General features: G+C 38.2%; 1 protein-coding gene and 1 long non-coding RNA gene across 4 annotated transcripts; one reads left to right on the forward strand and one right to left on the reverse strand.

Moving 5' to 3' along the window:
* Window positions 1–24051: 24051 nt before the first annotated feature.
* On the forward strand, window positions 24052–81214 carry FAM83B (family with sequence similarity 83 member B). Of its 3 annotated transcripts, none has more exons than XM_040983569.1 (5): window positions 24052–24206; window positions 42109–42612; window positions 68414–68578; window positions 69575–69699; window positions 78151–81214. In XM_040983569.1, the coding sequence occupies exons 2-5, from the start codon at window positions 42169–42171 to the stop codon at window positions 80447–80449; spliced, it is 3033 nt and encodes a 1010-aa protein (XP_040839503.1). In that variant the 5' UTR covers window positions 24052–24206; window positions 42109–42168; the 3' UTR covers window positions 80450–81214. The 3 variants fall into 3 exon arrangements, with proteins under 3 accessions (XP_040839503.1, XP_040839504.1, XP_040839506.1); XM_040983570.1 differs by lacking the exon at window positions 24052–24206 and adding an exon at window positions 24222–24290; XM_040983572.1 differs by lacking the exon at window positions 24052–24206 and adding an exon at window positions 40545–40637.
* On the reverse strand, window positions 77452–78912 carry LOC121158685. Its single transcript, XR_005884211.1, has 4 exons — window positions 78735–78912; window positions 78495–78553; window positions 78179–78379; window positions 77452–77795 (listed from the first exon to the last, which is right to left on the reverse strand). It is a non-coding gene; the product is annotated as an uncharacterized LOC121158685 (long non-coding RNA).
* Window positions 81215–144179: the final 62965 nt, after the last annotated feature.

Genomic DNA, 144179 nt, shown 5'->3' on the forward strand with positions numbered 1-144179 from the left:
TCCTTGAGCAGTAAACTAATGGGTCTCAAGCTCTCTTTCAATTTGCAACTCTGCCATAAAAATAAAGAGTTAAGATATAAATCTTTAGTGCCCAGCACAGTAACCTAGCAGCTAACAGCCTCACCTTCATGTGCCAGGATCCCATATGGGAATTGGCTCGTGTCCCAGCCGTTCCACTTCCCTTTCGGTTCCCTGACTGTGGCCTGGGAAAACAGTCAAGGACAGCCCAATACCTTCCTGGGAGACCTGGAAGAGACTCTTGGCTCCTGGCTTCGGATCAGCTCAGCTCCTGCTGTTGCCGCCACTTGGAGAGTGAACCCGTGGACATAGATTTTAACTCTCCTTCTCTTGGTAAACCTGACTTTCTAATGAAAATAAATCTTTAAAAAATTTTTTTTAAAATACACATTTTTGCTGTATAACTCCTTTACATCAATTACATCCACTTGATTGTACAAAGCTTTACCATCATCCATCTTCAAAACTTTTTCCAAACTGAAATTCCATGCATGGTGTAACATCATGTATCAGTACCCATCCCAACAGCTTGTGGTAAGCCCTGTTCTTCCTTTCTCTATGAGTCTAACCGAGGTTTCTCACGTCAATGCACCTATGGCACACTCTTCTTTGTGCCTGGCTTATTTTACTTAGCCTAATGTTTTCAAAGCTCATTTATATTGTATTATCAGAATTTCATTCCTATTTAATCCCAATCACTAGCCTACTATATGTACATACAGCTCTTTGTATATCTATTCATCACTCAGTGGGCACATCAAGTGTTTTTACTTTTTGACTATTGTGAATGCTATAAGTATTAGAATTCCTGCTCTCACTTCATTGCATCTACAGATAACGGTGACATTATTGGGTCATGTGGGAATTCTGTTTCAGGTTTTCAAGACCTGCTAGACGTACGCACATTTTGCATTCACGCCATAATGGGCAATGAGCCTAGTTTTGCTACATTCCTACAATATTTGCTACTCTGCTATTTTTTTTTCCTTGTGGTAAGAACTCACAAACTGGATTTCCCTATATTCAAGATCACTGATCAATGCATTGTTTATTGTGGGATCTAACACAGATGTTTATTAATAGGAGGTACAAAAATAAGCAACGGGGATGTGTTTTCCAGGCTTTGACTGCAGAGCTGACAAACTGACAAGGATAGTGGTTGACATGGGGAGGGACAGAAGCAAAAGGAAAAGGAAATTTTTTCCCAGATTGTCTTCTTAAAAAGTTTTAATTAAAATAAACAGACGCAGTTTCCTACATTCCATTGGTATGGTTCCCAGAAGACAACCATGCTTTCTCCCCATCTCCTTTCAGTTGCCTTCCTCTTCTTTTCAATAGTTTTTGAAAAGGCATAAGCTAAATGGATTCTATATTTAGCGATTTAACTCACCACTAACCATCCTATTACATAAGTAAAAAGTAGAATACTGTAGTTACAAAGGATCATAAACAAGGGCTAAAACAATTATGTCACGAGAGGTCCATTTCATTCCTAGACATATTTAAATTGTATATTAACTGGCACGTATCAGTGAAAACATGATATTTGTCTTTTGGGATTGGTTTATTTCAGTAAGCAAAATGGTTTCAAGCCCATTGTGTTGCAAAGGATAAAATTTCATCCTTTTAATGACTGTATATGTGTGTGTACATATATATATATATATAAACCTATGTATATATATATATATTTGTCCAGTTATTTGTTGGTGGATATTTACATTGATTCCAGATCTTAGCTACTGTGAATTCAGCTGTAAAATAACTCTTTACTTTGTTGATTTTGATTTTCCTAGGGTAAATTCCCAGGAGATGAATGGTTGATTGTAGGTCAATTTTCAGATTTCTGAAGAGTCTCGCAGCTTTCATCCCTAAGAGTTGTACGAATCTATATTCTCACCAAAAATAGATTGGGGTATCTCTTCACCACATCCTCACTAACATTTTATTTTTTTTCTTCTTCCTCTTTTTTTTTTCTGATTATAGCCATTCTAACTAAGATGAGGCAAAACTTCTTTCTGGATTTTATTTTCATTTACATAATGAGAAATGATCCTCATTATTTTTTCATGTGTCTGTTGATCATTCCAGTTTCATCCATTGAAAGTTACCTGTTCATGACTTTTATCCATGTTTTAATTGGATTGTTTGTTTTTCTGTTGTTGAAGATAGATTTTTTTTTTGTTTGTTTGCTTTGTTGCTTGGATACTTCTAGATCCTGGAAAGTAATCCTTTATTGGTGGCAGAGTTTGCAAATGCATTCTTCTATTGTGTTTTTTTTTTTTTTCTGGCTTATCACTTCATTGGGGTGTCTCCTTTGTAGTGTAGAAGCTTCTTACCTTGATGTAATCTCTCCCTCTCTCTTTTTTCTTTCATTTTCTGTACTTCTGGGATCTTCATGGAAGTCTTTGCCAATGCCAATGTCTTTCCTTGTTTCAACAATGTTTTCTTCTATTGATTTGCTGTGTCAGGTCATAGATTTAGATCCTGGTTGTATTTTAAGCTGATGTTTCTTCCGGGTATAAAATGGGGTCCTGTTTCAGATGCCTGCATGTGTAGATCCAATTTTCTCAGCACTGTTTGTTGAAAAGACCATACTTTGCTCAAGCATTGTCAAATTTGTATACTGTGATTCCTCCAGATTTTTATTTGTTCTTGATTGTCTAGGCTTTGGGAGTCTCCTGTATTTCCATATGAATTTTATCAATTTTTCTAAATTTGAGAAGAAAGCCACTGGCATTTTGACTGGCATTGCACTGAATCGGTGGGTTGCTTTCTGTAGTGTGAACATTGTGATGATATTAATTCTTCCAAGGAACAAAAATAGAATTTTTTCCATTTTTCTGTGCCTTCTATTTCTTTTTTAATGTTCTATCATTTTTATTGTAAAGATTTTTCACATTCATAGTTAAATGTGTTCCTAAATATTTGAATTTTTGTAGCTACTTGAAAGGTATGGATATTATAAGTTATTTCTCAGCCATGATATTGCTTATATTTAAGGCTATTGATTTTTGAGTTTTGTGGGGGGAAAACAGCCAAACTATGAGGAATTAGACATCTCTACAACAGTGGTTAAAATAGTGTCACATTGATCGGGGTGTATATAGTAAGACATTGAAGTATTTGTAGAAGGAGCTTTTCAAGTTTAAGAACTTATACATGCAATGGTAGTAAGATGTAACTCAGAAATGAATAAGTAGAAACAAGAAGAATTTGTAGAATATTGAGTGAATGTGCCTGGGGGAGCATGGAAGTTGAACCAAAGAATTGAAACAGGTAATCAAAGGCAAATTTTTATAGGTCTTTGTAGGCTACCATAAGTACATAAAATGTTACTCTGAATAGAATAAAATATCCTTTAAAATTTTTGTGATGCCCTCAGGGATGTCTGCATAGCATATTGGACTAATGACTCAATGGCTGGCTCCAACTCCCGATTCTGTGTTTGTGCTGGTGAGGACACTGGAAGGCAGCAGTAATGGTTCAAGTAATTCTAACAGCTGCTTGCATGAGAGCTCCAGTAACAGCCACTCACATGAGATATTTAGTAAGAGTTACCCACATGCGAGATCTAGTAACAGCTATTCACATTATAGATGTAGTAACAGCTACTCACATGAAAGAATCCACATTGGATTTTGGGCTTCTAGCTTCTTGGCAGGGGCCATTGCAAATATCTGAGAAATGTACAAAGAAATAGAATCTCTCTCTTCTTTCCTTTCTATCTCTCTTCTCAATAAATAGATAAATGAATGAATAAATCAATCAATAAATAAACAAATAAAATGATCTACAATTTTGCATGAAATGAGTAGATTTATTTTTAAGGTTTCATGTTCTATTTTCTGTGAATATGGACAAAAGCAGGTAGACCAGTTAAAAGGCTTTTCAATAATTATGGTGATGATCTCTTTCATTTACAGAAACTGGATGTATGGATGATTCTTGTTTCTGAAAGCCACTTAGCACATGAAGGAACACATCTATTAATGTGGCAGGGATTGCTAGACACTCTCAAAATCTACTCTCTTCTTATTTTCTAGTAACAGAACTCCAACTTCTAGTTTGACGTTTTTTGGGAAAGATTCCCACACTTGTGGTTAGCAAGACTTAGAAGATTTACATAAGAATTTCTGGCAACATTTATTTTAAGAATTATTTATTTCTATTTGAAAGATTTTACAGAGAGAGGAAGAGAGACAGAGAGATCTTCCATCTGCTGATTCAACTCAAAATGATTGCAACAGCCAGAGCTGAGCTAATCCAAAACTGGGAGCCAAAATTTCCCTGTCTTCCAGTTGGATGCAGGAACCCAAGACCTTGGGCTATCCTCAGCTGCCTTCCCAGGCTAATAGCAGAGAGTTGATTGGGAAGTGGAGCAAATGGGACATGAACTGACACTCATATGGGATGTCAGTGCTAGGCAAAGGATTAACTTGCTTAATGCTGGCCCACTGGAAACATTCTTAAAGGGTGGGGGCAATTCTTTTTTGGGGGGGATTTCTTCCCTCTTTGCTTCTCAGAATGTAGACAGGTGTTTAGATAAAACAACCAATTGGTTAGGAAAATGATTCTCTATCGTAATGAAACAGTTATATACTAGGGAATTAAATCAGAAAGCCATGGTACCTTCTAGAAATTTCTGTCTTCTATATAGCCCTACTATACATTTTTACTAAATAATGTGATGGACTCTAAGATTAATGAATACATGAGTAAACTTGAAGTCAGGCTAATTAGCTAGAATGTTTTTGTGGTCAGGTTTTAGAAGTAGCATAATTATCATAAGTGGTGTCATTCAAGAATTTATTTTGGTATGTTAATTTTTGATGCTATTATAATTCCAAATTGAACTATGATGAAAGCTTGTGACAAATGATTCTCCAGTTTATGGATAAGAACTGTTCTGGAAATACAATTATGGACTCTAGAGAGATGATTGAGGGAATAAGCAAAGATAACGGAGAAGCTGAAAGACTCAGCAGAAGGAGCTCTGATGCCTGCAAGTCCACAGGATAATAATTAGCTCAAGGGGCTCAGAGATTGAAGGATTCTGCTTCAAGGTGAACAGTATAGAGTTGGCATCATGGAACAGTGGTTTAAGCCACAGCTTATGAACATCCCTTATCAGAGTGTCAATTTCTAGCTATTCTGTTTCCACTCAAACTCCTTGCTGATGGGCTTAGGAAAGAGAGCAGGGATGGTCCAAGTGTGTGGGCCCCTGCCTCTCATGTGTGAGATCCATCTGGGGTTCTGAGCTCCCAGTTTTGGCCTGATTTAGTCAGAGCTGCAGTGAGCATCTGGGGACTTACCCACCAGGACAGAAGATCATTCTTTTTTTTTTTTTTCTCTGCTTCACTCTCCTCTTTATCCTACCCATCAATAATTTTTTTTGTAAAAGGCAAATTGAGCAGTCCAAATGTTATTGATAGAGGAAGTTAAGTAGAAATCAAGAACTAACCATAGGATTTGGCAATTTGTGAATGACATCAAGATCCTTAAAGATATCTGTTGTAAGTGTAGTGAGTAAAATAATACAGTCATTGGATAATTTTGGTACAATCAGCTCATTTGTAAAACTTTTGCAAACGGTGGGGTTGCATGAAGTAGATTTGTCAAATTTTCGTTAAAATCAGAAACACTAAATAACACATTTTTCTGTTCATGGGGAAGATTCAATAGACAGGCTCACTTGAAATGCACCAGAAATAAGAAGCTGTATCATATCGTTGAGTGATTAACAAGGGATTAGACTGAACACACAAGTTGGGGCTGATCTTCGGCGAAAGTGAGAATAGTAAAACATAGAGCAATAGTTAGTTAAGAATTGTTTCTGATTTATGGAATGTTTGGACAGTTTCTTCTGACTTCTTTCATTTTCGGTAAAATGATCAACAAAATTTTTAGCTGAAAGTGTGAGGGTAGAAGAGATATTTAAAATCTGGAGAAAGGTAAAATGATGAAAAACAGGAAAGAGTAGGAAGACTTACTTGAACAGGTGAAACCTTGTGGAGGAGGGTTTTATTAAGGTTGCTAGAGTTGGTAACTGTGAGTGTAAGTTGTGGCTAACAGCATGTGGTTAATTTTTCCCTAGTTGAATTGTCCCCTTACGTATAGATGCAGAACAGGTGGAGGATTATATTCAACCAGGGTTGGGCACTTAGTGGAAACTATACAAGATAAAGTGATCATAATGATGGTCCATTGAATCGATGCCAAACAGGACAAGGGTGAGGAATACAAAAGCAAGTGAAAAAGGAGTGTAACATTCAGTGAAATGAAGAGCCACTGGGGTTTAGATTTTAGATCTCAGAGACACAGCGGTAAGGTTCTAACAAGAACTAAAATAATGCTCAGAAAGTGTAACGCTTAGCATTAACATTTTGGTGGATGGTGCTATTACTGGTAGTGACAAAGTACAGCATATGGCCATGGGAGTGGTTATATGATCATGGGAGGGGTTACCTGGGAAAAGTTGAAGATTATTGAAAAAAAAAGTGGAAAAACTCCACAATCTTCTAGCTACCAGGGTCTTAAAAAGACGTGCTTTATAGATATTGTGCTCATCAAGAATTAGTAAGAAACCAGGTGAGACACTGAAGGGATTTGAGAGAATACCACCGCAACCATTATATGACACAAGGAGAGATACTAGATGACCAATATCATAATGTCCCTCATTAAAGCTGAAGTCTTAGAGTCTTTCAATACACTTGAACCATAAGGTAATCCTGAGTGCATAGAATGTGGATTTATATTAGGTAACTAAAGTAATTAAACACATAAACATTTTTTATAATGTGCTCACAATATACTAAGTAACAATGGGAGAAAATGTGCATAAGCTTTTACAATTGCAAGTAGAAGAAAATCCACCTAGAGGACATAAAAACAAAAGCAAAATGTTAATGCATTACAACATGTTAACATTAACAAGATTTTATATTTGTGATAGATTGTTCAAATGGAAGTTTTCTAGATCATATACAAGGCATTCAAGATTGTAACTTAAAAGTCAGATCCATTTTATATAAATTTTGTGAAACATTTGCAGTCAGACTTACTTAAAAATGTACAAGATGCAATGGAAGATACAATTATTTATTAGGTTGTATCCCATCTTTCTATTGAATGATGTGATGATAGGTCATGCCATCGTTAAAATTCCCTATGCTTAATTTTTTCCCAGACTTTCTATTTCAGTGTTCAAGTGAATTCTGTTAACATATTTGTTCTTTTATGTTACATCAAATTGTCTGAGTCACGTAAGCATTTGCTTAAAGTTTAAAGTCAGGTTAAAAAAAAAAAATCAGGGTTGAAAACAAACCCAGATTCTGAACACAGCAGATACTGTTATCTCTTTCAACTTGTTCACAAGGTTTATGCTGAGATCTTAGATACAAGCTCAGTACATGCAAGGCAATGACTCTCTTGACTTTTGCTGTGGGACTGGGGATAGTTTTTGGTGAAATAAAGTACCTGCTAGAGTGACTCATCATGGTTTTTCATGACTGGCATTCCCCCCCCAACCCCCCAGTAAGTCACAGCATGTTAGTGAGTAACTGAAGCCAAGGGGAGAACTTGTCACCTGCCTGGGATTTTCCTCTTCTCTGTGGTTGGAAGTTTTTTTTTATACCATCACAGTTTACTTAGAGGAACTGAGTATCCATTGATTTTTAAATTTAATATAACTTTTCTCAATAATTTTCTCTGGGAAATATAAAGTACATTAATAATTTTCATCACCTTAAGCACGTGTAATAAGAGCATAGGATGTTTCCTAGGATGTTTTAGTGACTATTAAATAATTAATAGTAAGCCATGAAAATGCTTAAATACATGTTAGGTAATGTAAGTATTGTGGTTACCAGGATAGTGATTACTGCAACTATCTGACCATTTTTTTCAACTACTTGCAAGCACATAGGACCTAGAGAGCAGTACGGGCATGCAGTGAAGTCTGTTTGCATTTATGGAGACAAAGCAGGGACACGAAGCCAGGAACTGCATTAGGTCTCAGAAGGCAAAGAAATTGGGACTAGGAAAGCCACCAATATTTTATTTCCCTCTCTTATTTATTTATGCACAGTGCGTCTGTTTTCTAATCTCTTATAGGAACTTTTTCTGATTTTCAGCTGTCAAGCGAAACTAATGGCATTGCCCTAACTCGCGAATTTCTGCTTTGTACTTCCGGTCATATGCCCTGATAACAGCACACACGCAAACAGGCCACCGCAGACACACACAAGGGACACTTTGTACACCACCTGACTTAATTCTGTTTCTATGTATCGTAGAAAATGAGGTCGGTGAAACTTTGCTCAGTATGATCTTCTGACCTTAGCACTGAAACAGAGTTGATACATATTTAACAAGGTGCCGTCTTATCATTTTGGTGTGTGGGATTACTGTTAATACTGCAAAGAATTAACACCTCATACACTTAACTGTGCAGCATAGAATACATGTAGCCCCTTTTCATAAATTTAATTTTCCAGCAAATTTTTGAAGTATCTCTATATGCCTTTCTTTCCATAAGTTATTCCAATAGTCTACGCATAATAATTGATATTCAACTACATCAGAACTAAAGCAACCTGGCTTTGTTTTTATTATATGCCTACCTAGGACCATTTGTTTTCTTAAGAAAATGCAATTCTATCTGTGGTCAGGCTGAGGTATATAGATGGGGTAAAGAAAAACTGTGTGACTGATAATCCTACTGGATCCTCATAAGGCAGGAAAGACTGGTCCAGAAATGTAGAAATTAGGTGGTAGGAATTATGGCATGGTGGACTAAACAGTGGCTTGCAATATTTGCAATGGTTTGAGTCCCATCCTCCACATCCAACCCAGCGTCCTGCTATTATGTCTGGGAAGGCAGCAGATGATGGCCCAAACACTTGGATTTTTGCCACTCATGGACATCACCCAGAGTAACTTTTGGAATCCTGCTTGGATTCGTTTTTGGTGGCATTTGAGGAGTGAAGCAGTGATTTAGTGAACCAGTCAATAAAAGATTTTTCTGTCTTTCTCTTTCCATCACACTGCCTTTAAGTAAACAAACAGAACACTTCTTTTAAAAGGTGGTATTGATAAAACAGTTTCCAACCCAGCTGCATACCATCTACAGTATGAGCAATTATTGTATCTAACAAACCTTAATACTTCCAATTACCATCAAATACATTAAAAAGTCAGTAAAACGTATTGAATACCAACAGCAAACTCATGAGAGTGAATGTATCTGCAGGATTGTAAGAGTGAGCTGCAGTGGGGAAGACTATGAAAACTTCTGCTGTGTTTCCTTTACTAAAATAGTCACCGATTATTTGGATCTTTATTATATTATTATATTATTTCTTCAGCATTTTGACAAGCACAAAATATTTGATCTTTAAAAAAATAGTTAATATTCATATTGGAATTTATTTTCCTGGCAATCTGACTGTCCCAGTTTGGAGGGCTTCAGTATCCTAGCTCCTCTTTTTCTTTTTTTAAATCAGAATGTGAATGGCTACATCATGTACTGATCACCATAAATATAGATAGTGTGATGGAGGTTTCTTTGGGTCCCAATCGCCTTACCTTTATAAGAAATATTAAAAGCATGGCTTTCCACGGAAAGGGGAACTAATCATGCCATGTTGGTTTGTGTTAATTACCCTTGGTGATGAGCATGTCCTTTATGGTCCATTCTGAATTTGTCACGGTACAGATTCTTACCATCTTACACACAAACCTTAAATACATTTAACAATGGACAAAAGTGAAGGACAGAAATGAGACATTTTCCTGATCTTTTCCTTATGCAGTGTTGTTTAAGGCCAGCGCTAAGGAGACCATGAGGAAGGTCCTCTGTGTGGGAGTGTCTGCTTACATATCCATTTAATATGAACTGCTGATTTTAATAGGTATGCACTGGGGTTGGATTTGGTTTTGAAATTTACCCAAGTGGCTAATAACCTCCCCATGACATTTTATGAGGGGTCACAGTTTCATAGAATTTCACAGCATGTCATTTGCCATCATTTTAGGGGATTCAGTTGCTTAAAGCAATTCCAGTAAGACACAACATTTAAAGCCACTCCCATACCCTATTTCACATGCAAGTTTCTTACCTATGTTGACATGTTTCCAGTGGTCAATGCACTCTGTTTTTCTCTGCTGATTAAACCAAATCACAGACCATGAACGTGTAACAATGGGAGGGGAAGGAGCCTTTTAATGTGATCTTTCCTGACCCTGCCTTTTGACAATGCTGTCATGGCATGAACTTTGAAATGTAATGCGGAAATAATTACTGTTAGGAATTCATGTGATAAGGCTGCTTTAAAGACAAAAAATGGGAAAGTAAGGGTGGTCATGTTTGATATACATCCAACATTAGGCTTCTACAGTTTCAATAAACATAAATCATACTCATAGTACCTATACATTCACCATCTATAATTTGTCTAATTCATAATTTTTTTTCTGAGCCTATATATTTAAATCAGTGATCCAGTAGTATTTATTTTTGAAACTTTCTTACAATTAAGCATAAAACTGGGAAAAAGCATGTATGGTGTTACAACTAAAAACCTCAAGATACAAACAACACACTCTTCCACATGTCGCTATTTGCTAGTATTTTCATTAAGGCTTCTCTATTGGCCACCACCCAGTCTAAGTCTCAAAAGTCAATAGATAATGCTTTTATCACGTACTTCATTGCGGTTTGCTACAGAAGTCCCAATTTCCCCCTTGGGGGTGAGAAGACCCTCAGTGGGTACCGGAAGTCAGTTCCACATTCTCTGAGAGTATGCTAACCTAAGACCTTACTTGATACTAAAATAAATTGTTCGAGATATTTAGATTGCCAATAACAAAAATTGAGTTTGGTTTACAAGAGAGGGATGGCAAAATTACTACGGAAGGCATAATCATGTCTTCCAGATCTCAAGAATAGGAAAACACTCAAACCTCCGACAAAACATAGACATAGAGGTGGAAAACACCTAGGACTTAGTATCATCTTTTTTAAATTAAAAAAAAATTATCTGTTTATTTTTTATTGGAAAGGCAGATATACATAAAGGAGGAGAGACAGAGAGGATGATCTTCTGTGCGAAAATTCACTCCCCAAGCTGCCACAATGGCTGGAGCTGAGTCAATCTGAAGCCAGGAGCCTCTTCTCAGTTTTCCACACAGGTGTAGGGTCTCACGGCTTTAGCCTACCTCAACTGTCTTCCCAGGCCACAAGCAGGGAGCTGGCTGGAAAGCAGGCAGCTGGGATTAGAACCGGTGCCTGTATGGAATCTTGGCTGGTGCAAGATGAAGAATTTAGCTGCTAGGCTACCGTGCTGGGCCCTAATATTATCTTTTGTGTTTATTTTTCCCTGTGACTTTTTGTCCTCATGCTCTTTTTCTTTTCAACTTTATTCGCTTCTTTATTTATAGGATGATATACCACCGCTCTACAGGTTAATTTTATAACTCTGGTCAGAAGCTAAAGCTTTCTCTAAATTCAGAGAAAAACACATAATGAGTTTATTTCAGTACGAAAGATTTCCTAAAGCGCCCAGATTCTGCTAGCTGAAAGCTTACTTTTGGGATTGTGGATAGGATACGCAAATGTTGACTGATACCTTTGGAACACGATCATCAGAAAGGGTGATGTCACGCAGAGTAAGACTATCTTTCTGTTCTAACTCATCTTGGGGCTTGCCTCAGCTTTGATGTCTGAAACACGTATGAAGTGTTGTAGTAATCATTACCATAATAATATTGGACGTTTCCATGGTAATTGCAGGTTTCCTAAGCTCTCCAACATCGCTTTGAGGTCAGTTAGCATTCTCATAATTATACTAGATTTCGGGATATAGATTTGGAGTCACATGAATTTAAGTTGCTGTATTGAGGAGTCACGACAAAACCGTAATAAACTAGGATTTGAAATAACTAGAAGCAACTGCTTCTAAAACTCGGATCTAAATTTTGGTAATATTATTAGATTTCAAAATGCGTTTCATCAAGCATTCAGTTTCTTTTCACTATTTCTCATTCTAGGTGCTCTGATGTCCCAACTACATTTCATAATAAAAGTTTACTAAAAAAGTTTGGTGTTCTTCACACAAAAACAAATAGTAATCTAACTTGACCATTTATGGAAATAGTACTATATATAGTATGCATATAATTACATATCACCATATATAATATATACTATGATATATATTCATAATATGACGTATGATTTATAATACTAAAAATAATATGATACATATATATAAGTATATTCTACCTACAAGCACCAGCATTCCGTATGGGTGTCTGTTCATGCCATGGCTGCTGCACTTCCATTCCAGCTCCCTGTTTGTGGCCTGGGAATGCAGCACAGTAAGGTCCAAAACCCTGGGACCCTGTACCCATGTAGAAGACCCTGAAGAAACTCCTGGCTCTTGGCTTTAGATCAGCTCAGTCTCTCATCAGCTGGGTCTTTCACCTTCTGATCCAATTCCCTTTGCACTGTCCAGGGACAGCCTTGGTGGGCAGGCCCACTCTCCTGTCTTCTGCCTTTTCTTTGTCAGATTCCTGATTTGGGGTGGGGGGAAGCGGGAGGGGTTGGGGCCGTAGTAACTGCAGAGGAACAAACCCAGGGTTGGCGAGGCCAGAACTTGCGTTGGTTCCAGCAAGCTGCACTTGTGCCCTGGTGGCAGGGGTCCGAGCATGTGCAACGGGGCCATCCTGGAAACCAGGTCAGGACAAGGTGAAGGCTTTTATGGGGGGGGTGCTTGGGGAGGTGCTTCAGGGTTACTGGCTGCTTAACCAAGGGCCATCTGTACAAAAGGCGAGAAAGTTCTCTCCCCAGAAGGCAGCCGGGCGGACATCAGCCTCATCCACAACGGACAGGAAAGGCTCCCTCTGGCCCGAGCAGCATGTCCAGGGGTTGGCACCGGGTACGCACCAGGCAAGACAAAGACTATGGAAGCAGTTCACGACGTGTTTGATCCTCAGAAAAACTGAGTTTGGTTTCACTGTTTCCAGAAGGACGCATGCATTCCCCACAGCCCCCAGCTTCCTCATCCCCTCAAGATTTCTGCTTCTGTATTTATTGATGTTCAGAGCTCACCCACAGCTCCAGTATTAAATGCTGCAGTGGTTAGATCTCCAACAGAGCCTTAGACCAGAGATTATCATGGTCAACTCAGCAAGCAGGGAGCTGGTGCCCATGAGAGGGGGCTGAGCTGGTCCTTGACAGGTTAAATGTAAACTCTTATTAGCATGTTCCTTGGTCTTCCCGTCCCCCCGCCCCGCGGGGATTGGCAAGGATTTTATGTATACACACACACATATATGGATTTTATATATATACATATATATGACAACATATTCACAATTATATAAGTATGGCAATATGTTCTTATTAAAAAAGTACAGGTAAGGACATGGCAGATTTTGTACATGAGTCTCATTGGGTGTGTCAGGCAGCTGGTGAGAGCAGCTTTGGCATGGAGAGGGGCCAGCTGGTGGACATGGAATGGGCATGAGGAGAGCCTGGCCCAGGCCCTGCCCTCTCCGCCTGCGGGGTTTCCTCCTGTTCCAGGGGAGCAGCAGGAGCTGCTGCTGAGAAGGAAACAGCTTGCACAAACTTGACTGTGAGTTTTACATTGAACACGGACAGCTGGGGACTATGAGAGGCCAGTGCAGGCATCTGAATTGTGAAACAGTGGATGGAAGATGTTTCTCTGCAAATCTACCTTTCCAAGAAAAATAACTAAATCATTGAAAAAAACAAAATATGTGATCTGTTTTGCTCAGGTAGTGATTAGAGCAGTTATTCTGATAATGAATTATAAAATTGTAGCAGTTGTTTTAAGTAGAACTGTACTTTCAGAAAACGTCTGCTTAAATTAGTGTTCAGTGGAATTTTATTGATCCTCACAAAATGGAATGCAATTTCGTTTGGAATGTGGGTGGCAGTGAAGGCAGAAAAGGGCATTTTTTAAGTAGGTCTTGGAGTGAGCATTTGCTCTATATTTTTGAGACCTCTGCATCCTATGGTCATTACTAATAACGTCTGCTTCCTACTAATATTCAACTAGGGAGGAAGTAGCTGATGATTCAGGTCAATCTTTGCCACCATGTGACAGGCAAAGACTGAGTTCCTTCTTCCTGATTTCAGAGTGAACTGGCTCTGGCTATTGGAGGCATTTGGGCTGATATTTATCTAGGGTGTGTATGTGTGTGCGTGCATGTGTATGCGAGAGAGGGAGAGGGAGAGAGAATGCCAAATCTGAGAGCCAGCTAGAAGATGCATCAACTGGGTTTTTCATGAGGACAGCAGAGATCGGGACTGCTAGGTCCGTCACCACTATTTCAAAGGGTCTGCAGTGGCTGGAAGGCTGAATCAAGATCCTTAGCAGGAGATGGAATCCACACACTCATTTAGGACTGAAACATCTGAATCAGTATCTGAACTATTTGGCCAGTTACATGATAAAAACCAAACTCTTCCTGTTTTTTTTTTTTTTAAGATTTATTTTATTTTTATTAGAAAGGCGGATATACAGAGAGGAGAGACAGAGAGAAAGATCTTCCGTCCAATGATTCACTCCCCAAGTGAGCCCAACGGCCGATGCTATGCCAGTCCGAAGCCAGGAGCCTCTTAGGGGGTCTCCTGCGCGGGTGCAGGGTCCCAAAGCTTTGGGCTGTCCTCGACTGCGTTCCCGGGCCACAGGCAGGGAGCTGGATGGGAAGAGGGGCTGCCGGGATTAGAACCGGCGCCCATATGGGATCCCATGTGTGCAGGCGAGGACCTTAACCACTGCACCATCGCGCTGGGCCCTCTTCCTGGTTTTTAAACAAATATTTTCAAATGTCCTCTGGTCACAAAGAAACAGAATGAATCGTAATGATAATATAAGTTAACCTACTCCATGTAATGTCAAAATTAACATGCTTTAGTCATAATGTAAATAAAGAAATTTTACAAAAGTGTTGTTTTGATGTGTAAATATTCATGCGCAACTTTCCCAGAAAATATGAAGAAATTGTTGCACATAGCCTGTGGATACTGAGGGAGACGGATTATTTTATTTATTTATTGGTAACTCAAAAGTAGTTTTTAGTGCTGTTATTGACAAAATTATGAAGAGTTTTTTGGAAAGATTGGAAAGATATAAATTAAGAAAAATGTATTAACATTAGATTGCTTGGTTGCAGTGTATATTAAACTTATGTCAAAACATTCTTATATTTGCCTATAAAACAGAGATTGTGTGGACTTACCTGATTACACCTGACAGGATAGCAGTAACTTGCTCAGAACATGAGACAAATTTTCTATTGTGCTAAATACATTAGAGGACAGTAATTATCTGCCTCCAAAATACCAGTGGGGCGTTCAATAATTGTTAATGATTTTCCAAATACTTTGTCTTGATTGGTCCATTGAGAATCACTGATCTTATTGGAAGATAAGACACTGGAAAGGTTAAATTATAGCAGAAAACAACAAAAGGGAATGTTATAAAGTCACATATTGTTGGCAAGAAGTAGCAAATAGATTAAGTATTATGCATTATAAAAAGTCCACGCTAGTTAGCAGCCAGCTGGAATTTACACAATGTGGGAATGGAAATGGATTTTAAGGAAAGGCGAGGGAGGGATTAAGGAGGCAATGCAGATCAGAGACTCATGGAACACAGGTTGACAAAAGTGCGGTGGGCAGAGCTGTAATGGCAAAATCAGCACTGTGTATCCGGGAGCCAGTGATCCAGAGTCAGTGAGAAACCCAGATTAGGCTTACCAGAATCAGGTAACACAGTGGAGCAAGGGCTGACTGTAGTCATGTTAATACCTTTGATGACAACGGCCTTTACCCTTTGTTAAAATGCTACTGAACATAGCTATTCATACTCATGTCTAACAAGGACAAAATCTGAATGACTTTCACCAATTAGACTTAATGTTTTGTAAGACATTTAAGGAGGGCGATTTTCATATGCCTGAGAACATAGTGGTAACAAAAGATGAATGGATATTTCTAAAATCTATTAAAATAGTAAGCAACTTATTTCAAATATTTTCTATTCACTCTATGTTCTGCCTCTCTACCTAATTGCATTATTTGTATTTTCCAGTAAATATTGGTAAGCTTTTTCAAATTATTTATGTGAATATTGATAAAATCTAACCAACCTAATATTTTGATTTTGATCTCTTTTGGTCTGTTCTCTCAAAAGAAAAGAGGAAATATATTCACAAAAAGTACGCTCTTGGGTCCAGCATGGTGGCCTAGCAGTTAAAATCCTTGCCTTGCAATTGCTGGAATCCCTTATGGGTGCCGGTTCTAATCCCAGCAGGCCTCACTGTCCATCCAGCTCCCTGCTTGTGCCTGGGAAAACAGTTGAGGATGGCCCAAAGCCTTGGGACCCTGCACTGACCTGAGAGACCAGGAAGAAGCTCCAGGTTCCTGACTTCGGATTGGCTCAGCTCTGGCCATTGTGGTCATTTGGGGAGTAAAGCAGTGAATGGAAGATCTACCTCTCTGTCTCTCCTCCTCTCTGTATATCTGACTTTCCAATACAAATAAGTAAATATATTAAAACAGGTAAAATCTAATGACATTAGCTATTTAAAGATCTAGGACCATGATTTTTTGTTGTCTTAATTTATTTCTCTATACCTCATTCCCCACATGTAATTTGTACAATTACCTAATGTTTTACATAAATGCATTGATTTTTCAAAGTATGTCATGATTTTAACCAGAAAAGAGATCTTTTTTGTAGCATTTTATTATTATTATTATCATTTTATGATACAGTTCCATAGGCTCCTGGTGTTTCTCTTATCCCCTCCCCAATTCCTTCCCCCACACCTAGTTCCTCTATACCATTACTAAAATATAGTTCTTAATAAACAGTCATATGTCTATCATTGCAGGCATGGACAAAGGCAGAGAGTCCAGCATCCTATTGTCAAGATATAGTGAACAGTTTCATTGTATGTCCATTTTTGTCTGGAAGTAGAGATGCATACTACATTGTATCCTCACATCTGGATGTTAGTCTCCATTTCACAGCTACTGTACATCCCCTTAGATGAAAACTCACAGTACAGGGCCCGGTGGCATGGCCTAGCGGCTAAAGTCCTCGCTTTGAATGCACGGGGATCCCATATGTGTGCTGGTTCTAATCCTGGCAGCTCCACTTACCATCCAGCTCCATGCTTGTAGCCTGGGAAATTAGTTGAGGACAGCCCAAGGCCTTGGGACTCTGCACCCATGTGGGAGACCTGGAAGAAATTCCTGGCTCCTGGCTTCTGATCGGCATAGCATCGACCTCTTCTTGAATGAGCCAGGATCTCATATGGGCACCAGTTTTGAGTCCCAGCCACCCTGCTCCCCATACTGCTCCATGTCTGTGGCCTGGGAAGGTAGTTAAGGATGCCTCAAAGCCCTGGGACCCTAAATCCCCATGGGAGACCCAGAAGAAGTTCCTGGCTGCTGGCTTTGGGTTGGCTCAGCTCTGGCTGTTGTGGCCATTCGGGGAGAGAATCAGTAGCTAGAACATCTTCGTATCTGTCTCTCCTCCTCTCTGTATATCTGACTTTGTAATAAAAATGAATAAATCTTTTTTAAAAAGTCACAGTACAAAATCAACAATAGAAAAAATAGAAATTTACAATGCCATGAAGTTAAATGACATGTTACTAAATGACTAGCATGTAGCTGAAAAAATGAAAATCAAGGACCTTTTTGAAGAAAATGATGTTACTGTATGATCTAGAAGTCATTGAATGATTTAATCAGAAGAAGCTGTTTTGAAGAGATGAAACTAACAGAAAACAACAAAACCCGTGCGAGACAGTTTCCACTGATTTTTGTTGGTGAAATGTCTCTTCTAGACAATAAATAGATGTTTTTTTAAGATTATATTTTTACTTATTTATTATTTTATTGGAAAGGCGGATATACAGAGAGGAGAGACAGAGAGGAAGGTCTTCCGTCCAATGATTCACTCCCCAAGTGAGCGCAATGGCCGATGCTATGCCGGTCCGAAGCCAGGAGACTCTTAGGGGGTCTCCTGCGCGGGTGCAGGGTCCCAAAGCTTTGGGCTGTCCTCGACTGCTTTCCCGGGCCACAGGCAGGGAGCTGGATGGGAAGCAGGGCTGCTGGGATAGAAGCGGCGCCCATATGGGATCCCGGACGTGCAAGGCGAGGACCTTTAACCACTGCGCCATCGCGCTGGGCCCAGGGTTTTGTTTTTTAATCCAGTCTACTAATCCATGATGTTAGATTGAGCTTAAGCCATTTACATTCAGAGTTTAATATGTATGGATGGTACTTTGGTCCTGTCATTTTAGGAATAGGTTGTTCATTGGTTTAGTCTTCTGTTGTCATTTTACTGGGATGTTCTTCCTGTTTGCCTTTGGTTTTGATGGGTGCTATTCCTCTTCTCTGTCAAGAGAACATCTTGAAGTATCATTTGTAGGGCAGGTTTGGAAGAGACAAATTCTTTTAACTTTCCTTGACTGTGGAAGAATTTTATTTCATTTTCAAAGATGAAAGAAAGCTTTGCTGGGTATGTTATCCTAGGCCAACAATTTTTTCTTTTAGGATCTCGACTACGTCACTCCATTCTCTTCTGGCCTGTAGTTTCCTGCGAAAAATCTCCTGTGAGTTTAATTAGCGTTCCTTTATATGTCAATTGATTTTTTTCATGTGCACATTTCAGGATCTTTTCTTTAGATAGCTTGATGATCATGTGTCGTGGTGAAGAACGCTTTTGATCAAGCCTGTTGGGAGTTCTGTGTCCCTCCTGGATGTTGTTTCCCAATTCTTTTTCTAGATTAGGGAAATTTTCCTTGATTATTTCATTAAATACATTTGCAAACTCAGCTTCTCTTTCTGCACCTTCCGGGACTCCCAAAACTCTTATATTTGGCTTCTTAATAGTGTCTTTCATTTCTTGAACACTTTTTTTTGGCCTGATCCAGCTCTGCTTCCAGCTTTTTGTTTGTTTCCCCCGATGAAACATCATTGAAACATGATTTTCTCATGTTTCTTGAAGCAACTAGAATCTTCGGGCTCCTTTTGTGTACAAATAATCACTGAACTTGACATCAGTTGGAATAGCCAACTGGTAAGAAGTTTTGAAGGATCACATGCATAAGCAATACAAATAATTGGAAAAGGCAAGAAGTATCCAGATTACAATTTCCTTCTTTCCCAATAAACTTTAGTTGGTTTCTCTACCAACAATATTTATTGATTTTATCTGTGTTTTTGCACATTATATTGTATTGTGTATAAATTGCAAAGATATTGTTCTCAGAATTATTCTATTTCACATGTATTCATAATAAATGACTGTCTTTTGCAGTCAACTATGCAAGTACCTTGAGAACAAGAAAAACACTATTGTTTCTGACCCCATTTATGTGTTTGAACTCAATGTAAGAAGGCAATACTCTGCTGACTGTCATCTACTATTTGTACTAATTTGTTCTTGGGCCTCTGACTAACTTTTGTGAGATCAGACAAAGATGCAACAGAGATTGACTTGTTTTGTGAATATGCATATTGTCGTGGGGGCCTGTTAATCATCACTTGTATCATTAACTCATCTAATTAACTCCTTCAATCATTTTTATTGCAAAATTCGAGTTTTAACTATGGCTTTCAAAATAACACATGCATTTAATAATATTGTAGGGTTAAGAAGCTAGAATTTGTATATGGAGAGGCTAAAAGTTTGTTTTTTCTTTAATGATGTATGTATTTATTTGAAAGGCAGAGTGACAGAGAGAAAAGCAGAAAAGAGAGATTTTCCATCTGCTGGTTCACCTTCCAGGTATCCATACCAGGCAGTGCAACACCAGACTTGAGGTGGACGCTAGGAAGTCTCTCCATGTCCCCCACTTCGGTGCCTGGGATCCACATACTTGTGCCATCTACTGCCTCCAGGTACATTAACAAGCAGGTGGATTAAGAACATGCAGCGGGGACTGACACTGGCACTCTGATATGGGAAGTGAGCAGGCCAAGGTCTGACATAACCTGCCGTGCAATTATAACACCTGCCCCTGAGATGTGGACCTTGTATGTTATCCACTGATTCTGCTTCCTGCTGTTACTATCCACTGTCTTCCTAAATGCCTATAAACCATGGAGAAACCTCAACATCTTGAAAACAACCTCACTTCTGCCCCTTCCTACTTTTCTTATTCCTGGTCATTTTCATTCTTTCCTCCCCATCCATGGGTGATTTTTAGCATCCTGAAAACCCAGTTCTGTTTTATTTATTTCCCTTTAATGGATACCTTTAACCGAACTCAAGTCATATGATTCTGCAGTGTCACTGGCCCTTAAATTTGTCTGTTCCTTTCTGTTCTCACTACTTTCACCCTTTCTGTGATTTTTACACCACAGCTGAACTTCATTACTGTTCCTGATTCCCTAGTTTAAGGACGTCATTTTTAGACAAGTTAGCATATCTTCACTGTTGTACTTGAGCCCATATTTCTCAAATTCCTGTCAGGTTTTCTCACTGACTCGCATATAAGTATGGTATTCTCTTCTGTTTTACTTTTTTAATGATTTGTTTCATCTTTTTATTAGAAACATAGATCTACAAGAGAAGGAGATAAAGAGAAAGACCTTCTGTCCCCTTGTTTGGTGCACTCCCCAAAATGGCTGCAAAAGTCAGAGCTGAGCAGATTGGAAGCCAGGAGCCAGAAGCTTCTTCTGGGTCTCACACATAGGTGCCGGGTCCCAAGGCTTTGGGCGAGCCTCTCCCGCTTTCCCAAACCTCAAGTAGGAAGCTGGATGGGAAGTGGGGAAGCCAGAGCATGAACAGTGTCCATATGGGATCCAGGCTCATGCAAGGAAACGACTTAGCCACTAAGGTATTGTGTCAGGCCCTATAGGAATCCTTTATTATGAGCTTGCCACATATCAGGAGCTGGGATGTTTTACACACACAATTTCTAACTCTTCATTTTTATAGTATTCTTAAATTACAAGTAATATCGTAGTGGTTGGTACTGCGGCATAGCAAGTTAAAGTGTTGCCTACAGTATTGACATCCCATACAGGTAATGGTTCAAATTCTGGCTGCTTCATTTCTGATCCAATTCGTTGCAAATGGCTTGTGAAAGCAGTGAAAGATAGCCCAGGTGTTTGGGTCCCTGTGCCCATGGGGGTGTCCTGGAAGAAGCTGCTGGTGTCCAGTTTAGGCCTGGCCCAACCATGTGGTTATTTGGGTAGTGAACCACCAGATAGAAATTCTTTCTTTTGCTCTCCTTTCAAATATATAAAATAAATCTTAAAAAACATAATATTGTGAGAACACTTTTCCAAACTTAATGTCAATCCTTACTTTCCACCACAATTGTGTATGCTCATGGCCAAATCTGACAAATGACGTACATCATCCAGTAACTTAGTTTCACTTTCTCCACTTTAGTATTCATTTGACATTTTTTTGTATTTCACTTTTATTCTCTTCTTGTCTGCTCATCAGTTGGGAATCAATCCAAATCATACCAGTTCTGCAATGTCGTGTCGACATTTCTTGTCGTCCCTGTGGGTTCTTTATAGATGAGATCGGTTTTACCCATTCCCACATGGACCGAGGATGGAAAGCTTGGTGTAGTGACCTCATTTGGTTCTCCTGTTTACTTACACTTGTCTCTGTTTTTCGTTTTTAGTAAGTAGCTAATATATATTCCTATCTCCTTGTGATTTTACTTGACTTAATCATATATGCAATAATCTTAATAAAATTAGACTTGTCACAGGCCCATTTTTTGGTTTTAGTCTGTGCCCATGCTATTCACGAGCAGCCCCTCCTGATCTTGCTCTGACCCATTACTTACCATTGTGCTCATCGGGGGGAATGAGCAAGCAGATCAAAGATGTATCCTTCTTTTTCATTCCTTCTCTCTGTATAACTCTCTTTCAAAAATTCATTTTTTTAAATAGATAGCCACAGTAAATATTTTTAAAGTGTTATGTTTACTTATTTTTTTAATATATATTTTTATTGGAAAGCTAATACTGATTTACAGAGAGAGAGAGACAGATCTTCCATCTGCTGTTTTACTCCCAGAACGGCCATAATGGCCTGAGCTGAACTGAACTGAAACCAGGAGCCAGGAACTACTTCTGTGTCTTCCACATTGGCGTGTGGTCCCAAGACTTTAGGCCATCCTTTACTACTTTCCCAGGTAATAAATAGGTAGCTAAATGGGAAGTGGAGCAGCCAGAACAGAAGTCGGTGCCTACAAATGATCCTGACAATTGCAAGGTCAGGATTGAGCCATTGAGCCATTGTGTCAAGCCCATTTACAAATTATTATTTTTTGAGATTTTTTAAATTGGAAAGGCAGATATCTAGAGAGAAGGGTAGCAAGAGAGATAAAGATCTTCTGACCATTGATTCACTCCCCATGTTGCTGCAATCAAGTCATTCTGAAGTCAGCAGCTTTGCCCAGGTCTCACACATGGGTGCAGGGTCCCAAGGCTTTGAACCAACCTCTACCACTTTGCCAGGCCATGCATTTGGAGCTGGATGGGAAGTGGAGAAGCCAGAACATGAACCAGCGTCCATATGGGAACCTGATGGATGCAAGGCAAGGATGCAGCACTTCTCTGCATTGGTTTCACACTCTCAATGTCTGCAACACTGAGAAGTAGCAACTTCATCAGCTGTCCCGTGGGGGTGACAGGAACCAGGAGCGTGGGCCATGTTGTTGCTGCCTCCAGGCACTTGAGATGAGGATCACAGCGTGGCACAGAGCAGCTGGGACTCTCAGTTTCTGATAGGGGATGCAGGCACTCCAGGCAGCAGCTTAACCTGCTGTGTCACCATGCCCAGAACTATTTTTGAAGGCTGGAAAAAAAAAAAAAAAACAGCAGCAAATGAGACCCCACACAGAGTACAAAAATGAAATGAGTCAAATAATTGGATGTCAAAAATGAAGAACAGATTTACACGGATACTAGAAGTGAGAGGCAGACTGTCAGAAACAGAAGGCAAACATTAAACGTGTGGAACCAGACACTGTTACATTCTTTGGAAGAAAGCAAACCACAAATATCAGAGTTTCCAGTCTGGAAGGTGAGCTTGTTATTAACCTGGCATTAACTTTCACTTCTCTGCCTGTGGCTGTTGCTCCATGGTGTCAACATCTAGACTGCACTCAGGTTTAAATCAGCCCGTTCATCAGGGCCTAACTCCAATCCCAACAGTTTAGCATTCTCCCCAAGTGTTTCATGCAGGACTAAGCAGCCATAAAAGTCGTTTATAAGGGTCAATTCCACTTCGTGCTAGTTTAAATAGCATGCCTGAAGCTTTGAATTTCCCATTATTCCTAATTCCATTCTTGTACTAGGCTGCAGTGTAAGTTTGCTCAAAACTGGACTTATCCTGAAGATACGGAATGTACAAGTCACTGACGTGCAGGAAAGGGAAAACTGCTTTTTTTTTTTTATCGCTGCATTTTCTGATAAAACCCAAATGATTTCTCCTTTCGCAACATCGCTCCGCACAACTCCTCCTGGAGGGATCCACTTTCCACACCGACGACCCCAATTTAAAGAAGCCCTTTTCATGCCAAGGCAGTACCAGGTACCAAATCTTTGGTGACATTTGTTTCATGTAAACATAGAAAGCGCGGGACCACTTCTCATTCCATTTTCCTACACCCCATCTTTTCCAAGCCTGAGAAGGTTCAGGTTATTGGGCTGGGGTTTGTACCGGATTGCAGTTGGAATGACCTACCCCAGGAGGTATCCGCCCCTCTCCCGAGGGAGGTACTAACTTCACGTTCTTAAGCCAGGGAAGCCGGCCCCAGGGACCACCACCCTGCTGCGCCGCATTTTCCCCTGGCCTCCCAGGTGAGAGTTGCCCTCTGGCAGGTACCCAATCCAGGAGCCAGAACTCGGAATTGCCCCCTTCGCCACGCGGTCGGGATGGAAAGAATGGCTTTTTAAATACTTAGCTGGGAGAGGGCTGGATTTTTTTTTTTTTTTTTTTGAGTTGATTTAGGCTCTGAAGCACGTTCTGGCTGTACAGGGCTCGGGAGTGACAAGACTTGGGACCTGCCGCAACTCGTCCCAGCACCTAGTTTCCCGGGAGGCGCGGTCCCGGCAGGAGTCAGCTTCCCTCCGCGGCCCTGACGCCCGGCAGGTAACTCCCTCCCCGGCCTCGCCCCGCCGCTTCCTGGGAGGCGAACCGAGGGCGCGGTGCGGCTGGGCGCGCGGCTCGGGCGCAGTAAGTGGGGCTCGGGCGCGGGTCGCGGGGTCCCGGGGCTGGGAGCGTGCGCGGGGGGCGCCCAGGGCGGCTCTCCCGGCGTTCTGGTACTTGGAGAGTTGGAAGTTGGGAGTTGGGACGTTGGGGGCGGGCTGGGATCAGATTCCTGAGGACTGGCGCCGCCCACCGCGGACCTTGGAGCGCGGGCCCGGGTTTCAGGCAGAGGGGCGGGAGGAGAGGGTCCCGGGAGCCCCCGTGGGGAGGAAGATGGGCGTGGAAGCGGCTGTGTGCGTGGAGCGCCTGCCAAGAGCCCCCGTGGGAGGGCGTGAAGGGGAAAAGGAGGGGGGCGTGGATCCTGGGATGTGGAGCCGGGAGCAGAAATGGAAACAAATTTCCCACCTCAGACTTGTGGGTGGACTAGGATCTAGTTTCTGTCTTGGGTAGAAGCGCGTGCTGTGACCAGACTTGGGTGGTCTGGAGCGGCTGCGTGTCCTCCTGGCTCCTGAGGGTGATTCCGGTGCAGGCTGTGTTTTGAGAACTACTATTTAGTGTGGTTCCCTGAAGAGGAGGGCGTGACGGGTGGGGGGACTGCTCCCAGACGGGAACCTGGAGGCTCTAGGCCTATTGTGTGGGCCGTCCGGGGGACTTACTACCTACACCTGTTGGGGCAAGGAGCCAGAGGCCGTGCTTGTGCTTGTGACTGGAATCCCGAGTATGAAAAGAGACAGCCTAATCTTTGTAAGGAAAGGAGCAGACGGGAAGATTGTGGGAACCCAGCCTGTTGTTTACTCTTGGGGAGATAGGGCGATAGGTGATCACGTCTGGGACCTGGAAGTGGAACTGAGCGACCCAGCAGCCAGACACTGAGAAGCAGCCACGCCAGAGGCCAGCAGTTAGGGCTGGATTATAATGCTCCTTTCCAAAGTCTCCGTGCTGAAGGTCTTGCCAGTTGACGTGCAGGCACCTCCCTTCTTTTCCCTTTCTCAAGCCAGCAAGTCCAAGAGCCCCAGGGAAATCTCTGCGTGGGGCTGAATCAGTGCTGACTGAGAGTAGGACAGGGGATGGTGTTGAAACCCAGTTGGAAGGGAAAGCTTGTTTTTCGGTTTGTCCAAGTAAGTAAAGAATGAGAACGGTGCGAAGCAGAGTGAAGGCAAGGGTGTAGGATTTTGTGTTGCCTTGAGCTGTGGTCTGTTTCCCAGAGTGGTAGAAGTCCCCACACTCCACATCGCCGGGTTGTAGACTTGACTCCCTTGCTTTTAAGGGCACGGGCACACACGGTGTATACACCCACTGGAGGTGGTGACTGCACCCTGCGGAGCCTGCCTGAGGGGCTGGGTGGATCTCAACCTGAAAACTGGCAGGCTCTAGCCCACAGATGGGCAGCATGTATTGTGGGAAGCTTCGCCAATTGAACAGTTGTTGAAAAGGATTGCGTAGATGGAGCGCAGCCACACCTCTGGTGCTGACTCAGTGATGTCTCTTGCGATTAGACTCTTGAGATTATTACTTTATAATGTATGAAACGACTGAGATGAATTGATTTTATTATTCTTTCCTTTATATTCCCTCCTGCTACAACAATCCCCTTGCAGGTTATGAAGGGCGCTCATTCATTGAGTATGTGTTTGACTTTTTCAACGCAAGAGCTTACTTTTTTTCTCACTCAGTTACATTATTCAATTTGAAGTTTCTAAGAAGGGAGGCTGCTGTACTTCTAAGTCTGTTCTAAGAGTGTTGGGGTGAAATTAATTCCAGTCAGGATGGTCCCTTCTCAAACCCAGCTCTGCTTGGAGGAGATCCTTGGAAAAGACTCCAGTTAGTTTAACTAATTATATATAAAATTACAAGTTGTCCTTGTTTAGCTAGTTGGGTAAGTTTGCACGTCTGTCACTTTGCAACTTGGAAAGTGGAGTTGTCCCAGGAGTGTTTCACAATTCAATCTGTTAAATGCGCTGTAGCTGTTAATTCTGATATATGCTTTTGTTTATTTAATACCTTGTCTGGGAGCAGGGTGTATTTTAGAATTTTATTGGTGAAGTTTTCCTCTGCAAATCCAAGTATCTCCCCATTCCCAAGGGAACCTGTTTTGAATGACCATTATTCGCAGCCCTGCTTTTAGGATGCCATGATGAAATCTTGAATACATTGCGTTTAATTCCATGAAGAATGAAGGTCACCAACATTTCCCTAAGAAAATATACTGGAGCCTCCTGAAAGAGCTTGCTTCTTCTGGAGACATGATGGAGACGCACAGGCAGGTTGAGTGTTCTGGGCTGCTGAGCTAGAAGCTGGGGAAAGCACTTGGCTCCATGAAAGGGTCTGCTTGAAAGTATTCGGATTTTTTTGTATTCTTGGAGTGGAGGTGGTGATGGGGCAGGATGCATTGAATCAGCATGCTGACATCTTACAGGGGCGTCAGGGGTACAGGGCTCAGGAAACAAACAATGTCTTCAGCCATCATGTGCTGCTCTGAGGAGGAGGAGCCTGGGTGGAGAGATGATTCAGCTAGGAGTGATATTCATGAGGCACATCTGTGTTGGGAAGAACTTACATCACATGATCATGAATGATACAAGGAAACCTTTCTTCTGGGAACACCTGATTACTAGGCAGTTGATGCTTTGTGGGGCCTGATGCCCCTAAAGGCATATGACATTTATCTTTTGAGTTAAGAGTTGAATAATTTGTAGTTCACCCATCCTCAGGGGCGGTAAAGTATAATGATCAGCCCCTTGAATACTGGTATAGGTCACCATGTCAGTGTCAGGAACCTTTTTAAAAGAGTTTGTACAAAACATACAGTAATGATGACACCTAATGACTATCACTTGGTGTTCTTTCACACCATCACCTATTAACATACTTGTATTGACCATTTGTGCAAAATTATATTATCTATTTTTTCTGATTCTAGTGAAGCTTACAGTTTAGGAGGCTATTGATATTGATAAATACTGAGAACTAAATGAATCAGAGCCATTGCTTTGGAATTTCCTTCACCTTCTCTGAAGGGCTCAGCGGATGCTGGGGTGTTCACTGACTCTGAACGTGAACCTGAGCTGATCTGGGTTAGCTATGACTTGGGGGAAAGTACTTACATTCTATTGGCCTCTCAGGTTTTAACTGACTTTGTGAAAGATAAGTTCTCCTGGGGCTACCACTGAGAAGCTCATGATTTCCACGGCTTTTGTCAGATTTTCATTTCGGAAAGTGTAAGTTCTCCATTTCAAATCGAGTTGCTTCTCTGATTATATAAACATTATTCACATGGGGAAGAAAACGCAGTTTTTAAAGCAATACGTGGCGTCTTCCACCTCTGCAATGACATGGAATCATTCGACATGGGCTGCTTTGGCTATCATTTATATGCACGCGCAAGGAACGGTTGCTTTCAAACTTTCAGCACATGTCCGAACACTTCATTTCATCTGACTTATACAGCAGCTGTTTCCTCATTAGAAAATATTTTCTTCCAGTAGATACAACTGTTAATATTTGTTGGAGTAATGTAGAGTGCCGCTGAGTGATGTTTAGTTATTATTGGTTGTGCTGCCCTCAGGTTCTTTCTTCACTCTCAGCTTTCTTTCCTTTCTTGTTTTCTTGTTCCACATTACTCGCCTTCATCTCTTCCTCTTTGCTTCTCCTCTCCTTTTTTTTCTTATTTCTTCACTTCTGTTTTGATGTCTTACTTTCTTTTCAAACCTGCCTTTCATGTTTTTTTTTTTTCCTTTAATTTCCCACTTCATGCGTATTTCTACATCTGTTCACGTGTTTAGTTACAGCTTTCTTATCTGTTTTTCCTATGAGTACAGTTCTCCAGTCTGGTACATCCTGTTTCTAAGAATCCATAAAAGTAAGATTATTTGATAGTAAAATAATAAGTATGGACTGGCATCATGACTCAGATGATTCAGCTGCTGCTTCAGACACTGGTATTCCATTTTGGAGTTCTGGTTCAAATCCTGGCTGATTAGGTCCCTACAAATGTGACTGGGAAAGCAGTGCAATGTGATCCAGGTACCTGTACTCTTGCCATCTATGTGGGAAATAAAGATGGGGTTCCAGACTCCTGGCTTCAGTCTGGCCCAGACTTGTCTGTTGTGGCCATTTGGGGAGTGAGTCAGCATGTGGAACACACCATTCTCTGTCTCTGTCTGCTTAGGTATCTCCTGCTCTGTCATTCAGATTTTTAAATAAACAAATAGATCTGTAAAATACATAAATATGACATTGTAAATATTGTTCCCTATAGATAAAATAGGTTATGAATAAAACTGGCAATTCATTTGAATGCTAAGTACAATGTTTAATATCGCATTTCTACCATTTTATTTATCTAAAAATCATGTTTTTTCCTTCACAATGGAGTAAGTGTACAATGATGGACTGTTTAAAACTCAATGTTGACTTCTTTTGTCATGCCCAGTGGTTTCAATTTGTGCTTCAACAGTAGTCAACATATTATGTAAATGTGTGATCACTAAAGTCAGGACTTTTCATTTTTTGATTTTCAAAGTTCATTGCTTTAAGATATTCAAATTGCATGCAACAAAGACAATAAAATGACACAAGAAGTAGCATTGCATGATATTCTGACAGCTCTAAGTTGAAATATTGGTAATGGTTGGGTGAAGACTGTTATTATCAAAGGGAGGTTATTTTGAGTGTCAGTATTGGATGTAGAAAAGCACAAGCTGTTCAAAGGTCAAAAGAACTGAGCAGGAAACCACTGATGCATATAGTTTAACGTGATAACAATTTTTAAAAACTCAATAAAAAAATGACCCTGGTGAAAATTACAATTATAAGTATACCAGGTCTGTGTTAATGTCAGGCAGAAATGATCAGTTCACATACATCGAAATAACACACAGAAGTACTTTGTTGAAAAAGTTCTTATTTGTGTATTATTAGTCCAATTCATGTATGCTTAGATCCAAATACATTCTTTGCAAAAGCAGCTGCTCATTTTAGTTCCTGACCAAAACTTGGACTCAGAATCCTGAGGGCCTTCAAACACAGTTTATATTTTATTCAAGGAATAGGTTTACTCCATTTTAACATGAATGTTGTAAAAGAGTTAGAATAACACATTTTTAAGCAGAAGAGAATAAAATCTCCCTAGGGGTATTGGATACACTATATGATTCCCCAGAATGCTGAGACAATCCTTGAGCATCTTAAGTAGGCATGAGGGTAAATGACTTAATGAAATGATCAACTATTTGAGTTAAGGAAAATTACGAGATCTTTGATTTTAATGTAGTCACAAAGTGCTGATATTCTCCCCAAAATAATTTAGTTTATTTTGTATACATTTTGTATGCATGATTTTCTCGATTTGATAGAGTATGCTTTAGAGAGGAAGGGCAGCATTATATAATGTACACTGTGATGGCAACGTGGCTGTTCTACCAGGATCTTAATACCTGATGTTATAGGAATTGCTAAGGACTGGCCACATGTCCCTGGAAAAATATAAGTTGACAGAGTAATAGAAGAGCCATACTATATAAGTCAGGTAGATCTTCAAGCTACAAAGGACTGGGAAAAGCAACATTTGCACACGTGCATTTGTGTAAGTACACACACATACATGTGCACATACACACATCTAACTTTGCATGGAGGGCACTCAGTGATCATCACAGCACTCTATGATCATGTCCCACACTACCACACTGGCATGGCCCTGGAGGACAATTGAAAGTAAAGCAAAGGAACTGGTAGGTGCATTTCCCGGTTCAGGTGTGGTTTAGGCAACTGTGACAGTGTTCTGTAAACATAACTTTATCTCAATATTACAGTGTCTCAGGCTACCCCTTATGTCAAGAGCTGAGCACCATTATGAAGAAAGATAACACAGGCCCTGGGTTACTGTTCAACCTCAGTTTCGCAAGAACTGGAGATCTGTTTATAGAACTCCAGTGGCATTTTACACATTTCATAGATGTGTTTCTTATTTATCTCTTCTTTGATAGCTTCCATATGTGTGTGTGCTGTTGAAACAAGCAAGAGAAACCAGTGAAGAAGGTTATTTAGAAAAAGATAAAAGGGTGGATTCATTTTCTGGTGAGATTTTATTGTGAGTTTCAGGGGGACAATGAAAAACATTATTCCACTGTTCAGTAGCTGTCTAGTCAGGCTTGATTAAAATTGAATTCTGATATGGGACATAGATGTCTTAACTGCTAAGACAAATACCTGTTCAATGCTTTTGGTAGTTGTTCCCAACTTTTTAAAAAGATGCTTTATGTGTAGTCTTTCTCCTTTTTATTGATGTGACATACTGCTCTTTTTAACTATAATTGGGAAACCATTTTACTAGTCCATTAAGGGATATGTTTAGTTTGAAAATAATTGATTATATATTTGAAAGGCAGAGAGAGACAGACATGGATAAAGCTATTCCTTCCACTGATTTGCTCTGCCAAATGTTCAAAATATCATGGACTGAGCCTCTCTGGAACCAACAGCCCTTAACTCAATCTAGGTCTCCTGCCTAGGTGGCAGAGACTCAGGGTTGTGTTGCCTTCTGGGGTAATCAGTACCAGGTAGCTGGCATGGGAAGCAGAGTTAAGGAAAAAAAACAGGCACACTGTTGCGGGATGCCTGGTGACTCAAGCAGCATCTTAACTATTGTGGCAAATGCCCATGCTGGCACATATATTTATTGTTTTTTCACGACATCCACACTGTAAATGTCAACATGTACCAGCAATAGCTTTTTATTGGCTGAAGTAGAATCATAATGTATAATAGAGTGTGCAATACATACACTCACCGTTTCACTCCATAGAGTTTTTGTCTCAGTGCTTTGTCTAGGCATATCTTTGTGATAATGCCTTAAGATCCAAAACTGAGTTAGAAAGATTCTGATTTCTACTTTTACTCAGAGAATTGTGACTGGGTGTTTAGAGATGGGGAGGAGAAGCAAGCAAGACAATTGGAGAGTAGGTAGTAGATTACAGGTTACCTTTTCTTTTCTTTTGTCATTGCACAGTGGGGAAAGAATTGAAAACACAATGTGATAGGATAAACTTTATTGTTTTCTGAGATAGTAACTACTAAAACTTTGGAATAATTGCTATTGCAAACTAGGAATAAAATAGCATATATCCCTTCAGTGGCCTTCAAATAGTTTTGTTTAAGGAAGAGAGATGCAGGCATAGCAAGTAAACAAATAAATACCTTAATTATTTTGACTTGTAAGTGCTGTAAGATAAATAAGGTGTGATAAGGTCTTGAAGCATGACAGACAGGTGTTCTATTTAAACTTGTTGGTTAGGAAAATCTCTTTAAAGAGGTGACATATAAGTGAGATAGGAGTGAAAAGAAGACTCAAGGGAGATGAGATAATGTGTAATACATTAGGGTACAAGTTAGTTCAGGTTGTTAAATGTAAGGGAGGAAACACAGAGATGTCACATCCTGGTTGGATATGGTGAGTCCAAAGCTCTGGGAACAGCCAAGCGTGGAGATGTAGGAGTCATCCTGAGCTAAGGTTGGACCTTATCCTGGGTGGAGCAAAGAGGTGAAAGAATCAAGACAGATAACCAGAGCATCTGAATCTAAGCCTTGACATCAGGGTTGATGACATTTAAGATCAGCGCTTAGCTGTCTCTAGAACCAAGCATTCAGGATATCATGCCAATAATTTTCATATACCATTGGCACTAACATACTAGGATACTATTTGAAAATAATTCCTCCTCCTGTGTAATGTTTTCAAGGAAAAGAAAGTCTCATGTGGCCAGTTTTGTTCACCCATAGACACATGTTTATCTTTTCATTATCAAAATCTTGGTTTCTATCTGTATATTTATTGGGTATACCCAAGTCTCACACTGCTTTGTAGTATTAAATACTAAAATGTAGGCTTTTCCACTTTCCAGGGGCTTCTCTGGAATAAAGAGTTAACTCATATTTACCTTAATAAACTACCAAGCCTCCATAGCCATGATTCATTTAAATATCCAATTAAGCGTTTCTTTTCATGGAAATAAATTCTAGAATTATTAATAGATAAATGTGATATCAGATACATTAGAAGATGGTCATACCTTACAACTGATTTGTATTACTGTGTCTCAAAAAACCCAAGACTTAGAACTTTTATTGTGATTAAATGCACAGCAAAAAACAGCAAAATGACTTTAACATGATTAAGTGATGGAAAGTACGAATTTTAGGAACATTCCCAAGATGCTTGATGCCATTGCTATTCTTCAAAGTAGGTTCTTATATGAAATTAATACTTATGATTGGATGTGAATCTATCAATTTATCTAATTACTTTGAGAATAACCAATAATCTAATTAGTATCTCAGAAGTTATTTAGAAATGATTGATGCTTTATGTTATCCTCCCAAATCCCGTACCATAACATCCAAAGGCACATATGTGAGACGCAGCTGACACATTGGCTAAGACCCTGCTCGCAGTGCCTGCATCCCATATGCCTGTGTCTGGGCTCTGCTTCTTATTCATGATTTCTGCTGAGGTATTCCCCAGAAGCTCAAAGATAATGGCTCAATACTGAGTTCCGGGCTCTTAGCTAGGGCTCGGACTGGCCCTGGCCATTGTGGGCATCTGCTGCTGAGTGCACCTTTCAAATAAATTTAAAAAAAATACAGTTTCAAAAATATGCTTGAGTTTTACAACACTCTCCATCATTAGGCTTGCTAATTCAATACTATTTCCTCTTGTATCATACTTAAGCAGTTCTTGTTCTCTTACCTTGAGTTACTAGAGCAGTGTATTATTTCTTAATGAGTTATATATTGATAATGAAGGATGGTGTTAATTAGATTCACTCTTTCGTCACAGAGCTAATAGTCCAGTGAAGAGAGTAGAGAAAAACTGCACTGCAGCGATGACATGTGTAGCGGAGTGCTGTGGCGCTCCTTACCGTGGCTGTAGCAGTACTTCTTGAATGGTAGGGATGACACTGCGTACTGGTGAGCTAGTTACTGAGCCAGACTTAAGTGTGTGTAGTTACTTTATCGTTGCTTTCCTTCTGGTTCCTTTCTACAAATATCTCCCTACCGTGCAACATCCTGTGTCCTACGCACTTTTTCTGTTTGTCCGTTTCTGAGTTCTAACCTTGATCAGAACACATTGTGAAGCTGTGTTGTAAATGTTGGTGGAAATGAGAAGAGCCTAGAATATCTTAAGCAATGTCTGAACAGAAGAATGAAGTAGAGAACATATACTACAAGACCAATGAACTGTTAAGCTAAGGTAATGGAGATTGTAGAATATTCATTATATGAATAGAAGTAGAGGTCTGTAGGACAAAGGAAAGGACTAAAAAATAGACCCTCAACTATGAGGGGATGTAATTTTCAACAGATATGCAAGCAGTATATGAAGGAATAGATATCCATGTATATGAAACATACTCAAGTCCTACCTCATCTCACAGACATAAACTGTTTCCAGATGACTCATATACCTAAAAGCTAAAACCATCAACTATAGATCTTCTTTAAAAAATGTCCCATGAAACAGAACTGTTCTGATCACGTGTTCTGCCTGTTCACTGTAGACCTTCCTGAGCCAGTTCATTGCTCTTGTTCTTAACGTATTCCAGCATTTTGAGAGAATATCATGATGATCTGCAGTATTGGGAAAAGTTTCCTTAAGATGAGAGTTTAATATTAACTTCTTTGATTTGTTTGAAAGTGTCCCAGTGAGAAAATGGCCTTATCAAGATATCTATTACGTATAAAATGAGTGGCCAGTCTGTAGTGTGATATCTTGGATTTCTTTTAGCTCTGGATATTTTGTGATTTTGTAAAATGTTGGAGAAAGATATAAGTCCCAGATAAAACAGTCATGATTCAGAAATGAAGGGTTCTGAGATTTGGGTGAGATCTAAATGATAGGAGGCTATAGCCTATTCAGGTGGTGTGATCACTCTGGGTTCCCAAAATGGGTCAGAGTTCAACAGTGGGAGATGGTCTAACGGAGCCACAAAGCAACTTTGGGGTTTCATTGGTGTAAACTGATAAGCAGAGAATAGTGCAGGGACTGCCCGGCCTTGGAAGCTAGATTTGAGGGAACAATACTACGTGACATAAACAAACCTGAATGCTTACTGAGGGTGTGTCACTTTGTACTTTTTTAACCCCTGCTTCTCTTGGTATCCACTTCCTCATCTATAAATTGATCAGTAAAATTTTGTTCCTTTGTGAAGCCTAATATGCTATTTCATTAGTTAATTTTTTTATTATTAAATGCAAACAGATGAAGACATATGTTGAAGTGTGCCTCAGAGGAAGTGACAGTAGGCAGTATCTTGTGACACAAGTGCAAGAGACACTGCACAAAACCTCCCAACTTCTCAGCAACGCTTCTAAACATCACAGATCTTTCATAAGTGTTACTACCCTAAAATTCAGAAGCTAAGAGTGATCAATTTGTTACCCAATGTTCAGAAATTGTGTTCTCTGCTTGATTTTGTGCTCAGAGTAGGCTTTGCAAAAGTGTTTATTTAGTTTTTAAAGATATATCTATTTTTATTTAAAAGGTAAATTTGGCAGAAAAAAAATGGAGAGAAAGAGGGAGAAAAAGAGCTCTTCCAACAACTGTTCACTCCCCAAATGACTGCAATAGCCAGAGAGGAGCTGATCCAAAGCTTGGAGTCAGGAAATTCTTAGGCATCTGGCATGTGCAACCAGGGTCCCACAGATTTAAAAATTGTATTCTTAAAATAAGCATCCATTCCAGGTTACTAAGTATTTTTTTTTAACAATTTTTAGTGCAAATACAGGATTGATTGCTTTCATCTTAGTTCCTGGAGGAACATTTTGAGGTTGGTGCTGTTATTTCATTCATTTTCCAGTGATAAGCAATGATTTCAGAGCCCTTTCATAATGTGATTGAGAATTTAGAACCAATAAGTGGTAGCAGCAAAGTCAAAATCTGAGCCATTTTGTCAACTGTACCACAGAATCAAGCTGATATTTGACATTTGGTCTATACAGTGATTCAATTTCCTGAATTGAAGACTTCTCTGTATCTTCCTTCTGCATTAAATATTTTGGCCCTAAAATTCTGCTCAATTCTGTACTTTTTAACTGATATAAATTCAAACTACATGTTCATTGAACTTGAACTTAATATTGCTCATGGTGGTTTATTATTTCATCACTTTCACATCATTTTGAGTGCTTATTCTGGCACCTAACATTTATGAATAGGTTCAGTTAGGTAGATTGTGCCAATGTTTCTAGTTCTTTATCTATATGCCCATTGTATGTAACGATCAGGATAAAACTAGGAATAGCACAATCCCATCAGGACAGTCTGGTGCACACACTGGAGCTTCATGGATGTTACTCTAGTGCCAGAAAGCAATTCAGGGTTGTTTAGGTGCTGGCAGGAGAGTCACTTTCCTAGATTTCACTTAGAGTTTAAACCATGCTTAGGGTCATGCTGTAGAATCTGACCATTCATTAGTTGCTCTCTTAATAAGTGATTTGTTTTCTCATGAATTTCTTATATAGGAATTTCTCAGTGCTAGCAAATTACAGTGAATCAATGTTTTTTTCACGTCATTAATATATTGGAAGCCTTTTTCTGATATTGGGCTGACATAAATTGAATAACCATCAATTTCAACAATCCTTGGAATTATACTGATGTGAAAATAGTATCAGATTTCCCATCTTCCATTTTACATAAATTAAGAAAATTAAGAAATTATTAGGTACAGAGCAAATAGCATTTCCTTTTGAGATTTACAAAATGAATGGGAGATTCAGATTTATCCCTTTCATGAGTTTGACAACATGAGTGATTCTACTGGCAATCTACATATGGAATTGTTTGTGCCCAGCACTCTGTGACCGAAGCATTTGTTCATGTGTTACTTGGCCTACTAGAAATCATACTGTGTGAGTGGCTATAATCTCTGGTTTTGAGCCATTATGTTGTGTTATTATGGAGCCAGCTTTGAATGTTGTAATGAGTTAACTATCAAGTTGCACTTGACAGCGTGAGTATCGTAGTTAATTTTTAATTTAATAGTGCCTTTGTTAATTGTCCTCTTAAATTTGTTGTAATCAAATTGGAAGAGAAATAATATTAGCATTTAAAAATTTATAGGGGGAAGATACCTGTGATATTTCAACTGTTTAGGTCTTAGATTGTGATTTTATTAGAGAGACATTTTGAAACATTTCTGAACCATTTTCTCACATTCTATGGATGGGAATTTTGAAACCCATGCAATTTAAGAAAAGAACTGGTTTCCACATATTGTGCCAATGTTTAAATGATTGCAAAATATACATTGAAGTCATTTCAAGCAGTCATAATATCATGTGTGAAATGGAAAAACATCTGAAATATTTTCTACATAATAGATTTTTATGTATTTAGTTCTTATATTTAAAATTTTTGAGGTTAAAAATATTGATAATTTTTATATTACTTGTAATAGCTTTGCACTGCTGCCTTGACAAAATACTACAGAGTTTGCATTTTAAAATTTATTTGCTCACAATATGAGGCTAGAAGTTTGGAATCAGTTCAAGAGCAGATCCATCTATGTTATGCCATGGGGGAAATCTGCTCCCGGTCTTTTTGTAACACTATGGTGTTGCTGGAACACTTTTTAGCATTCCACCCTCTGCCTCTCTAGTTACTTAGAGTGCTCACGGGTGTCTCTGTGTTTCCTCTTTTATTATAAGGGTAGCTATGTTGGATAGAACCTACCTCCAGCCATTTTAATTTGATCACATCTACAATGATCCTGTCGCTTTCATGATAATGAACGTTAGAGTTTCCTTCTGAAGACTGTAAAATTGAGTTTGTGTATTCTGTGGTTAAAGAGAAGCAGCCTCAGACAGGGGTTCACAGGGGAACCATAGCATTATTAACACCTTTGGTCCTTTTTCCTTTTAATGGCTGAATTTTGGGTTACCTACTCACATATTAGCTAATTATAGCCACAGGTTCTTTCTGTGATTTTATGAAAGTTGTAATTTCTCTTTGAAAGATATTCCCAACAGCATCATTTCAGAAATCTTTCCTAAGAGTTTGTTCAGCTCAGAACCAGTAAGCAATTGCGACTAGGTTTAGTGGTTTGTTTCATATCACAGGCGATCAAAATTTAGTAGCTCCAAATTGTATGATCTTACTGATGGTACGACAAAAAAGCATTCTTGTTTTGTGAATCACGAATGGATTGTTACATCCAAACTTATTTCTATATTCACACTGTAACAGACTGTGAAAATGTAAGATGGTCATAGTAAATGTAATGTTAACAGCTAAGCATCTGAAGTATAGTTCCCCATTCATTCCATAGTATAGTGCAATTAATGTAAAGACTATTGCCACTTATTTCTTATCCAAGGCTCATGAATTTGCTTATTAGTGTGACTTTTCATTAGTGCTTGTATTTTGTGATAATGGTAGATACACAGAGGCGAACGAAGCCATACAGAAAACTCCTTTCATCGGTTACCCAGATTTTCCCAGCATTACCATCTTGTAAAACTATAATACTATATCTAAATCAGCATATTGTCATATTTTCATCACCATGGAAGACTTTGTTCTTTTGTAGCCACGTCTACCTTTACTTTACTCCTTGCTTCTGTGTGTTTTTCTCTTTCCTGCTAGCCATGCTCCCATCCTCATTTTCATAATTCTATAATTTCAAGATTGAACACATACCGTGTAAGCTTTGAGGGTTCCTGTGTCCTCACTCAGCATATTTGTCTGGAGGTTGAACCAGGTTGTTGGCAATATCATCTATCTGTTAGTACACACTGAGTAGTGTGTATTGTGTAGGCAAACACAGTTTGCTATTCGCTTCCTTGGGGCATTTCGGTGATTTCCAGTTTGGAATGTTATGAATAAAGTTGCTGTGAACACTCAGATACATATTTTCTTGTATGTTTTCTGTGACAAGCCCTATGTCTTCAGTTGCTGTATCATGTGTTAGTTACGATTAGTTTTATAAGTGAAACTGCATGACTGTTTTCCGAAGTAGTCCATGAATTGAATTGTATATACTCTTCGTTCATACAAGTTAAATTTGTAATTTCAACCAGCCATGAATGACCCTAAAGATTCAATATCAAATGAAGTTTGTAATTTTTTTTCAATGAGTAACTTAGCTAGTAGGTAAGCCCCACGGTCTGCTGAACTTTTACATTAGAGTGAGATTTTTGTTGTTTTGTTTAACTCTATTTGTGTGTATTAAAAGAATACACGCTTTCCAAAAGTTTTTTTTTTATAGCTTTTAATAAAGTAATACCATGGCGCTGTTTGTTGAAAGGTATACCTACATATTTTTTCCTCTCTGAAACCTTTTAGATTTTCAGTGAGTCTCTTCCAAGGGCAATATAAGTTTTGAACTAAATGCAGGTGCTCTTTGATGTTGTATCCAGCTGTGCAATTGACCTCACTTTGTTGTCGCTGTTAAAATCCATAGATCTTTTTCTCACAGATATTCATTTATAAATTGTGTGATAAATGAATTATATCTGTAATTGGTAGCTGGAACATAACTTTTCCTGCAAGACAATACAAAATAGATTTCTTGTTCTAACACTTTAAATCTTGCTGCTTACAGAAGTTGTATTTTTTCTACCATGTATTTTTCTGTATGGCAGGTAGTATTGAATTTTCGAAGGTTTTATATCAGATATTTCACTTTTTTCTCATTTGCAACATTTTTTTCCTTCTATAGTGAGTTTTCATCTAGCATCTTGATTTACTTTGTTTTCAGGGGAGGAATGGGGCACAGGGTTAAGATGCTGCTTGGGCACCCACATGCCATTTTGAAATACTTGGAGTCCTAGCTGTACTTCTTTCAAATAGATACATTTAAAAAATAAATTGCTTTAAATTGGCTGAATACACATGATCCTCAAAAATAATATTTTAAAGCATTGTGATTGTAATTTCCAATGGGTAAGAGTCATTCAACATTACATGTCCTAACAATTAGAACATAAAATTTTAAAAAATAGCTATTTTAACAATTATGAATAATAAGTATGGTTTCTTGTGTAAACAACTGATTTTTCCCTTTGTGGGCTAGAATTATTAACTCTAGCACCTCTCCTAACATTAAGAATCTATGTTTCAACAAGTTGAATGATTCAAGTGAATGCACACTTTGTTTCTTTTTAAGAAATGAGATGTTGCTTCAGATCAGCGGCAGTTGGGCTCACTTGGGGAGTGAATCATCAGAGGGAAGATCTTCCTCTCTGTCTCTCCTCCTCTCTGTATATCTGACTTGCCAATAAATAAATAAATCTTAGAAAAATAAAGAAATGAGATCTTAATGCCATAGTCTAGTAGCTAAAGTCCTCCCCTTGCTAGCACCGGGATCCCACATGGGTGCCAGTTCTAATCCCGGCAACTCCTCTTCCCATCCAGCTCCCTGTTTGTGGTCTGAGAAAGCAGAGGAAAACGGCCCAAAGCCTTGGGACCTTGCACCTGTGTGGGAGACGTGGAAGAGGATCCTGGCTGCTGCCTTCGGATCGGCACAGCTTCGACCATTAGGGCTGCTTGGAAAGTGATTCAGTGAGTGGAAGATATTCCTCTCTCTCTCCTCTTCTCTATATATCTGTATTTACAGCAAAATTAAATAAATCGTTTCAAAAATGAGATGTTACTTACAAAAAATTTTTTGCTGAATGTTGAAAAAGGAATAAATGGTAGCATTTTCATCCTTTATACTTGGATGCCATTCATCTACCTTCTATGCTATACTTCAAGTTGTGTAATTTGAAGGGAATGATTTATCTTAGAGTACTGGACGTCCCAGGACATGCTTCAAGCATCTGCTCTGCTTCCAGTGGTGACTTGGGGCTGTGTCGGCTCACAGCAAAATAGAAGAAAACAAAAAGGATTGCATGCAGAGGTAGCACATATCTGAGAAAGAATGAGAAAGGGGTAGGGCTAAGATATGGCTCAAGGTATGGGATCTCTAGGCAGCAGAAAAAAAAATGCACCCTGCTTTTGGTCATGTCATCTGTGATCTTTAGGCTTTCCCTACTGTTAGACTTCCGCTGTAAAATTCTGAGCGCAGGGCTCAGCGCGGTGGCGCAGTGGTTAAGGTCCTCGCCTTGCACGCCCAGGATCCCATATGGGCGCCGGTTCTAATCCCGGCAGCCCCGCTTCCCTTCCAGCTCCCTGCCTGTGGCCTGGGAAAGCAGACGAGGACAGCCCAAAGCTTTGGGAACCTGCACCCGCGTGGGAGACCCTGAAGAGGGTCCTGGCTTCGGATGGGCGGAGTGAATCATCGGACGGAAGATCTTCCTCTCTGTCTTCCATTTTCCACAGTTCTTGCTAGGGGATCCTGGATCTCTTTGGATGTTATTCCTCAGTAAAGTGTGAGACTGTGTTGTCTGTCCCTTTATGACCATGGCGTATTGTTCACTACTGACTCTTGTGGCACATTTTGAGGTCAGCTATTGATAAATACTAGTCTTTCTGGTTTTTTTTTCTCCCAAATCATCTTTGAAATATAAAAGGTCTGTGACTGAAAAATATGAGTTACGTGGAAAAGTTTAAACCAGGGTATTATCATGGAAAAAGATGTTCTTGGCAAGTTAGCTTTCTGATGCTTGAAGCACTTCGTAGAGTTGTTCTTTGTGTGGATGTACACAGTGGAGATCAGGGTTCGAAAGCCTGGAAAATCTCTTAACTGATTCGATGGATTCCAGCGCAGTGTCTCCCGCAGTGTAGGAGAGAGTAAATGAATGAGTAACATTTGGTGATCATTGTGTAGGATACAGTGGGAACTTGGACAGGTAGATTTCCATCTGAGGCTTAAATGTCTTTATCTTCCGCACATTCACCAAATCTCAGAGGTTGTTTCTTTGAACTGTCCCTTTAATGTTCTTCACTTGGTTTTTGAACACTGAACAACTCTCCCCTGAACTACTTGTCTGTCCCCCGTTCCCCTGCTACTGCTAGACTAATTGTGTTAAACACAAGTTGTGCTAGATTACAAAAATCTCCTGGTCCCTTTGTACTTGGATCCATTTGTCTATTCAGCTATTTCCCACTCATATCAAAAGAACATGTTTTTCAGCATGCCTAGTTATATTTTTTTCTGATTCATGAATGTATCCTGTTTATTTCTATTCTGTGCCCTTTTCCCCTTATGTGAATTGAACACATTTCTTCTTGCCATCTTTGTAGATTCTTACTCATAGCTCCAGGTTCAGCTGGAGCCTCCTGCCAGTACAGGGTTTAACCATACTGAATTATTTCCCAATGATCTCTGCTTGGCTTTTGTTCTTGAGCATTGGAAACACACAGTAACTAATGAGTATCGATACATCATACTCATTTTGGCCTTCCGTAATATATGATTTAATTCAAAGTGGTAGCCAACAGTTTTGTGTGTGGATTTCTCTAAAGTTTTGTGCAGTTTACATTTCACACAGCGTATTTTTATATGCCTAACACATAATAGATACTTGTATTAATGGCTGACCAGCCATTGTTTGTATTCTAATTCTATTTTAAAACCAATAACTCGAAAGATTTATAGAGATGGATACCAGTATACCTAGTCCCAGATTAAAGTTAAGAAACTCTGGATGTCAAAGAAGTTCTATATAGTTTCAGGTGCGAAACCGGATGCAGAGGTACCTTGACAAAGGAATTTCAAACAGCATTCAGTAAGGGAAATCTAATTAGCTTATTTGTACTAGATGTGTGGGATATGGTGCTATCAGTATCACTTTGGGCTTCTAGTGATAGAAATGAATAAATATAATAGTTGACATGTGTGATGAAATGTTTCACTAAAGAATTATAACTCTTCTTGATTTCTTTCCTTTAAACATCCAGCTACCTCTCACGACTACTTGAATGGACATTTGAAAGTGTCATTGTCAACTGCTTGCAAGCATGGAGACCTCATCAATGCTTTCCTCCTTGAATGATGACTGTAAGTCTGACAACTATATTGAGCCGCACTACAAGGAATGGTATCGATTAGCCATCGACGCACTGATTGAGCACGGCTTGGAAGCATACCAAGAATTTCTTGTCCAGGAACGAGCTGCAGATTTTCTAGCTGAAGAAGAAATTAGTTATATTTTGAAAAATGTCCAGAAAGTTGCACAGAATACAGCACACGGGACTGATAATTCTTGCGATGATACCTCATCATCAGGAACGTACTGGCCTATTGAATCTGATGTGGAAGCTCCGAATCTTGAGCTAGGCTGGCCTTATGTGATGCCCGGACTCCTAGGGGTCACTCATATTGACCTTCTCTTTCATCCTCCAAGAGCACACCTACTTACAATAAAGGAAACTATTCGGAAGATGATTAAAGAAGCAAGAAAGGTAATGACATTTCCATTTTTAAATTATAATTTCTAGATAAGTAGACAAGTACAGAGAGTAATATAACAGATTTGTATATTAATAAGAAGATCTCTCATGTCAGTCAGGCCTATTTAAGTGAAATATAGTTATAGATATGTGGTAATTCCCATTGTTTTCATTTATCTGAAGGAGTGGTGGTAGGTCCCCCCTAAAAGTAGAGATTTTCTTCTCTTTATTACCAAAGAAACTTATCCTGAATAACTAAGAAATCTGTACTGAGAATTAGATGATTAGATGTTTTCCTAACTGTAAAGCGCTTGTTTTTTTGCTCAGTCTCTAAAAGGAAATAGGAATATCTTCTGGAATCTGGTAAATATTTTCTGTTTTCTCAGCAGGCCAAAGTACTAATTCTTGCTGTTGATAGTTCTTGCTGATGCTGCATAATAAATGCTTTTACTTAACTATCTTTCACCTATTATGGAAACAGTAAAACATTAACATGGTAAAGTGAAATTTAGTTATGTTGTCAAGCACTTAGCATTGGGTTTTAGTGCTCTATTTCAGCTATTGATATTGCTGCACAAACCTCACAAATCCTGTTTTAGATGTAGGTAAGATTGTAGAAATGTGTTCAGTCACTCAGTAAAGTTGCTGCATTTTTAAAACGTATATATTGAACATCATGGTAGACATTATAAAAATAATTTTTCATAAATCAACTTACAATTTTAAAATATGTAATTCATAATTATCAATAATATCTTAGTTTCAGAGACATCTGACATAGAAATTTAGGGAATCTAAACAACTTATAAAAAGGTCCTTCAGGGACCTAATCTTCTGTCTGCAGCACCAAGCATCCCATTCAGGGGCCAGTTCTTTTCCTTGCATCATCACGTCATTCCAACTCCCTGTTAATGTCCTAGGAAAGCAGCTGAGAAAGGGCCAAGTCTTTGTGATCCTGCCTTTGCACAGGAAACTCGGAGAAGGCTTCTGGATGTGGATTAGCTCAGATCCAGCCACTGTGGCCATGTCTGGAGTGAACCAGCAGTGGGTTCACTTATGTTCTGCTGCTTTCTGTAACTCTGTCTTAAAAAAAGAAAAGAAAAGAAAAGAAAAGGTCTTTGGATGTCCACCTAAGTGACATGGCTATTCTCTGTGTCAATAAGGTACACAGATGCTTTAGAAAGTATGCTTTATGAAGTACACAAATATGGACCGTTGGGTTTTAGAGTAACCTGGTCATTTGCAAGACAGGCCCCTAAAACCCTAACAGTGTGTTAAGGAAGAAGCAGCTCTCTGAGGCTAATGTGAAATGTAAGTGTTGTAAAATTAAAAGGGTTTCCCCCTCCCCAATTTTTTTTTTTTTTTAACTAAAATGACCTGGTATTTTACCTGTAATTCCTTAAACAAGATGTTAAAGTGCTACTTTTTTTCAGCTTTTTTTTTTTTTAATGGGTATGGGGGTATAGTAGGTTAATATTTAGTTTGAAACTTCCACATTCCTTGTTGGATCAATTGCTCAAATTCCTGTCACCCAGGCAAGAGAACTGGAGGAAGTTCCAGGGCTCCTGTCTTTGATTTGGTTTAACAGTTGGAGAATGAACCCGTGGATGGAAAGAAGGCCCCCCTTTCATCCATCTCTCTGTCTCTCTCGCTGTTTCTCGCTCTTTCAAATAAACATCAATACATATTTAGAATGATGGAAAGTTAGAGTCAGGACATAGCAGATAATCAAATATTCAATGAATTTGATTCAGTTATATGAATTGAGCAATCAGATCTGGTGGAGTGTTCAGAAAAACTCAATTGGTTTTTTTGAAGTGAGTATTCAAAACAATACTATCCTGTTGTTTGGGAACAATTTTAATATTGCATTTTGTAAAACCACAAAAATTCTACTTAGGGAATCAACATGAATTTTGCTACTATGTTAAAGGAAAAATTTTTAAAAGGCGTGTTCATGCAGATTCAGATTGTCTTTAGTAACTAACAACTTCCATATTCAACATCCTGTACTGTTGCTCCAGGGAATTACATTACTGTGATATAAAAGAGACACAATTTAAAAGATATAAATTTGGGGCCTGTCCCTCACTAGCAGCTGAACATTAATGTTGTTCCTTGGTGAATTCTTCTGAATATGATGACTCATTATTTAATGAGACAAACTATTACATTCTCCCTGGTCATTACAGGCTGGACATTCCTGCCTAAAATTAACATTCTTATGAAATTAAAGCTCATATCATAAAGCAATATACTGTTTTTCTTCTCTTGTCTAAAATCAAAATGGTATACATTTAGAAATACATTTTTTTTACCTCCATTCAAACTGAGCACAGAGAAATTTTGAAGCTTGTACAGTGAGTGTATTTCAGCTAAGTACAAATCATAGCAGAAAACTTTATTGCTGTTATTTCAAAATCATTGGGTGATAGTCTCATTTTACTCAAATGCAACATATATTGACATCAGTTTGGCTAATATGCCTGAAATGTTCATTTCCTAAGTATTTTGGAACTTTCGTCATGTGTCAGTGTATCCACTTAAAGATTTTTGCAAGATTGAATATTCAGGAAAGACTTATTGACTTCTTTTAAAAAAATAGGATTACTTATCCTGAAATTGGACCAAGTCCTATGGAAAGTTTTTAAAACTTAAGAGCAAATGCTATGAAATAAAAGCCTGTCAGAACCCATTGACTTTTAAAGATTAAACGTGGTTGTCACAGCTATCATTTGCTCAAAAGACAAGTGACTTTCTTACTCTCTACCCTGCACAGTCAGTGGAAGCCTGTTAGTCATCAGGATTAATATTCTGTTGTTTGAAAATGTGTTAATCGATAGCTTAATTGGTAGCTGAATGAATTGTCATGGAATAGAAAGGTGATATTTTTATTATAAAATATTTGAGTAATGTTTATTTTAATGGATAAAGTAAGATTCCTTGTCTCTAAATTTCTCAGGAAAATTCATTTGGTAATCAGCATTATAAATTCTGTACAGATATCAAACCACACTGGCTGGGCTAGGAACCAGAAAAGCAGGACCCAGAAGGCTTCTCTGAAGGCCTCATTTACATCTAGTGCTTTTGCTGTTTGCAAATGAGATAAGGTACTTTTGAAGACAAATGCCAGAAATGGAAAATCATAAATTAATGAAAATAATGCAAAAGCAATGTGCTTAGATTCCTCAGTATTTGAAGTCTGATCATAAGAACCACCTTAACCTTGAAATCCCTTAAGAAAGAAATTCAAATGAGAGAACATTACGTTTGTCTTTCCGATATAATTTTGAAATATTTAGAGTTTTACTATTACATAGTCTTACTTACAACTTAAGTTATACCATCTCTGAATCATTTTTCTTCATTGGGAGGGTAAGATGTTTATAGTATTTCAAATATCTAGATTTTTGTTTTACATTTTTGTTTGATAATTTTTCTTTGGTGAAATCCAATTATAGAAAATGTCTTATTTATGCCACAAAGGGACATATTTTAATTTATTGGCTCTTTTTGCTCTTTTCTCTTTTACACTATGCAATTGATGTAATTACGTCTGGGTCAGCTTTTGTAATGTGTGATACTGTCTGACAAAACTTTCCTCAGGTAATTATTTGTCTCTACAAGAATTGTTCCCAAGATGATGTATACATATATTCCTAATTACTGTGCACTCCTCTCAGGGAAAGCTCTCCTTTAATTACTCAAAAAGTTATATTTTATTAAAATAACTTTGTTCACTCAGACCATTCTTAAACCAGTGATGTTTGCATCTCTGTTTCCCAATTCTAGGCCAGCTTCTTCTGTGAGATGGGAATCTTAGGCTTGCAAAATACAGAATGAAGAAGACATATAAGCAAAAAGCTTTTGAGAATTAGGGCAGAGTCATTCCTGAGCAGCTCTGTCCCACAGCACTGTCTCCTCCCTGAGTCATTATCTCTGGGTGTGTCTGTTATGCTTCAGGAGTTATTAGTAATGCAGAGAAATATTAACTACTAGCTTGCCCCACAGGTGCAAAGGAGAATGTGAGCAAATGATGGAATTTCTGACAGTACAAAAGTAATACTGACCAAGGGACTTGGTCACCAGGATTCTATACTGACTAGTTGTGATATTTGAAAATTCATATTCCTTCCCAAAAGTATTCATTTACATAGTGAAAAACATGAAGGAAATATATTTTAAAAATGTCCAGTACTGCTTAGCAATTTGATATTCTTTTAATATGTCCTATTCTTTGATGAATTTGCTCACAATGTGAATGATTTTATATTGTGTGACTATGTCTACATAATTGATTGTGTGATTCCATTGGTATCACTCTGCAGAATGTTCTGCCCATTTAAGTGACATTTGCAGTGATGTTCAAAAATTACACTTGCATATTATGAAAGAGCTGTAAATGGATTTCACAAATTTTTGCACCCAAAGAATGTTATCTTGTATTTTCATTTTCCACATATTTTTAAGATACTTTTCTATGTGCATGTCAGTGCTGTATTAAACTAGGATCATCTCTCCCTCAAGACTTCAGCTTTTTTATGAAGAATTTCCTCTCTATGTTGTTTCTTCCAAATCTCACTGTGAATCCTTCCATTCATTGATGTCAAAATCAGTTTCTTATTAGATGTAATGACATCACTTTCTGCAACAATAAGTTGGACCTTTTTTTCTCTGAATAAAATGTGTCATATGTTAATACATGCTGATGTCAGCATGTGTACAAGAGAAAGGAAAGAGCCTGAGAAGAAAGGAGGAAAAAAGAAGTGGGAGACAGTAAGAGTGGAGAGGGCTGGGCATGATGGCGTAGTTGCTAAATGCTCACCTTGCAGGAGCTCTGATCCCAAATGGGCACTGGTTCAGGTTCCAGCTGTTCCACTTCCCATCCAGCACCCTGCTTGTGGCCTGGGAAACAGTAAAGTATGCCCAAAGCCTTGGGACTCTGCAGGTGCATGGGAGACCTGGAAGAAGCTCTTGGTTTCTGGTTTCAAATTAGCTCAGCTCCAGCCATTGCGGCTACTTGGGAGTGATCCAGCAGACAGAAGATCTTTTTCTCTGTATCTCCTTATCTCTGTAAATCTGCTTTCCAATAGAAATGAATAAATCTTCAAAAAAAAAATAAAAGAAAAGGAATGAGCGGGGAAAGATGGGAGGAAGAAGGAAGGGAAGGAGGAGAGAGAAAGGATAAGATAGATGATAGATTGTTGTGCTTCCATTCGGTAGTTAACTCCCCAGATGCGTAGCAACAGGAACTGACTTAGTTCAATGCCGGAAGCTCAGAGCTTCATCTGGTTTTCCCACATAGATGGCAAGGACCAGGTACATGGGCCAATATTTTCTGTCTTTCCAGGAGCATTATCTAGAAGCTGAATCAGAAGTGGAGTAGCTTGAATTCAAACCAAAATTTTGATATGGGATGCAGTGTTAATTCACTGTGATACAACACAAACACCCAGCCTATGTTTTTTTCTTAACTGGTTTGGCATTTGTCCTTTTGAAGACCAACCTCTGGCCAAGATCAGTGTCTAATGAGAGAGTTTCTTACCAGAAATACTATCGAGGATTTTTGGCCATTGTGGCATGACCACTCCTGAAAAGTAAAACATATTTCTGAAGTGGTGGCAGTCACGTGCACTGCATTAACAACACGGACGTTTTCAAATGTCATCACTTCCACAATTCAAAGTGAGAAAGTCAGTCAACCTATGTATATTAAAAAGAAGAAGAAGAAGAAAGAAACCTATGCTGAAGACACTTAGATTCATATGTTTCATATTCAATATGTGAAAAGAGATGTTCGCTTTTGAATAAAACTATTGAGAGGGCCTGGTATGGCAGCCTACAGACTAATCCTCGCCTTCCATCTGCTGGGATTCTATATGGGCTTTGGTTCGTGTTCCGGCTGCCCCACTTCCCATCCAGCTCCCTGCTTGTGGCCTGGGAAAACAGTCAAGGATGGCCCAAAGCCTAGGGACCCTCTATCCCTGTGTGAGACCCAGAATAAACTCCTGGCTCCTGGCTTCAGTTCAGCTGATCTCCTGCTATGGTGGCCACTTAAGGAGTAAAGCAGCAGACAGAAGATCTTTCTGTCTCCTTTTCTCTGTGAATCTACCTTTCCAATAAAAATAAATAAATCTTTAAAAAAAAAAAAACTACTGCCATAAAATTCGGAAGCATTTTTTGTACCTGAAGATCTGCTTTTTTTTTTTTTTTGATTTGAAGTACTCAGATCTCTGCTGAAAAGTTAATGGGAGGAGCGTGGTGGTAGTTTGATTTTTTTTTTTTTAGACAAACCAAGAGCACTTTCTTCTGCTGCTGAAGCCCGCTCCTCCTCTCCCTGCCACTGCTCTAAGTCTGCAATCATTGAGGCCAGGAGGCCAAAGGCAGGAGCTAGGAACTCGATCGGGGTCCCCTGCATGGGCGGCGTACCATTCGCTGCCTCCCAAGATGTGTGCTAACAGGAAGCTGGAATTGAGTGCTGTGGCATGGTGTGAATTCAGGTGCTCTGGTATGGAATGCTAGTGTCTTGACAACTGCCACAAGTTTGACAGCTACCCCAAGTGTGTTCTGTATAGAATGTGGAAAAGGAAAATGGCTCATTTTATCATCTAGAATTTTAAAGATAATCAGTGCATTGGACTCAACAAAGATGTGCAAGAGTTCCATATTCATTAATAAGACCAAAACATTGTAAAAAATTTTAAAGTGAATATTCATCGTGTGTCAAAGGTTGTTTATTGTTTATTAGTTCTTGCTGAGTATTCCTTGTATAATTATAAAAACAGTAAGGTATATTATTTAAGGTTTGGCCAAGTGAATTCTCATAATTTTTACAGAAAAATTAATTTTTGTGATAATAGTGCTCTGCTATTCGCTGTTGAAACAAAGTAATGAAAATATGAAATGAATAAAGAATAAAGAAAATAAAGAAAAGAATAAAGAAAATAAAGAAATGAAAATATGAAAAAACAGGATTATTGTATCTGATCCTCAATTTGATGGAACAAAAATTGTCAATAAATTATGATATAGTTGTTTTGTTAGTAAGTTAAATATCAACTATGGCTTTGAAAAAGGCAAATTAGGAAAGAGGTTAACGTTAAAAAATAGTCACCGTTACAGTGAAGCTCAGTGGGTTCTTTCCTGTGTACAAAACAAAACAAAAACATGAAGCAAGTGAATTTGTAACTGAACTTTTATTCCTAGTAAAGTGATAAGAAAGTACTGCCCCGTGAAGAAGTGGGGAAATGGAAGTGTCCAGCTGCACTTTGGCAGAAAGAGCTTGGGTTTGTAAAGATCATGTATTTATTTATTAACTTAATTTTCTCAGAGTTATGAACACGGGGAGGAGTGTGGGAGTCCCAGGTGTCTGTGCTGACACAGACGTGTCTTGTATGGAAGTATTCAAGTGGCCATCCTGTCTTATTCTGGGAGCATGACCTGCAACTTCCCGCTCTCTGGATCTGGGCAGAGAAACAGAGGAAACTCCTCTTGCTTTTGTTGTCCTGGCAACTCCAAGGTCTTGCTTTGCAGGGTCAGCCCTCTTCTCTTCCCAGGCCCTGGACTCGACCTCAGTTACAGATGACATTAAGCTTTCAGAATTTCCTTGTGTCTCTATTAACAATAAGGCTGGGAAAGACAGTTTAAAATTTGAGTTAGTTAGTAGTACGTATCTCTTACCTATTTAAGGAAAATGTGTTAGAATCATTTTTTCTATTTCGTTATTAGTCTTTAATGCTCTTAAATTCTCTTCTTTCCAGAGTTGCATATGGCTTTTGTAAGCCTTCTATAGTACTTCAGGAAACTGTTACTTATTATAATACAAAATATAGTATTCTGTGATCTCTGAAGAAGTAGCCATATATACATATGACAAATATTTACCTAATTATTTATATTTACTCATAACCTTTCCTGATCACAGGATTAAGTAAAAACTGAACACTATTTAACTACTATGTGCAGTATTTTTCTGATGACTTTAATAGTTTGTTGAAATGGCAAAACTAAATTTTTAGCCACTAAATATTATAAAATACTGAGTTTGTTAATATGTAAATAAAATTATATTCCAAAGGCTAATTCCATGGAATTTAGCACTTGTACAAACTCAAATGTAGTCATGACTCAGCCAGAGAAGGGGACAGGTTGTATCCTAACAGGGAAAGAAAGGAAGATGGGTTAAGATGGAACTTGATCCTGTTATAAGCATCCTTCTTTACAGTGTTACAGAGATGGCTTGTTTAGCATCTTAAAACTCATTATTTTCCTTTATTCATTTGTGCTCTCAATGAGATGCGCAAAGTATCAGGTGCTTGCTATGGGAGTAAGCCTTTTGCAATCATGTGACTATTTATGTATGTATTTATATACGTATACACACATATAGCTAGCATTTTGTATTGAAAGGATTCTACCTGCTCTCCTTTAATTACAGATTTGTCATATGACATGTACTTTTATGTCGTTTATCAGTGTCTTTTAACTAGTCATTCTCAGACTATCTTGAAGAAAATGGTTGACTTACATCAGCAGGCCTGAATTTGAGTAATGGACTTACATGATGTCATTCGGTAACTGTAGCAGGTAATATTTATTAAGTGCTTACGTGTAAGGCACTGTGCTAAGCACTTTATATCCATTACCTTAAATTGACCTTCACAACATCTTTTTGGAATTTGTACTTTGATTAGCCACTTTATGATATTTAACTCTAGGCAATAATTCATTTAGCACAGTGAAACTAAGATGATCGTAATTTATAAGCATTCATAAATGCACCTGTTAAAAGTCCTGATTGAAAGGATCTAGAGTTGAGTTTCTTTTGTGGAAGTGTGAAATCAATGCATTCTATATAGACTAGGTATAAGAGCATCACAGAGTTGTTATTGTAAATTAGAAGTCGCTCACTTGGAATGAACAGAAGATTATAGAAGAAGAGTGTAGAAGAAGAGCAGACATTCAAACACATATCAGATAAGGATATAATGAAAGAAATTTTGTTCTGTGGAGTTCAAATATAGGGGAAATTTGAAGAGGAAATAAAAAGATATTCAAATGATGAAGTTTCAACCATAGCAAGATCAGTTAGTCTTTGGCCAACTGTACTGTTAACTGTATGCCAGTCCTTTCACTCATCTGGCAAATGTTATACTTTCAGGCATATTTATAAATACAGAACAGGTTACAAAAATCATCTCTGAGTTAAATAATCACGGTTGCTAATGTTCGAAACGTTCTTCCCTGTTAAAGAAATGTACAGATATTGTGTGCATGTAGATTGTATGTTTGTGTTTTAATACCTTGCTTGGATTTCTGAAACAGAAATTAGCATATAGTATATTTGATACCATATTACATAGGATATAAAATCCTAATGAGTTTTTTCATTTATACTTTTTCCTGTACTAAAATAACTGATATCCTTTCCTGAAATGTGATGACAAAAAAGGGGGAAGACAATGGTGTATAGCTAATAGGTACATTATTTGTCTATAAAAATTAAAAACAATAATGAGGTTCAGCAGGAGGAAGTCTGTTTTTATTACAGCATATGCCATGAATTGTGCATCGTATCAACAATAATATACTTCTCCTTATCACTGCTACCTCCACCCATCTCTTATCTATCCCTACCCCTTTGTATTGATATACTGGTGTACTGAGATGCTGAGAGCCTCAGGGTAATATTCTTTTAGGAATGAAGAAAATTTTGTGACTGTTTTTGGCATAATTAGACACTAAATTATTACTTGGAACTTTAAAAGCAGAAAAAAACACAGCAACTTCACATCTTCTTTCAGAAACCAAAATTTTCCCCCTGAGGAATAAATTTCTTATTAATAATCACATTTTGATTTCCCATACCATTATTTCAAATATTGGACATATTTTAAACAAGTAAATAAATGTGAAAGGCAAAAACATTGCCATTTGACTAAATATCAATCCAATATGTGCCACCGAAAAATCCATAATCATGAAAAAATCAATATCTTAGTCATAGTATTCATATTTAAGCCTGCTGAAATGCTGGAGCAATTATTGAAAAAGAAAAAACATGATCACATAATGGTTTTCGAAATAGGTAGAGAGAAACTGAAAGTTCAAAAGTCCACAGTTACCCAGGTAATTAGAAAGCAAAGGAACCGACGATATTCATGTGTCTTGCTTCTGTTGTAGGACTCTGTTGTGCTATGTGGCTTCGCAAGTGTGAAGAAGAAATAAGTTGTTAATGACATTATTAAATATCTATTGCTTCATAGACATATTGAGTGCAATGTTAGGCAATGCAGTAGGCACTTATATCTGTTAACACATTTATCTTCTGAGCAGTACTCCAAGGCAGATACATTTATTGCCCTCTTTCAAAGGTGCAGAAAAAAGACAGTAGCTTTTGCTGGGTTTTAGAAGAGGAATTGCTATGTCTGGAATTTGAGTTCAGGTGGTGGGGGCTCACACAAGGCCTGGCTTGACACTGTGAATTATGATGCATTCCTCTGATAGACCACACCAGGCTGGTGCCATGCAGACCAACTGACTTCTCAGAGCAATGCTGCAAACCCAGTTGACTTCTGATTATCTCAAAGATAATCTGAAAGTCTTGAGTTGAAGAACATGTTGTATACAAAGCCGCTCATTCTGGGAGTCCTTATCTTTGGGCTACAGCTTCTTACAGCCCCTCTGTTCACCTGCCTTCTGGTACTATTGACTTGTTCTCTGGGCTATCCAGACACTAAAATTCTTTCCTGCTCCTTGGAGCAACCTTAGTCAATGTACACCTTCCATTCATCTTTTTAAAAATGAAAAAAATATATATTTATTTTACTTGAAAGCAGAGAGACAGAGAGAGAGATCTTCCATCCACTGTTTCACTCTCTAGCTGTAGCAGGCAGAGCTGGGCTCTTCTGAAGCTGGTTTCCGGGGATGGCAACTTGGATTTTGAAGGTTCAGAAAGAATCACCACCCAGCTAAGCTTCTCTCGTATTCATCATTTACATAAACGTATAAAATATTTATTTTTAAAATTACTCAATTTTAGAAGTTATTTCTTATGCAGCTACATATATACTGAATAAAACCTACATGTAGAGTGAGTACGATATACTGAGTAAAATCCCTACTTGCGATTCTAGCAACCACATATGGGCAGCAGTTGTGCCTAGGTTGGCCCACTTCTCATCTAGCTCTCTGCTAATGGTGTGGAGAAAGCAGCAGAACATGACTCAGATGTTTGGGCCCCTGCCACCTACATTAGTGACGCAAATGAAGCTCCTAGATCCTTGCTTTGGCCTGGTCAAACACTGGCCGTTGTGGCCATCTTGGGGAATGACTCAACAGATGGAAGGTCTCTTTCCTACTCTTTCCCTCCACTTCCCTGTTTTCCCCTCTCTCCCTGGAGAAAGGGATTCTTTTGTTTTGTTATTTTTTTTTTTTTTAGAAAAAGGTTTATTTATTTATTGGAAAGTCAGATATACAGAGAGGAGGAGAGACAGAGAGGAAGATCTTCCATCCGATGATTCACTCCCCAAGTGAGCACAACGGCCGATGCTATGCCGTTCCGAAGCCAGGAGCCTCTTCCGGGTCTCCCACGCAGGTGCAGAGTCCCAAAGCTTTGGGCTGTCCTCGACTGCTTTCCCAGGCCACAGGTAGGGAGCTGGAAGGGAAGCGGGGCTGCCGGGATTAGAACTGGCGCCCATATGGGATCCCGGGCCTGCAAGGCGAGGACCTTAACCACTTGCGCCACCGCGCTGGGCCCGGGTCTATTCACTTTTTAAGATAAGAATTTCATATGTAACTTAGGAATATATGACCTACTTTCTGTAAATCAACATGTACTTATTATCTACCAAGAAAATAGATTCACAAGCCATGTAACATCTACCAGTATAATCCAGGTTTTTCAGTTGTCTTAACTTGGAGGGAGCATATTTAACTAGAGTTTAATTAAGAGTATGTGTCATCTTAGGGAACCTGAGAAACAACACTACAAGAGTTTTCCTTGACCATCTGGTGTTTAAATTGATATTTTTCTCTATTGAAATAGAAAAAAAAAGCTGCTGCTTATCATATTGTGTATGATACATTGGAAGGGTTTCAGGTTCTTTGAATTTAAGATCCTAATGCATGGGGCCAGTGCAGTGGTGTTGCAAGCTAATCCTCTCCCTGCAGTGTTGGCATCTCATATGGACATTGGTTCATGTACTGGCTGCTTCACCTTCAATCTAGCTTCCTATCTATAGCCTGGAAAAGCAATGGAGCATGACCCATATGATTGGGATCCTGTACTCACATGGGGAACCCAGAAGAAGCTTCTGTCTCCTGGCTTCAGATGGGCCCAGTTCTAGCCATGTGGCCATTTGAGAAATGAACCATTTGAGAAGTGAACTATCTCTCCTTTCTGTGTTTTACTCTGAGTTTCCAACTAAATAAATATACCTTCAAAATATTAATGTACTGAATACCTTGGTGATAAGTGTATTAAAAATAACCAATCTGCGATTGAACCTTCTGAAAAGAGATTTTAGAATAAGTGAGTACTTGAGGCAGGGTGGGGCAGTAGTTCTGAATGTGGGCTGCGGAGGCAGACAACCTGACCTTGAGTCTCAGCTCTCCCACTCAGCTTTCCATCTACTTGATGTGGCATTGCCTGCCAGACGATATTTCACTTGATCCTCAAAGCCAGGGTAGGGTAGGAATCATTTGCTGTTTTTTTTAAAGAAAAAAAAAATGAAGTTCTAAAAGATAAAAGCATTAACCAATATCAGCAACTGGTATGTGATGGATCTGAAATTACCACTTTGGTTCCTGAGTCTAAATCCTAGGTCTTAATTCCTTTATTGCAAGGGCATTTAATAATGCTTTATTGTAGAGAGACTGTAACCCTTAAGGGATGCAAAATAACACAAGTAACATCCAGAACGTGGAGCAATGAGAATGAACACTGTGAAGAAATGCTGAGGAATTTATGAGCTATTGAGTCCAGAGAGAACAAGTGTGCTCGAGCTCCGCTGTGCTTGTTTTGGAGGCTGTGGGGGTGTGGATTCAGTACCACGTCAAGGTCTCCTCAGCATGTATCATTTTAGCCTTGTAAACAATTCTACTATGTTGCCTTGAGCTTCTTGAGAATTTTAATTTCTTTATGGCATGCTGCCATTTTCATATCCTCACTTAAATGCAACAATTTGTGGTTCAGACTTTACTACATTAAAAAAAAAAGTTTATTCACTTTCATAGAAGTATGTGTTCAAGCTCAAATGTATTAGAAAGTATTACCACTGCAATGTCAATGCTGTACTTCATATGAAAATAAACACAGGGACTCTTGTCCAAAAATTTTTTTTTTTAATACATAAAGGAGGTGTTGTTTATTACGATTGTTTTTGGTATGAAGGACCTCAGTTAAGTTAGAGAAAAATAAGTTCCCAAACCAGCAGCCATTGGCATGGCACAGGTTAAAAGAATACAATGTTTCATTGACTTCATCAATTGTTTACATGGAAAACTTGATCCCAATATGTTCTCTTTCCATATTTGGCTGTCTTTGCAGACTTCTTGCAACGAGAAGTGAATCAACCCTACAGCAGCCAAAATGGAGAGCAAAAGCTAACACTTCTTGGGGAGACAGACTTCATGTGCTCACATCACACTTACCCTTAGTTGACAAACAATTTAAATAAGATTCCTGAAGTCTACTTTCCAAAGTCATACCAAATTACAGTATTAAGGTGGAACATAAGATGCCATGTAGAGCAGAGAAGGAAGTATTAGCTCTTTAGGCAAGACAAAAACTGAGAGGCATGCTAAAGAATACTTTAATCATGGAGGAACAGGATCCTAGGCTTCAGTGACTAGCACACAACAACCTTTGCAATTCTCATTGTTTTAGTGTACAGTTAACCAAAACCAAATTGAAGTTATATTCTGTGTACTATTGTTGAAAAGTCAGGGAAGAAATTCTTGTAAACAAAGTTTGCATTTGAAACTGACAATTTAAATAATAAAAACATTGTGGTCAATGTTGCTTTTCTACAAATGTCAGAAAAATTTACGTTGGTTTTGTACATCTTGGCCAAAACCATTGGAAGGATTTTTTTCATGTAAGTTAATCATACTTGTTGCAAATTAAACATAACTGGATGTTATAATCAGGTCTGGATTCTTAGAGGCCATGCCGAAACAACATCAAAGTAAGATGGTGGAAAAATAAATTTGACCTCGTGTTGTTAATATTTATTCAGAAGTGGTATGTATTTGTATTTCCTTCATTTGAAGCCTCTTATTTATTTCTTTGTTAATTTGCTGTCCTCCATGTTGTCAGCATCTCTTCAATACTCATCTCCATGCCTCTGTCTGAGGTTGTTCAGGGTACTCAGTGCTTTCTGAGGGGTCTTGTATGACTTCCCTAGCTAACGCTTCTATTATGTTGCTGAGGTTTCATACTATAAAGATATACCATCTGGTTATTGCAGAAATCACAGATGAGAAGCAGTCACGGATGCCATGATAAACTGCAGGTAACATTGATGATCTAGATGAGAATGGAAACCTTGATAACATTGTACGTATTTTTAGTAATTCGACTGCTACACAGAAAAAGGCCCTAAAATGAAACGAGAGTTTCCAATATTTCTTACATATTATTTTATCCTCCAAGTCTAAACTAATAGGAGTGGGGTGAGGGAGGCTCAGAAATTTTCTTGGGACTTTTAACAAAAGCCAAGCAGTTAGATTTGTATTTGAACAGGTCCATATATGTCCGGGGAAGGGGAATACAACACAAAAACCTGGCTGTTAACTCTCAAAGAGTCAAAGTCTTTCATCTTTTATTTGGTAGATTTATATTATGGAATTTCTTAGTCATTCCGTCTTTGCCTGGGCGAGTAGGCTAATGAGTCAATAAAAAAGAAATGTAAGCAGCACTAAGCTATCTAGCACAAGAGGAATGAAGCTTCGTTTGTTGGTCAGTTTTCTTGCTTTAACTAAATAACAGAGAAAACTAAACACGGAGCAAAATGGTATTTCATTCTCTCTTTAAGAAGTTGAAGTTCAAGATTGGGCATGCTTGATGATTTGGCCTTTTTTGGATGTTGACAATGGTGTGCATGTGGAAGAATGATGACATGTGAGCCACGAGGCAAAAAGAGGCAGGGCACCACTCAAACTTTATAACTGATCCTTTCTGGAGAATTACCTCTGGAGGACTTGTTCCCTGTGACTTAATGACCTTCTACAAGACCCAGCACTGACACAGCATAATTGGATTATTCCCATCCTTTTAGTACCATTTAACTTATGACCAGGGAGTTTAAATGTGTGTATAAGCTCGGGTGTCAGATCATGTTCAGACTCTAACACTGGTTACCTACTAGCTTATCAGCAATGAGGCCTTCAGTAAACAGGTTGGGGTTACACACGTTTTGACTATTTTCTTATCAGCATCTCTAAATTTAAGGAATTTTAGTGTTGTAATTATAGCATAATGAAAAGAAATGTTTAAATATTTAGTTTTTAGAGAGATAACCATGAATATAAGAAGAAAAACAAAAACAAAAGAATATAAGAGACAAAGAGACAACATAAATATAAGAAAAATATCTGAATGTTTATATTTTTTAACCAAAATAATCAACTCTGTTCAAATGTGGCTAGCATAGGTAGTTTCCTCACTTTTCAAAGCCTCAGAGATGGAGATGACTGTTTGTTTTGTTTTCTCAAAATGTCACTTTTTGAGAATTGGAACAAAGACCGAGAAGGAAGAATACTGCTCCTTGTCATTGGCGCATGACCGGTCTTCTGGTTATCACTTCCTGAGTACCCCCTGGACCCATACTTAGTACTTCCTTCACCTGATCTCCACGTCACTACTCAAATTCCAAAGTGTATGTTGCATTTGTATTTTCTAAGGATAATGCTATTACTGTGAAACTGTTTATTAAAAATAGCCAATAAGTAATTTTTTAAAGCTCCCATTTCTCTTTCTCCCTGATTCCATCAGATTTTGGTCAAAGCCTCTTGACTCTCATTATCGTCTGTGAATTTGCTTCTATCATCTCTGTCTCCAGTACCTCATACTTTGCTTTGCGTTTTCATGGCTTCTAGGCTGCAAATCAAAGTGCATAGTCAGAAAACCATAGTCAGAAACTAAGAGTCAGAAAACTATTAACTTACAGTTGTTCTCTTGCAGTGGTCCTGACTTTCACTTATTGAAGTTTAAGTCAAGTCTCTTTTCTTTTAAGTATTCCTCAATCTTACATAGTTGTGTTACCAACCATACTCCTATGCATATTTTCTGTGGTACTTGGTCATGCACTGATTCAGATCTGTGTGTTTGCCTTCTCCAACTAGACTTTGAGGAACTTGTTATATTAAAATCCTTTTAGTGCATAGTAACTACAAAGCATTATGAGTATAAATAAATCTAAAAATTAGCTTCTGATCTGTTATAAAATCTGAAATCAGTGTTATTAATATGGTTGAATTTATGAAGTCTTTATTATTATTTTCTTTTTTAAAGAGTGATTTATTTATTGGAAAGTCAGATACACAGAGAGGAGGAGAGACAGAGAGGAAGATCTTCCATCCGATGATTCACTCCCCGAATAGCTGCGACAGCCAGAGCTGAGCCAACCTGAAGCCAGCAGCCAGAAACCTCCTCTGGGTCTCCCATGGGGATTTAGGGTCCCAGGACTTTGAGGCGTCCTTAACTACCTTCCCAGGCCACAAGCAGGGAGCAGGATGGCGAGCAGGGTGGCGGGGACTCAAAACCAGTGCCCATATGAGATCTGGCTCATTCAAGAAAAGGTGTTTAGCCACTAGGCTCCTGTGCCGTGCCAGTGAATTTCTCTATTATTATTTTCAGAAGAATATTTGCATAATACTATGTGATTAGGAAAATAGATTCAAGATTTCCCTAATATTTCTCTTTAATTTGCTTCAAAAAAAAAAATCCCAGACAAAAATCAGTTTTAGGATGCTTTAGCTGTAAATACAGCAATTCTGTGTCTTAGTCGGAAACATACATTCCCTTCTCTCATGATTCTTTGCTTGTGACCCAAAGTTTGCATGTCCTTATACTGTCCCTTTGGAGGTTAGAATATCAACATACGGTACTATATCATGAAAAACAAAAGTAAATCAACATGTGTCAGTAGAGACAGACAGACACGGGAACAACCATAGTGATCGATTTAATGGCTAGTGAGAGTGAACAAACTGAATGATATTGCAGGTTAATTTGAGCTGTGTGAGTCAAATCATCTAGAAAATATATTTTACCAATGCCAAAATGAAACTATTCATGTTAAAAAACAATGCCTCCTATATAAAACCAAGTTAAAACAGTTTATCTGAGGATATATAATTTATGGCTGATTATAAAATAAGGTATCAATTTCAAAAAGTCAAAATTGACATTTGGAATTCCAGCTATAGTATTGTGCATGAAGTTGCTGTTATAATCGTTATAGAATGCTTAAATCTGATGGTAACATGATACAGCATTGTGAAATATACACAAGGCACGACCTAAAAGCAGGGACTGAAAAAGAAACCTATTGTTGCATCATTGTCTTGCAGTGGGATGCAGTGACAACAAGAGTGAGGAACTCCCAGCCTCATCCCACCCTGTGCTAGCATTCTGTTCGTTGTCTTCATTCTCCGTGGTCTCAGTAGGAAGCACCAGCTATTAACGAGATCTCTTACTTGGTGACGAGCCGTGCTATTCCTCAAGAACATGGAGGTAGAAAAATGAGAACACAATTATAGAGGAAAGAAGCTAAGAGTTCATTTAATTCCATTTTCATGGCTCAAAAATAGAAAAAGTATGTGCTATGTTTTTAAAACCACAAAATTGAAGTGCTGAAAAATAATATTGCGACAAATCATGTCTTCTGCCGAATGAAATTGGAAGGCTAAGGGTAAAAGAAGGCCAGATGAAGAAGTTAAGTACGTGTCATTGACAGCATACACACAGCAAGTATACATGGGAAACCCAGTTCTTAGGAAGGCTGAATTGCTACCACATCGCTCAGGCATGCGGTAAAAACATATCTCAAAGAAGTCACTCCAACAAGAATGTAAGGGGTATCACAAAGCTGTGTGTGTACAAGACCGTCGCATTGTAGTAATGAAGACTAGGACATGTGCGTTAGAGCCATTGGAGCAGTATGTGAAGCCAGCAAGTAGCAGCAGTTGTGCCGAAGTTGAAAACAATCCTCAGATATTAAAAATTGACCATGGGTCAGATTACGTTTGTTTTGTTTTAATCAGGACTGTTGAGACTGTATACCTTTGCAGGATAGCTGACAAATAAAACCATTGTTGACACAGCACATACCTGAAAAGTTCTAGAAGTCCGTCTCTTTATCTAGTCTGTATGTCTCTTTTTGTAGTTCTTGAGTAGTCGGAGAGGGCTTTTAGATCTATCTCAGGATACAGTTTTTACTATTACTGATTTTTCAGGCAGTCATCCTTGAGGACTGCTGTCCTAATATTAAGGCATCCGACATTTATTTCTGTACTATAAGCAGTAATGTGAAATTTGATAAAAGCCTAGCTAAGTATAGACTGTAAGTAAAATAGTATCAAATATATAATGTTTTTCATGTGTCTACAAAGTTGAATATTGTTGTTCTCTTGAAAGCAAGAACTTAGTATAATAAAGCAAGTAGAGATGTTACTGTCATTAACTGTAACAGTGTGAAAGAATTCTCTGTCAATGAAAATTAGTAAAAGTAACTCATCTGCGTTTCTAAATTACGAATACCATTGCTTCATTTTTTATTAGTTTATTTTAAAAATGTAAAGAAAGGAATAGTAATTCCTGGTTGGAATCATGCAGTTAAGATATGATGTCCTTACCGAATTTAGTATGTTACATCCTAATAGTTTTACTAACTTGACTTATCAAGAAGTAACCAACAGAATGGGAGAAAATTTTTGCACACCACACATCTGATAGGGGACTAATATCAGGATTCACAAAGAAATTCAGAAACTTAACAACAGCAAGACAAAACTATTAAGAAATGGAGGCAGGAAACAGATGAACATAGAAGGAAGTGAGGATACGTTTCAATATACATTTCTCTTCCAGAATAAAAGGAAGATTCCTAATGAAGCTGTTACGTATACCTTGACAATATGATACTAGGTTTTCCATCATTGCAAATAGCTACAATGCCATGATATAGTAAAATAGCAGAATGTTGGCCTTATGACTGTTGCTGAAGTATAAAACTAATTGTAATAATGTGGGGAGATGGTGGCAAGGTGGGGATAGGAAACGGCGGGTAAACGGGGTTGGGGGGATAGGAGGAATCCCTATACTTACAGAGTCGTTTCATGGAAAATAATAATAACAATTTTTAAAATAAGGGAAAGGGGGCCCAGCACGATAATCTAGCTGCTAAAGTCCTCCCTTTGCACATACCAGGATCCCATATGGGCATTGGTTCTAATCCTGGTGACCTTGCTTCCCATCTAGCTCCCTGGTTGTGGCTTGGGAAGGCATCGAGGACGGCCCAAATCCTTGGGACCCTGCACCTGTGTGGGAGACCTGGAGGAGGCTCCTGGCTTCAGATTGTCACAGCTCCAGCTGTTATGGATGCTTGGGGAGTGAGGCAACAGACAGAGGATCTTCATCTCTGTCTCTCCTCCTCTCTGTGTATCTGATTTTCCTATTAAAATATAATATATTTTTTAAAAAGTACTAAAAAGTACTATATAATACGCACGAATATACAAGTACGTATAAAATTGCATGTGTATAATGTCTTCATAAGAAGTGAGTGTGATAATTTTTAAAAATTATACAAAAGAAAAACATTGAAAGTACGATAAAATAAGACTATAAAAAAGACATTGGGAGTCTGGCGGTAGAGCGTAGTCTTATTGAGATATTGTATGCATTTTAGCATGAATGAACATATGCTTTATTCTGGTTGATTAATTTATAATTTACCTAGTGAGATGAATTTTTCAAGTATTCATACACACTCTTTTAACTACAAAATTTTTACATGATAATCTGATGATAATTGTCATGTCTTTTATCATAAATGCATACATTAGAATCATCCATAAAGAGTTTAGATGCAGTTGAAATGAAGCCTCTCAGTGCAGGGTTCTACCCTGGCCTGACTTCAGATACCATGCACTACTGTGGAGATGAAGTTGAATGGAATAATAATAATATGCAACTGCATACTTATGGAAATATCCTAGACGCTAAGAAGTAATGTATAATGTGACCCAGTGTGTATTTCAAAACTTCAGCTCTACATCAAACTATCTCCCTTGCCGGGTTCCTGTACTGTACCCACACCTCTGTAACTAATCTTTCTGTGGGAAGTTTTAATACTGAAAGGGGTTCAGGAAAATCGGATGCCCTCCCCAAATCCTCTTTGCCCTTTAGTTTAGTTGCTCATTTCTAGACTTTTCCAGTAGATTTTAACCAGTATTTCTGTAGATGGATGGTTTTCTTCACTGTGATTTGGTGAGTTATGTTTTCCAAATATGAAATCACAACAGTTTTTAATAACAGGAAAAATGTTTCTTCTACTATTAAATACGCATAGCACTAATAGCATGCAAATAAGATGATCTCACTGCTGTTAAGTATGTATATACCAGTATGAAAGGAAATGAATCATTGTCCTCAGATAGGAAATTGCTGCATTTTTCTTGGTTTATTTTGAAATTTTACTTAATCACCACCAAAAAGTTTCAGTTAGCACCCATTCTACTTTTTTATTTTTAATTTTTTTTTTAAATTACAAAGTGAGATATGCAGAGAGGAAGATCTTGTTAACTAAGTCAAAGATAAAAATATTTATTTTTTGTTTTGATGAAGTATTTTATTTTTTATTATTTTTTATTTTTTACATTTATTTATTATTATTATTATTATTTTACAGTTCCATAGGCTCCTGGCATTTCCCTTATCCCCAATTCCCTCCCCACCCCCTAGTTCCTCTATATCATTACTATAGTATAGTTCTTCATACTCAGTCATATGTCCATCATTGCAGGCATGGACAATGGCAGAGAATTCAGCAACCTATTATCAAGATATAGTGAGCAGTTTCATTGTAAGTCCATCTTTGTCTAGAAGTAGAGATGCATACTACATTGTATCCTCACATCTGGATGTTAGTCTCCATTACACAGCTACTGTACATCCCCTGAAATGAAAAGCCACAAAACAAAATCAACGTCAGGAAGAAAAAAGAAAATAACAATACCAAGAACTTATGATGAAGTATTTTAAACCACATAACGCACTGCAAAAATGCAAGGTACCATTGCTAAAATGTCCCTACTGATTTGGAATACATACATCATTTGTTCTATAAATTAACACTGTTGCTAAAAGAGAGCCCAAACATTCTTCCTTCCTCATTTCTATGGACTTTAAATATGAGATACTAAAAAATTTCTTACTTTTGACAAGGCATATTTGGTCAGACTTTTGTTATTTTTCTGCAGTGTACCTTTAATCTAGTAGAATTTGATATTTAATGTAGTAGGATCTGATACGTTTACTTGCATATCCTACATAATTGGGATTGTAGGTACCAAGCCCATTGTATTCTTCTAGTAATATAATTGTACAAATTCAATTTGTATAGTAAGTTCCCAATATGCATAATGTAACTTTGTTTTCATGTTTTATTATGTAAGCCTGAAGCTCATTGCCATTCTTTTATGATAGAGCTTTTAATCCATACCTAATTATGTTATCCTAGTCATTATTGAGCACCCATGAATAGTTATAGCCACAAGGAATTTTAAGACTCAGTAAGATCTTCTCTAATGTGATTTACTCATATTTGTTACATTCATAATGGTTAGATTTCCTGAAGATCACATAATTTGTGGCAGACCAAACTGATATATAGATACAGTTGTCAGTTTTTATTTAGGCTGAAGAAAGATTAGGGTGAATGATACTTTTTATGTCAGATTTGTGTTTTTAAAAAAGAAGTCCATTTAGTACATTGCTTTTGACAGGTTTTATAGGCTTAGAAATAAATAATCCATAAGTGGTCATTTCCTTTTATTTCTATTACTAATTCTTAAAAGTTTTCCAATTGTGCTGAATTTTATTAAAATGCAGTTATAGAGCTCCATTCATCTTTTTCTTTTTCCAATTTGAGCGTATTAGTTTTTCTGCTGGAAAAAAAAATAATAAATCCTTCTGTCTGTACTCAGACAATTACCTCACAAATCTGAATCCCTTCAAATGAAGCATAAAAGGTGTAATATACCATTGTGAGAGTGATAGTGACAGTTATGTGACTAGAGAACATTCACCCAAGGTACTGTCACATTTCATTAAGTATCTAGGTCATACAAAACATATTGCTTATAGTCCTGTATGCTAGTAGATTGCAAATAGAAAAAACAAAGTGAAATTCAAATAAGGTACTGAAGATACCGAAGCGCGTTTCTGAGGCTGTTCTGGCATCCATTTAGCAATGTGTTGAACGTTTTCTATCATCAGGCTTCAATTATTTTTCATTTGTCTCATTGCTAGTTTCTGCACTTTTTTGGTATTTCAGTGGGGTTAGAAAGAACGTTATAGTAAAAGTCATAAGGTTTCAAATCTCCTACAATCGTATGGCTCAGCAAAATTAAATCTGCTGCCAGGTACAGGTTCCCAAGATACGATTGGCCAGAGACTCTCTTTTGTAGAATTTATTTTACTCTGTAGATTAAATAGTATCAGAGTTTCCATTCTAGTTGACACACATCCTTTGAAGCAAATGTGTTCCATATATGTAAGTTTAATGATTTTTGTGTTTAAGTCAATTCAGTGAACATTTGTTAAAATATTGCTATCATTTTCATGCTCATACTTGCTTCTGAGTCCTAGTAGTACTTGTCTCCAGCTTTGATGGATAAATAATCTTTGTCATTTAAGATTTATCATGAGGTCCCATTACCTATAGCATTCTGCTATGTAGTGACCTCTAATAACCACATATATACAATGTGAATTTTTTTCTTTATCTGGATTCTTTTGCAGATTACTTCACACTTGATCATATGCTCCTGAGTATCCTAAGATTGGATAGTTTTGTAAAGGATGCATGTAATTATTTGAGAGTCAGAATCATATGGAGAGAGAAGCAGTGACAAACAGAGAGAGACATCTTCCATCCACTGGTTCATTCCCCAGGTGGCCTCCAGCAGCTGGGATTGAACCAGGCAAAAGACAGAAGGAAGGACTTTGATCCATACCATACACGGATCAAGGGCCCAACACTTAGGGCATCCTCCACTGCCATTCTAGGAAATCATCAGGGAGTAAAAGCAGAAGTGGAGCAGCAGGTACATGAAATGCCAATCATGTGATGCTGATATCACACCCGATGGCTTTACCTGCAGTACCACCCTCTTAAATTTTAGCTAGCATGTGAATGTACCTAATACCATCTGTGCCATTTCTACTGTTTTAAGTCAGCATCAACTCTTGTTTGGTTAAGTGTCTCAAGTATCTGATGAGTTCATGTATGTATTGGCTTTTTCAATTGCATTGCATTTTTCAAGTGCAAGAATATAAAAATAATAGAGACTTAAGAATATAAGTAAGATGTAATATCACAGCAGAATACAACTTAATGTAACTGGTTTTTATGTTAATGCACAATCATTTGACATGCTCTGCATACTAATCAGTATATAATTTTTTCTTTGTACATTGTGATTATCGTTTCTATAGAACAATATAATTTAGGTAAGTAACTGGGCATGTAAAAATTTCACCTAAAGTTTCATGTGGATCCTTTCTAATTATTTTTTCCTTAAATATATGTAAATGTCCACTAAGAATAAAAAGTTTTATTTAACTTTCCCTTATTGACCCAGCTAAAAGTTTCTGTACATTTTTATAAATCCAGCAAATTGGGTGAGGGTACAAGCAAATGGAAGCCATGAAAAGCAGTCTCATTTGGTTGACATCAGACAAGCTTGTCAGAGATGTTCAATCTAGCAGCCTGATTCCTGTTGTAGTGTGTTGTCAGTCATGCAAGAATGACTACCTTCGCCATGGGAGAACCATCCATTGGCTGAGCAACTTCAGTTACTGTTTGCGCACAAAAACCTTTATGTGTCCCGAGAATGTGTTTTTATTCATCTCCAACATCCAACATAACTTGTTCTGTGAGTGTATCACTATATTGTGTAATGTTTATTTTTGAAAAAATCCTTTTAGGATTTAAAAACGAATACCACACTGCATGAAACACTTATTGTTGCGAGCTATTTTATGAAAAAAAAGTATATCATGGATAATTTAATTCCTTTGTATTACTAGCCATATGTCATTGCACCACACATTAACACATACACATAGCACATGCATTCATTTAATAATCATGCATGTTTTTCCACACATATGATGCTAGGAGGAAAAATGTCAAGGTATGCAGTTATTACTAGCTTCTCTCTCAGACAGGCACCTCACACCATTTATTAAAGAACAAATGGAATGTGTGATGTCACTAGAATGGTTGGCATTGGTATTCCTATAGATAATTTTAAATTTTATTTTGATTTTATTTAAAAATTATTTTGTTTCTATAAAGTGAACAAATGTCTAGTATTTCACATATTCCATTGTGCGAGCATACTGATAACTTCCCACTTTGCCTCCCTTCTGTTCCTCTTCTATCCTACAGATCTTAACTTCTTAAAAGGTTTACGTGGTGGAAGGATTTTTTTTTATTATGCTTATTTCCAGAGGAGAATGTAAGCTTCACACAGGCAGGTTTTGTGTCTTGTATGTTACTAAGTGTTCATTATATGAAGTTTTTTTCCTCTTTATCTTCTAGTGTTATTTTGCCATATAAAATAATTAATTATTAACAATAATTAATTATTGTTTCCAATAATTAGCATGCTGAACAGGTCCCTTGCTTAGCACATTTTCCTGTTTCACCTTTTCAATCATATAGTCTTCTCATTTCATTTATGTTTCTTTCTTTTGCCGATTCAGTCGACTAATCTAATTATAGGATTGTGTATTTCATTTTCTTCAAGCTCTCTTTTGCACTTACTCCATCTTTCATTGTTCCTTAGATAAGTTTCAATCTCTAGATTTTTTTTTGCCTCTGTCCTAGTCATCTAAGACCTTTACTCTTTAAAAATAATTGCAGAGATCTCACTTTTAGATGGGAAGGTTTCGCAAGAAATATTGTCACACTGGTTTCTACCCTGTATCCTCTGATGATCAGAAAGTTGCTATCTGTCATCTAGCTTTGCCCTTTATTGAAAATCCCAATAAAATGCAAATTCTGAAAATTGGCTAGTGTTACAAATTTATACATTGGACTTACTTGTTTTTAAAAAACTGTATAAGGTCATTTTGTTTGAAAGCAGAGTTTTACAGATAGAGGGAGAGTCCGAGTTCTTCCATACACTGGTTCACTCCCCCGATGGCTGCAATGGACTGATTTCTCTTGGACAGAAGTCAGATTTCTGAGACTCTGTTCTGGTCGGCCATGTCAAAGCACTGATGGTGTATTCCACTGCTCTCCTAAGCACCCCAGAAGGTTGCTGGATCAGAAGGGGAGCAGCTGCGACAAGAACTGGCATTCATGTAGGATGTGGCATCACACAGGCAGTGGTTTAACTTGCTGTGCCACACTATTAACCCTTTCAATATATTTATGTCTTTTATCTTAGAAAACTGGCAAACATTGACATTTATGCATATATATTCATGTCTTTAGTTGATTTTTTTCTCTTATGTCTAATATTTACTGAGGTTAAACAACGCTTTAATCTTTTTTTTCTTTTTAAACAGGTCATTGCTTTAGTAATGGATATATTTACAGATGTGGATATTTTCAAAGAGATAGTAGAAGCATCGACTCGTGGGGTATCTGTATACATTCTGCTTGATGAGTCCAATTTTAGTCATTTTTTAAATATGACTGAGAAACAGGGATGTCAAATACAGCGTCTCAGGGTAAGAATTCTGTTTTTTCATATACTAGTATTATCCACTTTCCTGTAGCCCTTGAACCTTCTTACTCTAACTAACTATGTAAAGAATGTCAAAATAAATTCTATTAATAAAAAAAAATTCTGTTTTTTCTTTTCTCTAGTATTGTGTGTGCCATTTTCACCTTAATCAGGTTTAAGAAGGAAAAGTATATATACAAAGCTTATTGTGATGAAAGATTTTTGATTGGGACCCTCAAGCTTGAACTAACTTAGTCATCATCATTTATTTTGTGTTGTGCTATTTGATTTTATTTGAGAAACAGACAGGTGGGACTCCCGTTTGCTGGTTTATGTCCTGAATGTCTGAAAAAAGCCAGAGACCAGGAACTCAATTCAGATGTCCCCTGCGGGTGGCAGGTGGCCAGCATTTGAGCTGTTGCCTGCTGCCTCCCTGGGCGCGCATCAGCAGGAATTGGGAGCAGACCTGGAGCTGCGGCTCAGGCACTCTCTCAGGGGATGCGAGCATCTCCACTGAAGTCTTAACCATGAGGCCAAATTCTCCCGTGCTACTCATTCTGTGTAATGCTCCAGGTTTGAATGTATAAATTAGAAACCACACATCCAGATGATTCTGTGATTGGACAATTTTGCTTTTTCAAAACATTTAGCCTAGTGTTTTCAGTTGTTTTATTTTTTAAAAGGAAAATAGATCTTGATCTTAGCTATTTTATCATCGGGGTGCTATAATCTAAAAGAATTTCTTCTAATAGGATCCTAAGTGACTTGTGAGACCATTCTGTGCAACCATTCTATTTGAGCTATATTTAAATACACTTTAAGTGGATTATTTTCATCAACATTCTTTATTTGGGGTCGATGTTTTGAATTTTCTTGTCTTTTTTTCAAAAAAAACATAATTTCAAATAAAGTTTTGTGATATTATGGTTTTATATTAGTATATAATTCACTTCACAAAATATCTCTATTGTTAATTTTTATCTTATATTTTACATTCTAGAATATTCGAGTGCGGACAGTGAAAGGACAAGATTATCTTTCAAAAACAGGAGCGAAATTCCATGGGAAAATGGAACAGAAATTTTTATTAATTGACTGCCAGAAAGTAATGTATGGCTCTTACAGGTAATACCAATATGTTTACATTGTCAAACATGTAATGAATTTATTAGTTTTAACTTTAGTAGAGTTGGACTCATACTCACACACACACACACACACACACACACACACACACAAGTGTATGTGGGGGGGTGTATAGCAGAGTTAGAGAGACATTGATATGTCCATCTTCTGGTTCACCCTGCAGAGGTCACGGAACAAGGCCTGGGTCAAGCTGAAGCTGGAATTTAGGGACTGCACGCAGGTCTCCCTCATGGGTGAGGGTCCCAGAACTTGAGCCATATTTTACTTCTTTCTCAGGTGCATTAATAGAGAGCTGAATTGTAAATGGAGCGATCGCACTCAAAATGGCAGGCATGGGATGCGGGCATTGCTGCCAGAATCTTATGCCGCTGTGCCACAATATCCACCCTGGCTCTTTCCTCTCTTCTCTCTCTCTACTTATGTACTTCATTTTCAGCACAAAGATACAGAAATCCCCTAAACTCAAGTGGTTCGGATTAATATGTTAAGTCAATCTTTAAAAGGACTCACTGATTTCAAATACTATTTGTAATTTTATATCTAGAAAGCTTCCATTTGGAACTCCGAGCAGTATTTCCTTTTAAGTCTCCCTGAACTTGAAAAGGAAGTGAACAAAAAATGACAGTTAAAATAAAGTCTAATGCAATAGCTGACATCATGGGTACAAGATGCATGAACTCATTTAGTCCTAAAAATGACATGAGGTAGGTTCTATGATTATTCTCATTTCTACAGCTGAGCAAACTCATGCAGCCAAACTGAGTAATTTTCTTAAGCACATCTAAGACAATGTGTCGCACTCTTCTCTCAGACAATTGTAGTTATTAGGAAAGAGACAAAGGTTCCCCTCACATTGTTGTGTAACTTGACTTTAATCATGTTTCTTTTTTAAACTCATCATAATTCATACTCTATTTGTTTTTCAGATTCTTCTCATTAGTAAGTTCACCTGTTATGAATATGGCGATGCCACTGAAATCAGTTTTTGCTACCTCTGTATTAATAGATGCAATTTTTTTAAAAAAATTGTTTTTAATTTTTATTGGAAAGGCAGATGTACAGAGAGGAAGAGAGGCATCCAATGGTTCACTCCCCAAGCAGTCACAACAGCTGGAGCTGAGACAATTCGAAATCAGGAGCCTGAAGCTTCTTCTGGATCTCCCACGTGGGTGCAGGGTCCCAAGACTTTAGGCCATTCTGGAATCATTTCCCAGGGCATAAGCAGGGAGCTGGAAGGGAAGCGGGGCTGCCAGGATTAGAACCGACACCCATATGAGATCCCGGCATGTTCAAGGATATGACTTTAGCCATTAGGCTTGTGCTGGACCCAATAGGTCCAGTTTTTAAGATTAGTTTAAAAAATTATTTATTTGAGAGATAGTGGAAGAGTCTTCTCATGATCTGACTCTCTTCCCCAGTGCCCTCAACACTGGACTTAGTCCATCAGAACTGGGAGCAAGGAACTCAGTTGAGGTCTTGCGTGTGGGTGGCATGACTGCAGTTGGTTGGACCACCACCCGTGCTTCACAGGAAGCTGGAGCTAGGAGCAGGTGTCAGTGCAGGACGTGGGTGTCCTAACCACTAAAGCAAATAACCTGTGCTATGTTTTCAGATGACTGTGATGGAGCTAATTTTGATTGGGAGGCAAGAAGATAACAGACAAAAAAAAACACTATCCTTTTCTGTTATCATAAACCAGAAGCAGAAACAGTTTATTATTTGTACAAGTGAATATGGAATTTTTAGGACACAGATACTAAAAATGTGTCAGCTTTTTTCTAGCAACTCTGTTTGCGCTATTATTTCAAATTCCTTGAAATGATCAGTGGTTGTCAACTGCTGTCTCTGGCGGGGAGGGTGAATTATCATGGATTGTTCCTGTTGATAACAATATTCTAATAAAACCTGGTACAATATGAACTTGTTTGAGTAAAACATATATTTCATTTTGTTTCGCTGTAGCTTTAATTCTTACCCAAGTAATTTTTTTTATATCATTTTCCTTTTAGGAGCTTTGAAACATGTGTTGTTTTTTTAATTCAAAATTGTTTGCCCTGAGATGCAAGTGACTTCTTCTTCTTCTTTTTTTTTTAATCCTTTAAATTGTGAGTCCCAGAACCCTGACTGTAGTGGGCAGAGACTGACACTTCTTCTTTTTCAAAAAAAGATTTATTCATTTTTATGGGAAAGGCAGAGGAACTTCTCGAGTCCCAACATTCACAGAGAGGCCTAGAATCTGTATTCAGGACACAGTAACATGTGAGAGCTCTCTCATCAGGGTGTTGGTTTTTTAACGAAAACACAACAGGAGTTCTGTCATGAAACTAACATTGATGAGGTTGTAAAAATTCTACAAACTCCTTCATTCATCGAAAAATTGTTATGAATATGACTGCCATTGCCATTAGCACATATAACGTAGGAAGACATTTTATAAAGTATAGCCCATGAATTAAAGGATGAGAATTTCAAAACCCTTTAAAAATTTTTAGTCTTTTTTTTATAATTATTAATTGCATTGCATTATGTGACACAGTCTTCCTACATATTGCTTGAAAAAACTGAATGTCACTGAAGTTGATTCCTCTCAGGTGCCATTTTTGATCAAACATTCAAATTGTCACAGTTGAGAATCACTCTCCCCAGCTAGTCGGTTAGCTGTCATGCACTTTACTGTTTAATTCTTAGCCACTGAGAAACTCAAATGTTTTTAAGAGTGTTTAGCCAAGGTGGCAGTAGGAAGTTGCTTTTATGCAACAAAGTTTCTGCAAGTATTTTTGAAACCGTGTATTATTTGATATGCAACATAAAGAGCAGGTCTGATTCTGCATCTTCCTGTTCTGACATCCATATCAGTTATCCAGTCCTTTTCCATTGTGACTATGTGGTTCTTTCACAATTTTCCAGTTTCCAACATTATCTTTGGCTTATCATATCATCACTGAGAAGTTATATTTGCAACAGATTCATTTCTGCTCACTCTTCCTGGCTTATGCTTCCAATAGAGTATTTATCACAATTTTGTTTGAGAAGGTCAGGTTTATATTATTGAAGCAACAGGAATTTTTCTTTGAACTACAGAGTGATTTATAATATTTACTTCTGTAAACAAAGATAAAAGTGGCCATTTTACCTTTTCTTTTTATCTCAATGGCATTGTTTTCTACTTACTTACTGTTGTTTTTTTCTAGCTGATCAAAATGACTTTGAAGTACATGAATGACTTTCCCAAATGTCTAGTTATCAACAGAAATCTGTGATATACCATCTGGGTTAGCAAGTCCTAAAATTGGGAGCACAGAAAGGGTCCTAGAACGTCCCATATTCCTGGGTGTTTTGACTCATTGTTTCCTAAATTTTCTGTTTCCTTGTTTCTGTTTCCAGGGCTCAGTTTTTCTCCCAGGTTTGCTTAAGCGTTCATTAGGCTTAAATTTTGCAATCTTTGATGACTTGTAGTTTAATTCACTATGGACTTCCTAGCTGAGTTATTTCCCCTGTGTCCTTGGAAAGTGCTGCCTTCTCATAAAAATCATTGTTGAGAAAGGGCAATAATTATTCACTTCTGTGTGTAATCATTTCTTCTTTCCTAAAGCTAAGATTGTTCACCTCTTTCCTATCAGTTGGTTTTTCATTGTCCAGCTTGTTGAGGCGTAGGTACCCTTAGATTACTGTTTTGAGAAGTTTTGACTTTTTAATGTATACATTTACTTGTATCAAAATAATTTGTAGCATAATTTTCAGAGCATCCATAAAATATGGTATGTTTTCCATTTTAAATTGTCTCAAAGAATTTTCTTATTTCCCTCATTTCTTCTTTGATACTTGTATTGTTGTTTCAAATTTCCATATATCTGAAGAATTTGTAATTTTACTTCTATTACTGATTTTCAGTTTTAATCCACTGTGATTAGGAAAGATACTTTGCATAGCTTAGATCTTCCTCAGTTTGTTAATATTTGGTTTTGGGGCTATCAGGAACATGTTTCAAGTGCACTGAAAAAAAAATGTATGTTGTGCATTCATGCAGTGTTTCGCTTGTGTTTGTTAATTCTTCCTGGTCTAGGGTCTTGTTCAACTTGCTCAATGTATATTAATGTTCTCTTTCATTGATCTAGCCATCAATGCCATCAATGAAAGACTATTGATATTTCTTACTAATATGGTGCTGGTATTTGTTTATCCTTTAAATTCTGTTAAACTATGTCTTCCTGTAATTAGAAGCAATGAGATTCAATATATAAATATTCATAATTGTTATACCTTTTTGGTAAATCAGTATTTTTATCATTACATGTTAGTATGTAAGAAGTACTTGAAATATTGACTTATATTTACTACCAGAGATTTTGAAATCCATGCTTACAAGGGCCCTCAAAAAGGTCATGAAAAATTATTTATGTATTCCAAATATTTTTCAAGTCAAATTTATTTTCCACAAAATTTCGATGTAGTCTCATATAATTTTTTTTTCATCTTTCGTGATGGCTTTTACTTTAAAGTGTATTTTATCTCACAACTTTGTAGAAAAAAACTCTTTTGGTTGCTATTTACTTGACATACATTTTTTCCATCCTTTCTTTTCAACCTGTGTGCTCACTTAGATCTAAAGTAAGTCTTGGAAAAGAGCAGACACTTAGATCTTGTTTATGGTGTATTCAGTCTGTAAGTATCTTGACTTATTGGAATTTGATGTCATTTCCTTTAAGGTAGTTACCTTTAAGAAAGGACTTACTATTGGTATGTTATTACTTTGTGTCCTGTAACTCATTTGTGCCACCTTTTCTCTCATTGCCTTCATTTGTGTTCCTCGTTGGTCAGTGATGCTGTGCTGGTTTGGGAGTTTATGATGGCCAGGTGGATGTTGGTTTACCTGAAGATGGCAGTTACATTGTGTCCAAAGCTGGAATTCCTCTGAACAAACACTCCAAGAAAATATTGGCCTTCAGATTTGTCATTTGTTGGAGAAGGAAGAACTCCTTAAGTCCAATGATTAGAACCTTGTAGTGCCCGCTGCATAACTTCCTCAAGTCAGTAATCCCTTTTGATAAAGGATGGGGAGCATTACCTTGGGAAATAGGCAAGAGACTGGGTTCAGTTTGATTTTTTTTTTACTTCAGTTTCTGGATTTATTTTGTTAATTGTATTGTGTATACTTTTACTGTTTCCATATAAACTTTGTAATTTTGGCAAGAATCGAGCATTACGAAAACAGTCATCTCTCACAGTCTGTGCATATTGTCCTCATTCAGGGGAAAACCAGTCAGCTCAATGGTAGGACTTTGCAAATATTTTCCTTTATTGCTCCCTTGGAGTAAGTCTGTGGCGATAGAGCTGCAAAATACTAAACATCTGTTTTCAGTGGCTTCCAAACACTGATGCCAGTCTTGTCACCACTCAGCCAGCGAAGACTGATGCTACTTCCTTGTAGAGCACTTTAGGCAAGCCAGAATGTTGATTGCATTATGGTTTAGGAAGGATTTTTCTCCTGTTGCTCTTTGCAATCGCCTATAGCATTACTGTCTCTATGCAAAGAACCATTCTCAGCTCCTATCTAGAGAGGCATAAAAAAGATCCACAAGAATACTGAGGTGAAAGAATTTTTATTTTAGCAGGCAGAGGAAACATGATTAATAAAAGGAAACCAAAAAAGGGAATATTTGATAGTAATAAGGGATGTGGTAAGAATCGGACTGTGTAGTAAAACATGATAAAACATCCCCAAGATGAATGTTTGGAAAGACTGTACTGCTGCTATTTACTGTTGATTAAAAAACGAGTACATAGGAAGACTAGAAGTCAAAGTCCATGACGTCTCAGGATAAAGTGATAAAAGAGTGGGAGACATTTGGAAGAGGGTTTGGAATCTGAGTCAACAGGACCTGTCAGTTACAAGAAAAAGAGCATTTGAAGGAGACTTACTATTTCTCATTACTGGTCATCAAAAAATGTGGTTAGTCTATGACACAAACATTTCCTAGGTAAAACTAGGAAAGAGATAGTTTGAGGGAGAGGAGTGTTGGAGGAAGTCTTATATGTGTTGATTTTGTGAGATAATTTAAATCCCAAATAAAAATTGGAATTGATTCCAAAAATACAAAATATAGAAAAGGTCAGCACTGACCATACAGATATAGGTTATTGGGCTATAGATGATTCATTTCATGTGGAATGGTAGAGAATACAATTATTTGTCTCTAAGTCTAGAGGCATGGCTCCAATTTTTTTACATTTTTCTTCTTGAATGTTTTCACTTGATGTCTTCTTGTCACCTGAAATTATGATATTCTGATTTACCAAAGCAGGGTACTCTTTCTAATTGTTACAGATTTACCAGTCTCAATATCTTATGAGTTTTCAAAATTCAAAATGTGGAGAATTATTTTTATTTCATAAACTGTGAATGGTCTTTCTGAATGAATTATCTAATTTTCTCTTGCTGCTGAACCAACATTTTCACTCATTTCCCAGAGTTTCACTCATATCCAGATTATCTCTAGATAATTCTTCATTGGGAATCCGGTCACCCCTTTCACATCTAATGAATATCTGTTAGGGAAATTAATTCCTCAAACACCTCTTTCTAGTGTAAGTTAGCAAAACATGTAAACAAATCCTACACAAACTTTCTGATTTGCATGCAGTATTTTCTGCATTAATTCATAAATCTCATATATAACTTCTTTACTAGGGGAAATGGAACCTGTTTCTATGTTCAACCAAATCTTAGCCACTATTGGTTACTTCCCTTTTCCATTCGCTTTTTTTTCCACATACATTGTCCTCTGACATCTTTCATTTGTGAACTTCTGAATACGTAACCTAAGTCAAAATATCACTAAACCATCACTGTCTCTGTGGTTTGGCAAACACTTGCCAGCTGGCTACCTTTTCCACTACTTGCTGCTTCTCGCATATTTTGTATCTGTATCTTAGATAATTTGGAAATGTTCTTACTTACTCACTTGTGCTGCATATCTTTTATGTCAGGCTAGGGGCACATTTGGGTTCACACATAAAAAAGCCTAATAGATATTGTTCTGTGTTATGCATTCATTAGACATATTAGATAAAGTTGAATGTTTCCAAACAATAATACTCTGAAGTTGTGCACTCTTGTTTTTAGACTATTTATTTGAAAAGCAGAGTGACAGGAAGAGGGACAGAAACAGTAATCTTCCATCCACTGGTTCACTCTCCAAATGAGTGAAGCAGCTGTAGGTCAAGCCAGAGGCAGGGCGAGGAACTCCATCTGGGTATCCAACTTGCGTTCCATGAACTAAAGTTCTTGAGCCATCAGTGAATGCTTTTTCATTGTATTAACAGGGGACAGAATTAGAAGCAGAATGACAGATACTAGAACTAGCATTTCCATATGGAATGCAGGCAGTGTTTATATTTTATGTGTTTTAAAATATTATCTTCTGATGTTTTAATCTTTTTAATCTTCATTTGCCATATTCTCTGTGTAAATAGGAAAGTATTTTTATGAGGAGATCATGTCTCCTTTCTCTTCTGTATTTATCCTCATTGTTATTCATATGATTATCTGGATAGCATATTAGTAAGGAGCTTGTCTTTTTAGTTTCTTGTTCCATCACATTTTCAAAAATGAGTTTCAAATTTAATATCAAATTCCAAGATAGCTTTCATCGCTAAACTTGATAACTTCGATTTCTAGATACGTATCCAATGTTAAAACAAGCTTATTGGCATTTTGATTAACTTGGATTACGAGAACTATATTTATTTATCCTTTGTACATTAAGTACAGTGAAATCCACCTGTTAGTGATTGAGGCAACCTTTGTTTATCACTTTTGACATGCTAAATTACATTTATTGAGTAAACCACAGAGATAGCAACCCAAAGGTTTAGTTGCCTAAACTATGTGATTTGGCACAGAAAGCTTATTATAACAATTTAGAAACATAAGGTTTTGCAACTATTCTGCCGATCAGCTCTTCATTTGCGATATGAGGAATATGAAGCTAAAACTTCTGAGACTACAGCCAAACTCTTAACTTGTCCTCTTAACATGTCCTCTAAGACTGACTTGTAGTCCTTGCCAGGACGATCTGTAGGAAAAAATAGTATCTTGTTTATTGTTTTTTTACTCTGTAAAATCTTAGTAAGCAGTTCCAAAATGCACCATAAGAATTTCTTTGAACCTGTTAGAAGGAGTGGGAGAAAGGGCAAGTAGGTCCAAAGTCCGAATTCGAGATTTACTGTTTAAAATACAAATATGAAGTTACACAAGAATATAGGCACATAACGAAAGGAATTATATTAAGTTATAATAGGAAAAGCAAAGATATGTTTGGATATATTAATTGAAATGTTTTAAAGCAGAAATGTGTTTTATCATTAATCTTTCAGCATAGAAAAATTTAAAATATCCATTCTTTTCTCTTTTTTTTCATTTTGTTTCAGCTACATGTGGTCATTCGAAAAAGCTCACCTCAGTATGGTTCAGATAATTACAGGACAACTTGTTGAGTCTTTTGATGAAGAATTTCGAACTCTGTATGCAAGATCCTGTGTTCCCAGGTCATTTGCTCAGGATGAAGCAGCAAGGGTCAAGCATGGCAAATCTCTCTGGGAGAATGGAAATTACCAGCATTCGGTTTCTTCATTAGCTTCTGTTTCCAGCCAACGCAACCTGTTCAGTAGACAAGACACAATTCACAAGCTAGACTCCAGTTACTTCAAAAACAGAGGGAAGTATGTTTTACATGAACCTGACAAATACAGCATAAGAAATCAAGCATACAAACCTCATTTCGTTCCAAACTTTAATGGTCCAAATACAATCCGTCAGTTTCAACCCAGTCATCTAAATGAAAATTGGAAAAGACACAGTTACGCTGGGGAACAGCCAGAGACCACACCGTATCTTCTGCTTAACAGGACTCTGAATCGAGCCAATCATCCCCCTGCTAATTGGAAAAGACCTTCAGATAGTCTCAGTGTGGCCTCCTCGTCGCGGGGAGGCTATTCAAGCCACAATAACACACCTGCTCAAAGTTTTGCTGATCGGCTTGCTCAGAGAAAAACCAATCTTCCAGAAAGAAATTCAAATATGAGAAGATCTTTTAACGGAACTGATAATCATATTCGGTTTTTGCAGCAACGGATGCCAACTCTTGAGCATACCACAAAATCATTCCTACGTAACTGGAGGATTGAATCTTATTTAAATGATCAGTCTGAGGCGCCACCTGATTCCAGCGGATCAGCCCTGGGTGAGCGGTTTGAGGGCTATGATAACTCTGAGAATTTGAAAGCCAGTGCCCTTTATGCTCATTCTCGGCTTCGGTCCTCTTTTGTATTTAAACCAACTCTGCCTGAGCAACAGGAAGTTAACAGTTGCACAACTGGCTCCTCGAATTCAACGATCATCGGTTCCCAGGGAAGTGACACACCTAAGGAGGTTCCACGCTCCCCTACAGGAGTAGAGCATTCAACAGAGAAGCCTCTGCCAGAACCGGTCCCTCAGCTATCACCAAAGTCAGAGGCATCAAAAATGCACACCTTGCACGTTCCGGAAAATCACTCACCAGTACTAAAGCAAACCACAAATGGCCATACAGAAGCAAATAATTATATATATACAACTTTGTGCTCCAATAAACAGACAGAGAATCAAAAGAATGAACCAAATGAGAATCTACTCAAAAGACGAAGTTTCCCATTTTTTGACCACTCGAAAGCTAACAGTGGCCATGGGAATAGCAAGCATTATGTGTATAGCACACTCACCAGGAATCGAGTTAGACAACCAGAAAAACCCAAGGAAGACCTGCTGAAAAGCTCTAAAAGCATGCATAATGTGACCCACAATGTGGAGGAGGAAGAGGAAGCTCTCAGGAGAAATCCTCCAAGTGGCACTGCTACCAAATCCATTTCTATTGCAGCTTTACATGACGTGAATAAAGAGGAACCTAACAAGGAACTCACCCCAAAGAAGGAAGTTAAAGGTTCCCCAAGTTTTCTGAAAAAGGGATCTCAGAAACTGAGGTCCTTGCTTAGCCTTACACCAGAAAAAAAAGAGACTCTCTCGAAAAATAAAGCACCTGCCTTTTACAGAATGTGCAGTAGTTCTGACACATTAGTTTCAGAGGGTGAAGAAAATCAAAAACCAAAGAAATCAGAACACAAAGTTGATTCATCTCCTAGAAGAAAGCGCTCCTCCTCATCCAATTCTCAAGGAAGCCTTCACAAAAGCAAGGAAGATCTAAGAATTAGTTCCTCTCCGGGAACACATTCTCCATCCGATGAAAATAATAAAATAACCCCTTCTCCAGTTCCAGCTGAGAGGAAGTTCTTAGAAAGGGCAGGGGATGCCTCGGCCCCAAGATTCAACACAGAACAGATCCAATACCGAGATTCAAAGGAGATTCATGCCGTTGCTGTTCCTGAAAGGAGGGCAACTCCTTCTCCAAGACCAAAGCCCCGTGAGATCTTAAGGACTCATTCAACGGACAGGCGGGTTTATAGTCGCTTTGAGCCTTTTTGTAAGATTGAGAGCGCTATACAGCCAGCAAGCAACATGCCCAGTCCCACAGTAAATCGTGCAGAAATAAAATCCACAAATTTGGGCAACAGTTATGGCAGATCCAGCCCAATGCTTAATTACGGCTCTGGTGTATACCACTCATATCAACCAAATGAAAACAAGTTCCGAGGATTTATGCAAAAGTTTGGAAACTTTATAAACAAAAATAAATAAAATAACATAACTGCAAAAGGCTGATAAAATACAAAATGGGGCTAAATTTTTTTATATATATAAAAAATTATGTTCCGTAACTTGCCAGTAGGCTTCTCTAGGGCAAAAATTGTAGATGTGATGGAAAGTTCCCCAGTGTACTAGTGTACAGTAGTGTTCTAGTTGATGAAGTTCATCTAATTACTTCATAGATGAATTTTTCTCTGTAAAGACAGGATGTTTAAATGGTAATGGCAAATAATAACACAAACGGACACATCAGTGAAATCATTTTCTTTAGGCTAATAATCTGAAGCCGTAATTACTAACTTTGGTGAAAAGGTGGTATATGGATTTAAACCGTTTTTCTGTCAATAACCCTTTATACTGTATCTTTATGGTGTTTTTATATCTTCAAAAATGTTAAAAAACAGGACAAAAGCTTGGTGTTTTTAATTAAATTTTTACCTTACACGTTGTCTTATTGATTCTATTAATGTCAATTTTCTGCTGTAATAGTTTGCAACTTTTTGGGCCACAATAAGACTCTTTAAACTACATAGCTCAGCATAATGTTTATTTTGCCTAAAACATTTGCAAAGTGTGAATTTCATGCACTGTGATTGCATTTGTAGAAATTTGTTTTACTAATCATTGGAAAAATCTGAGTGGTGCTTTTTTTGGACACAAGGAGCCTGCGTTACATTCTTTTCTTGATTTCCCATTACATATATATATGTCAATACACTTTATGTAACTACATAAATTCCTTGATTTCCCATTATATATGTGTGTGTATATCTATCTATATCTATCTATCTATCTATCTATATATATATATAGATATCTATATATACACACATATATATAATAGATATATATCTATTATATAGATATCTATAGATATATATCTATATATACTTACAGAGAGAAAGAGGGACAGATCATCTTCTGATTCACTCCCCCAAATGACTACGATGGCCGGGGATGACCTAGGCTGAAGCCAGGATCCTAAACTCCACCTGGATCTCCGAAGTGGATGAGAGGGCTAAGTACTATCTTCTGCTCCTCCGGTGCCTTACCGGGGATGGTTGCAGGTGGTGGCTTCACCTTAGCCTCAAGTCTTTGTATTTCATAGTCACTCATTACTTCATATATGTAGAGAACCAACGTTGAGTTTAGAAAATCTGAGTAACTTCTCTGTGGTCTTCCATATATTGAAACTTTTTAGAATGCTAAAATTTAGCCAAAAGTTTCTGTTGAATTGTCATGCCCATATCAAATGTTTTACTTTCAAATTTCTTTGCCCTTTTTAGGTTGTGGAAAATGACTGCCTAACGTTTCCGTAAGAGTACCATGTAGGCAAAGAGAAGTGGTCGTTGGCCTACTTCCGCCATGAGCTTGTGGCCTGGCTGAAGGGCTCAAATTTCAGTGATACCCAGGTTACATAACAAGTTTTGCTTTCCTTAGAGTAATAAAAGAAAAAAGACGCTTCCTGCAGAGACTCTTTTGGCTTTGCTCCATTGTCAAAGAAACGTTGAATCATGTGAAAAATGTGAAATGGTTTTTCACTTTAATTATGTCACTTTACATCTAAGTTGCCAGGAGAGCAATATGCTATTTCAAAATGCAAGGTTCAGTCAAATGTTGACATATCACTAAAACAATTGGGATAGTGACATTTAGATACATATACATATGTATAAAGTGATTTTTACGTTATTCATGGTAACAGCCATGAAAAAAGCATGTCAGAAGGTAAGTGAAAAACAAAAGAATGAGAACACCCACATGTAACGTTGGTCATGCCGTGACCTAGAGTCCAAAGTTGCCACAATAAGAGTTCGTGAGCACCATTACCCCTGGTATTTGTAAACTGAGGTTGGAATGATAATCAACACTCAGAAAGTTCATGTCTTGTCACTTTGCCAATAAATGGCAATTCTTTATTGCCTAGAATATTCCACCATGTCCCGTGATGGGGCCTTCCTCACTCAATCTGATGAGAATTCTATGAAGGGTTTATTTCCTGATTCAACAGCAATCAATCAGGAAAGGTTTAGCTGAGGTTCATCACACACCAAGACACACAGGACATAAACTGATGATAGTAGGTGAGATTAAAAGATTAAAGTAACATTAATTTCTAAATATAACCTAGCAGTGCCATTTTTAATTGCTACCAGTCATTCTTCCAACTTTCCACCACCAGATAAAACAAGAAAAAAAGAACAGAAACTGAGATAACTTCTTGCTTTTGTAATAGAGAAAGGAGTCCATTAGCTCAGAAGTTAGATGATGGTGATTCTCAAATCTCATTAAATATTTACAATAATTTTATGAAACATATATTTTTGTGGGCCTGGCATGGTAGCTTAGTGGCTAAAGTCATTGCCTTAAACACACCCGGGATCCCATATGGGCACCGGTTCTAATCTCAGTGGTCCTACTTCTTATCCAGCTCCCTGCTTGTGGCCTGGGAAAGCAGTGGAGGATGGCCCAAAGCCTTGGGACCCTGCACCCATGTGGGAGACCCTCATGGCCCCTGGCTTCAAATCACTTCAGCACTGGCCGTTGTAGGCACTTGGGGTGGTTAATGAACATACTGAAGATTTTCCTGTCTGTCTTTCCTTTTCTCTGCATATCTCACTTTCCAATAAAAATAAATAAATCTTTTTTTGAAAGTTTTGGTTTTTTTGTTTTGTTTTGTTTTTATTGAAAAGGCAGATATACAGAGAGAGACAGAGAGGAAGATCTTCCGTCCAATGGTTCACTCCCCAAGCTGCCGCAACGCCTGGAGCTGAGCCAATCTGAAGCATCCTCAGCTGCTTTCCCAGGCCACAGGCAGGGAGCTGGTTGGGAAGCGAGGCTGTTGGGATTAGAATCGGCGCCCATATGGGATCCCGGCACGTGCATGGCTAGCACTTTAACCACTAGGCTATCACACCAGGCCCAAAGTAAATAAATCTTTAAAAAATATACAATTGCTCTGAATGAGAAAATCAGGCTTCAGAGAGGTTAAAAATTTTTCTTAAAATTACACTGCACCGAATGAGTGAAATTAGAGTTTGAACACAAGAGCTACAATTTAATTACCACATCATACATTCCTGGCTTAATCTCTGATATACTTGAAGAATTCTCTTAGAAAATACTGCACGCTTTGTAAATGCAGATCGATAATATATAACTGTTTCTTCTCATTCACAAAATAAGGTTTTTAAAGCTCTGGATGATCACGGAAAATTTCCAAATACTGCTACATGAAATTCTTTTCAAAATATGAGCAAAATTAATTTGAAAATTGTTACATTCTGTAATAAATTAATAAAATAAAAAACAAAACTTTGAGACAATACTGACCTATCACAGGAAAGGCACCCATTATATTCACAAAATATTTTACTTCTTAAAATATATAACCTATGGGATATGTACAGATAAAGAATTAAGTTGTGGTAGAAAATGTTGATTTTATTGTATTAATTTTAGTTGTGTAGAAATTTTATGACACTAAGTAAACATTATTTTAAAAGGGTTATAATTGGGTCTCAGTGGACAGAAGACACTTTAACTCTTAAAATTCACTCCATGTTTTAAAGTCTAGAACCCACAGTTAAGCAAACTAGATTGACTTTCACATTACACACTGTTTATTAGTATTGGATGGGAACCATATTAGAACTAATAGGTTAGCAAGTTCATGGTCACTAGACAACTCTGAAATGTGGTACAATGTAACATGAGAAATGTGTTACAACTGGTAGTTGAATCATGTTTCATTATTCTCAGGAGTTTCTTACATTGTTATTTTTTCATTTTAATTTCTTTTATTTGGGAAACAGAGACAAATAGATGACCAAGGTCTAAGATGTGATGGTTTCAAAAAAATATTTTCTCATTTTCTCCCCAAATTAATCTTAGCGGAAAGATAAGTTATTTAGATGCACTTTGATATTAAAGTTTTGAAATGTAAAACTTATATAGAAAATTAGGTTGTAAACAGAAATTCAGAAAAATTAATGTCACTTAAAAGTACTTTTTGATAGGTGATTTCATGGTGGCTTGAGTGACCCTGTGTCCGGAACACACTAATGGCCCTTTATTTTAATGACAAGATTAACTGCAATTCTGACATGGTATATTCAAATAGAGACACTTGTTATCCATCTGTACTTTTGGAAACAAATACCTTGTTTAGCCAAGTAGCTGTCTGATGTAATCTAGATAGAAAATCAAAGGGCAGAATTTTTACTGCTTTCTATAAACTGTGCAGTTATTAGTCTATTATTCTATAAATGATTATGTAGTGCTAATACCTGTTGATTCGTAAAGTGCCTAGGAATAACAGCTACAAAGCAGACTAATTGTTTCATGCAAACTATGTTGATGAATTATGTGTCATCCACCGTATAGGAATAATTCTTTTTGTATTGTTTCATCATAGAATATTTTCATACAAAAAGATCCAAATAAACTGAAGATTAAACTTGTGAACTTTGTATAACATATTCTGCTAAATTACGCATTTTCAGATTATCAAATATTGATTTTGAACACACATCAATAAATTTGAAGACTTTTTAAAATCTTCATTCTGTGAAGTTCTCCATTTAAAAGTCAGTTATTTAATTTTCATAATGATTTAAGATTACTACACATTTGGGGGGCCGGCATTATGGGGTAATATGTTAAGCATTTACTGGCAGTACACATAAGAGCACCGGTTCCAATCTTGGCTGATCCACTTCTAATTCGTCTCTCTGCTCACGTATCAGGGAAGCCCAAGTGCTTGGGCTGTTGCCACCAGCATAGCAGGCTTGAATGGTCTCCAGGTTCCACCATTAGCCTTGACAAATGCTGGCTATTGTGGACATGTGGAGGGTGAGCCAGCAAATGGGAGGATTTCTCTCTGTAATAGTGTCTTTCAAGTAAACATTTTTAAAAGGCAATTGCACATTTAAAATATTTTAATGACTTCTGAACTTCTAAATACTTTGAGTGATATTGGGTTATCAATTGTACTTTATGGAATATTTTCCCCATAGTTTATATTCAATAATAAATCATCCCTCTTAATATCATGTGCATCCATGTGCTGCATTTATCCCCTAAGTTTACATGAAGTTCCTATAACCTATTAGTTTTAGTGTCCTCTTTCTATCTTTGGATACGCTTAGGTTGTCCACTACTTAGCATTGTATTACTGTTGCCTATCGCAGTAGAGTACCATGTCTTACTGGGCTGCAGCCTAGGAGCAGTTACAACAGATAGCCTCACTGTGTAGAAACTGTATCATCTAGGTTTGTGTAAGTGCACCCTTTGAGAGTCACACAATTATGAAATTGCCTAATGACATTCCTCAGAATGTACCACTCTCATTAAGTAATGCATGACTACCTATATTCTCTTTAATTATACTTCTACTGAACTACAATGGTTACATATAAAATAGGGAATGTTTCTTTACAAAATCTGGTAGCTTTTAGTCTTGAGTGAATTATTCTAAAGATGCAATTGTATTAAATGAGAGAGATTAAGTAACACTTCATCTGAAAGTTATTTGATTTATTATTATTATTATTATTTTATATTGGAGGGGGCACCGGGATCTGAACTGTGAAAGTTATTTGAAACTCAAAGTTCCTTAGGGAGAAAAAGATGTCACTGATTTTGATGCAATTGAAATCCTCTGTACTTGAAATACTACATTTAAAAGTAGCATCCTTTTAAAGTTATATGTGTTTTAAGTATAATGATGCATAAAAATGATCACACATACGAATGCTTAAGAAAGTAATCTAGGGGCCAGCATTGTGGTGAGCACTTGAAATGGTTGCCTGCAACACCAGCATCATATTCGGACCAAAATTTTTGTCCCAGCTGTTCCACTTCCCATGCAGCTCCTTGTTGATGTCCTTGGAAAAGTAGTGCAAGAAAGCCCAAGTATTTGGAACCATGCCATACATGCGGTCCATGGGGGAGGAGAAGCTCCGGATTGATGGTTTGAACTTAGGCAGTGAGCTAGCAGTTGAAACATCTCTCTCTGTGTGTCCTTACCTCTCCTTTTGTGTCTCTGCCTTTCAAATGAATAAATAGCACGCATTTAAAAATGAAAAAATGAAAAATACAAAAGTTTGGATCAATTAAGATGTAAGAGATCTAGGTGACGTTTCACTTTAGTAAGTGTCCTAAAGGAAATTCATGAGTGGGTTTCACTGGTTTAAACAATGAAAGAGTGTCCTGAGGTCTGCGAAATAGAAAGACAGCAGGGAATTAAAGGTACTGTGAGAGTATCTTCTCTGTGAAAATCATCACAGAAGGGAAATGACCTGAGCTGATAGCGCTGAGAAACAGAAGCAGATGATATATAGACGAGTTAATAAAGATAATGTTAGGTTGAACATTTCTCCCATAATAATCTGTTTCAACAATGTATTTGTTGAACACACTTGTTTAACACTTGTATTGAAAACCTGGTTTGTTCCAAGACAGGTTATTATGGGACACTTTTGACGTAACAAACAAGAGGGATGTTTAGATATCCAGAGACTGCCACCAAGTTTAAAAACAGCCTAACAAGCAAAAGCCCATGTGCTTCTCCAAGTCCATTTGTCTCTCACACGCTTTTGATGAACTGTTGGTACTTATCAAAGGATACGTACAAGAGGTTCCTGATGAATATTTCATGGGTGAATCCAGGTACTTCCTTGGCTGCATTTGGAAGAGATATAGGCCATTAATATCCATACATTAAAATGAATAGTTTATAATTAGCTGACTAGTCTTTTGTGCTAAAAGTGTATATAAGTTAGTACAGCAGGGTCTTAGATTAAATGTCAAGCACACTAAGCCTAGAATCAGAGCATCATTAAAGACCCAGCAGTGCAGGTCTTCTCAGGATGTGCTTTCCTGAACAAAACTGAAAGTAAATTCATTCATTCATTCATTCATTCAAAGGAAAGGGGAATACATCTGTATAAATAAAATTCAAAGGCAATTGTCACACAACAGGGGGGAGTAGGCATTTTCTGTTGGTCATTTAGGTTGGCAAATAATATGAATCTATAGTACAATAATTAAAGAATGACTCATCTTAAATCTTTAAGCTCCCTGGAGAGAGACGGGTGTTGGGTGTTGCAAACTCCTTCCTCCAGATTTCAAGCTACTGAGTCTTGCTTCCAACACCAGGCTCTCTACTAATACTGAAAAAAAAAATGTGGCAATCATTGCAGACTCTCTGCTTGTATTAGCACACTTCAACTGTGAATTTCTTTTTTCAACATAAAGGAGTGAAGATTTAAACAGGGTGATGTCTGTGTCAATCGTCAAGCAGATTCACTTGGTCTCAATAGCTTACATTATCAAAGTGATTTTTAGTGCTCTAAATATTTTTGTTTATTTTATATGTTCATTTCATATAAGCTCAAAAATTAATTTCAGCTAAATGCTACAACTAAATCAGATATTCTTAAAATCAAAATAATCATTTTAGTGAATGATAATCTATCAAAACTCTCACATTTATAGATGTTTCCATAAGCAGAAAATCGAAAATATTTGATATCTGATTTTTTTGTTGTTGTTTTTCCTTTCAAACAGGGTAGAATGTTGCTTTTATAAAAGTAGGAAAATGGTATGTCCACTTTGCTAATTCAGGAGCAAAAAGGTATCTATCTACTTTTAAAAATTTGTACCCTTTTCAAATTTACTTTTATTTTTCTTTGAAGGCCAGAGGGACAGAGGAATCTCCTGTCCGCTGGTTCATTCTCCAAATGCTTGTGTTAACCACAGCTGAGCCAAGCTAACCTAGGAGCCAGGAGCTCAGTCCACTTCTTCCACCTGAGTACTGGATATTCAACTACTAGAACGATTGCCTGTTTTCCCCCAGCAGCACCACAAGCAGAAATCTGGAATTGCGAGTGGAACTACTGCTCAAATCTAGGACTCTGTTGGGAATCCAAATGTCCCAACTACTACCTCAACAGCTATGACAATAGCCTGCCTCCAAAAAATATTTTTTTAAAAAAGGGTCTACTTATTTGAAAGGCAGAGAGCCAGAAAAAGCATTGCCATAGACAGAGATGTTCCATGTGCTGGTTCACTCCTTGTTTGCTGAATCAATGATGGCCAAGCTCAAAGCAGGTTCCAGGAATTCCATGTGATCTCCCACCTAGGTGGTGTCTGCCGCCTCCTCAATAGCATTAGAAGGAATCTGGATTGGAAGTGGGGCCCCTAACACTCAAACCAACATTCTGATATGGGATGCTATTGGCTCAAGTGACCTCATGACCTGCTATACCATAGCACTATCCCGCAGCACAACATTTTCTGAAGTGTGCTTTATGTATAAAAGAATTTTTGAAAGAGCAAAGGGACTGATAAATCCTGATTTCAATTTGATTTTCAGAAGAAAAATTTGAGATGCATACATTGTATTGTAATCAGGAGAAAGTGAGAAATGTTGCCTTTTAAATATGATTGGCTAAAAATAGAAAAAAAAACAGAAATGGAAAAAGGTGAATTTTCTTCTTCCTCCTGACAAACTATCTTTTACACTGAATTTTTATATCTGGCTTCCCTCCTATTGAGTATAGGTAATAATAAATATTTCATGGGAGTATACAAATACTAAACAATTCTACCTTGTAATCTGAGTCTCTTTAGAAAAATGGTATAGAGTATGTGTTTCCTTACTACGTTCTCCATCCACTTAGTGTTACTTGTTTCTCCTTTAATTAGGTAAAGCTAGCAATAACTTGTGAATTCATTAAAGTATTCTCCAGTTAAATAATTTTTTTAACATTTATTTATTTTTATTGGAAACGCAGATATACAGAGAGGAGGAGAAACAGAAAGGAAGACCTTCCATCTGATGGTTCACTCCCTAAGCGGCTTCAATGACTAAGCCGATCTGAAGCCAGGAGCTTCTTCCGGGTCTCCCCCATGGATGCAGGGTCCCAAAGCTTTGGGCCATCCTCGACTGCTTTCTCAGGCCACAAGCAGGGAGCTGGATGGGAAGCGGGACCACCAGGATTAGAATTAGCGCCTATATGAGATCCTGGGTACTTTCAAGGTGGGGACTTTAACTGCTACTCTATTGCACCTGGCCTGAGTTAAATAAATGTTTAAGGAAAACATCAATTTCCACAATCTGGTAATTGAAACTTCCAGTATTTGTGAATAAAATGTATTTTGAACTAACTATGTGATGCTAGGATGATGAAAAAGTGACATTGATACCTTTGTTATGTGTTTGTTACCTTCATGTGGATGAAGGTTCATTATTCCTTCTTCTCTCCACAGTGAACTGTACTAAAGGGGATGCATTATGGAAATGTAGCAGAAATTAATATGCTCATAGGAGGAGTCAGAGAGAAGGCCTTATGCAAGTAGTACAAGGATGGACTCAACAAAATGACTGCTAATCCCCTCCATTGTTGGGATATACATCAGTGGCAGCATGATGGAGTTGTGAAATTTCACAGAAGACATTCACTGTAAGACTGGAGGAGAGAATAGAGGGAAGAGGAGAGAACTTGGGGAGGGAGAAAAGAAACCCCAGTGCCTATTTAACTGTGCCATAAAACAATAAAAAAAGGAAATATCTAACTTAGAATAATCTGTGGCAGATACGTGCGTATAACAGAATGATTAGAAGGCTGTGCAGTCTGGCAGCGAGTGTTGTTCCTTCCATCAACTCAGCTGGAAATATTCTGATACGAGTGTCCTATAAAATGCTTGGAGGAACAACTCTACAGTCTAAATGATAGACCCCAGTTTCTCTTATTGGGAGCCTTTACACAATGCTCCAAGGCACCATAAGATTTCTTAATGTTTAAGGAGTATGTAAAGATTTTAACAAATTAATTCAACATTTGCTTTACATATATGAGAAACAGTAATGGAGTGAAAAGGACAACAAGAAGAAAGAAACCAGTATCTTCTACTTGTTTATTCATTTCCAAAATTGCCATGATGGCTAAGTCTCAATCAGGCCAAGCCAAAGGCTCATGATTCCATCGGAGTCTCCCACCTTGCTGACAGTGATCCAAATGCTCCACCCACACAAACCAGCATGAAACTGGATTGGAATCAGGGCAACTGGGCCTTGGTATAATCTCAGAATTCTTACACAGGATACTCACATGATAATTGATGTCTTTACCCATTGGGTCACAGTGCTGGTCCTGGAAACTATGTTTATCTTCATCTAATGTGAGTTAATCATAAGAATATTTTCAGTTCTGACAGACCATCAATTTCTACAACAATCCCATCCAGTTTGGAAAATGAGGAGATATGATAACAAGGCTTGATAATTACATTACAGATTTTACACTAATGAAAAAATATTTCCGGATTAGGTTCCACAGTGATTCATCCAATTTCACGTAAGCATTTTTATGGCATTACTTGATTTGTAAGCTTCACAAAGCCATATCTCTGGAGTGGGCTTATAGCTTAATAACACAAGATTGGATACCTGTTTCACACCTTAAAATATATAAATTTGGTTCTGGCACCAGCTCCTGATTCTAACATCCTGCTAGCGAGGACCCTGGGGAAAAATGGTTATGACTCAAATGATTGGGTTACTACCACATATTCTAGAGACCTGCAATAAATTACCATTTCCAAGGTTTGGCCTCTGTGTGTTGTGTTCATTTTATAAGTTAATTCTCTCTTTCTCATTACATCTCAAAAATTAGTGCTCATTTTTTTGAAGTAAATAAACAATTTTCTACACTGAGCAGTGTTCTTATCCTCTTTCAACCCTATGTAACAGTAATGAAATGAAGATTTACAGCAGTATATGGTTATGAATTAATTTGTAATGGAATCTCTGCATGAACTCCTTGAGCCAGGAGACAACCTCTCAGCATTCTGTGGTGCATGCTCAGGTCTCCCACTCCACCATTGACTGTCTTTATCTCTCTCGACACATTGCAATGATGACAGAGTGCAAACATTTCACATTTCACTTGCAATAATAACAGAAATGGATGGCTGTAGACTGAGGGACATGAGAAAGCAACAGAGACAGCAAAGCAGCATGGCAGGAAACAAAAACCCTATTGGAAACTGACACTTCACCAGCAGACAGGTATGGAGGGCTAATTGCCAGGGATGCAGCAACTGAATCAAACCGTAGAATCATGGGGTCACATTGATATTGTTAACATACCACAAGCTTAAATACAGCAGCAAAGCACCTTTGGATGAGTGCAGAGGCAGCAGTGACGTTTGAAACACCAACACCAACAGTCCAGGTATCACAGCAGGTGCCATTTTGAGTATGGTGACAAAACACCTGGATGGGAAATGGTGAGTCACACAAGTGCTAAATTCTGGCAGGACCCATATCTGGCTCTTCAACAATTTTCCATTCATGAGATGCCATGAATGCATTTATTAGTTCCAAAAGGATCAAAATCAACTTGAAATATCCTGAGTTCCTTTGAACCAAGTGTTACAGTCAGGCCACTGACCTAGTTGCTAGCAGCTTCTGTCAAGAAAAGACATCCATGGGCTAAGATGAAAGCTCATTGCAATCAAGTCCACATCAGAAGGTTGAAATGCATAAAAGTAAATGATCCAACTGTAAATCTGAAGGAGCTAGGAAAACAGGAGCCAAATACTCCAAAACTGCAAAAAGTAAAGAAAAAAAAAAGAAAAAAGGAAAAGATATAATCAAAATAACATGATAAAATGGGAGGAAATGGCAGGAGGGAAAAATGAGGAAGGGAGTAGAACAAGGGGAGGGAGGAATCCCTATGCCTACAAAACTGTAGCATGGAAAATAATTATAACAAAAAAAGAAAAATTAAATGGAAAAAGAAATAACAAATATTTAATATAGTATCTTGAAGTTACCCAGCATGCATCAGTCTCATCAACATTATAATGCACAGGCCTCAAGCACCGTGAAATACATATGTAAGGGCATAAGAACAATCACAGATGGATAGCAATTACAAAACGTATAAAGAGTGCTGGATATATTAGATGTCTATATAGCTTCATTATTTCAAGAACATAGAAGTACATCATTTTTCATTGATCAACACAATATTTGCTGAAAATGGGTTGGGTTTTTAAAATCAGCTTGAGCTAATACACGTTTTAGATAAATGAAAACAGTTTTGAACCTACAGGTAAGGTGAAAATGCTAACAAAATATGGTTTAGTCAGAATGTAAAATGTTCAATTTTGTTATTACGTGTTCTTGCAGTATTATGGAAATCATTTGTTATTTGTAGATTTCACTTTCAAAAGAGGTCTACGTTGCACCATAAAACAAAATAACCTGGTGAATGGTTATGTATTTACAAATGCAGAATGACAGTCAATGAAAGTGTTCAGGGGGAAAAAAAGCAGTGTAAGTGAAAGCTCCGGAGTGACTTATGATGCTTATAGAATGTATGAAACAGGAAGTTTACCCTCGATTTCAAGGCTAGGAAATAGTCAGAATGTAAGTCACATAGTGGATTGTAGGGGAGGGTGTTCATTGCGATTCTTTTCTTGGTGAGCTATCTTTCAATAAATGATTTAATTTAATCACTCAGAACAACATTGTTTAATTCAAAAGAATGTTTATATTCAAAATCTGGTCAGGAAAACAATTTTATGATATCATGTGTTATCTTTCCCACTCATTTACCTTTGTCTAGGACCTTCCTCTGTCTTCCTGTGTCAGACCATTCCCAGAAATGTCTTCCAAAGCTGATTTCATGACAAGACATATGCAGCAAAATTAGAGTAACATCAAGAAGATTTATAAAAGTCTGTTTACCTGGCCCGGCGCGGTGGCGCAAGTGGTTGAGTCCTCGCCTTGCACGCCCGGGATCCCATATGGGCACCGGTTCTAATCCCGGCAGCCCCTCTTCCCTTCCAGCTCCCTGCCTGTGGCCTGGGAAAGCAGTCGAGGACGGCCCAAAGCTTTGGGACCCGGCAGCCGCGTGGGAGACCCGGAAGAGGCTCCTGGCTTCGGATCGGCATAGTATCGGCCCGTTGCGCTCACTTGGGGAGTGAATCATCGGATGGAAGATCTTCCTCTCTGTCTCTCCTCTCTGTATATCCGCCTTTCCAATGAAAAAATAATAAAAATAAATCTTTAAAAAAAAAAATTAAAAAAAAAAAAAGTCTGTTTACCTTATGGTAAATTAATATTTAACACGGATTGGAGAAAACTTGCACAGTGCACTTTGGATAGGGTAAAAACTAATGCACAAAGAATTACTTTATTTTTTAGTACAGTGTTTGTACTAACTGCATTTTTTAAGTCAAATACTGAAATAAATTAGTGTTTCATCATTACTATGTTTTAAAAAATTAAGCAAGGCAGAAAAGAGTAAAACTGAATAAAAGATATGGATGTATTACAGAAATTGAAATAAAACTTTGATTTCATTTTAAATATTGGTAAATGCATTGACACTGTGCTAAAAAAATGTATCTTTCTTTTTTAACTGTACTATAGAAAATTACAATCATAAATTTGTGGAAAGACACACTTCTGATTGCTCATTATTCATCTCATTCACACTTGTCAACCACGGACAAACCTGCTTTGTCTACATTCTTACTTATTCCACAATTTCATACTATTGTCAAAGAAACCTCAGAAGCTACATCTAGGTTTTCATTATGCATATATAAAAGTGTTTCTGGTATAACAACAATACATGGAATGATTCCTTAGAATTATCAAAGTTCCAAAAATATGCCCCTTCATGTAAGTCATGACCAACATTCACATTCCACTTGGAAGAAACATATAACTAGTATTACCCATGAGGGATTGACTTGATATTAGATGTGAGAAATTTCTGGCAAAAAATTGAATTAGTTTTTGATTGAAATGCAAAATAGCAATGCATGTTCTTCATCAATTATAGAACTGAATTTTCCTCGACATTACATTTAAGAATACTCTTTTCAGATTTTTAATGTGATCTCAAATGTGTATAAGAGCACAATTTCAAAAGATTTCAGAGACAAAAAGACACGTATATTTTGGTGAAAATACCTGAAATGCACATATTTTTCTGGCACATTTGGGGACACTTAAGGGATCATGCAAGATTTTCTAGCCACTGATTTATCAACTTTATTTTAACATCACCATGATCATTATTTGTGAGTATAATTACTATACATGTTACTTAGAATTCATTCATTTCTTCATTCACTAAAATTAAGTCATTACTATTGCTAGATATCTATGTTAAACCCAAAATTTCTTCACACTGGGAGCATACTTTAGTTGTCAGACACAAATAAAAGATTAATAAGTCTTGTGAGAAGCGAAGGTGAGTATACTACATACTGGTGAGATAAAATGGGTAATTTCTAGGCAGATGGAAAGAATATAACAAAAAAGAGCTGGACTACTGCTACACATACTGGCAAACCAGGGTAGGGGGCGGGCCTGGTGGGGGTTATTGTGGGTCGCCCCAACTAGGCTGCAGCTCCCATTTGTTTATGCGAGGGCCGAGTGTGTGCTGGGCAGAACCAGGCTGGACTGCAATACCCATTGGTTCCAGTGGAAGTCGGGGCTGAAAACAGAACCAACACAGCGATCGCAACCACCAGGGTGATGGACTGGGCTGGGCCCTGTGCTTGCTAGAACATACAAGAATTTGGTCTGGGAACACCTCAGACAAAGTTTCTTTGGAGATCTCTCCAATCGAACTGCTGGACTCAGAACCCTAACCAAGAAAGACAGAAGACAGGACAGGTCAATCAACCATCTCAGTTATATCTTGGCAGTGAAATACGGGGCAAACAGAGACTCTGTGATGGACTATGTCAATCAGTGGATTCTTCAAAGACCTCATAGTGCTTGGAGTGGCAAGATTGGCAGCGATTCATAATTGTTGAACTATCAAAACCACTTGAGCAAGAACCTCGGAGCATGCCCTACATCCGGGACCTGGGGAGGGTGGGAAATTGGGTGGGCCTTCTGCTTTAATACCCCGCTTTAAGCATGAAGGAAACAATATGGAAATAATAGTCTTGCCCATTTTCCTATAGCCCTTGAACCCTTTTACCCCAATTAACTATGTAAGGAGTGTCAAAAATATAATAAAAAATATAAATAAAAAAGTCATTTTTAAAGTAATTGTTTATGTGGTTTGAGCATAGCAATCATAAGGGTGCAAAGAAGTACTATTATGCAGAATAGCAAAGTTTAAATTTTATCTTGAAAGAAGTAAATGATATTAAAGGGTCTTGCATATGGAAAACCTTCAAATCGAATTTCAAGAAGTGACATTGATAATGGATTGGAAGGAAACTCGGTTTCTTGCACACTAGCTAGGAAGTTACTTCAGCAATCAAAAAGATTTTGATGATAAATTGTGTGGTGACACTGAAGGTAAGATGGGGGAGATGAGAAATAGTTTGGAATTAGAATGAAAAATTGACAATCTAATATATTATTTTATCAAAGAAATGGGATGAGTACTTATGTTCTGATATTATTCTTTTGTAAAACTGCAAACTCTCCTTAACTGAGGCATGGTGTGTCAGAAGAAGCAGGCGTGGTGTGCTTATGTGCAGGGTCTGATAGTGTCAATAATGAGCAACTTGTAATTGTTTCACATGAGAAAACCATTTGTAAGTAGAGATTAATGGTACATAACCTAGTAGACAAAGAGAAAGGCACAGAGATTTTAAAATGGCACACAGATTTAAGGGAGAAGTGTTAAATTCAGAGCTTGAGTTTGGTAGGTGCTTCCTAGTAGTAAGCTTGCTTACCTCTCTGGCCACTCTTTGTCCATGCTGTCATATTTCACCTTGACACACACACCTGTCTTCTTGAACATATATTCTTGATATATCATATATTTCTGTTTCTTTTTCTCTGTGTATGTATGTGTACTACACACATACATATATACATATACCATGTTTCACTCTTTTCAAAAAATAGAGACTTGATTTGATAATTTGATAATTAGACAAATTAGAACTAGCCATGTAAGATAACAAACATTACCATAGCACTGAGCTCCAATGTGTTGATCTGGAGTTACCATAGATACCTCTAAATACAATAAAGATCTATTTCAAAATCCAAAATGAAAACAACCTTGAATTTTCCAAAAAGCTAAATGTAAAAATTGGTCTCTAGAGAGTCAAAGGAGTGGAACAAATGAAACTTCAAAATATGTAAGTGACATATCTCCTTAACTAAGGCTTTGATGTATTTGCTCATGCTTTTTGGCATATAGATTCAATTTCTGCTTTTGTTATGAACTTAATTAGATCAAAGGCCCTCAAACTGCAGCATATACTTAAATTGCTTAGGAAATCCATTGAAGTACAGATTTCTAAATCTCATCTCCAGAGTCAGTGGGGAGTGAGTCACTCTTCTAATTCAGTAAGTTGTAGGTGGAGCCCCACAATATGTATTCATAATTAAGTCCCTGAATTATGCTGATTTTTGCTGGTCTGGCAGTCACAGTTTGAGAACCACTGAATGTTATATGTTTTAATGGTAATTAAATACACTGCAATAATTTAGGAAAAACTGTACCACAAGACTTTAACGTGGATTCATCATAACATTTAAATGTAATAACTTTTATGAAATATAAAACGTTTATTTTCAGCAATAATTTGCCTCATTTACCAACTCATAAAACATTCACACAAAAAATTTATTATATGCACAGGTCTGGCACAATGGCCTAGTGGCTAAAGTCCTTGCCTTGAACATACCAAAATTCCATACGGACACCAGTTCTAGTCCCAGCAGCTCCACTCCCCATCCAGTTCCCTGCTTGTGGCCTGGGAAAGCAGTCGAGGATGGCCCAAAGCCTTGGGACCCTGTAACTGTGTGAGAGACCTGGAGGAAGTTCCTGGTCCTGGCTTCGGATTGGTGCTGCACTGGCCGTTGCAGTCACTTGGGGTTGAATCATCGGATGGAAGATTTCCTCTCTGTCTCTCCTCCTATCTGTATATGTGACTTTGCAATAAAAATAAATCAATCTTAAAAAAATTATTATTTGCAGAGCTGAGGTACTATAGTTAATTTTATTGAATAATGTATTTTTTACTAGTTTTATGCAAATACACACACATGTTCTAGGACCTATATTTGATTAAACAATACTATGTTTTAAATAAATTCTATTAGAAAATTAGATTAAAATTGCTTGCACTGGGGATTCAAGACGGATGCATGGTTAAGTCTGGTGTTTGCCTTCTCCTGAAATGCTCCAAGCATCTATATCAATGGGTAAGTACCTGAGGAATAACACAAGAGTAAATAGGACAGAAGACAGTGACACATAGATCACTGCATAGCAGCTTCTGAGAGAGGAGGAAGAGGGAGCAAGTGGTTTCTGAAGACTTCTAACACACTGTTAACTGAAATAATCCATTTCTCTACTTACCAGCAGAGGCACCCAACAACACCCATCTCAGCTGTTACTCTGTACTCTTACACCACTCACAATCAGTGACCAGAACTCTGTGGCCCTGCCAATACACACCGCTGGAGTTAAATGTCAGCTGTAGGTGGTCCACCAAAGAAGGTCAATATGTAATGATTAAGGCATCAATTTAAAAAACAATGATAGTAAACATGAATGCACCCAAGGGTAGTTTTAGACATAAAAGGAGATGTATGTTCCAACACAATAATAATGGGAACTTAAATCTCCCAATGTCATCAATAAACACATTAGTCAGACCAAAATAGTCAACAAACAACAATTGAATCTGTACTGCAGATAATATGGACCTAATAGCTGAAGAATATTCTGTCCCAAGGTTCAGAATACATATTCTTTTCATCATGCTTTGGCCATTCCCTATGATAGACCACATGCTAGGCTGTAAAATATCAAATCCCAAGTAAATTCACACTGTATCAGCATTTTCTGATTGCAATGGAATGATTTTGTAAATTAATAAATTTTAGAGAATAGGGAAATGTGTAGAGACTAAATAACAAGCTCCAAAATGAACAGTAGCTAATAGACAAAACCCAAAGGAAGAAAAAATCTTTCAAATGAATGAAAATGGAAACACAACATATCAAAACCTAGGAGTAATGGCAAAATTACTCTTGAGAGCAATGCTTATAAAACTATGTGTATATATATCTTTATATAGATATAGATATATTAAACCGAAGGAAATATATTAAATAAATAATCTAACATTGCATGTCAAGGGTCTGGGAAAACAGTATTAAGGAGGGGAGGCATTGCAAAACATTGGCCTAGGCAAAAATTTGGGGGCTAAGACTTGAGGAACACAAGCAATCAAAGCAAAAGTAGACAATTGCTGTATTAAAATAAGAAACTTCTGTAAAGCATAGGGGACAATCAGTAAAGTGAAGAGGCAACCGAAAGAATGGGAGAAACTTTTGCAAATCTTTTTACTGACAGCAATGAAAAAACTCAAATTATACCAGCCTCATTTACCCAGTCAGAATTGATTCATAGGACAGGAGAGCCATAGCATAAACAACTGTACAATAGATTAAGATGGAGAATACTCATTCACTATGTGATAGATATTTTAAATGCATTATCATCACTGATCCTTATAGTAGTCTTACTGGCTTATTTCTGCTAACATTCCTATTCACTGAGAAAACAAGCTTATAGAACTCTGTTCAAATTCTGACAGATCAGAGAACTAGTAAGTGGAAGAATCAAAATTTGAACTGAGATAGTTCAAAGTTCTTCAAAGTTCTTACAAGAAAACGAAATGGGTTTTAAAACTGACTCATCTTTCATTGGCTTAATTGACTATGCTTCAAAACACATTACATACCCATTAGTATCTTAACCACAAAATCTGTTCGAACAAAATTTATGATCACAAATTAGAATCGAGTCATATTTATCTATCTCACTAAAACTAGTTTAAGACAAAATAAAACTTTTAATATAGCGCCTAGCACATATTTTGCACATCCTAACTGCCTAAAAATAAGAGAAAGGAAAACATGGAGAAAGGAGTGACATGGTTGGCTGTTGAGACTGTAAGGACGGACACTCTGAGTTCTCCTAGGATTCTATACCCTTTCCCGGCTTGATAATCCCAAGTTTTTTTCAAGTCTGCTTATCTTGTTTCTGTGTCCAGTTTTACATATCTCTTCCCTGCTACGTGCTTACCTCAGCAAATAGCCGATGCAGATCAAACAATGTAAAAGGGAAAGCTAGCTTTAGTTTAACACAATAAATTACATGATACATTTAATTTCTTGGTGTTTCAAACAAAATCGCACACCTTTCCGTAGAATATTCATTGCCATAATTACCGTTTTATCATCTATAGCCAGAAATAAAAGCAGATGTTTAATATTCAGTACTTGCTGCAAAATTTATGAAAGTGCCACACAAATGATTGAAACACATAATTACTGCAATTAAAGACCAAATGTACAAGAGATATGCCTATAAAATGCTAAAAGGATTCTTAGGGAGACACTGTAACTCAATAAAAGTTGCCATTTGAAAGCAACTTAGCTTGACACAATCTTTGTCTAGAAAATGAGATAAAGATACTGAAAATGTAAGAAAGAAGAAACAATATAGGAATGCTAGGTTGATTTTTTTAAGCCAACAATTTATGTTCTATAGTTTTCTAATGAATATAACACCTCTTACCTAAATCAAAGTTGAACAAAAAATCGTACTGCGTCTTACCCCTCCATGTAAAGACTAGTCTAATCAAAACAATTTCCTTCCAAGCTGTGCCATTTTCCTTTACTGCCGCATTACTGAAATGATACCTAGGATACAACATAGCAATAATTGGAGGTTAATCTTCCATAAGAGAGAATGATAAGAGAAATGCATATTAAATGTTTCAATGTAAAGGTCCTAACACATTTTACAAAGTAGACAGCGTACAATATTATGTCATGAATTTGGTATTCCGTAAGTCAGTACATAACCACAACGCTACTTATTGTCACTGTGTCAATCTGTGCAACCCTTCACATTCCTGTTAGTGTGGCCTAATATACAGCAAGTAGCATAACTAAATAATATTAGCTCTATATTTCTGTACTGTTAATACTGCCACTATAGAGAAAATGAACCAAAATAGACTGTATAATTTTAGCCAGTATACCTAGAATTTCAAAAAAGTCACCTCTCAAACTATAATAATGCATCTTAAAGTGAATCTTAAAATGAATATTACTTGAAATGTTTTTCAGAGACAGTGATTCTGACAATATAATTTTCACCCATTCGTTAATAGACTGAATCTTCCTGCCCCTAGTTCTGGCTTTTGAAATCAAAGAGGGATTCGTTTTTACTGGCAATTAACTGAATGTATAATTTTGAATAATCATTTCTAATTATTTCTTGGAAATGGTTCCCATACCTTTCATCCAATTCCAAAAGCCTAGCATATGTGCTGTGTTTTTCAAGTTAGGCTAGAAGTAAAAGTGTTTATAATATGGGGGTTCACAACCACTCCACTTGAAATAGAACCAGAACTTGATTTTACCATGCAGATGTCAGCAAAACAAATTGCTTTATTTCTAAATTCAGCAGCACATTATTGTACAGAAGTTACAGCGGTCACCTTTGCACAAAAATGTCTGAAATGATCAAGACAGAAAATATAGCTAAAGAATTGCTAAAATATAATTATCTTCAATGTTTGAAATTCAATGATTTCTTAACATACTGTAGTAATAGTAAATAATTTTTAAAAATACTATTTATTATTTTATGAAGATCTGGCTTTTATCCAACTCACCACTCATTTTGGGATAGAATTGTATACATAAAACAATTACCTTGATTTTTGTATCGTTATCTACATATGCTGTCATTTTATTTTTCCTATGAAGAATCGGATGGCAAAGATTTGAAAGCTGTGGACTATAAGCTGTCTGTTACAACTCCTCAACTGGGCCCTTTATAGTGAAATCAGCCATACATAATATGTAAATTAATGAATGTGATTGTATTCCAATAAAACTTCATTTGTGGACGCTGCAGTTTGGCTTTTAAATAATTTCCACATGTCACAAAATATTCTTGCTCTTGATTTCATTTCAAAAACTCAAAAACATGAAAATTATTTTTGGTTATGGATCATACAAGAACAGGTGGCAGCTTAGATCCAAGAGCCAAATGCTGGCCGAAATAATACAGCTCCCTTAAGGCAGTTCTTGCAGGAAGTAATTGCAGGAAAATTTCTTAGCATTACTTCTAATATTACAACTGCAATTGTGATTTATGTGTGCGTAGTTTTCTTTAAAATAAGAATGTATTATTTGTCTACCTTTTGCTGACTGGTCATCCTGGAAGTGTGTGTGTGTGTGTATGAGTCAGGTGGGGATTCAAAATTCAGAACAGTCTTGTGTACCTGTTTGAGAAGTGGCTTAGGTGACGGCATCAGAATCTGCCCCTTGCCTAGAAATAGGCAGCATGAGGCAGCAGTGCTAGGAGTCACAAGTGTAGGAGAAATCACATGACTTAGCTTAGTATCAGGTTTCTTGCTCCAATAGGGCTTGGGTAAATGGGCTTCATACTGGCTCACCCAGTGCTGAGGGAAATCAAATTCATGGATTGAACAAAGCAGCAAGGGTCACTCACACCAAGAGTTGTTCAACTGACCGTCATCATTACAAAGCATCTTGTGATGAGTGCATTCAGAATTAGTCAAGTGAGTGAAGCCCACACCGAGGCTGCAATCCACTGGGATCTAGCAGGCTAAATAAGAAACCACTGCATCAAAGACGGTAGTGATTGATCGCCACAGCATGGTGCACATTTAACTTCCATTGCTTAGCAAGACACTTTGTGTATTTACAGAAAAAAAAAACATGGTGGAGAATATTGATTTTCATCAGTCTAGGAGAAAATATAAGAAACAAACATTAAACGTGTTTAGATTAAACATTACCCTATTATTTGCACATACAATACTTTCTTTCTTTGCTAGTGAAGACTTCGCAGTGTGTTTACTAAGTGTAATCCAACTTAGTAAAATAGTAAGTGGTAGAGCATGGCAGTCTACCAGGATCCAAATAACACTCTGTATCATAGAGGAGTTATCTCATTTTCCCCTAAGTTTCTCTCTCTCCTCTCTCTTTCTCTCATGTTATCCTTGCAAAACATCAGCTATCAGGGCACTATTGTGTCAGTTAAAGAACCCAAATCCTCCAGGACAAAGACAATAGTGAGAAATCAGACTCACCGTGATTTTCACATTTCCTTGCAAGCTGCTTCCCCAGCCAGGAAACCACTACCTCCGTGTGTCCGTGCCTAAAATAATATTATGTGAATTAAGCACTTAGAATTGCTCACGGCATATAGAAGCATGTCAGGACAAACATCAATCTATATTGTTTGTGAATAATAAAAACAAGTGGGGACTGTGTTTCATAAAAAAGAGTATGTTCAAATTATGAAGTGCAGGTCTATTGCGGTCTATCAGTCGTCTCAGAGGCAACACCACTTTTTGTTGATGAGGAAATTAAATACATCTGACAGAGTAATGACCTTCTGAAATGTTTATGCGCCCGTGGTGACTGCTTTGCATGAACACAATCTCAAGTATTAACGTATAAGTTTCATTGTGTCAATAAGTGAAGTGGACTTGTAACTCAGATGGCTTTGCAAGGTTTTGCTCAGCTCCCTTGACTAGGAAGTGTTGGTATTCATTCTGTCAGGCACACATAAAAAACACAATAAAAATGGACAGCCTGACAAGCATCTTACAAGAGTAAATGCAAGTAGTTTTTGGTTTCTTGGAAGAAAGCTATTGGATAAATTCAAGATAGCCTTAAACCTGACTTCCTTTTGATGCTCTGTTAAAATCACACTGGAAATGTAAAATAATAAATAAACATAGTTCCACAGCATATATATATATTTGTATATATATAAATCATATTATGTCTTATTTAAAGTTACATGTTTATAATTCATGATAAAGGGAAAACATTATTTAATGGTCTAATAAAATACCCAAACTGGCACTAGCATAGGATAAACAAATATCTTAGGGACAGCGATGATGTGTCTATTATTTTAATTTCATCTTCTGTAATATATAAATAGCAGTTAAAATGGATTTCAGTGGATTAACTTAACATGTCCATTTTTAGAAATTAGACATCTTCCAGCATTTACATCTTTGCCACATATTTTATCCAGTAAACTAAAAATAAATGAAGACAGCATTCATATTTTAGTGACAGATCAATATATGCATAAAGATTGTAGTTCAAAACTGAAATACATTGAAGATATTCTATTTCCTGCTCATTTTCACATTTCATTTTGGAAAAACACAACAACTAAATTTCCAGAGACAGATCATTGTCTCTTTGAATATAGAATAATTGAAAATTATACTAAATCATTTAAAATATTTTTTCTAATTTCTTCCTAGATACAGTTTGCACTTGGCATTCATTATTAAGTCTCCAAAAATGATCAGGGAAAGTATCTCACCTAGGACATTTTCTAAATTGAATAAACCTGCATTTCTAAGACTGTGAAATGACTCGAGAAAAATCCCCAGCTGACTGTCTTCTGTGTTAAAATCTTCCGTGCTAACTGCTGTACCTGTACCCTTATGATTTCTTCTATCTTCTTATATCTTATTTGACTACCTCTTTGTTGCATAGACTAACATCCATATGTCTCACTTATTTTTTAAGAGACAAATAAATTATTTCAACAAATATGTTAAAACTTTTGCATTAAAATATGTTTCAAAGTACCTGGCAGCTTCTAGTATTAGATTAGTGGTTTAAAGGTACTTTAAGATGTATCTATGAAAGAAAAAAATCCATCTATGACAAAATTAAAATATTAAAACAATCATTTGTGAAAACAGTTGCATGCTATCGTGAATAAAAAAAAATGCTGAGTGACAAGAAATATCATAGGTGAATATCTGTCTTAAGCCCTTCTAGCACATTTAAAAATAAGGATCTTGTCAAAACATTTGCTACATCTGTAGTGCAGCGACAATGGTATCCCCAGGAAAGCGCAGCAACCTGTTCTCTCAAAATGCCAACACTCTGCTCTCAGGAGCTCAAGCTGAGCTGGAGCTCATGGCAATGTCCCCATGTCTGCAATTCAGCCTGAGGCAGGGAGCGGAGAAATGACCCTGGGTGTGAAGTCAGGAGGTTTAACACTTCAGTCAGGAATCAATAGGCTTAGGGCACCATCAGCAAGGCACCTCTACCCTGTCAAGCCAGATTTCTCCATATGTTGTGATCTGTGACTCCTTTTTTTTTTCTTAACTTCTACTTTATAACCTTCTTTCCTTGCTTTTCACCATCTAATTTCTCTATTAGACTTAGCTCTGACCTAACTGTCCTTTGATGCTACTGAAGTGTTACAGGCTGTCTGCTTTAGAGAAATCAGGATTGATAAGGACAGGGTATGTGGATTAAGCTTCCTGCATTTGGATTACCTTAACTAATTTTCTTTTTTGGGATTTGGCACTTCTGGGTCCTAGTTGACAAATCAGATCATTTCAGAAGTGATCTGGTTAAGTTTTACTGGCCCTAAACAATTTGCAGACTGGAATTTTATTCTTAAGTGTGTGTTATGCCACAGCTGGTTCTTACAAGGATTAAGAGAATTGCTGAAGCCCTTAGCCTTTGTTTCTTTCTAAGGTTTCAGCAACTCTAAGCCATATACGTATGAGTTGGGCAGCTGACTATTTTGGTCATATGAAGACTACAAGAGCTTCCATGGCAAAGTGTTGGCCTTAAGGTTCTCACTTGCTTGGAAGCCCTTGGAAAAGACTATGAATTGATTTCCTCACTCTTGCTAATATTGATGTTGTTTGTGAACTTTTTAAAAATGCTTGATTGATTGTTTTTAAAAAGCAGATTTTATGGAGAAAGAAGGAAAGACAGAGAGAGCTCTTCTTTCTGATGATTCATTCCCCACATGAACATTATGGTTGAAACTGAACCAACCTGAAACAGGCACTAGCAGCTTCCTCCAAGTCCCCCACATGGGTGTAGAGACCCATGGACAACTTCTGTTGCTTTCCAGTCTATAAGCAGGCAGCTGGCTACAAAATGGAGCTGCCAGAACATAACCCTGGTCAACTCTTAACTAATTGTTAACACCAAATTATTATCACCGGCTCAGAAGAAGAAAAAATATTAAACCTTAAAGCCTATTTTCCCCAGTGAGAAGCTTTTACCCACAGGCTTCTTCAAAGAGCTTGTCGACCCTTCTTACATGGTCTTGAAAAATATCACACAAATTAGAGAAGATGGAAAGGGAAAGTAAACAGACTTTTAAAATAAAAGCAAGGCAATTCAAGTCAATTAAATGATTAAAAGTCATGAGTATGAATCAGAACATCAGTGTCCTTTTAAGAAAATTAAGTGATTCTTTTCTATGAGTTTTAGCTTTATTTGATTTTTAAGAGCACAAAGAGGGGGAATATGCCGAGAAAATTATACTTGTAGTCTAGCCAAAGGGATGTCCTATCCTTTAATTGATGTGTTTCTAAGAGGCAGGACTTCCAATTTCAGCCTGCTTTGGAACTTGTTGGCTGTCCTGCAAATTCTGAACTTGAGGTTTGTGATGTCTTTGTGGTACCTGGAAGTGGGAACACAGAGATGCAGGGACATGAATGCTGAATTCTGTTGATTGCAAGACACCAGCTGTGGGGCCACAGTGCCCTCTGAGACACAGCACATCCCCTCTTCCTCCATTATTCTCACTGGGCAACTCTGAATTTTTGGTGATTGTCAGTCAAAACTTCTTGATCTATAACACGTAAAGCAATTTACTAACTGATATTAACATAAATATAAAAGAGAAATCCTAAGAAAGAAATTGTAGGATTATGGAACTCATATATGCTGCCTATGTCTAAACATTATATTAAGAGATGTCTAAGTTGCTAAATACACAATTTAAGTTGATAATTCCTTTACATTTTATAAGAGTTAAAGATAATTGCATGATGAGGTTTCAGGGCCACTGAGAGTTTCTGAAAATCTGCTCTCACAAATGCCTTCTCGTAATTGTTCATCCATTCTGCCCCCCCCCCCGCCACTTGCTTACTTCGTTCCCTTCTAATTCTTAGCAGTTTGTGATTTTCAAAACTCCTTAATTTTTACCCAGATGAAAGGAAGAGTGGTGGAGACAAATATAGATACAACAAGATAACAGATAGAAAATAGATAGATAGGCCTTCCATTTACTGAATCATTCCCCAAAGGCACATAACAGCTAGAGCTCAGTCAAGCCAAAGGCAAGAACCCAGGTATCCATCTGAGTCTCCCATGAGGGTGGAGAAGCAACTGGGCTGTCATCTGCTGCCTCTAGGCTGCATGAACAGAAAGCTGTGCTGAAAGCAGTGTAGCCAGAACTCTAGCCAGGCACTCCAATTTGGGAGGTGACCATCACAGTGGCAGCTTAATTCACTAATGCCGTAATGTCTGTCCCAGAAACTTGTGTGGTGAGTAAAACCTCTAAGGCGATGCTGAAGTGCTCTGTTATGCATGAACTGATGGTGGTGTTCAGGAATCAAGTCTACAGGGTCCAGGAAAGTAATTGTGAGATGCCAGGTATGATTTAACTGCTAGTGGTGAAAAATATTCTCAGCCAGACAGTGTATGTGTGTGTGTGTGTGTGTGTGAGAGAGAGAGAGAGAGAGAGAGAGAGACAGACAGACAGACAGACAGAGTCTCAGTAAGAAGTGGGCAAAATAAAAACTGCAGGAATGATTTAGAAAGAAACCCAACAGATGTCCACCTCTAGTAGTGGAAACAGTAATGCATTCATATTTTAAAGAGTGCATCTGAGTTTTGTTACCCTCAGTTATTAGTTAAGAACAGATACTGTTATTTCCTTGAGTGTCAGAGAAAAATATATTTGCCACAGATGCCTGTCTTTATTAACTGTCGCATAATTTTTTATGTGTCTGAGAAAGCACATCATGAAATTTAAAATTACCTTAAGATTAAATATTTTGCCAAGAACTGCCTATCAGGTGTTTACTATATGCAACTTGCTTCAAATAATGGCACTATCATAAATACAAAAACTGTAGGTGAGTGGTTTTTGTTCTTATTGATGTAATATCCTTCTCGAACAGAACAAATCTAACACAGAAATGATCTTTTAAAACGTAAGAAAATATTGTTATTATTTATATAACTGGTGTGCTGTGTTTATCCGCTGGAGTACAAAACAAAGTGCATTTATTTTATTTTCAAAGTCATCTTTCAGTGACAGGAACTCAAGGAAGAAAGGCTTCTTGCTCCAGGGTTAAGCTTAGTTCTGATAGAACAGCTCTCTCTTTTCAGGCATATAGCCCCTCATTCTAATTTAATGCACACTGACCTACCTGTATAGTATGAGATGCTCTGGAAGGAAAGATGCAGCGCCGATCACACATTGAAGAGAACTAGGCATGGTGGCCCCGGACCAGGGCACGGATCCCTTCCCAAAGCAGAGTTTTCTGTGGAAGAATTTTGTTATCATTTCAACAGGTTAAAATCCAGGCTATTCAACCTGTTCTAAATTTCAAATACTCAAAGGGTAAGACTGGATGTTTCATCCTTGGTCCCTTCAGTTTTCTGCTTTATTTCCAAATAAACTCCTAGATGCCAAGTTGTACATCAGGGGAGGCAATGCATTAAAATACTCTGTTACTCATTAGCACCCAATCCGAAGTCATTTGGCAAGAGAAAATACACTTTTCCTTTAGTAACAAGATGACTTTATTTGGGGAACAACAGAGGATGACATTTTGTTGAAATTTTTTTCATTGTTGAAATTTTTACCACTTAGGACTTGATATCTGTATTATAAGAAAAAGACTCTAACAATAACCTTTAAAGAATTTTCCTATTATGAAGATATTAAATATCTCTATTCTATTTACCAAAATATTGGCCAAGTAATGATAAATTCAAGATAGATATGTATATATTAGAGGATAAAAAGAAAACAGAGCATCTAGTCAGGTTATTTGGCATGGTGAAGATGCCAGGTACAATGTCTGAATCCCCCACCCCTCTCTTTATGTCCGTCGCTATCTCTCAGTCTCTAATTAATGTGTTCATTAACAAAGAAATAAAAAGACTACTCCAACAGCAGTGTTAGACATTTGAGCAGATGTGTGAGTGATTTGCTTAGAATCACGTTAAGCATTACAGCAATCCATCCCTTTAGAATTTCTGAGAATTTCAATACAATCAGTATCTTAAAGATCATGGTATTTGCATAATAGAAAAGAAAAAAAAAAGAAAACCCAGGATTAACATTTGCCTTGCAGGGTTAGAGAGGGACAGTCTGTGAATTTCAAACACCACTTATTCTGGATCTAAGAGTTCTTTTTTGTACTAAATCTTCATCTTACAATAATGACATCAGCAAAGAAAATAGCCTAATGTAATCTGAACTTGAGTTCAGTGATGGTATTTAGTTTTATTTATAAGAAATTTCAAAAAATAATCTTTCCATTTGGAAGACCAATGGTATATACACAGGGAACACACAAGTCTGAAATTTGAAATTGACTTCAAATAATCTTCACTGTACCTGGACCATGAACGGATGAGGTCAAACAATCACATTTTTAAAGTAAGAAGCATTTTCTTCTAGTATTGTGCCACCAATTCATGCAGAGATAATGGCCTAGGACTCATTCTGCGAGCCAGTGTACACTGAAATTCGTTCCTGTGAATTCTCCTGCAGATGTAACATCATGAAACACACATATATTAAGCTGAGTAAGTTATTACATAATTTAATATAAATATCTATGCTAATTTCTTGACATTGGACTAAAATAACTTCAAACTTAAAAGCCTCTTTAAGTAGAAAAAATAAAGCATAGTAGAACACTCTTTGTATACATGCTGCCAAAGCGATAGAATACTGGAGGACCAAAAATATTCATAATTCACTGCTCTCAGATTTCCTACTTACTGTCTTCAAAATTAGATAAAGATGATTCAATCTACTACACATTCAGAGAAAGGGAAGCACTTAGTATAGCGGAAGAATCTATTTGGTACCTTATTCAATGCATCTTTCTGAGATTTTCCCAAAGTACTTCAGTAATCTTATTTATTATGCATTTTTCTCTTATATATTTAGTGCAGACAATAAAATGAAGGCTAGTAAATAGACTAGCTTCATGCTATAGTCTTTTGCTTTGAAACACTTCTGCTTTTTAGACTGGTATCGATAGGCAAAATATCACCATGTCAAGAAGAAAAAGCAATTGGTCATTAGGTATATTATCTACCATGATGTTTCTGCTGCTTCTTAACTAGATCTTTTCTTCCTTGGTTGTCTCCACTGGGTCAGGGGAGTGACATCTGCTTGATCCTGTTTCCCTTGTAGTAGGTGAAGTAGTTTGTCACCTCTGCTATACACCATCATTGGAAAGGCACTAAAGAATTCTTCCTGTCACTACTATCTCATGTCACAAGCTGTTCCTGTATTTGATACTGTTCTAAATTGAATCCTCTCCTATAAAAGAATTAACATGTAACTGAGACGATACTGCTAAGCAAAGAAACAGTAATTCAATATTCTAATCATTGAGAGGGATAAATTAGTTTTGATGTCAAAAGATATGGCCTTGGAAGACAGATACATAGCATCGTATCTTGACGAGCAGTGTTGAACTGTATCAGCTCAAGAAGATATCCTGGGGTAGGCACTAGTAGCTTAGCCGGGACACTGCTTGGGAGGTGCTGCGGACATGTTATAATGACTGAGTCTCACATCCACTTGCGCTGCAGGGCACTCTGGGAGTTAGAATTTGATGTCAAAAGTGCTTGTGTCCCTGCCACCCACAAGGGAAATCCACATGGAATTCAAACATTGGTTTGGCCTGGCCCAGCTTCAGTTGTCAGGGATATTTAGGGAGTGAAACAGGAATTGAAAAATTTCTTTCTCTGTCTCTCTCTTTCTCGTTCTCTCTCAGGAACAGAATTCTTTAAAGAAAGTTAAAAACACAGAATTGTCATGCTTAAGTTCTAACTCCTAACATCCCAGAAAGTTACTATATTTAGACATAATACCTGTTCAAGAATTTCAAGCTATGAAATCATCAGTGTGCGCCTTAATTCAATATGACACTTGCTCATATAGAATTGAACAATTTGGACTCAGAGACAGGCATGCATAAGAAAATGAAGGCACAGGGAGAATATTGTGTGACGCTGGAGGCCAAAGGTAGAAGTTGTGTTACCACAAGTCGAAGAACAAAAAGGATAAGGAGCTACTGGCTATAGCTAGAACGTAAGGGCTTGGGTAGGAACAAGCACTGGGACAGAGGTGCAGAATTTGAAATGATCTACTGGCATGGGCTTGTTTTTCAGACGTTATTACTGGAAGACTTTCCTTACAACACTGTAAATCAGAAGGGAGCATGTTGCCTATCAGCCAATGAATGCTTCAAGAGCCCAGTCTAAATATTCATTGTGTAATATGTGAAGTTGAACAAGAAGGACCTTCTCTCTCCCCTTTTCCTGTGTGCTGAATGTGTACTCTGAGGAAGAAGGAACCCCCAGCTCTCTGTTGTCAACATCCTTAGCATTTGCTATAAAACTACTGCAAAATTGCTTCCCTGGGGACAATTCCTTTAGAGAACTAAGCTTTCCTATGGTCACTAAGCTTTCCCACTGTCACTTTCACTCATCCCAAGTCAATGAAGTTTCCCTTTGAGCAACTTCTGCTGATGCCTGACTTCTCAGCTAGCCCCGAAGCACAGACCCTTTGTGTCAGCTAACTTCAACCAAAGCCACCTGGCTTTTGAAAGAGCAGAGGATTACTAACACCTTCCAGCTTCCAGAATTGTCATGTTGTTTCACACCAGCCAATTTTTGATATTTTGTTTCAACAACCTAGGGAAATCAATAATGAGGAAGAAAATGATCAGATGGGAAGTAAAAGGGAAAGATGATGAGAAGTAAAATACAATTTTTAAGAGGATTTTTTTAAAAGCTTATTTAACTATTTTTCAGGCTACTACTTTTTCAACACAAATACTTTTTAAAATATGTTAAATACTTGCAGTTTTAAAAATATTATTAATCAAAAAGCCCCTTTGTCTGATATGGACTTCTACTTAGTTTTTGCTTTATTTTTCTTCATAATTTAATCTTAAAAGAAATGCATGTGTATACAATTATGTATGCATAATTTAGAAGCTTAACTAAAGCATTTCCTATGCACATTTGTAAACTCAACTTTAATGTCTATGTATTTGTTTTTAACATGAATGAATAACCATACACTTTCATCAGATAGTTCATATTTTCTTCCATTTAAAATGTTGGATAAAGCATCATCTACATTGGGCATACTATAACATGTCTCAGTACATTTGGATCAAATGAGCAAAAAATTAAGAATATTTGAAATATTTTGTCAAATGCTTCAAATGCAATATTCCTAGAATCATAATCTTTATTTTCTGTCCACTTAGAATCATAATCTTTATTTTCTGTCCTAATACTTAATAAGTATTCTCACTAAAATTCACATCTATATGCGAATTTATCAGATATAAACAGTCCCTCGGTTTCAATGTTCATGTGTCATTTGCTACTGCCTTTGTTTATTTTTTAATAATTTGCTATTTTATTTTGATAATCTTTACATAGTTGATTAGGGCACAAAGGGTCAAGGGCTACAGGAATGTGGATAACACCATTGTTTCCACATTATTATTATTACTTTTTTCCCCCTAGATCTGGGGTAAAGGGAGAGATAAAGGGAGAAGCCCCATCCAGCCTCCCATCAATCCCAGGTCCCCGACATGGGGCATGCTTTGAGGGCACTGCTCAAGTGGTTTTGATAGTTCAACTATTCTGAATTGCTGCCAAAATCTCAATTCCAACCACAATGAAACCTGGCCAGAATCCACTGGCTGACACAGTCTGCCATAGAGTCTTTGTTTGCCCAGATTTTCACTGCAAACATATGGCTGGTGTAGATATCAATTTGTCCTGCCTTCCATCCTCTGTTGTGGTACCAGGTGTCCTCTGCAGGCTCCAGTACGCTGCCATATCCTCCATGTGCACTTTGATTTGCTGTCTACTGTTTCATCTGAGCCTCTGAGGATACTCAGCTTTGACACTTGCACTTCATGGTCAGAGCATGGAACCTGCACTTCTCTTCATGGTTGGGATTCTGAGATCAGCAGTTCGGTTGGAGGAATTCCCAAAGGGACTTCATCTGAAGCGATCCCAGACCTGATGCCTGTGTGTCCATGCCAGTACAGGGTCCGGCACATTCCGTTGGCCCAAATTAGCTTATGCATATGCTGGTGGTTGCAATTGCTGGGTCAGTTCTGTTTCCACCTCTATCTTTCATACGAACCAATGGGTGTTGCAATCCAGCCTGATTCTGCCCACCACACACTCAGCCCTCACACACGCCAGTGGGAGCTAAAGCCTAGTCATGGTGACTTCCATTAACCCCCACCAGGCCTGCCCCCTGCCCTGGCTCCCAGGCTTGCCAGTAAGTACAGCAGATTGGTCCAGTCTGTCCCACATCCCATTCAGCTCTCATACATGTTGATGGGCATTGAAGCCTAGTTCAACCCAACCAGCCTCACTATTCAGCACAAACACGTGCTGCTGGGTGCCATTCTGGCCAGCCACATCTGCTCCAGTCCTGGTTTTCATGCTCTCCTGTGGGAGTGATAACCCAAGAGGGAGGTGTCCACTATTTCCCTACTGGGTCCACGCCCGGATCATGCACTTTCCCGGTGGTTGTGCAGTTTAACTTAACAGAACTAGCCCCCAGTGCCAGCATCTGCAATCTGATGCTGTGGCAAAGCCCAAACAACCCTCACCCACTCTGCTTTATAATGGCACCAGGAGGGACAGTCAACCAAACCTGGCTCTTCCTTGATCTAGCTCACATGAGACCCACAGATGTTGTAGCCCTGCCTGGTCTGGTCTGTACCCATCTCAGCTCATACTCTCAAATGGGAGTGGTATTCCAGCAGCAGCTTTACCCCACCCACCCCAGGTCTTGTGTGTGCTGGTTGAGCAGGCCAGTCTGGCATGGCCTGCCTCACCTCAGCTTTTGCCAGAGGGTGCTGTAGCCTGGCCCAGCCCAGCCCACTCCCAATTCCAGCTGGTGTTGGTGGGGGCTGAAGCCTAGCCCAGCCCAGCATGCACCCAATTCCAGCTGTAGTGTGTACTGGTATGTGTTGTAACCGGACCTGGCCTGACCCACACTCCATTCTGACACTAGGATTCACCAGCAGGTGATATGAACTGGCCCTGCCTGGTTAGCCCCTGACCTGTGCCAAATGTATCCCACTGGCTACCTTTTCCTGGCCTGGTCTGGGTTGCTCCCTATCATGGCTCATGCACCCACCTGCATAGACTGTGACCGGATAGAGGAGTTTCCAGGGTTCCTCCATCAGAACCTCTCCCAATGCCAGATCTCATGTGCATAGGTTGGTCTATGGGCCAACCTTACTCAGTCAACGTCCTAATCTAGCCCTTTTCTGATTGGCCTTCAACCCATTCTGGTTATTATTGTTGGGTATTACAGCCCAGTCTAGCCTGGTCTATACACAGAAACATCTCATACCTGGCTTACCAGAGCGAAAAACTAGCCTAGCCCATCCACACCTACCCTGGTGTTCACAATCACTACTGGGTACTGGAGTCTAGCCCAGTCCGGCACACCCAGCCCAGCCCACACTTGTGGCAAGATATGGTACAGCCATATCCACACCAGAACATGGCTCCCATTCCAGTCCTGTGCTTACCAGTGAGAACCACAACCCAGCCAGGGTGTCCCCTTACTTCCCCAACTAGGTGTGTTCCTAGCTATAGATCTTGCACGTGGCAGTGGTTGCTCCGACCCAGCTTGGCCTAGTCCCTCACTTGTCATGACCTTTGCATTTGGATGCTATAGCCTGGCCTGAGCGAGCCTAAACCAAATCCCACCACTCGCTAGCGGTTGCTTGAACCTGGCCTTACTCCATCTGCTCCCCTCCCAGTCTCATGCAATCTGGTATGTGTGACAGCCTAGCTGAGGTTGACCTGTGCTCCAGCCTGGTTTCTGCTTTTGCCCATGATGTAAGGTTGGCTCAGCCCTGCCTGATCATGTTTATTTGTATTTACTTTCATCATTTAAGTTCTCAGTTAATACTTTTTCCTATTTATCTTTTAGAACATTAATATTTTTCTTTAAGATTTGAATGAATTTTCGTCTGGTTTATTCTAAATGGCTCCTTTGTATTACTCTGTTATCAAACTTCTGTTACGTAGGGTATTAGATTAAAAAAATGATGATGGTAAAAAAAAAAAGAATGATGGTAAAACCAGAATTTATTGAGATCTGCTCCTGGGCGAGGTTCACTGATTTGCAAGGCAGCAGGCCACTGGAGTTGCACAGGACTGAAATGTGCCTATTTTAATAGTGGTGATGATAAAGCCTGATGTAGAGCTATGCGTTGTCTTCTGATTGGTCAGCTCCATCTCAGTGAGTCAGGGGTGGGTATTCTTGGAGGGAATTGTGTCAACACCTAGGGGCTTTTTGCCTGCCCCCTGACCCTCAGACTAACATAAAGCAATTTTATTTCTAAAACATCACTTCAAAGATATTTATTTGCGGTTTCCTCAAGTGATACTAAACTTAGAATGTTGCTTCAGAGTTAGCTTAAACAATTGACTCAGTACACACTCTAGACTACACTATCTTATTAAATGCTCAACAGTGTATTTTAAAAATGTGTAACAGTACCAGAAATGGAAAAGTCAATTATTCAATAGATTGTAAATGAATTATCAGAAGGTAGCCAACCATGGAATCTGAAGAGAGTCATAATCCAAAATCTATACATAAGAATATGTAAATGTATCATAAAATGATAATAATAAAAAGAAGCAAAAAAAAATGCTTCTGATGAGAGAATTCAATGGGGCAGGTGTTTTGGGGAAGCTGTTCTAAGCTTGGCTATGATGCAAATGATAGGAGACCATGAGTCAGCCAATGGAAGCTTGATCTGTGGGGCTCCTGAAACATGACATGATCCTTCTCGTTCTCATCTATCTAAAGGTCAAATAGAGGGCTTGGAGGACAAGCAGTAGCAGTCAAATCTGTAATAAGCCAAAGAGCCATGGGGTCTATCCTGAGGATCTTGAGAAGAGGAAAATGAATGTTCTTTGGGAAACAGTAGCTGATAAAATTGTTCTAACACTGTTCTGTCTCTTACCAGCATGCCCAGTAAAATGTACATGCAAAGAAAAAAAAATCTCCAGGTGCACAAAAAGAGAAAGAAAAAATCCCATGGAAAAGAGGCATGAACGTCAGTGACTAGAATTGCCACGTAGGGAAAGAGAAGCTGCAGAACACGAGCACTGAGTTTATAAATTTGCTACCCTCAGAGTGAAGAAGGGAAAATTATGTCCACAAAGATAGTAAGAAACTCTGAAAAGATCAAATTTTATGAAATCAGGTAAAATTCAATACATGGAATGAGTAACAGAATGGACCCAGATATAATTATAATTTAGTGAAGTACAAAATCAATTGAAAATCCTTCCAAGTCAAACATAAAAGAGGAAAGTGAAATGTATCACATTGGAAGTTTGGAAACAAGGAGTATAGATCTGAAAGTTTGATACCTAAAGAAATGTTAACAGAAGTAGAATGTTCAAAAAAGGAAGAAATAATAATTACCATTAAATTGAAGAAAGACATGCATTGATCTTCTTACCTGAGTACTTACAAAGTTGCAAAAGGTGAAACAAAATAAAACTTCACAACTAGACATACTGTGATAACATTGTATAAGACCTAGATGGGACAACCAGAAAAGCACCATGAACTTCACATGAAAGAAATCAAGCTCTAAAGGAGAAAGAATCACGCTATTGTTAGAATCCTAGCTGGCAGCAAATATTACAATGGGTCAACACCTTAAGCCTGATGAAAAACAGTGTGAAGTACGGAACGTTTTAGATGGAGATGGATAATAGGGCTGAAGGCAACATAAAACATTTTCAATCATCTAGGACTCTAAAAGTTTACCCCCAAAATACTAGCTTAAATACAGAATAGAATAAATGTTTATCACCACAATGTTAATCCAAAACAAACATATGGAAAATAAGAAGTAGAAATAAGGGAAGAAATTTTAAAATTTATTAAATTAGAAAGTAGAATTTGGATCAGCTTAAAGATACTCGAGAGAATTTTTTTCAGAAAACATGAAGTGTTAAGAAAAACTGATAGTGTCTCAATACATTTCTAAATATGAGAGAATTATACATGTGAGAAGAGAAGGAATATTTTGCTTCATTTGAAATATACACCCAAAACAAAAAGGGCGTGTGTTTTGTCCACAAAATTGGAAAGGATGAAAATATCTTTACAACGTAGGGGAATTTGAAATTCCAGTCAATGATGAATGCTGCTAAAGCTTTCTGATTTACAAGCCATAAAAAGTAATCAAACCTTGATCCATTGCATTGATAGGATTGCTAGCATTGCATTGCTAGGATTCTTTAGTTGTAGCAATAGCAACAACCTAGTCAATAAATGTATGTGTGTATATAAGTGAACTTCAAAAATTTGATGGGAATTTTGTATTATCTTTCAATGCATTTTTTTTTTAAAGATTTATTTTTATTATTTTGTTATTGGAAAGGCGGATGTACAGAGAGGAGAGACAGAGAGGAAGATCTTCCATCCGATGATTCACTCCCCAAGTGAGCCGCAACGGGTCGATACTACGCCGATCCGAAGCCAGGAGCGGGTCTCCCACGCGGGTGCAGGTTCCCAAAGCTTTGGGCCGTCCTCGACTGCTTTCCCAGGCCACAAGCAGGGAGCTGGAAGGGAAGCGGGGCTGCCGGGATTAGAACCGGCGCCCATATGGGATCCCGGGCGTGCAAGGCGAGGACTTTAACCACTTGCGCCACCGCGCCGGGCCCTCAATGCATTTTTTTAATAAACTATGTTAAACTACTTTTGAGAGAGACAGAGATTCTATAAAGTCACCAAAAACACTGATTTATAGCAAATATGGAAATATTTTTTTAAGGGTAAAAAGAGTGTTAGGTTCATGTGATTGGTATCACAACATCCTTGTTAACCAAAATGACTTCGGTTGATTTAGAATTGTTTTCTAAAGATCTTTGAAAATTGTTCCTTTCACACAATCCTTTTCTCTATTTAATGGGAGACAAGTATATTTTAATTATCTTGCTTATCAATGTAATTATTGCCATGCAGCACTGGAAGCACTTGGAAGCAAGCACAGCCACCACTAAGAGCTGAGGATTTAACATTTTCCTGACACAAGGTGATAAATTTCTTTAGTTTCCATACTTACAGCCATACTGGCCACCATATATTTTTAAATACATCTATAGTTATTTCATGAATCCACACATTTAACTTTATTTCCATCATTGTACTGTAAAAGCATTAGATGAATTACTAAATAGATCAGGTCAGGTTCTTCTTGGAGGTAAAAAAGGGTGAGTCCCTTTGAAAATACAAAATGCTTGCTTCTTGTCGTTACGCTAGGTTTCCAGTCTTGTCCTAACAACAGCAAGGAGGAAGTGATTCTACTAGAAACTTTCAGCTTATCAAGAGAGTAGAAAGAAGTTATCTAAGCTACCCCCATTTCTTTAAATTTATTTTTTAGAATAAAATTGTTAAGTATTTAATGATAGTTACAAAGGTGAGAGGATGGGTATTACAGACCCATGTGGAACACTGGTAAGAATGGAGAGGGTCAGGGAGGGAAGAAGGGGGAGAAAGACGTGCTGGTGTGAGGAAGGTAGGGGAGGGGAGTGCGCCACTTCTTATTGCTTGGCTGCATTAGTGGAGGTCTCTCCATGCTGCCTCAGGGACCTAGGAGCAATGTTGAATGTCCTGGGGGGCTGAGTGGTCACTGTATTGTATAATACAGGGCCAGAAAACACAACCCACAATAGGGAGGAAAACAGAAAATTCATATCAACATGAAGCTAAACAATTATCTAGCATGCACTTCCTCTTCAAGAAACATTATTCTAGCTTTTTTATGCTTAGTAATATTGGAGAGCACATCTGCCTAACACCTGGAGGTCACGTTAAACATCAAAATAAACCAACACAAGGAACATTAATGAAAAAAAAATGGCATTACATTGTAAAAAGAACACTAGTTTACAATATGAGAGGGCAAGAAGAATGAAGATTATTACATTTAAAGAAAAAAAAAAACATGCCTATACTTGAAGGGCAAGGGAGACAGAGAAAAGGAGAGAGAAAGAGAGAGAGAATAAAGAGAAAGATTATTATCTACTGGCTCACTCCCCACATTGCACAATGACTAGAACTGGTCTAGACTAAATTTGGCAACCTGGACCTCTATCCTGGGCTCCCACATAGGTGGCAAAGGCTCAAGCACTTTGACCATCTTCTGCCCAGCAGTCTGTACTCTAACCAGAGTTCTGATTGGTGATGCCAGTGTTGTAAGCAGCTGATATGCTCTCTATACCACGTTGCTGGCCTGCAGGGTGTCATCTTGTGAAACTCATTAGGGAATATGCAAATTGGATGTCTCAAGTATGCAAATGTCCATAGAGAGTATTCATTTTGATGCTCAAGATCAATTTTAACAAGTAGGCACATTTGTAAATATGACATTTGTGAATAATATGGATAAGTTCTGTGTGTGTGACAGATTGAGGTAGGAGGTACAGCGAGAGTTATTAGAAGCAAATAAATTAATACTCATGAAATCAAAGTAATAGTTGTACAGTATAGCCTAAGAAAGGTTGTGAAGTAGCTATCATAAGGATATAATTGGAAGGGAAACAGGTCCTGTGCGGAGATGTGGTATGCTAATCCTTTGCTTGTACTACCAGCATTTCATATGGGCACTGATTGGTGTCCTGGCTGCTGCACTTCCCACCCAGCTTCCTGCTTGTGGCCTGATAAAGCAGCAGAAAATGTCTCAAAGCCTTGGGCTTCAACAGCCACATGGGAGACGGAGAAGAGATTGCTGGCTTCTGGCTTTGAATCAGCTCTGCTCCAACCATTGTGGCCACGTGGGGAGTGAACCATTGTGTGGAAGACTTCTCTCTGTAAAATCTACTGTTTCAATAAAAATATGAATCTTTAAAAGAGGTGGAGGGCTTGGGAGCCTAGTGGCTAGAGTACTTGCCTTGCATGCACCGGTATCACATGTGGGAGCTGGTTCTAATCCCAGCTGCTCTGCTTCCCTCCCAGCTCCCTGCTTGTGGCCTGGGAAATCAGTCAAAGATGTCCCAAAGCCTTGGGACCCTGTGGTTTTGTGGAAGACCTGGAACAATCCTAGGACCTGTCTTCAGATCAGGTTCAGTACCAGCTGTTGTGGCCATTTGGGGAGTGACCAGTGGATAGATGATTTTTCTCTCTGTTTCTCCTCCTCTCTGCATATCTGACTTTTCAATAAAAAAATAAATAAATATTTAAAAAGAGAGAATTGGTGGGGCACAGGAAGTCGTATCAGATGTCACCAGAAACAGAGCACAGTGCCAATGCTTTTCAGTGCCACTCTTCTTGAGGTTCAAATTCTAGGAAATGTGTCTGATTAGATTTTTGAATTGTGTGACTGTCCATGGTTAACTAGGATTGTAGTCCCATCTAGTTCATAATGAACTTACTATTGCTAAAACAAGGAGACATTAGTTATCAATTTAGACTGATGTTTGTGTGGAAAACACAGTTTTAGCAAACTCATCCCAAATTGTTTGGGGCCAGAATTGTGTGTATTCCATATGTGCATGCCAACACACATACACATACCGTATACATGTATTCTAAAGGTGATTCTATGTGACATATAGTGTGCCTTTGTGTTCTGCTATTACTCACCACACGTAGCCACATACAAAATTTTCTACTTATGCCAATTCAACGTTGCCACTCAAAAAATTTCAGAGCCTGCAGCATTTTGGATGTTTTAGCCAGAGATTCTCATTTTGTTCTTAAGTAAAGATTCTTGTGCCAGATTTGGAAACATATTTATAATTTGTTTACTTTTGATGCATATCTTGCCATATGCAACAGCTTAAAACCCCATTTATTAATTATCTCATGGATTTTCTGGGCAAGATCCAAGGGTGGCCTGCCTGAATTCTCCTCTCAGAGCATCAAAAGGTTGCAATCAAGTTGTTGGTGAGGTGTCATTCTATTCTTAGCATCCTCTTTGAGGCTCACACAGTTGTAAGCAGAATTTTGTATTTCACGACAATAGGAATGAGATTTCTTGTTTTCTCACTCCAGGTTTATTTCCTGATCTCAGATTATGGCCAAATTCTTGCCTTCAGAACTTCTCATAGCACCCTTCTCAACATCGCAGCTCATTTCAAGACTGCGTAGAAGATGTTGCTAATCAAGGAAGGCAAGCCTTCAATGGGTGAACACACTCCCTGTCACGCTGGCATCCCTTACCAGAGTGCCCCTCTGAATTCCAGCTGCCCCAGTTCTCATCCAGCTTCTAGCCAATGCACTGGGGAAAGCAGAATATTGGTCCAATTATTCCTGCCGCCATGTGGGAGACCTGGAGGAAACTCCTGAATCCTGACTTCAGATAAGCTCAGCTCCAGTTCTTTGTGGCCATTTAGGGAGAAACCAGCATCTCTCCTCTCTCTCCCTCCCTGTCTCATTTTCTCTCTTTTTCTCTCCTCCTCTATATAAATCTCCCCTTCAAATAAAAGTAAATCATCTTAAAAATTAAAAATCCGAATGTGGTTATTAGAAGCAACATACTGCATTTAAAGCATTTCTGCAGTTAAACCCACTATGAGCCTCAGCTTCCAGAAAACATCACTTGAGTGACAAATAACTCCATACTTCGGTGTGGGTATAATGGTAATGTCCTCAATACATGCAGCAAATTTTGATGGGAAAGGAGTTTAGACAAAGCTATGTGGCTGTAGGGAGTAAATTTATTCATTCATACATAACCACTTAAAATATATGCATAGTAACTATAGATATACACAAAATGGCTGGTGATCTTTCATTGGTAAGCCATCACTGATTTATAGAAGAATATTTCCATAAATGATATGCTTTCGCAAAAGTATTTAAGTCTCCTAGAAATATTTACATGCTATATAGTATAAATTAATTTGGAGAAAATATTGTGTTTTTTAGTGTTTATTAAATTGAAGGGACAATTATTATGCTGTGCATTGTTTTTATTTTTTTAGCCTTAAAGTTGCATTACATTATGTATCAAGCACCCACTTAGCTCAACTACAGAATGCCTTTACAACCACTTTACTCTGTTGTGCAAGAAATGTAATGTTTAAAAATAGAGTTACTATTGAACTCTTGTTCTTTGTACCAGTTTTTAGTATTTATTTATTCATGAAGATCTGTTAGGCTTCCTATATTTGATTCTAAAGGACCACGGAATTAAAGAAAAAATGCTGGGTTAAGGCATAAAAGTTTTTATAGCAGCCTTAGTCCTGATTGCTACAGCCTGAGAGAAACCCAGATGTCCTTCAGTAGGTGAATGGATAATGAAATTGAGGTGCACCCATACAACGGAGATTATTCTCTCACAAAAATAAATAGGCTCGTAAGCCACAGAAAGATATGGAAGAGCCTCTAATACACATTGCTAAATGGAAAAAAGAAATATGAGTAAGCTTTATTTGGTATGATTCCAAGTCTATGACATTCTGGAAGATTTAAAACAAGTGATAAAATGCAAATGCATAGATTTGTGGTTTTCTGGGGTCAGCCCCAGGGGCGGGGAACGGAAGGATGAAGGATGAGAGCACGTAAAGCACGGGAGTTGTGAAGCTCTTCTGTGTGCTGACATCACGGTGGTACATACAACATCCAATGTCGAAGTCAGAATCTGCAAAGGGAAATTCACCCCAGTTTAAAAAATGAGCTTTAATAAATGATGATATGTCAACAATGACTCAACAATTGTTATAATCAGAATAGTAATTTAAGATGAAAATGACATGGCTTACCAGCAGCATTGTGATTCATGGGTATTCTTTATAATTGTCTAAAGTTAAAACTGATTTAAAAAAATTAAAGTCTTTTTTTTAAAGATTTATTTTTATTATTTTTTTATTGGAAAGGTGGATATACAGAGAGGAGAGACAGAGAGGAAGATCTTCCGTCCGATGATTCACTCCCCAAATGAGCACAACGGCCGATGCTATGCCGATCCGAAGCCAGGAGCCTCTTCCGGGTCTCCCGCATGGGTGCAGGGTCCCAAAGCTTTGGGCCATCCTCGACTGCTTTCCCAGGCCACAGGCAGGGAGCTGGAAGGGAAGCGGGGCTGCTGGTATTAGAACTGGCGCCCATATGGGATCCCGGGCGTGCAAGGCGAGGACCTTAACCACTTGCGCCACCGCGCTGGGCCCAAAATTAAAGTCTTAATTAAAAAAAAAAGAATAGGGGCTCAGCGTGATAGCGTAGTGGTTAGGGTCCTCGCCTTACGCACTGTGATCCCATGTGGGCACCGGTTCTAATCCCGGCAGCCTCGCTTCCCATCCGGCTCCTTGCTTGTGGCCTGGGAAAGCAGTTGAGGAAGGCCCAAAGCCTTGGGTTCCTGCACCCACGTGGGAGACCTGGAAGAGCTCCTCCCTCGAAATTAAAGACTTCCCCTTAGGTTCCCTTCATATGCTACATAGATTCTAAATTAATTTTACAAATGAGAAGTGCTTTAAGTGACAGTAGAATATAAAGCCATGGCAGGTGCCGTGCATTGGCTCTACTGGCTGATCCTTCATCTCCAATTGCTGGCATCCTTTAGGAGCACCATGTCCTGGCCGCTCCACTTCCAATCCAGCTCTACACAGTCTGGGAAAGCAGCAGATGATGGCCCAATGCCTTGAACCCTGAGCCCCATGTGGGAAGAAACTCTGGCTCCTGGCTTTGAATCAACTCAACTCTAGTCATTGCAGCCATTTGGGAATGAATCAGCAGATGGAAGATTTTTCTCTCTGTCTCTCTTTCTGCAGATCTTCCTTTACAATAAAAATGAATAATTCTTTAAAAAAAAAAAAAGAAATGTAAAGCCAAAAAGAAAACCTACTTCCTCATTTAGTCACTAGTATATATTCTTCTCAGTGTAGAAATCAGTGATTAAAGTAGGAGGTATATTAGACAAAACACCAGAGTAAAGCAATTCAGCTGTTTGACAAGGAATATTGATCCTGTTCCTTATCTCTAATGGATATGTATTTACTCTTTTCACAGCTTACCATGTACAATATTTCTTCTTTTATTTTTATAGTAACATACTCTTTTAACAGCTGCTAGAGCAGACAAAAAAACTAGTAACAATTATTAAAAATCTAGAATTGTACTTACTTGACTTTTTTTTACATAGATTTTACATAGATTCTTTATTCCTTACTCATTCAAGTAATTTGAAATAGATGCAATTTTTAATTGCTTCCCTGATACGAGTATGTTTATCCTAACTGAAGTGTATTGAGGAGCAGCAGCTCATGAGGCTGAGGTTGTACACACTGCGTAGTGTTGATCAGGGAGTACTTCTGGAAGTACTCCCTCAAAGCTTGAGAACCCTTCCCTGTCACTAGTCACGCATAGTGTGTGCTGCTCATGTTCTGCATGGAGCATAAAGCTCTAAGAAATACTCAATGAATGAAAGAGCATGATAACTAATAGCCAGTATTTCTACAAGTAATCCAACAATACATTTTATTTAACTCTGCTAATCATTATTAACAAGATCAATGAATTGCGGATTGTGTTAGATTATACACTTACCGCATTTTTGTTTTGTGGTTAAGCACACTTAGTACCATAGTAATCAATGTGCCTAATGATTAATATGATGTTATCTGTTGTATCATTATAAGACCATTTACATGGTTTAATTTTTAGAACATTCTCTTAAGTGAAACCAAACCCATGAAGATAAAAATGGGATATATCGCAAACCATATGGGCAATGACTTGTGTCTCAGCTGCTCCACTTCCCATCCAGCTCCCTGCTTGAGGCCTGAGAAAGCAGTCGAGTATGGCCCAAAGCCCGCGACCCTGCACCAGCATGGGAGACTTGGAAGAAGCACTTGGCTCCCAGTTCCTGATTTCTTGGCTCAGCTCTGGTTGTTATGGCCACGTAGGGAGTGAACTGGCAGATGACACATCTTTCTCTGTCTCTCCTCTATAAATCTGCCTTTCCAATGAAAATAAATAAACTTAAAAGCTAGGTGACACCTTGGTCATGAGCTGATCATGCATCTCTGGGTCCCAAGTTCAATCCGTAAGAACCTTCACCCATAACTACTCTGGAGTCTGGGGATTAAGCAATAGCTGCCCAGCTCCTTGCTCTGTGTTTTGCCATATTTACACTCTATAATGTCAATGATTGGTTTTCTGCATATACGATGAGCTGACCCATTTGGGGGGGTTTGACAACAATCTCCTCAACTAGTTTGGGGTGTTGTTCAGCAACATAGGATAGGTATTAAATTTGTTTTCTGCTGTAAAGAAATAAGGATAAAGAACTTTTAGGATTGTGGCAAGATGGCTCTGTAGGTAAATCCTTGCCATGCATGTCCTGGGATCTCATATACGTGTGCTGGTTCATGTCCTAGCTGCTCTAGTTCTTACCCAGCTCACTGTTTGTGGCCTGGGAAAGTATTAAAGAATGACTCAAAGCTTTGGGACCCTGCCCCCGTGTGGGAGACCTGGAAGAAGTTCTTGGATCCTGGCTTTGTATCAGTTCAACTCCAGCTTTTGTGGCCACTTCGGAAATGAACCAATGGATGGTAGATCTTCTCTTTGCCTCCTCTCTATGTAAATATGCCTTTCCAATAAAAATAAATAAACCACTTTTAAAAAAAGAGGAAGAGTTCAAGCTAATAATCAAAGCTTTAGTGGCCCTTGCTCCGTATATGTCATGTATACAGTTACAAAACAGACACAGCACCTGAAACAAAGCACTAATAAATGGTCAGACACATTATGGGCATTAGTAAAACTGGGATTTCTAACCCAATGTGGTTACTGTGTCAGTTCAGTAAGGGACTAGTAACACAAACTTGAATTTCTAAAAATGCTCATTTTTGGTCTAACATATATCTCTGTAATCTATACTTGCTTAAAAGAAAGCACTAAGTAAAATTTTAATTCACATTTTAAAACTTAGGGAAAGTTGAAATATAAAATTTTAATATACCTTTGTTTATTAAATATCTTAATATACCTATATTTATTTTTAAATACTGAGTCAATATCATCACATTCTAATAAAAAGACAAGTGTTGTATCCATTATTTTTAAAATAAAATAAATTCTGCTTTATCTATAATATAAAATTATGCATATATTGGGTTATATTGCATATAAAGGACCTGATTAACAAAAATTTCATTGCCTGATAAGTTGGGATTGTTGAAAAACAAGGCCTGAATCTGCAGGCCTGATGACACTTGGTGCAGAGTTCATCCAAACGCTATTGGACTGTTTGTTTATTGCTTTGGAATGACCTGCACCTGACATTCCCAACTGCTAAAAATGATGCATTGTAACCTTCACCTTGCATTCTTTCTGCATATTCCCCACCCGTTTTTCCAGGGTCCCTGTGATGCTCTGTTCTAATCCCTCCCACTCCCAAATCAACTGCTTAAGAAGGATCTCTGTCTACTGCTCAACTTGAATAAAGTCTTGTTTTAAATCCTCTGCCTTCTGTGTGGGCCAACCCTAACCCCTCCGCTCTGTCCTTCCTAACATATTCTCCACTTTAACTCATCACATCCTCTCCTCTTTTGAATCTTATAATTCTAAATCCTAATCTGAAAGCCTAACAGGGTTTATCTGATATTTTATTGTTGAATATACAATTATCCTCACTCCACCTATTGCTGTTGATTTTGAGAATGTATATCTGAATGTTTTAAGTTTCCTTGGACAAATAAAGTAAAAGAGAAATGATTATATTAAGATACTCAAAAGTAAATATATTTCAAAGTTAAAAGAAGTTTAATGGTTGTTTGCAGAAAAAGCGTCACCTAGTTTTCCAGGAGGAGCCATAGGACTCTGACCTGTATAAAGAATCAAACACTAAAGAGGACGGTTTGCAGTTCATGCCTAAGATCAGCTGCTACCATTATACACTTTCCTTTCTCCTATTCCAACTCATTATAGTTTAAAAATAGGTAACCCTTGCAAGCAAATGTGGCCATGTAGGTAGGTGATTGGGCAAGGGAATAGGAACAGAAAAAAATATGTGCAACTTCTGCAGTAAAAATTTTTAAAATCACAGATATCTGCATTCAGTCTTATTTTTTTCTCTAAAGACAAGATGCAGATGTGAAACTAGGTAGGTATGGCTATGACAAAATATTCAACCCAAATTCTTTAGGGACCACAGAGGAGGTATTGTTGTCGTTGGGGGGGATGGTGATGCAAAAGGCAACAGCAATCTGGTTTCTTGCGTCACATGAAAGAATTTTCATGCAGAGAACTTCAGTGTGCAAAGCAAGATTTATTGAAGAGAGTGAAAGAGAAGTTTCCTGTCCTAGTGGCAGGAGGAGACTTCAAGGGAGGAAAGACCCACGGAAATGGTGGAAGCGATGTCTTCCATGCTCCATTTCAGGGAAGGTGAAATGAGTCACTCAAAGGACAGGGAAAGAAAGAGGGGAAAAGGGAACCTATTCACCATGGGCAGCAATGTCGAGCACCCTGTTCAGAACCAAAATGATAAGCTGAGATCTCAGGGAACCCCTCTTTGATAACAACTCAGAGATGGGGGGTTGTGTAGGCTGTGTCTATTGCTTTTGTCAGGATTACAGCCCTAAGTGATGGGTGCTGTCCCTTTTTTCTCCTTCAAGAGGTCTGGGAGAGGCAATGAGGGAGAATGCGCTCTTGGAAGGGTAAGAAATGGGGAGAAGCATGATTTAAATTTTCAAAGGTAACTCCAGCAGGGACCTGAGGCCCTAGCTGCCTCTTAGCCCATCTGATGCCTTACACTGTGGTTCTAGTCCAAACAGGAGAAAAAAAAAGACAGGGATTAGGCAAATGAACTGGTGACACTAGGCAGGAATATGCAATTCAATGGTTACACAGTGGTGAGCCAGGGGATGTTCTAGGGAATCAGGAAAATGCTTTTTGAAATATGAAAATTTAATTGACCTTAAAGCAAAACAAGTTTTATAGAGTTAGAAAGTAGATTTTTACAGATGGGAGATGAACAATATAAACAAAATATTAAGCCCAAAGTGAGGCATATACATGACAGAGATTCTGAGAAGTTGATTTAATGGAACTGAAGATCGCCACTGAGCATCACATGGCAAAGTATGATCAAGGCAGTTGGGAGAGAAAGCAGAGACTTGATGCATCAGAACACTGGGATTCTTTAAAACACCAAGTAAGAACAGTGCAACAATCTCAAGATTAAATCGATATCTTAAAGACTGATTTAATTAACGGATTATGTTATGAAGGAAAGAACAGAAAATTAGGCAAATTACTTAGGATGGGGCTGGCACTGTAGCACAGCATGTGAAGTCAGCCCTGGGACACTGACACTGACATCCTGTATGTGTGCCACTTTTGTACCAGCATCTCCACTTCTGATTCAGCTCCCTGGCAATGGCCTGAGAAAAGCAGCAGAAAATGGTCCAATTGTTTCAGCCAACCAACCACGTGGGAGACCGGGATAAAGCTCCTAGCTTCTGGCTTCAGCATGGTCTGGCACAGTCTATTGCTGCAATTAATGGAGTGAACTATCAGAAGGATGACTCTCTTTCTCTCTGTGAGCTCACTTTCAAATAAGTAATGCAAAAGTGACTTGCCAGTGTGATAAAATGGGAAAAAATGAAATTTTTAAAAATATTAGACTGAAGGTGAGAGTTTGGCACAAAGGTTACTGTGCTTCTGCAGACGCCTGTAGTTCATGTCAGAATACCTGGATTAGAGCCATGTCCCTTTCTGATTCCAACTTTCTGCTGATGTGCAGAACAGTAAGTGCTTATATATTTGTTTTCAAAGAGAAAGTTGTCAAATAAACTAATGATGCATCTTGAAGACAGAAAAACAGGCAAACCAAACCCCAACCTTCAAGAAGCAAGAAATGATTAGAGTAGAAATAAATAAAGTTGAAACTAAAATAAAAGAGATCAGCAAAACAAAAAGATTTTTGAGAAGGAAAACAAAATAGACAAATCATTATCCAAGCTAACCAGCCCTCCACCACCAGCACCACCATCCCCCCCAAAAAAAGGAAAAGAGAAAAAAAAATCAAGTAAAATTAGAAATGTGAAAGGGAACATTACAACCAAAATACACTGAAATACAAAGAATCATAACAAATACTAGGAAAAACTATATGCTAGCAAATGGAAAACTTCAAAGAAATGAAAAAATTCCTGGATCCATGGCATTTATCAAGATTAAGTCAAGACAATAAAGAATGCTGAACGGATTCATAACAAGCAAAGTTTGAAGCCGTAGTTAAAATGTCTTCCACCAAGTACGAGCCCAAAATCTGAGCGTTGTTTTCTTACTGTATTCGCAAAAACATTTAAAAGGGAATTCATGCCAATATTTTTCAAACTATCCCAAAATATTGAGCAGAATGCAACTTTGACAAACTTTTCTGAGGACAACATGATTCCAATATTAAAAGTAATAATAATTTAAAAAGACATGGCATGAAAAAACACTACAGACCTACATCCTTAATGAACATAGATGCAACAATTCTCAATGAAACACTAGCAAGGAAAATGCAACACTGCATGAGAAAGAGCAGACATATCCTCATCAAGTACAACTTATCCCAGTAATGCAAAGATGATCCAACATTCACAGATCAATAAGCATAAATTACATCAACAGAATGAACAGCAACACTTATCACCTTAATAGATGTGGGAAAAGCTTTTCATGAGATTCATCATCTCTTCACTAAGTAAATTTAAGTAAAGTCCCTCATTAATCTAAATGATTAACCTTTTACAAAAGCCTTCAGATACCATCACATTTGAACTCTTGGCTTTCACACAAGAGTTTGGGAAGAGCACCTAGCTCCCCATCTTTTAACACCTGTAAGTCCTGAAATGAAGAAAGTGTAAGATAAATGTTTCATGTTCTTTTTTGTTTCGAATTCAAATATTAGATTCAAATTTTTCACAACTACAGTCTTCAGTGTGAAGACAGACTGATTTGTTTTGCTTGCAAAGTGGTAAAGGGAAATTTTATCTGATGAAAGAGCTGTAACTTTAAAAAGTCATTGAAAAAACAGATTGCTCTCATTTTCCCTTTGATATAATTGTAGCCAAACCATTATGTGCCTCACTCAGAGTTGCTCTTGCAGGCCCTGCTGTACTATCTCCCAACATCCAGTGTTGCCGCATCCTAGGCTCCCATCCGAAACAGGGATTCACACACTCTTAGTGCAGCACTGACAGAAGTTCAGGGAGCCTCATGCTGTGCTGGAGTGGATAAACACCCTAACTCCTTCACTTCTGGGTTACTGGTTCTGCATTTCTTCCAAGCTCACCAGAAAATTAAATTCCAGTAGTATTTGTGCTTCATAACAGGCTACTTTGTGTCGTCTTTTCTATTCCTGTCTCTTACCCCATAATCACATACTTAATAGGAGTATTTAGTAAATACGCTGCTTCTGCTCAAAGTTATGCGAGGATCTACCAACTAGTGAACTCAGACTAACAGAGCCTCATGCTCCCTTATCTCAAATCTTCATGAAATGGTAAAATGGTAAAAGAGGGAGGAAAGGATTTTCTTACAGTTTTTGTGGAAAGGCATGGAACCAAGAAGAGTGATTAGAAATAAGCAAGATTTTATCAAATTGAAAAAAAAACAATGATATATTTTATAAATACTATCATTTTAATTGGGTTTAAAAGCATTTTTTTAAATGCACTCATTAATCCACACAAAAATTCTCCTATGGATTCATTCTTTTATTTTATTTCTTTCATTTTAGCTTTTCTCTAGAATTAGAGTGAACAAAAGCAAAACAGATAAATAAATGCAGATCTCTCCCCTAGAAGTGCTTGCACTATCGTAGAGTGGATATCCAAATGAAACACACTCTGCTGTTGCTACTGAAGCTTTGAAGTAACTGAGATGAAATGAGAACACATTTGTTCAAAACTGGGAGAGTTTTAAAATTTCATTCTATATCCTTCTGCTGAGTCAGTATGTTCCTTCTTAACATCGGATCCTTTGATTTCACTTGTCATACAATTGCTAATGTCTTGTACATTTGTTTGTCTAGCTTGGCCATTTTCCTAAATTCTAAAGCTACTTATCTCACCTTTTCTGTCCTGTCTCTATTTTGGATTCTAATAGGAATGTAAAAGTTATTATGGCTAAACTGGAACCCTTGTTTTTTTCCCCTAAACTCTTATTCCCCCAGACTTTTCTACACATCTTCAAACAGCCCATTTAGTCAACCGTTTATTCAGGAACCTAAGTATTGTTCAATAAAGTGGCGAGTCATCCTGCCTCTAATGCCTCCAACCTAACTTTCTATTCTCTCCAAGTTCTTTCCTCCCTGAACAATCTAATTTTACATCCCTTCCTTTTTCAGATTTTCCCTTCCTCGCTGGTTCTTATTTCCACACAAACCGTTTTTCTTGTTAAGCGGCCAGAATGATTTTTCTAAAAGACAAACCAGATCATTCTTCCTTTTGAAAAATTCCTTCGTGACTTTCATTGCAATTAAGGTGAAAATTTATTGTCATTACTTCTATTTCCAACCTCATTTACTACTGTTAGCTCAATTCAACATATTCTAGTCATAAATATTCCTTGATGTACCTCATTTATATTAAGTTTTAACTTATTTCTATTTTTTTAAATGTGAGATTGCACACTTTTAATTAATGAATCTATTTACTTGAAAAGCAGAGACACAGGAGCAGCTCCTATCTGCTGGCCCACTCTTCAGAAACCTGCAACAGTCTGCTGGAAAGGATATAACTGGGAACTGGCAAATACTCCAAGTTTCCCACAGGATTGGGAAGAACCCCAACACCTGAGCCGTCACCTATTGCCTCTTGGTGTTAACATCAACAGGAAACTGATACATGAAACAGAAGAGCTGTACCAGGCACTCTGGCAGGATTTGCTAATGACCCCAGAAGAGCCATAATTATGGCACCAAATAACCTCTCATTTTCTCTCTCTAAAATTGACACCTGAAAGTCTTTGTCTCCAGGTTGGTGCAGATTGGTGCACCTCTTGGACTGAGTTTCTCAGCACCAAATCTGAAGTAGTCACCCAAGCACACTTGAAGCCACCAGGTGTTGGTTTCACTTACTCTCTTAATTATGTGATCATTTTGTAAATTTCACAAGTAAGGGACCTCACAGCCTTGCTCAGCACCGTGTTCTCTAACATCTGTATCACTACCAGGAGCCAAGTACATGGAAGATGTTAAAAGCAAAAGAGTGTTTGAGATAAACAAGAGTACATTGAGCTAAAGATTCCCTGGCTTGTCTGACCTTGAACAGATATTTAATCTTTCCTCTTTACCTCCAAATTGCAGTGCTTTCATAGAAAGCCTTAATTTTAATAGTATACATAAATCATTGAATGGCATGCTTGTAGGAGAAATTAGTAAATGGGTGCTCATCATTGTCATTAATATATGAAAAAACTTACTATCTTGATGGGGGTTCCGGCCCCACTGTTTACATCACTTGTTTCACATCAGTAATAGCACCTGCTCATTTTCCTGTTTCTGCATCCACCATCCTGTTGTTGATGAATCATGGGAGAATATGAATATTAGATTTAATTTTAAGAAATTCTTGGCAGAAAAAAAATAACAACAATCATATTTTAGGCGGCAGAACAGTGACATCTTGCATGTCACGTATGGACATATTGCTAAATCTGAAAAAAAGGGAAATTTTTAAAAATGAATTAATGTAATTTTTATAGTCTGTATTTTTGTGCATGACTGTGATCACAGGAATTCATTTTTATAAAGTTTATTTATTCATTCATAAATACTCACTTGTCTAATGTCAGTCAATAGTCTGTGTGGTAGAAAAAAAAGTTACATAAAAGCAGATATAAGGCTCAGTGCAGTAACCTGGCAGCTAAAGTTTTCACCTTGCACATTTGAAATCCCGTATGGGCACTGGTTCGTGTCCTGGCGGCCCTGCTTCCCATTCAGCTTCTTGTTTGTGGCCTGGAAAAGCAGTAAAAGATGGCTTAAGCCTTGGGACCCTGTACCTGCAGGGGATACCTGGAAGAAGCTCCTGGTTCTGGCTTCAGATCAGCTAGCTTTGTCTGTTCAGGCCACTTGGGGGGTGGATTATTAGATGGAAGATCTTCCTCTCTGTCTTTCCTCCTTTCTGTGTATCTGACTTTCCAATAAAAACTATGAATGAATGAATAAATAAATAAGTACATAAATAAATCTTTTTAAAAAGCAGATATATCCTTTTTTCTCACGTATTTATTATGTAGTAGAAGCCATAAAGGTAAATAATGATAAATTAATAAAATTACACAATGTAAATTCTATAAGAAGAGCTACAGGGTTTAATAATAAAGAGGATTCAGATAAAGCCCCAAATTTGTATAAGTTATTTGCATAAACTAGTATTATGCTTTTAGAACTTAATATCCCAGGCCCATCATAATGGCTAATTGGCTAAACCTCCATTTCAAAGTGCCAGGATCCCATAAGCACTTGTCCTTAATCCCTCATTTCTCATCCAGATTCCATTTATGGCTTGGGAAAGCAGTAGAAGATGCCAAAGCTTTGGGACCCTGCACCCAAGTGAAGGACTCAAAAGAAGCTCCTGGCTCCTGGCTTCAGTTTGGCTCAGCTCTGGCTGTTGCAGCCATTTAAAATTTATACTTCAAAATAGATGGAAGACCTTTCTCTATTCCTCCTTTCCACAAATCTGTCATTCCAAATAAAAATATTAAAAAAACTAATGTCTTATAACAAAAAATAAACTATAGTAAACCAAATAGAATGCTTAAAAAATATGTATTTCTTGTTTGAAAGACTGATTTACAGAGAAAAGGATATCTTCCATCAATTGTTTCACACTCCCAAAATGATCATAATGGTCAGAGCTGAGTTGATCCAAGCCAGGAGCCAGGAGCTTCTTCTAGCTCTCCCACATGGGTGGAGGTCCAAAGGACTCTAGCCAGCCTCTGCTACGTTCTCAGGCTATAGACAGGGAGCTGGAGGGGTAGTGGAGCAGCCTGGACTAGAACTGGTATCCCATATGGGATCCTGGTGCTGAAAGTTGGGGGCTTAGCTGGTTTAGCTGCTTCACCAGCCCCAAAATGAATGTCTCTAATGAGAAATTTTTAAGACTAAATTTTGCTGTTTTTCATGTTGAACATGGTACAATATTTAACATAGTTATCTGATCCTTATTTGTGGTAGATAGATAGATAGATAAATAGAAATAGAGAGATAGATAGCTAATTGATCGATAATCTGCAGAGGTTCCAAAAAGTTGATGGAAAAACCACATTATCTTTTTTTTTTTTTTTTTTTTTTTTTAAGATTTATTTTTATTATTTTTTCATTGGAAAGGCGGATATACAGAGAGAGGAGAGACAGAGAGGAAGATCTTCCGTCCGATGATTCACTCCCCAAGTGAGCGCAACGGGCCGATACTATGCCGATCCGAAGCCAGGAGCCTCTTCCGGGTCTCCCACGCGGGTGCAGGTTCCCAAAGCTTTGGGCCGTCCTCGACTGCTTTCCTAGGCCACAGGCAGGGAGCTGGAAGGGAAGCGGGGCTGCCGGGATTAGAACCGGCGCCCATATGGGATCCCGGGCGTGCAAGGCGAGGACCTTTAACCACTTGCGCCACCGCGCCGGGCCCCACATTATCTTTTAATTGCATTACCATGAACTTTTGGAGCCCTTTGTATATTTGCATGTGCATGTATCCATTTCATGTGATTACAACAGAATATCTAGCACCAAGTAATTTCTTTTTTTAAATTATTTTTTATTAATTATATTGCCTTATGTGACACAGTTTTACATTGCATTATGTGACACAGTTTTATAGGTACTGGGATTTCCCCCAGCCATCCCTTAACCCTCCCCCCATGATGGATTCCTCCACCTTGTTGCATTACCCAAGTTCAAGTTCACATGAAATTCTTTCATTGCAAGCACATACCAAACATAGAGTCCAGCATCTTATTGTCCAGACAAATTCAACGGCTTGTTGCGGAGACCATCTCTGGTCTGAAGGTAGAGCTGGCAGAGTATCATCCCTATCAATTAATTAAAAGCCCTGACATAACATCAGCAACAATTTATAACGTTATGAAATTAATTGACATAGTATTGAGTAACCAACATGTTAAAAAATTGCAAGTTCTTTACCACATCCTGTGACTCCTTCATTGACTTTTCAATTTTAGTTTATACACAACCGGGTTCTATACACCTTAAAATGGCTATAGATTACTATTCAGCTGTCTCGTCTCTATTTTCATTATAGTATTTAGCATTACATAGCATTGAAGCATAATTTTGCTGAACGTGGCTTTTTGGTTTTTTTCGGGTACTCTAGACAGGCTTATAACTTTAACCAGACATATGTCAACAGTTTAGGTGCAGAACAGTTTTAGGAGGGGGTGTGCAGAGAAATCTTCAATATCCTAGTGAGGAGTAACCAATCTTTGTGTCCCACCTAGTAAGGTATAAGTGCATCCACGCTGACTGTTTCCTGTCTGATTCCAAGCTTTCCTTGTTGTTCTCTATGTTATCCCATAGTGGGGAGGGAGAGCAGAGAAATCTTCCATCTCTCTAGACTGTGTAAGGAAGATGTGAAATATAACCTACCAGGATCATAACTGGTAACTCACAGACAATAGACTCGAATCAGCATTAGACAATAGTTAAACTACAAAGACATATAAGGGGAATTAAGAGAGATCCTGACAACCTCTTAACAGGAGGTAATATGCACAGAGTAGCGGGGAACCCTAGAGAGGAGCACAGGGACAGAAGGAGGCTTGTATCCCATCCCTGAAGACTCCTGGATTCTCACCAAGGACCATCAGTACAAGCACCAAGGACTACATCCCAACTGCAAAGGATACCACAGGGAGTTGAGTGCCTTCATAGGCCAAGAACTTTGAGGTCATCCACTCCCGCTTGAGTCCACCACATGGGATGAAAGAAGTCCAAATCCTTCATCACGGGATCCAAGGTCATCAGAACAACAGCCAGGAGCCCTGAGCAGTCCGCAGAAACAGAACAGTAAACTTCCTTGGGGACTCAGGAGAGGAACTTTCTCTGGTCCTCGCTTGGTTCCAACCTTGGATCCCCACCCTCTCATGCAATGACCATCAGGATCGCTCCAGAAACCCACCAAGTAATTTCTGATGAGCAGTAATTTATTTGTTCAGACTTGAGACCAGGAGGTTTCAGATCAAGTGGCTGAACTGGTCAGGGGCTTCTTCCTACATCATCTAAGAGGAGAGTTGAAGTACAAGACAGCATGAAAAAGAAAGACAAAAAGAGGAAAACACTCAATGGGAATCCCTCCTGAAATAGCGCATATTCCTGCCTCAAGGTTGTAATTCAGACTTCAGAGTAGAACCCTCATGGCCCAATCATCTCTTAAATGTCTTACCTTGTAATATACATGTAAGTGCCCATTTACATTTAGTGGTGCTTTTTTCCTTGTAGGGTTTCTATCTTACCTTCTCTAATCCAGTGTTTACCACAGGAAGAATTTTCTGTAGTTTCAAGCACTTTGCAACACAGTTCCCCTCACCTTTGTGTGACTGGCTCTTCTGAGAAATTGCTGGTAGGACAAGATTTCCTTATGAACTTCTGCTGCCGTTTCTGAGTAGATGATTTACAATGAATTTCCACAGCTTTTTTTTTTTTCCTTGAGTTCTAGTTCCAGTATTGCACAAGTTACATGCAATTAAATGTTGCACTTCGGAGGCTTTAAACAGAGACCATTTGAAGCTATAATCATCACCCCTCAATTCTAATTCTATCAATTTAACCTTAGTGTCTGTGGTTATCATTATCAATACGTTGGTACCTCTACTGGGCTGACCCAGACTCAGCTGTTGTAGTCAGCCGTGGCTTGAACTGGCATGCACATGAGCTTTGTTGAATGCTTTGCCTTTCATATGAACATCAACAACCTAATTAATTAAAAAAAAATGTTCATTGTTGTTGAGAGGAAATATCACAGCTTGGCTCAAATAACAACCTAACTCTCATATACTTTTTAAAAAGATTACCAGAAAGAGTTACAATTTAGATAGTAGAGATTGGATTTCCATCACGGGAATTTTTGAAGAAAATAATTGAGCACATAACACTACCCAGATTGGAGATGTGAAGAAGATTCTATGGTGCTCCCTTTCCTCATCATTTGATATTCAGTGTGTAAATAAGCACTTTCTTCAGCCAATGGTCTATGAGCCCTCCTCTCCATCCCACTGCCACTTGTTTACCTCATCTCTCTCTCTCTTTTTTAAAGATTTTATTTACTTTTTATTGAAAAGTCAGATATACAGAGAGGAGGAGAGACAGAGAGCAAGACCTTCCATCTCTTGATTCAGTCCACAAGTGGCTCCAATGGCCAGTGCTGAGCCAATCCGAAGCCAAAAGCTAGCCAGGAGCTTCCTCCAAGGTCTCCCACGTGGGTGCAGGGGCCCAAGCCTTGGACCGTTCTCAACTGCCTTTCCAGGGTACACGCTGGCAGGGAGCTGGATGGGAGGTGGGACCACTGGGATTAGAACCGGCGCCCACATGGGGTCCTGGCATATGCAAGGTGAGGACTTCAGCTGCTAGGTTACCACGCTGGGCCCCACTTCATCTCTTAAATTGCTCTCTGATGAGACTTTCCTCTTGTTTTGCCCCTCTTTCAAGAGAGTTTGTGCCCCATGTTGTTAAATAATATTAGTGCGAACTTCCTGTCTTTTCAACATCTAATCCCTCCAGTGTCTTGCTGTTGTTTGTAAATCTGCCTGCATGAGCTGTTACTAGAACCATGTAGGCATGGTGACTTCCGGCTTTTCACTCTTGCCCCTGAGTAAATTCCATTTCATGCATGCACAGATGATTACTCAGGAAGAGAACTCAGGAGCAGCCTCTCCCATCGCTGAACTTCTCTGTGCAACTTCCTTCTCATTTTCTTGGTTACAGAAGTTCCATCTGCTTTCGCGTTTCTGAAATTGTGTCTCTGCCTCCTCCATTCCATGAGACTAGCTTGCTCCCTGCATGGGCTCCCCTTTTCCTTACTGTGGTTTGGAAGCTGCTCCACGGCACTGAGCTCAGACACAGTGCTCACCTCACCGGGTCTCCTGCCCTCGGAGATTACAATTCCAGGCATCCTGTCGCTCAGTGTCTCAAAACCAATGTGCTGTATATTTTGATCAGCTTTTAATGCTTGAGAAGTGGGAGAATGCATATCATTCCTGTTACTCTGTCAAAATTGGAAACTGAATCTTGATAACATGTGTCTTTCTAAAGATGAAAAATCATGGTTATTATATTGACTTCTTCAATTAATATTTTAATGCACAATGTATATCTTCAATATGAATTTTTAAATCTCAATATTTAATGGCATAATATTCACAAAAGTCTTTCAAAAGATTGTCATATTAAAAGAAAACAACAGAAATGTCATGTAAGATCCAGTTATATCTCTTTTAATTATGAACAAATACGTTTTTGAAGTTGTATGATCAAAACTAGATCTAAGTCTTTTATTCTCGGAACAGAGCAACATTTAACAAAACTCCTTACCTAGCTTTCCTCAAAACTGTCAAAGTCCTCAAGCACAAGGGAAGTATGAGCAACTGTTTAAGGAGATATATTGACCACGTGCCATGGGATGGATCCTAGAAACATACACAACAAGACAAGAAATAAAAATTCTGAACAGGTTGCAGACATTTGGCAACAGTACCAATATTGGCCCATTAAAAATTATACTTATTTGAAAAGCAGAGACACAGAGACTGAGTTTCACTCATTGATTCACTAACCAAATATTGGCACTAGCCAGGGCCACACCAGGCCCACCTTGCACTTAGGACTTAGCCAGGCCTTCCACCTGCTGGCTCATTTCCCAACTACTTAACCCATCACTGCCTCCTAGAGTGTGCACTCAATGACAGCAGCAATGGAGAGTGAAGTCAGACCTTGTGCTCAAGCTTTCTAACATGCGAGAGAGAGATCTTCCACCTGCTGGTTCATTTCCCAACCGGTAAGCAGCAGCCAGAGTTGAGCCAGTTCAAAGCCAGAAGCCAAGAGCTTCCTTTGCATTTCCTCAAGCACTTGGGATTTTCCAGGCCACAAGCAGGGACCTGCACTGGGAGTGTAGTGATGGGGAAATCAGCTGGCACCCAGTGGCAGGCTGGTGTTGACTCACAGGTGCATTTTTTTTTTTCCAGTAAAAGAATGTCTCGATGTGCTTGAATCTCCTTTTTAATTTTCTAATCTGTTCTATTTGCTTTCTCTAATCATCTGTGAATAACACACTGTTTCAATTATGAGGCCTTCTTGATGTGTATGTAAGGGTGATGATTTGGTGAATTTATGAATATTTGCCTTTCACTGTTCATTTAATGAAACTGTAAGCCAGCTGGAAGTCCTTAGAGTCAGGAAAGCCAACATCTTGGGCAGCATTGTACTGAAGGGAATCAAGTCTTCTAGAGCTACTCTAGCGCAATGGAAGGATTATAGAGAGACTGTAATCTACTGTAATAAATTGGCACGTGATCTGGGCTTAAACAGCAAGTCACTGACAGAATGGGGGAACAAGAAACACGGAGGGTGACAGAGAGGGTCTGAGAAGGACACGTGGTAGACATGCATGTCCGCTCCCCACGCCCTCCTGAGGAGTGGCTTCTCCCGCTCTGAGTAAGCTCTGAACTCATTATCTTGCTCAAGGTTGCTGTAATACGTCAGTAAGGTGACAAGGTAACAGGTGGTATGAATACACAATTAAATTCTCCTTAACAGATTTGTCTTCTCTGCCTCTTGAGTAAGAGGAAATGTAGTGAAGGTGAGATAATGAGTAAAGCCATGAAAATGTTTGCTAGCTGACATTCATATAACTTGCTGGTTCCCACCCCGTTGACATACAAAACATGAGGGTGTGATCTTGAAGATCCGTTCTTTTCTTTCTAGCATGAAACAACTTAATTAAAAACCCTATGCTCTGAGGAAATTCTGTGCTCATCTTAAAATTGATCAATAATGTAACACAACTAGCTCGTTTAGTTGCTTATACTGTTACCTGACGTCACATGTGCCTTAACTAAAACATCCTTGCAGACTATGTGCTCACACAAAGCAAGGCAAGAAAGAAGGCAGGTATAGTTATCTTCTGCGAATTTGATCTATAAAATAAATGAAATTTGTTCTCTTTATATTATAATGAAAATTGAAAAAAAACTCAAGGAAGCAAAGACGAAACACTTGCATTCATTTTGTGATTTCCTTGTCATAAATAAGTAGGAGATGCAAAAAACAGAATAATAAAATTTTGCTCATCATTTTACTGCTTTTGAAAAAAGAACGCAACAAACCCTGTGCCCAAAGCGGACATTGCACTTCGAGGCAGGATTTGATATGTTTCTTTGAACCCTGGGATCACTGACCTTGGGAGATCTTAGAGATGACTCGAGAAATTGGATTCCTACCTCCTACAGGGAAACTTGGATTTATTAATTTTATTTCTGTAAAATATCTTTGAAAATTAATTAGTTAACTAAAGATTGAGAGGATTCAGATCTGCTGTTTCATAGCCCAAATACAGACCGGCTCCTGGGCCAGATCTCCACACTGGTGGCAGGAAGCCAACCCCTTGGAGCATCACCACTGCCTCCCAGGCTTTGAGTTAACAGAGCATTTTAATCACGATCTGGAGTAGTGCACAGAGTCCAGGTGCTTTAACGTGGCATGCAGGCATCTTAACTCTCGTCTAGCTAAGTCAAACGCCTGTCCACATTCAACATCCTCAATTCTTCCTCATTGACAGATATGTAAAAGAACAAAGTAGGACTTTACATTTTTTGAAAAATTAGGTCAATGTTATTCTTTGTCTCCAGTGCTTAAAATTCAAGTGCTGAAGAAAAAAAAAATATTTTTCTTGGCCAAGAGAACAAAAATCTTTGGAGTAGATCTTTCTAGACCCTCTGTCAGGCAACATACCTCAAGCAGGTAAATGCTTGTATCTACAAATGTCAGTGGATTCGGAGTCTTGGAACACTCTCTGAAGATTAAGATGACAAAAGAAAGGTCAAAATGTGGACTGACATACATGTCAGAATACATTTTCTTTGTAGAACAGCTGAGATCTAGTTACCAAAGAAGCGGATCACACATTTTTTTTAAAGATTTTTTTAAATTTTTATTGGAAAGGCAGATATACAGAGAGGAGAGACAGAGAGGAAGATCTTCTGTCCAATGATTCACTCCCCAAGTGAGCTCAACGCTGATGCTATGCTGATCCGAAGCCAGGAGCCTCTTCCGGGTCTCCCACGTGGGTGCAGGGTCCCAAAGCTTTGGGCCGTCCTCGACTGCTTTCCCAGGCCACAGGCAGGGAGCTGGAAGGGAAGCGGGGCTGCTGGTATTAGAACTGGTGCCCATATGGGATCCCGGGTGTGCAAGGCGAGGACCTTAACCACTGCACCATCGTGATGGGCCCAGGATCACATATTTTGCTTTCAAGAAGTTAAAATCTATTGGAGTACACACTTTATTACATCATCCATAAATTAAGCGTTCCTAAATCAATTACCCACTGAATATTTCCATGCTGGAAATCTTTGCTCTGTTTTAGACTCAATCTCTAACCATCTGTTTCACAATTGGGAATTTACCAATTTGCTAATATTCATGCCAAAACTTTCTTCCCCCAACAACACTTTCATCCTTCTGGCTAGCTGAAGAAAGCCTCTGTCCTGATCCAGGAATTCTCATTTTCTCTCAGTCTGTGCAACCTCTTGGTACCGCTGCCTTTGGCCTGGAAATCCTCACAACTTCCTAATTGTTCTTAATGCTTCCATCATTGCTATCCTCTCTCATCAGTGCTTTTCAACAAGGAAGTTAAAATGCACCTTTAAGCATAACCATTTGAGGCCCAGCACGATAGCTTAGTGGTTAAAGCGCTCGCATTGCAAGCACTTGGGATCCCATATGGACGCTGGTTCTAATCCCAGCATCCCCGCTTCCCATCCAGCTCCCTGTGAGGCTCAGGAAAGCAGTCGAGGATGGCCCAAAGTCTTGGGACCCTGCACCCGCGTGGGAGACCCAGAAGAGAGCTCCTGGCTTTGGATTGGCTCAGCTCCAGCGTTGCGGCTGCTTGGGAAGTAAACCATCAGGAGGAAGATCTTCCTCTCTGTCTCTCCTCTCTGTATATCCGCCTTTTCAATAAAATAAAAAAAAAACAAAATAAATTTTGATTATGTCACACTTCTATTCAAAACCCTCCATCCGTATAACTTGGAATTGTTGCTGAATAGCTTAAAACAGCTGCAAGGGTCCGCCAAAACCAATGCCTGAATCTCTGGCTTTCATCACGTAACGCACAGAGGTTCCAAGTAGACCACGCTCAGCTTCTCCTATTATTAACATTTTGTTCCTCTAGCATATTTATAATCTATCTGCCAACATTGACACAGCATTATTAACAAAAATTCTATGTTTTAGATGTCCTTAGTCTTCTTTAATTATATTTATTACTTTCCATGATACACTTTTGTAGGTAGAGATATTCCACTCTTTCTCCCCCCTTTCTCCCTCACCATTTCCCTGCCCCCATATTATTATAGTGATATAATCCTCCACAGACAGTTACAAGTTACATTCTGCTATTTAAGTACACTATTGAATTGTAGGTACAGACAATGATAGAAAATCTACTACAGTATTTTCAAGGTATGTTTAACTGCCAAGATTTAACCTTGGTTTTGGTGCTTTTCCTTGTTGCATGATCTTGTCTAGCCTAGTAGACTACTAATATTTGCCAGGTCTCCTGAGGTCCTCCCTGGCCGTTAATTTGTCAAATTTTCTTGGTTTTGATGATCATGACTATTTTTGATAGAGCAGTATTGTGTTTGTATGTTGTAGAACATCTTTCAATCAGGATTTGACATTTTTCTTATGACCGTGCTTGGACTGAAAGGTTTTGCAGAGTAAAAGGGAAAGAGCTATTCTCAATGCCTAATTAACAGGAATAAAAGGCAACAAAAACATCATTATGGACAGTAAAACAGATACAGTTGGTCTTTATTTTAACCTCCTGTGATGTTTTATATAATTTCTCAAATTGCATTTTTGACAGAAAGTTATTACTTTGTAAAAGTCACACCTAAGGAATAAATTATTATATTCAGTCTCCATGAGGACTGGTAATCTGTACGCACTCTGTGTTTCAATTTATGCATTTTTACTTATCTTCCTTTAGTCTAAATAGCGGGAGCTGAAGGACTGAGAGAAATATTTTATCTTCTGGTTTATTCTCTGAATGACCCCAATAACCAAGGCTGTGACAAGCTGAAGCCAGGAACCCAAAACTCTGCATCTGTGTCTCAGAGATGGGTGGCAGGAAATCCGATAAATGAGCCATCAGCAGCAGTCACCTCCAGCAGTGTCAGCAGGAAGCTGCATCAGATCCACAGCAGCTGGGATTGAAACCAGGTGCTTCTGGACCAAATGTGGAAGTCTCAAGAACTGACTTCAGCATGGTGCCAAACATTCAACCTTCTCCAGATATTCTTTTAATAACTGTTGCTTTTATTATATTCTAGGACACAGTTTTGTAGCTGTAAGTATTCCCTTCTTTTTCTCCCCACATTCTAGTACTTCCCAGTTTGGCATGATGCTGGCATTGGTTTTTTCACACTGCATTGAACATGTCGCAGAATGTTCCTCCTGTATCTACATTAGAGTGTTTAGCATGAGATAGCGTTGGGATTTTACCAAATGCCTTCTCCGCATCTAGTGAAATGATCACATATGGTTTTTATTTTCATTTGGTTGATGTGGTGTACCACATTTACTGACTTGCATCTGTTAAGTCACCCCTGTGCGCTAGAGGTAAATAGCATTTCATCCACACGAACAAGCTCTCTGATGTTGGATTACATTGGCTAGTATTTTGTTGAGGATACTTGCGTCTTTTCCTTTGGCATTAACTTATGTTTTATGCACTTATTGATGCATATGGGATCACAGATATCTGTTTTATACTTAAGCTTGAATTCAGTTTTCTGGAATGTATTCTGTTGCTCAGATTGTTCCATGTCTCCTGGAAGCTCTTTCAGTGAGCTCCTATTATACGCACATGCACTGAAGAGTGTGTGTATAGCACTTCCTTATATCCAACACTATTAATTACTCCAGAATCATTTATTCAAACTCATGGGTTGAAAATGGACCTTGGAAGGATTTGCTCATCTTTGGGTCTGCAAGAGCTACAGCAAGTCAGAACTATCGGAGCCACTTGAACAGAACTCTCAGAACGGTTCCACATCAGGCACACTGGGATGACATCAGGTGGCCAATACCCAGCTAGCATATCTAGGCAGTTGGAAGGCTGGGTGTGGCTTCTCCTCTTGTCTCCATTCAGATCTTTATTTTTCAGCCACCAGAACTATAAAAACAAAGATATATTTCTGCTGTTTGTGAACCATTCAGTCTACGGTCTTTGTTGTGAGATTCCAGACTGAGACACAACTTTGGCCAAATTATGATAGACATCACAATCTGAAGACTGGTTGTGCTCAGTACTGCTAGGGTGACA

The sequence above is a fragment of the Ochotona curzoniae genome, unplaced genomic scaffold (genome assembly GCF_017591425.1).
Source record: "Ochotona curzoniae isolate NIBS_2020 unplaced genomic scaffold, NIBS_Ocur_1.0 contig_3819, whole genome shotgun sequence".
Lineage (NCBI taxonomy): Eukaryota > Metazoa > Chordata > Mammalia > Lagomorpha > Ochotonidae > Ochotona > Ochotona curzoniae.

What these genes read in the sequence shown, in the direction of transcription:
- FAM83B (XM_040983569.1), top strand. Translation starts at nt 42,169, where the DNA reads ATGGAGACCTCATCAATGCTTTCCTCCTTGAATGATGACTGTAAGTCT. An exon ending in TGATTAAAGAAGCAAGAAAG is followed by an intron (nt 42,613 to 68,413) that starts GTAATGACATTT and finishes CTTTTTAAACAG; the next exon opens with GTCATTGCTTTAGTAATGGA. An exon ending in GTCAAATACAGCGTCTCAGG is followed by an intron (nt 68,579 to 69,574) that starts GTAAGAATTCTG and finishes TTTACATTCTAG; the next exon opens with AATATTCGAGTGCGGACAGT.